This window comes from Oryctolagus cuniculus, chromosome 10 (genome assembly GCF_051225735.1).
Source record: "Oryctolagus cuniculus isolate XC-2025 breed Fujian yellow rabbit chromosome 10, ASM5122573v1, whole genome shotgun sequence".
NCBI lineage: Eukaryota > Metazoa > Chordata > Mammalia > Lagomorpha > Leporidae > Oryctolagus > Oryctolagus cuniculus.
The window spans coordinates 4,452,115-4,555,000 of NC_142876.1; the positions used below are offsets into that span (position 1 = coordinate 4,452,115).

The window sequence follows — 102,886 nt, forward strand, 5'->3', positions numbered from 1 at the left end:
GGGGCGCCGGATTCTGTCCCGGTTGCTCCTCTTCCAGGCCAGCTCTCTGCTGTGGCCTGGGAGTGCAGTGGAGGATGGCCCAAGTGCTTGGGCCCTGTACTCCATGGGAGACCAGGAGAAGCACCTGGCTCCTGCCTTCGGATCAGCGCGGTGCGCTGGCCATGGTGCGCTGGCCGCAGCGGCCATTGGAGGGTGAACCAACGAAAAAGGAAGACCTTTCTCTCTGTCTCTCATCTCTCTCTCACTGTCCACTCTGCCTGTAAAACACACACACACACACACACACACACACACACACTAAATGCTGGAACTTAGAAATCAAAAAGGCTGGAGCCTACAAATGAACAGGATGAGAGAGAAACGCCATGAAGGGCGGCTACACTGCAGGTGACACACCGGGGACAGGAGCCACACCCATCGGGCGTGACGGGAGATAAGAAGGCAGGGAGAGCCCACAGCAGGATGAGCACTTCTCTGGCCGGGCGCTGTGCACTTCCACGCCTTCTGCATGCTGAGGACAGCCCCTCCCGGCTGCTTTCCCAGAGTCCTCTCTGCTCCTTCCCATATGGCCTTTCTGTTTGAGAGCGCCCCTGTCCCCGAGCCGCCTGGCTGCGGGAGCTGTCCCGTTCACCTCAGCGGCATGCTCACCCTTCGCTCGTCGCTGGGTGTGTGTCTTCGTGTGTCATCGAGGCATCTGAGCCAGTGCCCGGGTGACTCAGGACTACTGGGGCTTGTGTGCCTGCATCACAGTGCGTTGCCCGCTGCGGGGTCCCCGGAACGGTGAGCCCTGCCTCGGTGCGAACGCTGTCAGTGGGCAGGAGCAGCATTCACACAGGGACTCGTCTCCTGGACGGTGGCCACAGGCTGGGGCTTCAGCGTCCGTGTGAGAGCCCTCATGGTGTGGCCTGCTGCCTCCTGCAGCTCTGCACCCTGCTGCGAGGAGCACTGGTGGCCCCAGGACTCGCCTGTACCTGGTGGGGCCGTCTTCCTTAGGGGACCCAGCGGCGCACAAATGATCTCCAGGTGCAGGCTCCCCGCTCTATCAGGCAGCAGAGAGAGGAGGAGAAGCGTTCTCTCTGTCTTCTTCCCTGGGAGGCCCGGGGGTCCCCTTCCCTGCAGGTCCCTCCTCCTCAGCCCTGCCAGAGCTTTGATCAGTGGGAAACCCAGGCATGGAGCTGGCGCGGGGAGCAGAGGGCGGAGGTCCCACAGCTCCGGGCTGCAGCAGGGCCCCCAGGGATCACCCCGGGTGAAGGCACCAGCACTTTGGCTCCGCTTTAACTCGCTGATCCTCAGAGCTCCATCGCGGGTGCCGCTGTAGGAAGGAGACCCCTCCTTAGACAAAGTCCCCGCTCGCACCAGCCCGGCCACCTTCCCCTCTGAAAACAGGTGGCTGTGCTGGGCACACAAGCTGCCGGTCCTGGGAGCTCCTGGACGCCTGGGCGGCTCCCCCGAGGGGCAGAGCAGGGCAGGCACCCTTGCAGGGCTGGGGGCCACAGCGGGAGCCACCGAGGCCGTGGACGTTGGTGCGTACCCAGGCTCCTCCTCCCTTCCACCTTCTGCACACAGGGGCCTTGGTGGAGTGGGCAGAGGCCTTTCCCATGCGGTGACCTGAGCCTTGTTGGTGCTTTTCGGCTGCCCTCTCGAGGGTCGCCCATAGCTCAGGGGCAGGGAGGGCGGGCACTGCTGGGCAGAGGCCCTCTGTGGGCCAGGGCCAGGGCCAGGGCCTGCAGGGCTGTGGTGTGATGGCTTCATGTAGGAGGACGGGTGGAGGGAGGAGGACCAGCTCGTGGCTCCAGCCAACGGCCTGCCCCACGGCCCAGTGACAGGCTGGATGGCCTGGGAGGCCCGCTCGGGACTCTCATCACCAGATATGCAGCTGGGACAGCTTGCTGTCCATGAGGCAGTGGACACTCCCTGTGGGACAGGACCAGCAGGACAGGCTTCAGGGACCCCAGAGCAGAGAGCTGTCACTCTACTTGGAGTGGGGAATCCTTAGTGTCAGAGGGTGGGCGGCCCTTGGCCAGCACCTGGAGCAGCACCACAGGGGGAGGAGCTCAGAGCCCACTGCTGGGAGACGCTTCAAGGCCTCCCAGCCTGTACCATTCGCTGCCCTTGGTTCTCAGTGTCTCCCTCATCTTCCTCCCTGGGGAGGGTGTGAGGCTGTCATGGGACCGGCTGGGGCCAAAGAGCTTCTCCACCAACAGTGGGGCACCCAAGGCATGCAGGGCCCCCTGGGAGACAGAAGGCACCAGGATAAATGTGGGGTAACTGGACACCCTGCACAGTGCACGGGACACCCACAGAGAGCTCCCTGCTGGGCCTCGGGCCCGCTGGGTCACAGGCTGCACTCCGGGGCAATGAATGTAGGCCCTGAGCAGACCGCACACAGATGGGCGCCCTGCTGCAGTGTCCCGTCCCCGCGAGCTTGTGCAACATCCGGGAACTTGTTTCCCCTTGAGGAGGTGGGTTTGGACATTTTGAAATGGAAATTCCTTCTGCCACTCCCTCTTCTCACAGCTGGGGTCCTGGGAGCCAGTCTCTGCTGCCTCCCACACTCCCCTGTTCAGAGTGGCTGAGACACAGACCCTAGACACCAAGAGACCTCAGGCTGAGTTGCCGGCTGTGCCATTGGCTGGCCCAGTGCCTCTCTGGTCTCTGCATCTCAGAGTGGGGCCTGAACACCTGCCTGCTGCTGGCCACAGAGGTGGGGACCACAGCGGGTGCCAGGGTCCGGGCAGGGTCCGAGCGGCTGCAGTCCCATGGGATGAGGAGCCCTGCAGGAGGCGGTGGGACGGTCGCTGACATGAGGATTGCACTGGATGCCTCCAAAGGGACACTTAGAGTGGGGACGATGGTAAATTTCATGTCGAAAAATATTTTCAGAATTTTATTTATTTGTTTTGAAAGGCAGAGAGAAAGACAGAGCTCCCCCATTGTCTGGCTCATTCCCCAGATGCCCACAAGAACCAAGTCTGGGCCATGCAGAAGCCAGATCTTACTGTGGGTCTCCCACGTGGGAGGCAGGGACCCAAGTACCTGCAGGAAGTGGGAAGAAGCCGGAAGTGGGAGCAGAGCCTGGACAAGAGCCCGGGGACTCCCGTACAGGGTGTGGACGCCAAGGTCTTCCCTGCTGTGTAAAACACCTGGCCCTGCCACTACACCTCACCACACACAGAGGGACAGAACCCGGAATCAGAGCCAATGCCAGTAAAGTCTAAGCAGACAGCCCCTCCCTCAGCCCACGGGGACAGAGCTCAGCACCCACCCGTGTCACCTCAGCCCACGGGGACAGAGCTCAGCACCACCCGTGTCACCTCAGCCCCTCCCACGGGGACAGAGCTCAGCACCACCCGTGTCACCTCAGCCCCTCCCTCAGCCCACGGGGACAGAGCTCAGCACCACCCGTGTCACCTCAGCCCCTCCCACGGGGACAGAGCTCAGCACCCACCCGTGTCACCTCAGCCCCTCCCATGGATGGGGACAGAGCTCAGCACCCACCCGTGTCACCTCAGCCCCTCCCTCAGCCCACGGGGACAGAGCTCAGCACCACCCGTGTCACCTCAGCCCCTCCCACGGGGACAGAGCTCAGCACCCACCCGTGTCACCTCAGCCCCTCCCATGGATGGGGACAGAGCTCAGCACCCACCCGTGTCACCTCAGCCCCTCCCTCAGCCCACGGGCAGCAAACAAGCAAGGTGAGGAGGTTGTGAGGAAGGGTTCCACACTGACATCTGATGCGCCCTGTCATAGAAGACCAGGCTAGACCCACACACAGACCATGGAAACCTTCCACGGAAAGACTTCCCCAAGGACCCCTGCCCAGCCAATGCCAGCCCAGCCTGCACAACCTCGTCCTTAACGCCATGGCCAAAGCAACAGCTCCAGGGGTGGTGGAGTCTCGCATGGGAGGACCTGGCCCAGCGTCCAGTCCAGCGTCCTGCTAATGTGCACTCCGGGAGGCAGCAGATGGTGGCTCCAGTTCCTGGGTCCCATCACCAGCGTGGGGGACCAGGAGGGAGTTCCTGGCTCCTGAATTTAGCCTGGGCCAGCCCTGGCTGTTGCAGGCATTTGGAGAGTGAATCAGCAGATGGAAGATCTCCATCTCTCTATTGCACTCTTTCTCTTTCTGCCTTCAAATAAAATGAAAACAAATTTTCAAACTGCTAAAAATTGTTGTTTCAAAATACCTGATGTAATCGTCCTCATTTGTGCCTTTAAAAGTTTCCCCTGGCCTCACCCTCCTTGAATACACCCACGGCTTCCCAAGGGACGTGCGTTCCCACTGCAGTGCCGTTATCCCCGAATAGCCGCCAGGATTCTAGGGAGAATCTCTTTCTCGTTACTGTGATTGACATCGGGAATAGCAGCTGTCAGGCTGGCAGTGACATGCTCACCCCAGGACGTGGCGCGCTTGGGTTTGACCCCAGACTTCTGGTCAACCTGACGAAGTGGAGACCATGCCGCACCTCCCAGAGAGCCCCCTCTCCAAACACGTGAAGGTTCCTGTGATCACAGGGGAGCAGGGAGGGCGCCCCCAATCCATGTCTGGGACTAGAGCAACAGCCCAGCAGATGGGGGACTCTGCCCAGGAGCATGCCCTGGCTCTAGGCCTCGGGAGGAGCTGAACTCCGGGCCACTAGCACCTGCAGGGTCTGAATTCACGCACCTGTGAGGAGTCGACTGCGACCTGAGAAACTGGTCCACACGTGCTGAACCCAGGCTCCCCCAGGGACGCCTCCACATCTCAGGGGGCTGAAGCAGCCGGCAGAGCAGGCCCTGGAAGCCGTGCGGAACTGCTGTCCTTGCGAGTACCTCCCCATCAGGGAGGAGAGGAGAGGCCAGGACAAACGGTGCGAGTGGATCCAAAGGACCAGGTGGAAACCCCAGAAGAAATGAACGTGGCAGATGGGCGGCTGCGCTCACAGGTGGATGGCGTGGGGTGGGGCACGTCTGAGGGAGGAAGCCGCAGAGAGGGAAGCTGCAGACAGAGAGGGGCCGAGTGCGTGCAGACATGGGCTGGTGGGCCCTGAGCACATGCAGACGTGGGGCGGGGGGCTGAATGAGTGCACATGTGGGGTGGGGGGGCTGAGTGCGTGCAGACATGGGCTGGGGAGCCCTGAGGGCCGGCAGACGTGGGGTGGGGGGCTGAGCGCATGCAGACGTGGGGTGGGGGGGCCCTGAGCGCGTGCAGTCGTGGGGCGGGGGGGCCCTGAGCGCGTGCAGTCGTGGGGCGGGGGGGCTGAGCGTGGGCAGATGTGGGGTGGGGGGGCCCGAGTGCGTGCAGTCGTGGGGTGGAGGGGCCCTGAGCACGTGCACATGTGGGGTGGAGGGGCCCTGAGCGTGTGTAGTCGTGGGGTGGGGGGGCCCGAGCGCGTGCAGTCGTGGGGTGGAGGGGCCCTGAGCACGTGCACATGTGGGGTGGAGGGGCCCTGAGCGTGTGCAGTCGTGGGGTGGGGGCCTGAGCGCGTGCAGTCGTGGGGTGGGGGGGCCCTGAGCGCGTGCAGTCGTGGGGTGGGGGGGCCCGAGTGCGTGCAGTCATGGGGCGGGGGGCTGAGCGTGGGCAGACAGAGGGGCCCTGAGCGCGCAGAGGCGGCGTTTCCACACAGCCTGAGGACGGCATGCACCCCGCGGGCGTGAGTGAACCCCCACACTTCCTGAGGAGGGAGGAAAGCAGAAGGGGGAGCTACAGTAGCCCCGGGACAGCGGCTGGGGAGCACTAGCGCGTGTGACCGGTCCTCTCCTTGAAAAGCTCGCGGCGTCTCAGGAGAAGTGCAGACGACTCTGCCCGCGGCCGATGCCTCTTATAGAGCCGCGAACCTCACAGAGCAGGCAAACGCGCTTCAGAGAAAGCGAGTGGTGAACCCCACCGGCAGTCAGGTACCCGGAGAGAATAGCAGGCAGCCTAGAAGTCTGGGCTGGGCGCTGGCTCCCTCAGGACCAGGCGACGGGGAGGCGCTCTCAGTCTGCCTGGCCAGGGTACCCCCCCACCCCCGAGGGAACCTGCCACAGGTGTGCCTGAGCTGAGCCCCTGTGCGGCCGCGGGTGCGCTGGACCAGGAGAGGGGGAGAAACCAACAACTCAGGGCAGAAAGTCGAGGTCAGGTTCAGGCGTTAGAGAGGGCTCCTCTGGGAAAACTGAAGAACAAGCGGGATGGAGATAAACCAAAAAATAATAGGGAACCAGGAGGGAATTTGCAGTGAGACCCTTCTGGGGGAGGGGCTTTGTCCCAGAAGATGAGCAGAGCTGACCCAACTTGAACTTTCAGTGGCAGGAGGCGGCTGGCGGGAAACTTACTGCAAAGCGGAGGGGAGGGTTTCTCTAGCTGGGGAGGGTCAGGGAGCTAAAATGGGAAACCCGAGGAAGCCAGACCCAGTGGAGACAAAAGCCAAGCTGGTCTCCTCAGTACCAGGACTAAGTCCATCCTTCTCACGCTTCACTGTGCCTTGTTTCGGCAAGAAATATTCAGACGGATTCCCGCCCCCCGGATGCACTTGGAGGGGAACGGGAGCTGTGTTAGGCGGAGGTGATTGGCGGTGTCAGGTCACTCCCCTGCGTGGAAAACGGGGGACGAAGGGAGGCTCCCTTGCCAGCGGCGCCATCTGAAGCTGGAAGGAGGGGCCGGCACTGCCAACCACTCCTGCTGGGGTAGGAGCCCGAGCAGGCGGGGGGCAGCAGCCGGGCAGTCTTGCTCGGGTGGAAGCAGTGTTAGGGCCTCACTCACAGGTGACCAGTGCTACGCTGCCTTCGCTGTGTTTTCTAGCATTGCGGCTTGGAAGGAAACCCCAGAAACCAGAGTCCCCCCACCAGGGAGCTGAGGCTGCCGCTGCCCATCCTCGCTCTGCATCCCCGGAGGGTGTCACGCTACGCGAATAAGCCAGGCACAGGCTGACAGATGCCCTGTGCCCTCACCTGTGCGTGGACCCCAAAAAAGCCCAGGTTCCCCAAGTGGAGAGCAGACCGGGGCCCCCAGGGAGACGGTGGCCGAAGGGTCCAAAGTCTCAGGAGGAATGCAGCTGAGAGAGGTGCTGTTTGTAACAAACGACAGGGGACGACTGAAAGCTGTGCACGCCGGTCATTTCTCAGCACGGGAGGGAGGCTTCGGGGGCGTGAGGGTCTGCAGCAAACCAGTGGGGACCGGAAGACACTTGACAGTAAGTGACCCGCCATCCATACGTCTCGGGCTGTGGCAGGCGAGGCCTGAGCGACCTCCCTCAGGACTGGGCCCGGCTGGGGCAACGAAGGGACAGTTAGTTCAGATGCTTCCCTGGAGCACCTGCGTGAGGTCCTACCTGTGGCTCTGGCTTGCGTGGAGGGCTCTGGGCCCTGCGGGGTGGCGAGCTGTTGGTACCGGATCCAATAGTGAGTTCTTGGGTCTGCAGGTGCAGGGACTTTTTCCTTAGTCCTGCTGCATGGATAGGGGGTCAAAGGACGGGCAAGGACAAGGGCAAGGGCAAGCCATCCTGGGGCGTGGCATGTGTTCCTGGCCTCGTCGCCCCTCTCCCTTTCCAGAGTGATCCATGGGTGTCTGTAAACCGAGGGAGTGTATTTTCTTGATTTGCTCAATTTTAACTGAAGCCAAGCTTGTGTTTTTGTTACCTGCCTTGGGAGCAGGAGGCCGCTGGAGAGGAAAGGATGCTGGCATTTCCTTTTTTATATATATATAAGATTTATTTTATTTATTTGAAAGAGTTACAGAGACGTAGAGCCAGAGAGAGAGAGAGAGGTCTTCCATCCACTGGTTCACTCTCCAAATGACCGCAATGGCCAGACTGAGCTGATCCAAAGCCAGGAGCCAGGAGCTTCTTCTGGATCTCTCACGTGGGCACAGGGGCCCAAGGACTTGGGCCATCTTCTACTGCTTTCCCAGGCCACTGCAAAGAGCTGGATCGGAAGTGGAGCAGCCAGGACTCGAACCGGTGCCCATATGGGAGGCCAGCGCTGCAGGCCACAGCTTTAACCCACTGTACCAGAGCGTCAGCCCCTGGCATTTCCTTTTTTAAAAATAAGATTTATATATGTATGTATGCATTTGAAAATTCAGGGATACAGAGAGGGAGAGAGAGAGATTTTCTATCTGCCGGTTCACTCCCCAAATAGCCTCAATTCCAGGTTGGGCCAGACCGAAGCTAGAAGTCAGGAGCTTCCTCTGGGTCTCCCACCTGGGTTCAGGGGCCCAAGTACTGAGGTCATCTGCTGCTGCTTTCCTAGGTGCACCAGCAGGGGCTGGGTCCGAAGTGGAGCAGCCATGTGGGATGCTGGCACTGCAGGCGGAGGCTTAGCCTGCTGTCCCACAGGGCTGCCCCTGCTGGCGTGTCTGCAGTGAGAAGTGACCGATACAAGGCACGCTCACGATGGCTTGTGGTCTTGTGATGGCTTTTCCTTTGAGGCTAAGGGTCCTACAGGAAGTTGTCTGGAAAACACAGATAGAAGCAACACTTTCCCTCCCTTTCCTGGAAATAGAGAAAGCGTTCGGTCGATTGTAACTGAAAGTCCCTGAGCAGTGACGATCCCTTTTGTCTCCAGAGTCACCAAGTCCTCAGAGGCAGAAGCAGATTGGTGGCCGCTGGTGCCGGGGGAGGGCGAGAGGGGCCCCCACCGGGGGCTGAATGGGTGCAGGGTGTCCTTTTGTCCTTTTGGAAAGTTCTAGAATTAGGCCCGGTGGCGCTTGCACAACACTGGGGTGTACTTAATGCCACTCCTGAATTGTGCACTTGGCAAGAGTTTGAAGAGTAAATGTTATATTTTAGTAGCGTTTTCAAAATGTCTGAGAAGCCAGGTCTTGTCACCCACGTACGCACACACACACACACGCACATGTGCACAGGTGTGCAGTGTTTCCGGGTCTCTGCAGTTCATGCACACACGGAGAGGAAGATTCCCAAGAGTGCTTCTGAGAGCCCGGTCGTGGGTTGCAGGAAGCAGGCTGGTTTGGCCTGTGATGCCGCGTGTCGGGCCGCGTGTGAGCCCGGTCGTGGGTTGCAGGAAGCAGGCTGGTTTGGCCCGTGATGCCGCGTGTCGGGCCGCGTGTGGGGGTGCGGCCGTGTGATGGGAGCAGCTGCTGACGGGCACTGCGGGCAGGGGCAGCCAGACCCCGCAGACGGGCACGGGGCGGGCTGAGGGTCAGGGGAGGCCTCGGCGTGAGCGGGCTGTGCGTGACTCCCGAGACGGGGTGCCAGGTCGCGCTGCCTGCAGGTAGGGGAGCGTGAGACGGGGTGAGAGGCAGAGGCGCGCCGCTGTGAACCGGACGATCGCGTTTGCTCTCGGTCTGTCTCTGGGGGGCACCCTTCCTGTTCACCTGGCCTAGCCGAGACCCCACTGGGGTGCGACGCCATCTGGGAGGCACTCAGCATGAGCCCCACCTGTCCCCTCGTCACGGAGCTGTCGCCTGGTGACTCGTGCAGGGACCCTGGGGGGCCCTCCCAGGCCAGACAGCTCAGTCGGCCTTCGGCGCCCTACTCTGCTTCCTCAGCAGGTGCCTCCGAGGTGGGGCGCCCCTGTGTCCTGTTGTGGGGCGCCCCTGTGTCCCGTTGTGGGGTGAACATGGCCCGCGAGGCGGCAGAAGCTCTGAAGCCGTGCCTGGAGTGTTGGTGGGTGAAGGCTGGAGGTTTGATCTCCTGTGGCATCTAGGAGGGTCCCCGTGGGAATCTTTGGGTCAATGGGGGCTTGCACCCGAGTGCTCCCCCCGGGTGTTGGCTGGTTAGGCCTGGCTGAGCCTGGTTCTCTCTCTGCTTCCTGGCTCACTGTGTGATTGTCTCTGCATGGCCTCCACCAAGGGCAGTGTCCGCCAGATGCCAGACTAATGGGACCACCCAATCCTGAAGTGTGAACCTCCCAATTCTAAGCTGAATAAACCTTTTCGCCCCCATGAAGCTCCTCTCTGGTGATTTAGTTAAAGTAATGAAAAGCTGACTGACACAGTCTAGCTGCCTGGAAGAGCAGATACGATGGCTGGAACCCCAGCAGCTACCTTGGATAATGAGACTTGCGCAAGCAAGGAAGCCACTGCTCGGAGAGTGGAGCAGGCAGCTTGAAGGAGCCTGGATCTTACCACCATGGACCAGCCCTACCAGCCTTGCAGTGCCTGTGGACTTCCTTCCACGAGAGAGGACTATATGAAAGGCACTTAGCACTCTGTTATCATTATTTTTCTGTTTTATGTACCCCAAGTGGAATCCTAATGGGTGCACTTAACATATCTTTGCACCCCAAAGTCCCATGGCAAACTCCAGAAGTTGGATGAGTAATACTGATTTTACTGAACATTTATGGAGAGACGGAGAAGGATATTCTATTGTCAATCACATGGATTTCTAAAATAGTCTCTCCCCAAGGTTCTTCCCCGATAGCAGCTGTTTCATCCCTGTTTTCTCCCCTCACCCGTCTAGGTCTCCTCTTCAGCTTAACCGGCCTCTCTTCCCAGAACACCTTGCAAGTGAGACGAGACCCCCCGTGCTCACCAGCTGTGCCCCTGGGGCCTCCGTTATGCACCACGTTTCAGGTTATAGCTAACCGCTTACGTCTGTCTAGGGGCTCCCCCGGAAGCTGGGGTGCAGGAGGCCCCGAGCTGCACCTTCCTAGCCCCGGTTCCAGCGCGGGCTCCCAGGCAGCTGGGCTTGTTGAATCCCCGGGGGAGGAGCCCGGCACTGTGACTCTGGTCGTCTTTCCCACTGCCCGGTCCCCTTCACAGCCTCAAAGTCAACGACGTCGCAAGTCTCTCTGCCAAGGGCAAGTCCGACTGCACCAAGGCTGCTCCGAGCCGCTGGGAGTTCTCTCTCCTCTTGACCTGCACTTGGGGGCTGCTGGTACCTCCCTTTGGTTTCCTTCTAAACAGGGCGCAGGGCGGGGAGGGCTGGCATCGCTTGGCCTGCCAGCCACAGACTTCGAGACCCGTGCTCTTCCAGGCTTCGTGCATTTCGGCCGGCTCTGCTCTGTGCTTTCGTTGGCTTCATCCCAAGCCTCTTCGGCAGTTATTTTTGGCTCATTCAGCGAATGACTTTAAATCAAGTTCTTTTGTCCTGAAGGCTTAATATAGGCCTTGTCTGCACGTAGGGTTCATAGACGCGTTGGGAAGTGTTTCTCGGCAATAAATCTATTGCCCCGAGCCCGGCTTCCCGCTCTGGGCGCTGCACCCAGCGCGCCGCCTATCCGAGCGGCGGAGTCTAAGTGGGTTCTCCACTGAGGAGCTGTTTCTCAAATCTCAGATCCCAGGCCTACAGAGTGCTGGGCTAGAGTCCGTACAGTCTTCCACCACCTGGCCAGGTTAATGCCAGGCCTTCGGAGACCCTGGGCTTTGTGGTAACAGGGCTGCTCCCGGGGTGCATGGAAACCGTGACCCGGTTCCCCACGCTGAGCCCGGGCGCAGGCTGGCTTCGCCGTTGTCTGCCTGTCCCTCTTCCGTCTTCCTCTGCGTGGTCTCCCATCGCCACTGCAGAGATGACTATGGACGGTTCACTCGGAACACGGGCCTGTGGCCGTCAGTCCTGGGGGAGCCGGAGGTCGGCCGGGCCGCTTCCTCCCGAGGCTCCGGGGGAGGGCCTGGTGGCCGGCGGATTCCAGCTCGTGCAGGCCACTGCATTCCTGGGCTGGGGGCCCCTCCTCTGCCTGGCATCGTCACGTGCCCCTCTCTGACCTCTCCTCCTGCACCGGGCCCACGCAGAGGTCCAGGCTGGTGTCCCCACGTCGGGATCCCTACTGCACACTGTCAAACCACCCGATGCAACGGGACGCGGTGCAGTCACAGGTGTTAGGGTGTGTGTGCGGCATCTCGGCGGGGCGGCTGCTCTGGGTGCTGCACCCTCCTGGTTTAATGAGGACTCCTTGGAGGCATTGGCGCTCTCCTCAAATGCCTACAACATCCACAGCTGGGCCAGGCTGAAGCTGGGAGCTGGGACCTCGGTCCAGGTCTCCCACGTGGGTGGCAGGGGCCCAAGTACTTGAGCCACCATCAGCTGCCTCCCAGGTCTGCATTGACAGGAAGCTGGAAAGTGGAGCTGGGACTTGAACCGAGGCCCTCCGATGTGGGACAGGGACGTCCCAGGTGGTGTCTGTACTGCGGCGCTGCGCACCTGCCCAGTTTTCACTCCTCTCCCTCCTGAGCGGTGGCTGCGTGGTCTCAGAGCGCCCATGTCCCTCCATCTGCCTTTTGTGTTTTTATTGGGGCTTCTCCGATATTCCCCTCCGCTTCCTGCTTCTGTCCGTATCCAGAGGAGAGGGAGGGGAGAAGCCCTGGCCTGGGGGACTTGTTGCTTCTGGCTCCGGTCTCTGCCTGCAGTGGAGGTGGGGCAGAGAGCAGGAGGTGGTTAAGTGGCCGTGGGGCCAGGGGGGCCAGGGGGGCCAGGTTTATTTTAAGCACAGGAATGCACTAGAGCTTCCAGTCATTTCTGCCTTTGCGGGTTTTGCCCCTCTTTTAGACTGCATTCTTACCAAGCTTCTGGTTTCCTTAAAGAACAACAACGCCTGTGTGTGCTCTGTGGCTGGACAGGGATCGGCTGGGCGCTTGTTTCAGAAATGCCAGTTCTCAGATCGGGAGTCAGGGGGACGTGTGCGCTCCCGCGGGCGGCTTCACAGTCCCGGCAGGAGCCTCCGCGTGCTGTGTGGTGTTAAAGCTGACAACTTCGAAACCTAGGAGTTTTCTCTAAAACGAGACCAGAGCTGCCAAAAGCCTTCCCTCGTTCCCATGAAGTGCTTCTTGCCCCCGTACAGGATGGTGCGGGTAGCCCCGGCCCCAGGGGCAGGGAGCCTTCGCGTGCCTTTGTTGGCATCTGACCCCGGATGAGGAGTGTGTGCAGTTGGGGTCTTCGGGTGCCGATGAGGTCAGAGCCTGGTAGGCGGGATCAGTGCTGTGCGTGGAGCCCTCTCTCCAGGACGTGAGGCTAAGACGGAAGGCAGCCACCTGCACCCGGGCGGACACCCCGCCCAGATCCCGGCCTTGCTGCCCCCTGGCCCCGGCCGCCAGCCTCCAGACCCCAGGGGCTTAAGGGCTGGCTTCAGCTGCCAGTCTGTGCTGTCCCGGCCTGGCAGCCCGAGCTGACCCAGACAGCAGGAAGCAGAAGATCTGTGGTGGCTGGGAACTGTGGCATCGCCTGTGTTCCATTCCAGTGCTTGGCTACACCGTGAGCCTTGGGGAGGCTGGGTGCTCCTCAATGATATGAGGTTGCTGTGAGCCCGGGGGTCCTCGGGGTGCCCGGGCCGCGGCCCAGCTCCCGACTCACGGGCTGCTCCAAGTCAGCTGGGCCTCGGGAGCTGTTGGGTACAGCCCAGGAGGCTGCGGGTGCCACCCGTAACCCCCAGGACCAGCTTCAGGGACCCCACCCCCCCCCACCCCACTCCGGCGGCTGCTCGGATCCCACGGTTAGCCTTGCCAGCACCACCTCTCCTTTCCCCACAGGGGACTCTGAAGTGCGCCTTCCTGGGGTGCCCTGGCCTCCCCCAGACCCCAGCTGTTTTCCGTGTTCAACCAGAGGGACGCACGGGTCCTGCGCAGGGCACGTTCATTGTCTTCTCAGGGGCACTGCTTTAATGCTGCGGAGTGGGGGCGGGGGCACGACGGGGTTGGTGAAGTGAGATGTGTGGTTTGCACCCTGGGCGCTGAGGGCTACCTGGGGAACAACGACCCTTTCGCAGTCGCTCGTGGAGTGGGAGGCTGCACGTACACCCAGCTTGGAGAGCAAGATGAAACTGAGTGCTGAGTTTTTCTTTCCTTTTCTTTTCTTTTTTAAAAATTTTTTGTTTATTTGAGAGGCAGAGTTACAGAGGAGAAACAGACAGAAAAGTCTTCCACCCGCTGGTTCACTCCCCAGATGGCCGCAACGGCTGGAGCTGCGCCAATCTGAAGCCAGGAGCCAGGAGCCAGGAGCCAGGAGCCAGGAGCTCCTTCCGGGTCTCCCACGCAGCTGCCGGGGCCCAGTCACTTGGGCCATCCTCTACTGCTCTCCCAGGCCATAGCAGAGAGCTGGATCGGAAGAGGAGCAGCCGGGATGTGAACCGGTGCCCGTATAGGATGCCGGCGCCACAAGCAGAGGTAGCCCACTACGCCACAGTGCCAACTCCGAACATTGCATTTTAGTGGATGCTCACTGGGATTTCAAGTGGGGAACACGAGGCCATGACGTGCACAGGGGACCCCCGGGGCCTGCCATGCTCTCCAGGGAGCTTTGAAGAGACATGAGCCACAGCCTTCCTTGTGTTGGTGCCCAGAGAGGTAGAACGGGGCAGAGTCCCCGGGGCCTGGGGAAGCAGAGTCGGCCGGGCTGCAGGGGGGTCACTGCTGGTCCCCTGCTTCTTATGATCTCGGGATCTGCCCCTTTCTTTCACAGTGTGAGCCCCACACCCAGCTTGGGCTACAAGCCTGGGCCTTCAACTGTGAACCTGAAGCCGGCATGAGGCCAGCAGGCTGGGCTTCTGGCCCCGCCACCCAGCACCCACCTGAGTGGTCTCGGGCCACCCCCGTTCTGCATAGCCTCTGGGACCTGGTCTCCAGCCCTGCCCCCCAGGACGGTGCCTGAGCTCCCAGGGCTTCGGTTGTCACCGTCCACAAGTATTCCCTGGTGGTGGCCAGGGGCCAGCCTGCTGCCTCCCTGGCATTGCAAGCTGCACACAGGTCGGAGGCCGCTGGATAGCTGGCTGCCCGGGGCGGGACCCTCTTGAGCTGAGTGTCACTCGTAGGTCCCCAGAGCTCGGCATGTGATGAGCATTCAGGAAATCCTTCCCGACTGAATCCATCTGGCCTCTCTGCTGGGCAGGAGAGGGAGGGCCCCGGCTGCCCGACAACGGGGGGCAGAGGCTGCAGCAGCATCTGCCGCTGGCCAGCCACACAGCCTGGTGGTCCCTAGACTGACTGCTGCCCCCGCCCTGGACACTGGGATGCATTTGCAGCAAAAACTGACGCAAGACTCTCATGGAATAGCGGAGGATGCTCTTTAAGGAGGTGCCTGTGCTAGGGCTCCCCAGAGAAACAGAACCAGCAAGAGAAAGAAACACGCACAGACACACATGCATGCACGCTCACACACACGCACACACGCATGCACACACACATGCACACACTCGTGCGTGCGCTCACACACATGCACGCACGCACACATGCACGCACACATGCACACACACAGGCATGCACACACTCATGTGTGCTCACACACACACACACACATGCATGAGGGTACTTCAAAAAGTTCATGGGAAAGAGAATGATAGTCCTTGTTTCCCATGAGCATGTTGAGTCCCTCTCACGTGTGTAAAATGTCATGTATGTTTTATATATGTTAGCCATATGTCTTATATAGTCTCTCATATGTGTATCTATGAAGCCAAGTCTTGGCGCCTGTGATCATGGAGCTGAGAAGCAGCCCCCTCCTCGCTGCCCCCACACTCTGCCCCCTGCAAGCTGGAGATGCAGGCAGCAGGTGGCAGCTCCAGTCCAAGCCCAGAGAACCAGGAGAGCCAAGGGTGCGAGTCCAGTCTGAGGGCAGAACGCTGCCGTCCGTTGGGAGGAGTCAGGCAGGAGGGGCGGGGGCTCCCTCTGGGCCTGCACAGATTGGCTGAGGCCCCCCTGGCCACGTAGCACTCTGCTGAGTCCACCCATTCCCAGCCCAGGCTTGTCAGGACAGCCTCAGAGACACCCAGAAATAGCATTGAAGGAACCCTGCCTTGAGAATGATGGCATGTCCCAATACGTAGAATAATTTGAACAAAAATATATGTAATGGAAAAATACATTTTTAAAATGAACCCACATTAATAGTGTAGAAAATATCATTACTAAAGAGGCATATTTACTTTTACATTAAAATCTATAAGCCATTATAGCCTGTGGTAAGAATTTCTTCCATAGTTGAATTAAATTTGAAAAGCCAGTTAACAATGTATTCTTGTTTATGCTATTGCAAATTGTTGGTGAGTTACTTCACATCCCCCTTTGGTCTAATCCTGCATTTTATATCCCTTCTAGGAATGTTGGTGTGAGTGTGCCTACCTACACAGTGCCCAGGCCATGCGTTTCCTTGGTTAAGTTACATTTGTCATGCAAAAATACACTTTAATGTTGTGTTGATTGATGTACAATTTCCTTCTTTATGTTTAAGCAAATCCAATTTCTTAAAACTATGTAAACCCTAGTGCTTAATCACTCTCCTTAAAAATCTATGTATGCGAAGTGCAACGTGGCATCATGGACTGGATCCCAGCACAAAAACAATGTGAGTGAAAAAATGCTCAAACTGGAGTAAAGTCTAGAATTTAATTAGTAAGAGAAAGAAAGAAGGAAGGGAAGAAAGAGAACTAAGTACCTGGGAAGGTGGCTGTGGCCGGTGAAGTTGACTTGCAACATCAGCCACCCCAGACCCAGCACAGAGAGAGGTAAAGACCCAGAACAGCAGTCAGACGGCCCTGACCTCAAAGCTGCCCTGCACTGCCAGCGCTGCCCCCAGCCTCCTCTTCCGGGAAAGGGGTGTTGGTTGTTCTCTTGGAAGTCCCATCCCATTGGCCACAGTCAGTCCCAAAGGTACACGTTGATGGGCAAAGTGTGCGCTAATCACAGGAGACTTGTGACGGTGGGAGTGCGTGCAGGAGTGACAGCTCGTACCACCAGACAGGAAGCTGGAATGTGGTTCAGGGGCGGGCTTGCTCTATGCCAGTTTGCTCTAATGAGAATTAACTCAGGGTCCCATGAGAACCACCTTGATTGGTTCCAAGAGCCACGCCCAAAGAGACCTAAGGACTGCCTGCTAGGTCCCACCTCTTAACGTTGCCGCACTGGGGCTGAACTTGCCACGCGTGAGTTCCTGGGAGACAGACCACATCCAGACCACAGCCACAGCTGCCTCGTCCCTCGGGGAGCAGCAGTTCCGCTCTGGCTGCCCATCTGAGCATTCACTTCTGTGTCTTTGGAGACCGTCTTGGATCCTGCGACACTCTCCATCCTTCCCGTGTGGGCATTATCTGTTTCCTTGCCGTGGACAGGAGGGTTTCGTGTGCTTTTCTCTTGACACTTCCCCCAAGACCCTTCACTTACCACACTCACGCATCTCCCCGATACCATTCGATCATCATCAAGCCCGACCTGATGGTCATCCTCCAGGCCGCTTGAGCCCCTGGCATGCTGCGATCACCATCCTAATACGCATTCTCATCATCTCTCTTCTGCGCTGGCTTCCTGTGTCCCATGCAGGGAGCTGTTTTTGATTTCTGCTCATTTGTATGCCACTTCTGTTTGGAGGAAGGCTGAGGGTCTTTGTATTACAGTCCAGGTTCCTAAGAGAAGCCAGAGGAGACATCTCTGTATTATGTATCACCTATCTAGTCGCTTTATCTTCAGGATTGGCCTGTGCAGTCATGGGCTGTCAAGTGTGAAGTCGATAGGGCAGCCAGCAGGCTAGAAACTCCTGCGAGAGCTGATTGATTGTGCTGTCTTGATGCAGAATTTCCTTGTTTTCCCTCAGGAAATGCGAGCGTTTGCTTGTAGGTTTTCAGCTGATCCTACCCAGGTTAATTGAGGGTAGCCTGCTTTACTGAAAGTCAATCGGCTGCAGATGTTACTCACATCTGGGAGATACCTTCCTGGCAGCACCAAGTCAGCATTTCCTTATCAGATGTTGGGTGCCATGGCCCGGCCAAGTTGACTCCTAAGGCGAAACGTTGCAGTCATCCTGCGGGATTAAGTGGCTTCTCAATCCATAAGTAAGGAATACTCAGTACAATAACTGTTTATGGGGCACCTTCTCTGTGTGGGCACTGCTCTGGGTCTGTAGTCCCTCCCTGCTGCTCTCTGCTGTGCCTGGTGCTCATGGCCCCCAACCCTAGTTTACGTCTTTAGAGGAGCAGATCTTAGTCTCTCGCTGGGGATACGAGGGAGCCAAGCTGTGTGGCTGGCGGAATGGGGAAGAAATGTGGATTTGCTCCTTAGACACTATTCGTCCAGCCTCTCACATCTCTCCTCCCTGGACATGCGTTGTCATTTTGTCACTGTCTGTACACTTTCCAGATTTTGAAGTGACACTGCCATCTCTCATACCTAGCTGTGGCTAGGGTGGCTTTTATGAAAAAGGTGATAAGTTTTGGGGAGGATGTGGAGAAAAGGAGATCCTTACACACCGTTGGTGGGAACATAAGGTAGTAAAGCCATTATGGAAAATGGTGTGGACGTTTCTAAAAATATTAAACATAGAAGTACCATATGGTTAAGCAGTTCCACCTCTGGGTCTATATTCGGATGCAGTGAAATCAGGACTTCAGAGACACAGCTGCAACTTCATGCCGGTTGCAGTGTTAATCCCAGTGGCCAGGATGGAAGCAGTCTACATGTCCATTAATTGCGGAATGACCAATGAGGGGCAAAGACGCTGTGGCATGTGTGAGCACACAGTGGAACACTGTTCAGTCACAAAAAGCCAGCCCTGCCGTTTGTGACAACAGGGCTGAGCCTGGCGGCTATTACGCTAAGTGAAATAAACCAGACACAGAAAGATCGATACTGCGTGATCTCTTATGTATGGTATCTAAAGAAGTTGATCTCCCAGCAGAGTGGAACCGTGATTCCAGGCACTGGGAGGTCGGGGAAATGGTCAAAGGGCACCAACCGAGTTGTAAGAGGAGCAAGTCCTGGGGATCTACTGTACATTTCAGGCGGTGATGGAGGTGCTCATTATTTTGATTGTGTTGATCATTACACAGTGTAGATTCACTCATTAATCTATGTTAATAAAATATTTCAAAATTTAAAAATTTGCGTTGCTACTTCTTTAAATCAACTGCTTTGTGATCACTTCATCAACATCCATTTGAAGTTGATTTAAAATCTTAAGTGACCTTTGCAAATTAAACAGCACTTGCAAATCTTGAAGAATCTCCATTTGGAGAAACAAAACAGTAAACTTGCAATTCTGTGCAATTAAAAATACCCAAACAGGAAGTGGACATTCTGAGACTCCTGCCTCCCATTTCAGAGTGCCTGGGTTCAACTTCTGGCTCTGCTTCTGATCCATCCTCCTGCCACTGTGCACCCTGGAAGGCAGTAGTGAGGCTCAAGTACTTGGGTCTCTGCACCCACGTGGTAGACCTGGATGGAATTCCAGGCTCGTGTTTGGCTTGGTCCTGCCTTGGCTGTTGCAGGGAAGTGAACCAGCAGATGGAAGATCTGTCTGTCCCTGGATCTCCCTCTTTCAAATTAATTAGTTAAAAATAAAATTTGTAAATTAGTTACTAGTTTAACCTTGCCTTCTCCTAGCTAGTCTGAATTAATGAAAAGTGAGAGCTGTTACTTGATTTATAATCATTTGAAATATCTTATTTCTCTCTTTACAGTGCCTAAGTGCTTGTTGCTATAATGAGAAGCATCATAAAACCCAAATTTTCTTCAGCAGCATCCATCTGTTAATAAAGATTGTTAACCAAGCTAAATGGGGTAAGTTGTTCATCACAGTATTATGCAAAGTGGCAAAAATTCTAAGCAACATAAATGCTCAATGTTTGGGAAATATGAATTCATTATGGAACATTCTTATAATGAAATCTGAGAAATATAACTAGTCATTAAAATGATAATTATATAGATTATATGGTAATGTGGGAAGCTGATCATAGTATAAAGTTAGAAAAAAATCAAACTGCAAGGTTACCAGACTACGATGATGGTAACTATTTACTTTTGCAGATAAAAAGTAAAACCATAACAGTGCTGTCATGATCATGGGGTTATGAATTTTTTCCCACTGTCTTCCAAATTTTTTGTAATGGGTTATCTGGCTTGTATTGTATTTTACTCTAAACACATATTTAACCAATATCTATAGAAACTGTGCTAAATGCATAACTCATTCTAACGTGGTCATTTTCCCCATACATAATTCTCTGGTGGTTTATTTAGCAAATCAAAATACGCCAACTCAAACTGCTACATCTTCTTCTCAATGTCATTTTTATATCCAGTGAATACAATGGTTGGGACTTGTAGTATCGGAGAGGAACTCAGCATGTCCGTCCTCTGCCCAGTGTGCACGGTCCTGTAGATTTATGTATGGAAATGCATATGACTGAGTCTTGAAGAACCAGATGAAATTGTCTAAAAAGCTAGTGTCTTAAGAAGTTATGGAATTGGACTTAGATGTAAATAAGGAAGCGAAAGGAGAAGTTCCTAGAGCACAACTGATACCACTTTTGAGATAAAGGATAAAGCAGCAAGTTGAATATTTCTAGGATCGCCCCATTCTCAACCCGACACGCTGCTGGCGATGATGCCCGGCCACTTGCAGGCTGCCTCTCCCAAAGCCAGCGGGAGCCCTGGGCCACGGGCTGTGAGGGCTCACAAGGAGGATTTAGAAACAGTTTCCTTTACTGTATTCTAAGAGCCAAAGCCCCTGGCTTGAATGACAACCAGGGCCAGCATTTCTTCTCCTCTGTTTAGGCCCGCAGTGTGAAGGGTTCTGTGCTCACTTCACGGTCAGCCTCGCCCAGAAGGTGTTCCTGACGACTGTGGCACCTGTGGCCTCCCCCAAGGAGCTGGGCCCTGAGGGAGAGGACTCGCATTTGCCCCTGGTTTGCCACGTTAGTTTGATGCTCAGGCAGAAGTGATGGTGTGATTTGTGTTGGTTTTTCACGCAGCCAAACCTGTGGGAATACAGATGTGCGGTGGCTGAGATTTTAGTTTTTGGATATACTTGGATCCACTGTCTTCATCACCAACAGTGCCAGTGTTATTACTATGGTCTGCAAGGCTGGCACTGTGGCATAGCAGGTAAAGCCACCTGCAGTGCCGGAATCCCATGTGGGCGCTGGTTCAAGACCTGGCTGCTCCACTTCTTCTTCTTCTTCTTCTTTTTTTTTTTTGACAGGTAGAGTTATAGACAGAGAGAGAGAGAGAGAGAGAGACAGAGGGGTCTTCCATCCTCTGGTTCACCCCCCAAATGGCTGCTTTGGCCGGAACTGCGCTGATCCGAAGCCAGGAGCCAGGTGCTTCTTCCGGGTCTCCCATGCAGGTGCAGGTCCCAAGCACTTGGGCCATCCTCCACTGCCTTCCCGGTCAACAGAAGAGAGCTGGACTGGAAGAGGAGCAACCGGGACTAGAACCTGCACCCATATGTGATGCCAGCGCCACAGGCAGAGGATTAACCAAGTAAGCCACAGCGCTGGCGGCTGCTCCACTTCTGATCCAGCTCTCTGCAATGGCCTGGGAAGGCAATAGAACATGGCCCAAGTGCTTGGGCCCTTGCACCCACATGGGAGACCTGTAGGAAGCTCCTGGCTGCTGGCTTCGGATCGGCACAGCTCTAGCTGTTGTGGCCATCTGGGGAGTGAACCAGCAGATGGAAGACCCCTCTCTATCTCTCCCTCTTTCTCTAACTCTGCCTTTCAAATAAATAAATAAATCTTTAAAAAAATTACTCTGATCCTCAAGACGACACCACCCTAGCCGAAGGTGCCGCCAGGCACAAAGGAGAAGCTTTTCCCCACTGCCACGTGGCTTCTGCCAATGGCTCATGTTTCCAGCTACGGGAAGAAAACACCAGACTATCATCTCTTCTTATAGCTGTGGCTGCCCGCTCACATTGTAGGATTGTCTGTACACAGATTTATGGAGGGCCATGGTTTAAGGAGCTGGACTACATTTCAAGAATATTCATTCTTGAGGTTTGTTACTCCATAATGAACCAATATTCAAAGCACCCTGTATACAGTAGACACTCAATAAGAACTTGTTGAATGAATGAATATGCGTTACTGGGGAGATAGAGTTCTCTACTGTTGGTACCATTATTATTATTTTTAAAGATTTCTTTATTTATTTGAAAGGCAGAGATAGAGGGAGAGGGAGAGGGGGAGAGAGAGAGAGACAGACAGACAGAGAGAGAGAGAGAGAGGTCTTCCATCCTTTGCTTCACTCCCCAAATGACTGCAACAGGCAGAGCTGGGCTGATCTGAAGCCAGGACCCAGGAGCTTCTTCTGGGTCTCCCACTCAGGTGCAGGGGCCCAAGGACTGGGCCATCCTCTGTTGCTTTCCCAGGCACATTAGCAGGGAGCTGGGTCAGAAGTGGAGCAGCCGGGACTGGAACAGGTGCCCATATGGGATGCCAGCACTGCAGGCAGTGGCTTTACCCGCTACACCACAGCGCCGGCCCCTGGCACCCTTTATTAAAAAACATCTGCTTTCCCCCTTTGCTGCCACCTGAAGTGTGAGAACGTCTGCTTTGCTTGTGGCCAGAGGGGGAGAGAAGGTGCAGATGTGTGAAACGGGTGTTAGAGGCCACACAACTTGGGGAAGGGAACTCAAAATGTGTGTCTTCTGTCTTTCCCTCACCATTTATGGAAACAACCTACCGAATGCTGGCTGACGCTCATATACTTGGTATGAATAAAGTCCAGAATCTTACGGTCCTCCACAGTCTGGCCCCAATGCCCCATGACAACCTTACCCCAAGTCCTTCTGCATCTCCCTTCCTGTGCTCGTCAAGCCGGGCTACCCCCCGCCCTCACACTTGTCTGGAAGGATTCTACACGTCCCCTCCCTTTGTCTCTGCTCTCCACTTCTCACGTTTTTTCCTCGTCTCCAATTCAGAGATTTTTCTCTTAATTCTGTCCGACAGAAGAAGATCCCAGGAGGAATCTCCGTGTCCTCCAAAATCCCACTGAGCTTACTCTCTGTGCCATTTGTTAGTCTCTATTAGGTATGCTGTATGTCAGGTAATTGTTTTCCCATGTGAAAGTGTCCTGGAGAACAGGCCTCTCTGGGTTCCAGCAAATGCCACCTGAAATTCTTGGAGGTGATGGTCAGAAGTTCACCTCCGTGTTTCTCAGCACGGGGCTCTCAGCCTCAGTGCTATTAACATTCTGTGTGGTAACTGCAGTGGGGCCGAGGCAGTGGGCTCCATCTGTGCCTTTTTGGCTCCTAAGCTGCTGTCCAGGAATCCCCACCGCTGTTTTCTTGAAAGTGTTCTCTTGCAGATTTCCTTCCACATAATCATCACAGGCTAAACTGTGCAGCCCTTCAGTTTGCCTTGCACGGATGGACGCACGGATGGACGTGACCCACCAGGTCCACTCTGGGAACATTGAAGGTGGAACTGCTGACCAGAGGAGGAACTCTGGACTCCAAGCATGGCTGACAGGGACATTTATAGATGAGCCTACCTCGGAGGATGTGGATTAAACTCCTGAGTGATTTGGGCTGGGGCCATGGCAGCCTTTAGCAGCCAGGAACTTCTGTGCTACTGTGCGTGGGCCCGTAGACTTCGGAGAATGCCGGTGCTCATTTGGAGAGCGGCTGACTTGCTGCTCTGGGTTGGCAGCTCACAGGATGCGGAGGTTTCCAATATCCATTAGCGAGACTGGAAATGTATGACATCTCGCCTTGTTAGGCTGTGGTTAAATTACGATTGTGGAATTCAAAACTGAAGCCTGAGAGCGAAATAAAACAGCGCGAGGCAGATTGCTAGAGCGGAGTGTCTCAAGATGTCAAGAGAGGCACAAATGCGATGTTCTCAGACGTGGGACACGTGGGATTGACAATCCTGAGGGCACAGTGTGGGTGGAGGCCATGGTCTTCAGTACCTCACGGAGAAATCATTCTCAAAAGAAGACAAAAAGTGCCCCCAAGTTGTTTTACGTTAACAACTGCATGCATTGCCACGTGACTTGACTCTATCCCACGTCCTCTTTCAAAATACAGAATTCTGAAGGACACACACAAAAGTTCGTATTTTCCTCCCCTTAAATACTACCAAGTTCCACGAGTTTGTGATTTGAAGGAGTTGCAGGAATTCAGACTAGCAGCTTTGTATATTCGGTCAGCTAGTCCTTTGATTGTTAGGTCACGAGGCAGGGACCTGTGTTTCCCAAGGAGATCGCTACCCCAACCAAATAGTATTCCAGCTCACTGCAGCATGCAGTGACCACAGTGTTTCAAAACTTCCTGAATTCCAATGTTGGAAGAACCAAGTTCAACAACCGCTTTCTAGAACCTTACGTAATTAGGAAAAGGGCAGCAGGCAGAGCAGGTGGGAGCTGGCGTTAGAGTTCAACAGGCAGCCACGGGGATTCAGAGGGTATTTTTTAAGCTCTAACTACTTACAGAAAGCAAAATAAAATCAAAGTTTTCTCTTTTTAAAAATATTTATTTATTTGAAAGGCAGAGCTGTATGTAGAGAGGGAGACACAGAGACAGAGAGAGGCAGATCTTCCATCCACGGCTTCACTCCCCAAGTTGCCGCAATGGCCAGGGCTGTGCTAGGCCGAAGCTGGGAGCCAGGAGCTTCTTCTGAGTCTTCCACATGGGTGCAGAGGCCCATGTATTTGGGCCATCCTCCTCCGATTTCCCAGAGGGAGCTGGATCGGAAGTGGAGCAGCTGGGACTCGAACTGCGGCCCATATGGGATGCTGTTGGCAGCTTAACCTGCTGTGCCACAGCGCCAGTCCCCAATCGATATTTTTCTTAGCTCATATTCCCAGTCAATACACGATCTCTTAGTTATTGATCAATAATGATTAAAAAACGAATATCCGTGGGGGAGACCAGATCCCAAGATTTTTAATGCATCCTGGGGCTGGTGCCATGGCGCACTAGGTTAATCCTCTGCCTGCAGTGCCGGGATCCCATACGGGTTCTGTCCTGGTTGCTCCTCTTCCAGTCCAGCTCTCTGCTGTGGCCTGGGAGGGCAGTGGAGGATGGCCCAAGTGCTTGGGCCCTGCACCCACATGGGAGACCAGGAGAAGCACCTGGCTCCTGGCTTCGTTCGGATCAGCACGGCTCTGGCTGTTGTGGCCACTTGGGGAGCGAACCAATGGAAGGAAGACCTCTCTCTCTCTCTCTCTCTCTCTCACTGTCTGTAATTCTGCTTGTCAAATAAATAAAAAATCTCTTAAAAATTAAAATAAAATCTTAATTTAAAATAAAAATCTTAAAAAATTAATATCTTCTTAATGAGGAGAGAATAGAAAGGAATTATAATTTTGAAGTTCCTGCAGCTTCTTGCTTCTAAGTGGGTAGAAGCTTGATTGAGCCCAAGTGTCTCTCCTGTGAAACCACTCCAATGGAGACTGATCCTCTCTGGGAAGCAAATACCACGTGACGCCAGCTTCAGGGAGCTGAAACTCCTGCTTTGCAAAATGCAAGTGTTGTAGTACTGTGGTCAGAGCTAGTGTTTCTGCAAACGGCGCTTCTTTAGACTTTTCAGAATAACTTTCCCAATATAGATTTAGCGTGCAATGTGCCAGTACTTCATGGCTGTTTTCCCGCAGTTGGCGCATAGCTCCTCACAGGCCGTCCTGAGCAATGACCCCCAGACTGTAGGAAGCCCACGCAGAGCCGGCCTCCTTGTCACTGCTCCACTCTGCAGGGAGATCACTGAAAAAGAAAATACTGTAGGAAATGTAAGGTATATTCAGGTTCAGAAAAGAACAGGGATTGTAAGGCCGGCGCCGCGGCTCACTAGGCTAATCCTCCGCCTAGCGGTGCCGGCACACTGGGTTCTAGTCCCGGTCGGGGCGCCGGATTCTGTCCCGGTTGCCCCTCTTCCAGGCCAGCCCTCTGCTGTGGCCAGGGAGTGCAGTGGAGGATGGCCCAAGTGCTTGGGCCCTGCACCCCATGGGAGACCAGGAAAAGTACCTGGCTCCTGGCTCCTGCCATCGGATCAGCGCGGTGCGCCAGCCGCAGCACGCAGGCCGCGGCGGCCATTGGAGGGTGAACCAACGGCAAAGGAAGACCTTTCTCTCTGTCTCTCTCTCTCACTGTCCACTCTGCCTGTCAAAAAAAAAAAAAAAAAAAAAAAGAGAGAGAACAGGGATTGTGGATTTAAACAGAAACAGGTATTTTTTGTTTTTAAGATTTATTTATTTGAAAGGCATTCCTAAAAGAGAGAGAGAGAGAGAGAGAGATGGAGAGAGAGAGCAATAGACAGATGTTCCATCTTCTGGTTCACTCCCTGAATGGCTGCAACAGCCTGGGCAGAGCCAGGCCAGACCCAGGAGCCAAGAGCTCCATCTGTGTCCCTCACATGCATGCAAAGATCCAAGCACTTGGGCCATCTTCTGCTGCTTTCCCAGGCACATCAGCAAGGAGCTGGATTGGAAGAGGAGCAGCTGGGATTCACACCAGCACCCATAATAACTCATTAGGAGTAAATGTTCTAAGCACTCCAAATGAAAGTTACAACTTGTTAGATTGGATTTTTTAAAATGTGAACTCCAACTGTGCTTTCCACAGGAAACTCACTAACATATAAAGAAACAGACTAAAAGTAAAAGATGAAAAAATATACTCAGAAAACATTCAAAACAAAGTTGCAGTGTCTGGCCGGCGCCACGGCTCACTAGACTAATCCTCCGCCTTGTGGCATCGGCACACTGGGTTCTAGTCCCAGTCGGGGCACCGGATTCTTTCCCGGTTGCCCCCTTCCAGGTCAGCTCTCTGCTGTGGCCAGGGAGTGCAGTGGAGGATGGCCCAAGTGCTTGGGCCCTGCACCCCATGGGAGACCAGGAAAAGCACCTGGCTCCTGCCTTCAGATCAGCGCGGTGCGCCCGCCGCAGCGCGCCGGCCACGGCGGCCATTGGAGGGTGAACCAACGGCAAAGGAAGACCTTTCTCTCTGTCTCTCTCTCTCTCACTTTCCACTCTGCCTGTTAAAAAAAAAAAGTTGCAGTGTCTACAGTAATATCAAAGTACACATCAGAGGGGCGTTTTATAATGAAAAAGGGTCAGTTATTGAAGGAGACTTACTGATCCTTAATGAAAATATACAATTTCAAAAGTACATGAAGCAAAATCTTGCAGAACTGGAAGGAGAAACAAAGGGGTCTACGTTTATAGCTAGAGATTTTGGCACTCTGAATAACGTGGTAGAAGAAGAGTCAGGATGCAGACGCAGCCACAGTACAGACAATAACGGAATTGGCACAGGTGACTTATAGAAGGCTCCAGTCACCAACAGCACGGTACATGTTTTTCACAAGTGCACATGAAACATTCTCTAAGATAGATCAGGTATTAGGAAATAAGGTACGTCTCAATACACCTAAAACAAACGACCACAGTGGAATTAAACTAGGAAGCAATAACAAAAAGATACAGAGAGAAGCCACAAATATTCGGAAATTAAGCAAGTTTCTAAGTCGAACTTGGAAGGTATTTAAAGCAGAATTAAAATGAAAGTACAAGTTACAATTGTGGATCCAGGCTTTGAGGGACATTTATAGCCTTGTGTGCTTGTATTAGCAAAGAAAGATGTAATGTCAATCATCTTTGCTTCCGCCATGTCCAGCTGATTCTAGATCCTGCTCGTCCTACTCCTAAATAACTCTTGGTGAACTTTATGCCGTCATTCAGCCACACCTAATGGATTCCCGTGTCTTGAGTCTTGACTTAATCCCAAATCTCTGGTTACTTCTCAGCCGCATCTCTCACCACCCCTCCTCCCAGCATGCCAGCCGTACTGAACTTTTGAGTCCCTTCCAACCATCAAGCTCTCCTTTAGGTCTTCTCACACCATTTCCCTCTGCCCAGACCACTCTAACGTGCGACAGACTGTCATGCCTCGCCCCTAGTCCATCCTCCCCACTGGATTGAGGCAGCAGTGACTAGACTTGTAGATCTGGCTCTTAGCACAGTTTTTGGCACTTAGTGGGTGCTTAGCTTAACAAATGTGTGGCAAACGAGTGAAAGCCCACTTTCGTGGAGGGACCACCACTGGTTTTTTCACAGGTGGAGAAGGTCAGGATTTCTGGGTGACACCCTGCCGCACGCGCTTGTTCTTCCAGGAACAGCGCTGGATTTTGTTTGGGGAACCTTGGGGTTCCCCTGAAGCTTATGCTTACCCTGTCCAGCGAGCAGTGAAGTATTCGCAATACGAGGAGACGGGTCTGCTCTTGGGGCTTCAAGTTCCTAAAACTGCAGTTTCTGCACTAAATGCATCATCTGAGGTCTTCCTGTTACGCTGCTCTGGGAGGCCTGTCTTCATTTCAGCTTGCTGTGTTCCAAAGGATCTGGGTGATTACCCGCTGCCAGGAGCACATTCAATAGCGTGCCACGTGTCTGCGAGGAACGTGCCTAAAGCCGTGAAGCTACAGATGATGCCAGAATAAAAAAAGACAACCAACATGGGATTAACCTAAACTCCTAACCTCACACTATCACTCCTGGGACATTTTTGCATACTTCAAAGAAAAATAGATGGTTGTTTGGCCTAAAGGAATAATGCCGTAGCTTGCTCCTTTGATTTTTAAAATAATGTGAATTCTCTTTTATTTGATAATGCAAGTGGTTTGTGCTCATTGTAGACAATTTGGGTATTAAAAGGGCACATAGAAGGAATGGATTGCCCAAAATAGCACACCAAGTAGCCAGTGGTAATGTCTTGCTGCCTTTCCTCTCATGAGTTTTGTGCATGTAACACAGATGTAAATCTTCCTTTTCAAAATTCAACTATGTGCCTTGTATACTACCTTTTCTAGTGCAGTATAACTCTCCAAAGTGATTTTATAAACTCCCATTTTGTGAGTATGCTCTAGCTCTTTGAAACTGAGGAACCAGGGCCGGCGCTGCGGCTCACTAGGCTAATCCTTCGCCTGCAGCGCCGGCACACCGGGTTCTAGTCCTGGTTGGGGCGCCGGATTCTGTCCCGGTTGCCCCTCTTCCAGGCCAGCTCTCTGCTGTGGCCCGGGAGTGCAGTGGAGGATGGCCCAAGTGCTTGGGCCCTGCACCCCATGGGAGACCAGGAGAAGCACCTGGTTCCTGGCTTCAGATCAGCGTGGTGTGCCGGCCGCGGTGGCCATTGGAGGGTGAACCAACGGCAAAAAGGAAGACCTTTCTCTCTGTCTCTCTCTCTTACTGTCCACCCTGCCTGTCAAAAAAAAAAAAAAAAAAAGTAGAAACTGAGGATCCTGCTGCACGTCCGGGCAGTTCCGGGCAGGTTCTGCTGTTATCACTCACCGGGGATGAGCACAGTGAGGAGAGCTCCCGTGACCTCCCCTGCTGGACTCACAGGCAGACTTCACTTGGCTTCGGACCCTCTCTTGCTTTCTCAAGGACGCAGGGGCTGCACCTGGCCACTTTTTCTCCTGCTCCACTGCTGCTTCCCTGGCCCAGCACTGCTCCGTCAGCACAGGCGCATTCTGCTAACAGTGCCCCCTTCAGCAGAAGCCTCGTCCTTCCCATTCCTCCCCAGCCTCTGCCCCTAGTTCTCTGCTTCCCTTGATGGCTAAGCTCATGGAAAGACTGATCTCTGCCGCAGTCCCCACTTCCTCACCTGCTATTCGCTGTGCCCGCTCTGGCCAAGTGTATTTTCTACCCTTTATTTAGGCTGCTGCTTCTGAGGTTGCCATCTACCTCTGCTTTCCAGTCCACGTCTGTCCCGTCTTACCTGACTTACTGGCGACATGCGGAGCGCACACCCTCTCCCAGAAGCAGTCTGATATCCTGGCTCGCAATACCACACTTCTTGGTTCCCTTCTCACCTCCAAGTCTTTTGTTGGCTCTTGATTTGTCCAAAAAATGATGGTGTTACCTTAGGGTTAGTTCATGGACGCCGCCTTTTCCATACTTTCTCCAGGTGTCTTGTTAACTACCAGCAATATCCTAATGACTCCAAATTGACTTTTCCAGGCTAGACCCTTGGTCAGACTTGTAGATCTGCTTCCAGGCTAGACCCTTGGTCAGACTCGTAGATCTGCCCGCCAGTTTCTCCCTCTGGATGTGTGTCAGAGCATCTCAAACCCAGCCTTACCAAGACACAGGGAGTTCAGTCTCCAACCTGGATTACTGAGAGCTCGGTTTTCTGATTGCCCATTGTCATTCTTTAATCATATAGGTTGTTGTGTAAACTCCTTTGAATCCATCACATTTTTCATGATTAAAAAAACCCTTTTTGTTTTAAAAGAACATGATGGGACTCCAAAGGAACATTATTTTTCTCCCTGATTATTATAAGAATGTGACCTGCATGTGATCCCGTATTCCAGCGCCTCGCTGTGCAGTGATGTTGAGAATGGCCTTGCTCTCCTGACACTTGGAAACTCAGTAAACGGCAGGCAGGTCTGAACGCATCCGCGGGGCCATCTGGTCAATCTCCATACTGTGCAGCGGAATTACCAGTTAATTAAAACCAGTCCAGGCAAAAGTGAACCCACTTGATCTGGAAACCCCATCCCTCCCTTTTCTTATGAAGAAATTACACACCCTTGTTACAGAATTAGCTTTAGACATCTGAAAATTCCTCGGCTTACACAGATTCTTCACTCACTGGGGCCTCGCTTCCAACAAGGTGATGATGCACGTTCCAGGTCGGCAAAGTTTGAGGGGACTAAGTCTAAACGGAGCTGCCTATCCGAAGCATCATGGCTCCCAAACAAGATGGACATTTCTGCCTTCCCAGACACAGCAGGTCAGAGGTGCTGTAGGAGGGTGTGCGTGTGGGGAGGGGACGCTGGCTACTGGCCTCCCTGGCTACAGAAGCGCTCAGTCATGTTAATGTGTGAATGCAGCATTCACCAACCTCTGGGTAAAACCTGCCCACTGTGAGTTAATGTTCCTGTAAAGCAGGGGAACTCAAAGCCATGTTCCAATATAAATACTTTCTGATAAAGTAGAACAAGTGTTCTGTTTCTCACAGCCCTGCAATTGAACTGCACTTGGAATCAGGTTAACTGGAGCTAAATTTGATCATTGTGTGACCGGATTGGGCACATGCAACCTGAGGTATTGAATATCCTATTTTATGTTGTTTTTACTCTCAATTTCATCTGCTTATTTCCTTAGGGGCCATGGGGAAATAGTAGGCAGCAAAGTAATGAAATGTGGTAAATCTGGTTAAAGAGAAATATGACCAAAAATGCTGTTTCATCTCAGCAGCCCCGTGTGTAGTGTAGCTCAATTTGGTCTATAAAATACTAAAGCTAGTTCTTGGGGGGGGGTGCTGAATTTATTGCTGGGGGAAACAAAGAGCTTACTAAATTTTATAATATAGAAAAGTTCTTTGCTTTATAGATATGCCATAAAAATCTAGGCCCTCATCATTCACTGCCGTTTACCCGATTCCCTGGGCCTCAGTAAATAGGCAGAGGGCTCTGCCAGTCCCACGACTTCCTCACCTACCCGCCCACGGCACAGCCCGGGGAGACTGAAGCGATCTTTGATCATGGTAAGTGTTGAGGGCCAGTGCTGGTGGCTGAGAGAAGCTTAGCCTGTTTCTCAAGGAGTTCTCAGCGCTGCGAGCTGGGGAGATTTCTGGGCACTGGCCCAAAGCAATTCAGAATGATTCTCTGGGGACGTAGAGGGGAGAACTTCCTTCCAATGCAGCTGGCTCCTTGAAGGCCGTATCAAATGCCCAAGTGCCGTGAACCACCCCCAAATCTCACTTGCCTCTGAGTGATAAGAGCACCCTCCCTAAAAGGAGCAGGTTTTCATGAGAATGGTGAAGGAGAGGGAAGATGGAGGACTACTGATTTGCAGACAGGTGTTTGAAGGAGTTGTACGTACACGGAGACCACGGACACACATGAAAATCGCCACATAAGCACGTTTCCTATCACTCCATGAAAACAGGGCCCCACTGCTGAGCAGAAGCTGCGCCACGGGCCAGCGGCTGAGTGAATTGCATGAGGTGAGCTGGTCTCTCGTGCTATTGGAGTCTTCCAAGGCTGCTGGGTAAGGGCAATGCCACGCAGCCCGCACAAGACAGGGCCTGGAGCCCAGCAGAGCCCTGGAGACATCAGGGTGACTGGAAGGTTGAAGTGCTATGAAAGGCAGGGTGTAGGGCCAGACTCGGGGCGCTCAGCCCTGCACGAAGAGGTCAGGAGGAAGTAGTGGGGGTGGGAAAGAATCATGGGAGCTCCCGCGGAGGGCGGGGTTGTCTGTGTGCATTCCCAGCTGAGGAGAACAGGGTGCCGGGTGTGCTGGCGATGAGATCTCCCAGACTGGCTGGGGGTCCCCCTCTGGCACTGAGGCTTCCAAGCTTCCTTCTGCTCTTCCACAGGGCGCCCGCGGGCGTGAACCCAATCTGATTCCCACAGATACTTTCTCATGTTTCTCTTATTAAGCGGGTCCGGTACCTACTGAGCAATCTGGCTGTGGCGGCTGCTTCTTGGCCTTGTTTCTACACTGTCCGGTGGTATTTGTTAGTTATTGCAGTGTAACCAATTAACCCGGGCACTCGGTGGCTTCAAACAACCGTGAATGCTTATGTCTTGCAGTTTTTCTGGGTCAGGAATTTCACAGTGTCTTGGCTGCAGAAGGAGATGACGCAGCCCACAAGTAGCAGAAGGCAAGATTCGTGGGATCTGAGTGATGCCCCCAAGACACTGAGCCAAAGCTGCTTCCGTCTCTCTCTCTCCCCTTCCCGCTGCAATTTGAATGCGGCTCCCCAGGCTTCTCTGGGTCCCTTATGCTTTGGGGGAGGGGGCGCTTCTCTCTTCACTCTTCCCATTCGTCAGGTTTTTGTTGTTGTTGCTGCCGAAATGCCCAAGACACGCTATTTATGACGGTAGGAGGTTTATTTTGGCTTCTTGTTCTGGGGCTTCACAGCCCAACGTCAGGCAGCTCCGTGAGTTTGCATCTGAGGCAGCAGAGTGTCACAGGGCAAAAGGGAACACGTGTCTTGGTCCCTTACAAAGCCACTAGGATTTAATTGTAGGAGCTGCACCCTAATGACCGAGTCCGATCCAATCAGCTCCCAAAGGCTCTACCTTCAGACAACACCATTGCAATTAATGTGCTACAATTAATGTGCTAAAATTGATGTGGTATTTTGAGGTTTAACATCCACACTTGTTCAAACTGTAGCACCTTTAAAGTTCCGATTACCATTTCCTGTTGCACAGAATTCCTCACGTTTGCTTTTCACATAACTATTCTGATGTGCTCCTGTTAATTACAGTTAATCTTGGAGTAGAGGCACACAACATACAACAATACGTCAGATTTGTGTTGGTCACAAGTAGCTCCACCCTACAGCTTCTCCTGCCTCCCGCCCCTTTATTCACATGCCTTTCTTCCAGCTCTTCATTATGTGGATAAATATTGAATTAAACTGAATTGTGGGCCGGTGCCACGGCTCAATAGGCTAGTCCTCCGCCTAGCGCCGCCTACACACCGGGTTCTAGTCCCGGTCGGGGCACCGGGTTCTAGTCCCGGTCGGGGCACTGGATTCTGTCCCGGTTGCCCCTCTTCCAGGCCAGCTCTCTGCTGTGGCCAGGGAGTGCAGTGGAGGATGACCCAAGTGCTTGGGCCCTGCACCCCATGGGAGACCAGGGGAAGCACCTGGCTCCTGCCGTCGGATCAGTGCAGTGCGCTGGCGGCGGCGGCCATTGGAGGGTGAACCAACGGCAAAGGAAGACCTTTCTCTCTGTCTCTCTCTCTCACTGTCCACTCTGCCTGTCAAAAAAAAAAAAAAAAAACTGAATTGTAAACAGAGTATAAATTATTTTTTCAGAACTCCCATAAATTGTAAAAATGAGGCTCAGAAGAAAACACACAACAGTAGGCCAGAGATTGCAGCTCGATTTGCTTTCTCTCCATAACCATTTCTAATTAGAGTTCTCTGATGGCCTCATAGGATTAGACTTTAATTTTATGCTATTGCAGGTAACATGTACGACTTACATTCTTCTTCTACTAAGCTGTGTGTATTCACGTTGGCAACCACATTTTCTGAGAATTCTGCTTATTTGTAGAAATTTTCCACTCATGCAGAAGTTAGAGGACTGCAGGCTTGTCTCGCTCGGGGGAGCATTCGATTTTGTCATCAACGTGATCTCCTCTCTCTGAAGGAGACGTCTCTTCTGATGAATAGACATTTTCCTCCACACACAATGTGCCTGGAGGACAAATCATTCCTTGTTCCATGTTGTGTACTTCCAAAAAAGAAACACATGGCGTTGAGATCACTCTCAATCTCTCCCCTGCACAGCAGATGTCCAGAGGAAGACCGGAACCTGCCCGGAACGAGAAAAGCACCCCTCCAGGGGAGAGAAGCCCTCAGCGCACCGGACACAGGAGGCCCTGGTTCTCGGCGCCGGTTACGAGGGCCACGCCAGCCGGGTCTCCCTTCCATTTTTCATTCTTCATTTTTCTTACTTTAAATAGACTGCTGGCTGGCTGGCCAGAAGGAAAGGAGGAGAATGTGCTTAAACTCAGACTATAAGAACACATTTGATTTTTTGACCGCTCTCACCAGAAGAGAGAAAGAAAGGATAGGAGGAAAGCTAGAAAACCTGTGGGTGGCTCAAGTGGGGTCGGCCGAATGCTGTGCACTGTCCCGCCCTCAAGGACAGACTCTGACTTTATTGGGCTCAGGGGGTTAGCCTCCTTTTTTGGTGACTATCAGTTTCGAGGAGTTTAGGAGGTATAGACATGTAAAAACTAAAACAACCAAACAAAAAACTAGCAGCCTACAGCCTGGCTTACAGCCCAAGCATTGCCATTTTCTTTGTTGTATGATGCAAATTTCATAAACTCTCTGAACATCAGTTTTCTAAACCCAGAAACAAAAATAGCAATCTCACGATATCCTGAGGAATAGTAATGAAAATGGTTGTGAAAGTTCCCCTTAATAATACAATTTTGTAGGTATTTAACATTTTATAATTATGTGTACTTTTTTTAGGATTTGCTATAAATACACAAAATTCAGTAAAAAGCTGTTATTTTCTAATCTTGAAAAGCAACTGTAAAGATTTGAAAACCTTTTAGATAATAAAAATATTCAGGGCCTAGAACAGTGCCTGCAAATTGTATAAACTCTAGTTTCTAACCAAAATTCTCATAACAATAAACCACATAAAGGCAGTGAATTTTACTATATTTATTTATTTATTTTTAAAGATTTATTTATTTATTTGAAAGGCAGAGTTACAGAGAGGCAGGGGCGGGGAGGGGGGGTCTTCCATCCTCTGGCTCACTCCCCAGATGGCCACAATGGCCGGAGCTGCACAGATCTAAAGTCAGGAGCCAGGAGCTTCTTCCGGGTCTCCCATGCAGATACAGGGGCCCAAGGACTTGGGCCATCTTCTTCTGCTTTTCCAGGCCATAGCAGAGAGCTGGATCAGAAGTGGAGCAGCCGGGTCTCGAACTGGCACCCATATGGGATGCCAGCACTTTAGGCAGCGGCTTTACCCACTAAGCCGCTGCACTGTTCCCTTGTGTTATTTTCAAAGTAAAAGGAATTCCAATGTGCCTCAGTTGCTGACAGCTCATGAATTTGCCAGTATAATAAAACATGATTGACTAAAGCAGTATCACTATCCCTTTTTGTTTTTTAAATACGGGGATTCGCCTATTAAGGTGTGTGTGTTTTTGACAGGCAGAGTGGACAGTGAGAGAGAGAGACAGAGAGAAAGGTCTTCCTTTGCCGTTGGTTCACCCTCCAATGGCCGCCGCCACTGGCGCACCGCGCTGATCGATGGCAGGAGCCAGGTGCTTCTCCTGGTCTCCCATGGGGTGCAGGGCCCAAGGACTTGGGCCATCCTCCACTGCACTCCCTGGCCACAGCAGAGAGCTGGCCTGGAAGAGGGGCAACCGGGACAGAATACGGCGCCCCGACCGGGACTAGAACCTGGTGTGCCGGCGCCGCAGGTGGAGGATTAGCCTAGTGAGCCACGGCGCCTGCCGCCTATTAAGGTTTTCTAATCGTTCCTAGATCCCCTCACCCTGTCAGCAGTAGCAGATATGTAAGAAGGGTCAGGTGGAGAGAGTCACACACACACACACACACACACACACACACACACACACAGAGGGTGTGCTACGCTGCACTCCTGATGGCCGGCCCTCACGCCTGAGAACTCCTGGGACACCAGGGAACCCTGTGGTTGAAAATGTTTACTAAATCTTCATTGTCAAACTCCACAGCTGCCTAAAAAGAATCAGATAAAATACCACATTGGGGCCTATTCATCTGAAGCACATTTATACGTTTTTTCAAATGTTTCTGAAGCACATGTTGCAATGTGGGAGTATAAAAAACAATGGTAACTGAAATAATTCAGGTGCCAAACGGGCAGTATGTTTTCAATTTTGTAAGAATAAATATAGGCATGTGCACATACAAAGGGGTTTCTGTAAGGAGAAATGCCCTGGTGGTGGGGTTTGGGCTGATTTTACGTTTTCTTTACATTTTTCTGTATAAACTTTATAACTGGAGTGTGTACTAGTTATTTCCTAAGACACAGGGGCAAATAGTCCACCAAAACTGGCTTAAAACCAAAGAAATTCTTTCTGTCCCCGAGCCTGAAGAGCTGGCTTCCACGCGCCTCATTGGGACGCAGAGGCACGGGACCAGTCCCTGTCTTTTTGTGTTGGCACCCGTCTCGGGCTGCGGGGTGGAGGTCCAAGTTCGGCAGAGAAAGTGCTGCCTGCCTGCTAACAAAGGCCTCCTTGCTTCTCCTTGGCTCCGGAATGAGTTATGACCCCGCCCCCAAGCCTAATCCTGAACATGATTTAGCTCTCCTTTTACTTTGATCCTTAATGCCTTAAAGTAATGTTTAGAGTTCTCCTAAAGGGTTTTGGTATTTCTGGTACTATTTTAAGCTAAATTCTTGGGTGAGGTTCCTTGGATCACTTTGGGGATATGAATTTAGGCAGAAACCCATGGAGGGGGGCTCTCGGGGATGCTCTCCCCCTACTCTCTGCCCCCAGGGACCTCTGGAAGGGAAGGAAGGCAGGGGTCGCCTCTGGCTTACCTTGGCTCTTCGGGCAGCCCATCAGGGGCCCAGCAACCACATGTGGTGCGTGAAGGCTATTGTGGGCAGCTCAAGTTAAAGCCCACCTTGAGCAGGCCCTGGGCTTCATTCTGGTCCCTTTACCTGTCATGTCACCACAACGACAGCTCAGTTTAGCATCTGGATTATCACGTCTCTTAACAAAAGTGGTTTTGAATTTTCTGCTTTCTGGTATAATTTTCCCTTAGGCTCTTTTTTTTTAATTTATTTTTTGAAAAAATTGGTTTGAAAGGTACTGGTTCACTCCACAAATGCCTCTAACAGCCTGGGTTGGGCCAGGCCAATGCCAGGAGCCCAGAACTCAATTCAGGGCTCCCTCATGGGAGTAGTTGAGCCACCACCTGCTGTCTTCCAGGAAGTGCATGAGCAAGAAGCTGGAACTGGGAGCAGAGCCGGGACTTGAACCCTGGCACTTCGATATGGGATGCAGGTCACCCAAGAGGCATCTTACCCGCTGCAGCAAATGTTCACCCCGCTGTTGGGTTTTGGACTGGTAGCTCCTCGTATCACTTGGTTCTCTGATGTTCTGTGAACTTCTAAACGTTGACCCAGCATTGTCATTTGCTCTCTGTGAAAAGAAACGACTAGTGCGTAGCCTGGCATTGAATGCCCTACCCTTCCAATAGCTCTATCCAGGAGTTTTCAGGTTCTGAACAGACCATCACGAGAGTTTACCAAGTTTAGAAGAGAAGAGGAGAGAAGGAAGTGAGCCTGCTTTTGCTTCATGAACTTTCTGAATTTATTTCAGCATGGCACTATAGCTAAGGAGCAGAACTTGGAATTACTTGGAAAAGAAAATGTATATACAATCCTTATTCTCAGAAATAAAACTATGGAGTCGCATTTAATCTAAATGATTTTACTGACACATGTTCTCCCTAAGTACAGCCTGAGATTTTACTTTAAAGCACTTGATTCATCTGCTTCAGAGATTTAAAGATGCATCGCAAAGTTATGTTGGTGGCGAGGTCTGTGGCCGTGTGCTAAACCAGAGGCAGCTCTGCTTTGCCAGTTTTCTCCTTTACTATGACTGCGGATCAGAACAGGGTGCCAACTAAAACTGACTCCTCCTGATGCTCTGGAAAGAAGCCAGTGGAACAAAATAAAAATACTATGTGTATTTTTAAATCCCTGAATGTAAATAGCAAACTATTCCCTGAATATTTTTAAATTCAAGAATTTCATAATATAACGAATACATAGTAGTAGAAAGATGATCTTTGTGGAGTACAAGATACTAAGGAATTTTATTTTTTGGTGGAAGCTGGCAATTTTACTGTCGGAACACAAGAGGGGAAATACACATTTACTATTTAAAAATCAATCATCACTCATCTTCAAAAAATGTGATCAATTCAGATGATTGAATCTTTTTTCCTATTGATATTAGGTAGCAGCAGTTTCTAGAAATTTAACAAACCAGAGAGGAAATCTTAAAGTTGAAAAATCCTGTCCACTTGAAGTCTCACCAGTATTGCTTACTTCCTGGTTAAATTCAAGTGTTCATCCTTTTGTGCCACCTCACACGTAATCCTTTGATCTTGCGATCCCTGAAACACTGTCCATCTGTCCTCCCACCAACATGACTCTGAAATTAGATGAACCAAGTCACAACTGCTCGTAGAAGACCCCCGTGCTTTCTTCTTCCACACTTCCACACCTCCACACTCTCCTACTTCTTGGTAAGTGTTTGAATTGTGGTAGCCATTAGGAACCTCGGACTCCAATTCTGCCTTTTCTAGGGCTCTTTTCCCTGGGCTAGAAGGACCTGTCCTTGGCAGTACTCACCTCTTTAGACCTCCCTCTCTAGGCTTCAGTGACATGTACCTCTGCTCTCCGATCTATCCTGTGGATCTTCTCCATCCAGCCTTTCCCCACTCCCTAAATGATGCTATTGTTTCCTCAAGATTGTCATTTAAATTCTGTTAGCCCACACTTCTAGGCAGATGACTGCTGAAACTTATCATTTCCTGGCTGGCGCCGCGGCTCACTAGGCTAATCCTTCGCCTGCGGCGCCGGCACACCAAGTTCTAGTCCCGGTCGGGGCGCCAGATTCTGTCCAGGTTGCTCCTCTTCCAGTCCAGCTCTCTGCTGTGGCCCGGGAGTGCAGTGGGGGATGGCCCAGGTGCTTGGGCCCAGCACCCGCATGGGAGACCAGGAGGAAGCACCTGGCTCCTGGCTTCGGATCAGCGCAAAAAAAAAAAAAAAAAAAAAAAACCCCAAAAAACAAACCTTCTCATTTCCCATGTGAGATTCAATCTATCTCTTGGCTACCTTTACCTGAATCTTCTGCTGATAATACCAACCCCATTTATGACACATACACCAGTTAAATTTTTCATGACACTCCCTCATTTTTCTGTGTCTTTGAAGGCAACACTCTTTGCAAGGGCTCAAGCTTGAAAATCTAGCTTCATTTCTGCTCTCACATTTGCATGCTCCAAGTACAGTCAGTTTCCAGAACACACCATTTCTTTTCTTTTCTTTTTTTTTTTTTTTTTTTTTTTTTTTTTTTTTTTTGACAGGCAGAGTTAAGACAGAGAGAGAGAGAGACAGAGAGAAAGGTCTTCCTTTTGCCGTTGGTTCATCCCCCCACGTGGCTGCTATGGCCGGTGCATTGCAGCCGGCGCGCTGCGCTGATCCAAAGCCAGGAGCCAGGTGTTTCCTCCTGGTCTCCCATGCGGGTGCAGGGCCCAAGCACCTGGGCCATCCTCCACTGCCTTCCCGGGCCACAGCAGAGAGCTGGCCTGGAAGAGGAGCAATCGGGACAGAACCTGGTGCCCTGACTGGGACTAGAACCCGGGGTGCCGGCGCCGCAGGTGGAGGATTAGCCTAGTGAGCCGTGGCACCAGCCCAAAACACACCATTTCTAAGTCTGTTCGAACTGTCTGATTTTTCCATTCTCTGCCTCCAGGTGGTTCACCACCCTGGCCCTGGGCAACTTCTCAGTTTCATCTGTGGTCATTCTGGTTCCCACATAAGACACACGTTAGGGGGTCACCACCTGCAATGCTGGCATCCCATATGGGCACCAGTTCGAGTCCCAGCTGCTCTACTTCCGATCTACTTCTCTGCTATTGGCCCAAGTCCCAAACACCCATGTGGAAGATCTGGAAGCAGCTCCTGGCTTTGGATCAGCGCAGCTCCGGCTATTGTGGCCACCTCATGGGAAAAGAGTATCAACAAAGGGAGAGTCAGAGGACATTGTTATTTGGGTGAAAATGAAAGTAAGCGTTTTAGAAGAGCCCACTGATGACTTGTGGTTTCCGATGCCCACCCTCCCCACCTTGAATCCATTCCAGCTGGGCTTTCCCCTCCATTGGTCCCCAGAAACTGCTTGTAAGGGTCGTCACTGGCCCTGTGCTGCGAAGTCTGTCTTCTACGCCTGCTCTTCTGCATTTCAGTTAACAGTTCCATCCTTCTAAGTGATCATGTCCAAAGCCTTGCAGCCATCATACACATCTCTCTTTCTCTCGAATTCTTAAGCCTCAGAACGTATCCAGACTCATCCCCTCTGCTGCCACAAGTGGGCCCAAGTGTTACCATCGTCTGCCTGGATTCTCACCTGCTCTCCCAATCCTAACGCCAGTGCTCTTACCAGCAGCAGCCAGGAGAATCCGGCTGAAACCTACGTCAGATCATCCCGCTCTGTGACCCCAACTCCACGTCAGTGAGTTCAGAGAAATGCTCTAAACCCAGCCCGGTCCAGAGGCCCAGGGTGATTGGAGCTCGGGTCCCCTCTCCTCTGGCCCCTTTACTCCAGAACTCTGGTCTCCCTGACATTTCTGTGACATACAGGGTGTTCCCAAAGCCTGGAAAGCGAGTCCTTCCGCCATCCACGCCTCCCTCACCTGGAGCACACCTCTGCTCCGGCAGCCGACACTAACCACCTCCCTCACTTGACTCTAGTTTTCCTCTTTTCATTTTACCTGCCACTTTATAATAGTTATATAATTTGCTTATTTGTCACATTTATTGTTATGTCTTCCTGCTAGACTGTAAGTCTGGTGTTGACTGAAATATCCCAAGCTATTACAATATCCGTAACAGTTCTTGGCACACAGAAAATGCATACAGTACTAAATATCTGTTGAGTGGGAGAACAAAGGACTTTGGGAATAAAAGTTCAGAAAAAGGCCAGGACCCAGGCCAGTTCATGTACGTATAGCAGCAAACCACGTGAGGACTGGAACCACAGAATGAAAGGAATTTGTGATGTATCTAAGTCTTTCAATTCCTCTATGAGGGGGCTTCAAAAAGCTCACAGAAGTGTGCACTATCTTCTAATTCCACTTTCCACAAACTTTCTGAAGTCCCCTTATATACAGGTACTCTGGTATGTGAAAGACGTCTATTTGAAACACTTTTATTGTTCATTTATTTAAAAGACCCTAAGTAGTACAGGATAGCATGAACGTTTGACTATGGCCTTGTCTAAATAAGACCAAAGTTGGCGAACTCAAAAGGCTTCCATAGCCTTGGCAACTCATGACAAGAGCCTCGGGTGATTACTGTCGCCATAAACAAGAGAGTCAATTTGTTAAGTCAACAACAGGAGTCACTGTGCACTTACTCCCCATGTAGGATCTTTGTCCTTAATGTGTTGTACAATGTGAATTAATGCTATAACTAGTACTCAAACAGTACTTTACACTTGGTGTTTCTGTGTGGGTGCAAACTGTTGAAATCTTTACTTATTATATACTAAATCGATCTTCTGTACATAAAGATAATTGAAAATGAATCTTGATGTGAATGGGATGGGAGAGGGAGCGGGAGATGGGAGGGGTGCGGGTGGGAGGGAAGTTATCGGGGGGAGAAAGCCACTGTAATCCCAAAGCTGCACTTTGGAAATTTATATTTGTTAAATAAAAGTTAAAAAAAGCATCAATATTGAAAGACCATAATAACATTCTTGAATATTTATAAATACTGACCATTCTTAAGTGTCAATTAATAATATATTGGCAGTGATAGAATAACACCAAATCATATGTAATTTGAAAATAGACAGTAAAAACTGGTTAGGAAGCTAGTTGGTCAAATGAAAGCTAAACACTGACAAGCCCAAATTTTTTCATCTTTTTATATATTAAGCAATAAAGTACACAGTTGATTCTAACATGAAAATACAAATAAAAATTTACTAGTAAGCCACAAATACTGAGAAACTTAATATATGAGCAGTACATGAGAAGCATTTTTTACATTCTATAAATATGATTCTTAGCACTGTTTTGGCCCTTTGCCAACGGCCTTTTAATGCAATGACTGATTTCTTAATAAGAGTGTCTGGATGTATGAAAACAAAATCACTTATTTATGGTTAAAACCATAATGCTTCTAAAAATAATGTACATCTGGAATGTGAAGAATTTTTTGAGGGGGGAAAGGGATCTGTTCTGCATATAAATCATCAGATCTTAGACAACGAAGTAAAACTTAGCTTTCCTTAATTAGAATTATCTTGGCTTTCAAAATTGCAATTTTAAAATGAACCAACATCTTCACTGATTTCTCTAGTAAATCTAAGCAGAGAAATCTGGACAAGAACCTCTTCTGAACATGGAATATTTTAAAGATTTATTTTATTTATTCAAAAGGCAGAGTTACGTGGGGGAGAGGGATCCTCCATTCATTGGTTCACTCCCCAAATGGCCGCAGAAGTCAGGAGCCAGGAGCTTCATCTGAGTCTCCCACGTGGGTGCAGGGGCCCAAGAACTTGGGCCATCTTCCGCTGCGTTCCCAGGTACATTAGTGGGGAGGTGGATCAGAAGTAGAGAAGCCAGGACTCAAACTGGCGCCCACACAGCATAACGGCACTGCAGGCGGCAACTTAACCCGTTATGCTACAACGCCAGCCCCTGAAAATGGAATATTAAAATCAACAATCAAGCTATCTATCAATCTATATTAAATCACATAAACATATACACACATATACATACATGCATACCTTAAAAAACTTTCATTAGGAAAGAAGATAAAGCTATGTAAGAAAACACAATGATATTAACACTTCAGGTTTTGTCATGTAGGTTAACTTTAAGTAAAATACATACTATAAATCCTAAATTTCAAACATTAATGGGTCGGAGGAGAGGCTATCAGGATTATCTGAAGCACTGAAAGAGAATGCGTATTAACTTCAGCAGTGGGCTTATCTTTATTCTGCACAGCCCAGTACTAAAGTAAGTCCTCACCAAGTAAGGCATACTGCCTGGGGACAGGCAGGCTGGTTTTCACGTGCTGTAGGTGACCAGGTTGACCATATATGCACACGTATTAGCATGGCTTTCACAAATATTTTCAATATAGCCTCACAATGAAACACCATTCTCTACCAGACCAGCTTCAGGAGGAGGACACACTCAACTGGTGAATACTTAAGTGTATATCCTGGGAGAATGGTGAAATAACTGTGAAGCTGAGATAATTCTGGAAACCAAAAATGCTTACAGTAAAGGAATACAACAAACTAGTCAACCAGGCACAAGTTCAGGAGCAAGAGTCACGTTTACAGTTTTGAAGTAGAGTCTGTGTTTCTTTTTACACTTAGCTGTAATGTTTAGTGAAGTGGTAGAGACTGAAAACCAAATTAAAAATCAAAGTTCAGCTTATACTTGGTCCTCTATGGCTCTTTTCATTTAATGAAGGATTGTTTCAGTGGAACCTTTAATGAAGATGTTTATTCTCTTTTAAATAGATTACAAAATTACATCATATTTTATAAACTAAATGTTTGAAAAAATAATACTTGTTAGGTAAGAAGCTCTATTTCTGTTTCTCTTTTTTTCAAATATTCTTTATTTGAATAAGGACCAGAAGATCACTCTGGACATTTGCTTCAATGAAAAATATCCCTAAGTCTGTGCTTGAACCCAGAATAGAGATGAGACCACCAGCCCTCAGGGCTCAGGCCTGAGTACACATGGCACTTCCCCACTGCCTGGCACACGGCACAGGCTAATGGCTATCACCAGACAGAGACATTTCCACTCCAGTAAACATCGAGTGCTACTGTGAGGCAGATTTTAAGTTTACTCAGGGCTTCCGTTAGTTTTCATGTGAAACAAAAGAGAAATTAAGTGAGCCAACAGAGACGGACGCCTCCAGAACATGACGTGTGCACAGACTCTTCTTTACGGTATAGTGTACCTTACGCTAGGGGATATTCTGAAGTGTTATGGGTGAAATTATATGGTGTCTTGGTTTGCTTTAAAATATTTCAGGAAAAACACTGTGTATGTGAGGAAGAGATGAAACATGGCAGAATCTGAGCAATTGGTCTACCTGGGCAGTTGGAACTTAGAGGTTCTTTCTACTGTTATCTGTCCTTTGGTTTGACAATAAATAATAATGAATTAAAGTAAATTTCAAATAAAAATACTAAGGGAAAAATAAACGTATCTTCACCTGTAACACTGCTGTTTAACTGGATATTTTGTAAAGATCTATACAAGACTATCTGATGTTGTTAAAATAGTTAATAGTTGGGAACACCTTAATCGTTGATCAAGATGCAAATAGTGAAACACACCACAAGACTCCAGGCAAACATTACCGAGCAAGCTGTTGAGTGAAGGAGTCCCACAGCAGCGCAGAGAGACCCACAGCTGCTGAGGGAACCCTCTGAGGAGCCTTCACCCAGTGTTCAGATGGCGTCTCTACAAACGGGAAATGCAAGTGGTTTTCTAATTTTTTCTTGAAACTAAAGTATTCAAACTTTTTATAGGAGTAGATACTGATCTTATAACTTCAGAAACTTTTCTACATCCTGTAGTTTTTCTCATTTTGTTATTCTTTCTAGCTGATGAAATTATTTTCTTTTACAAAAGTCATGCCATGTCTTAAGTAAGAAAGTGAGAAAGTGCTGTACTTCTAAAATAATATGAAATCCAGGATAGATTTCATTTATTTCTAAAAATGCAAAGGACAGTTTTTAAGGCCATACATGATTTTCCTTGACTGCTTACTGAGTACACTAAAACGTAAAATGTCAAAAACTATATAAAACAAAATATCATAACATATACAAGAATAGACTTAAATATCTTTTGGTTAATTCAAATCAGGCTGAAAATTCTATTAGTTATAGAAAGCAATATCATTTGGAAGAGAAAAGAAGAACATGTTTTCTACTTGGTTCTTAAAGAATTTGAATTGAAAGTATCTCAACAGTTCTATGCAAAACTATATTTGTAGATATTTCAGCATAGAACAGATAACAGAACAGAATAAAACGTAACTTCTAGATGCATGATTTTGTAAATTCAGTGCCATGAACTAAGCTTTATTCATTAAATTTCAAGTTTAAACTTAGCACAGCAGCACCTTTGGAGTAAATTTTAACTTAATGGTAAACCTCTGAAACATTTTAGGTTTACTTCCTTGGGTAAGAGTACAACAAATTAGATACTCTAGTAGCTGTCAGTTTCACACATCTAGGCAGTCTGCAGCTGCTGTGCCTCCCCAGTCAGAAAAGCGTCTCCTCAGGACGGAGGGGAGGAGCCCCGAGGTGGGACTTCTCTCCATGCCGGCCCTCTCGGGGATCGTTATGGCAGAGAACGGTTGCTGTGTCCACTCCTAAGTCGAGATGTGTACTGTTCCCACCACTTCTTACTTCCTTGCTGATTTTAAGGTTTCAGGGAACTTAAAAATTACCCTTTCTTATCAAGAGATCAGAGAGCTCCAAGTGTGGCAATCCCATTTTGGAAAATGTAAGGAAAAATTAATCAACAGATACCTGGTAGAAAATTTCTTTCTTTATGTCCATGATCTAAGCTTTAGGAATGATGCGAGATTTCTTAGGTTTTGATTTATCCAACTCATGTATCTGTATCAAAATGAGGAATAATATTTTATTAAAAAATAACTGTATTCATATATACTTATATTTATGCTAGGGTAGACATTCTGTTCTTTATCATGTTTCTAGATGATCTTGAGCCAATCTCTTAAATTTTCTTACTTAAAATGTTTTAATGGTTTAGCATATGACGAATAGTCCCCGGTTAAATTTTTTACCTGGTTCCTAGGAGAACTGGACTGCCCATAATGGGTAGTATTAGAGTGATGCTTCTTGGATGGTTTTGAAGATTGCAAACGTAATTTCCTTTTAGGTCTGTGGACTGGTCTGCTATCAAAATCCTCAGTTTGATTTGCTGACTGTTGATGTAGTATCTGTGAATCATCTGTTTCTGTGTCTGATTCAAAAATATGTGGTTGTCTTTTTATCTTTAATGACTCATGGCCCTTCCCTAAGATTTGTGCTGTGTGTTTGCTTGTTAAATTTTCTTTTCCGTTCAATGGGAAGTTAATAGCACTTTTTATCACACCTAAATTATTTGATATTTGAAATACTGCATTACTAGGTGGCTGCTTACTTTGATTTAAATGAACACTTGATGTTGCATTAGAAAAAGAATACTTGGTCATCTTTAGGGACTTGGTGTCTTTCTCTCGCCGAGGTGTGGAACTCTTCTGATTTACATTGCTTGCATGCATCTGAATGTTACTATTAGACCCTTTTTTAATAGCTGGACCTAAATTCAGCTTATTGTCCTGGATCATGGTAGTTTTAATTGAAAATGATTTATATTCTGTAACAGTGTGTTTTGTTTTCAGTTTGCCAAATGCTGAATCGTTTTTGTTTGTCTGTAACAATTTGGTTTTGAAAATTGGCACAAATTTAGGGGTGATTTTACTTTGGGAACTGAGATTGGTGTGGTTAGCTTGAGCATTTTCTCTGCTGGGCTTTGACATTTCCAAATGTTCTTGTGGTACCTGGTTAGACCCAGGTATCCTTCTCCCAGAAACAGCCTCTGGCTGAGAATGTGAAGCTGAGAAAATGCCTGGCTTTGGCTGGCTGCTCGAAAGTGCCCCCTTGTGGCCCACTGCTACTGAACATGGTGGAAGAGTTGGAGCCAGGGCAGGTGTTATGGAAGTGGCTTGAGTCATACAAGTCCTGAACAGATGTTTAGTGGTCAAATTGGGTGGCTTGACTTTGTTTTCCTGAAAGGATAGAGATTAGGAAAATTTTAAAATGTAATAAATGTCCTTAATGGAAGGTAAAACATAAAATATTCATCACAATAAAAATGTAAAGTAATACTACCATACGTAGAACAGGTGAAGAAAAGCGAAACATAAATGGGCCTTCTGGTGGAAATGTGTACATTTTTTGACATTGCCTTCTTTTTGTAGCTTGGCCATCTTTTCAAGATAATGTTTTAAGATGAATGTATCTTCTAAGAGCAGTATCAATCAACAACTAACCTGTACACATAGCTTGCCCACTGGCCTCCAGAGTGTGGTTCTTGTGGCCATTTGGATAAATACTGCACCCTCTGGGGCTAGCACACGGACACTGGTCTCCTTGGAGATGAGGAGGTTGTGAGACCATGCCAAAAGAGCTATCAAGCTCTTCCCTCTGACAAAAATGAAAGAGAGTTTTCTCACACCCAACTAGGGTGTCACCTTGGAAACCCCTCTCCCTGGTGCACTGAACACAGCTCCCTGGCCACACCCAGCACACGCTTCTGAGTATTCAGTGAAAGAGCACACACTCCACTAACCCACTGTAGCACAGTTCAAAGATAAAGCTGTCAGAGGGGGAAAAAACCAAACCAACAAGGATCTCCACAAATGAGTAAAACTAAACACAGAAATTCTAGTAACAAGAATAAGAAAGACAACATAATGTCCCTAATGAACACAACACTTAAATACCTGAATGTGAGGATGAAGAGATTTAAGAAATGCCAGAAATTTATTATAGGATTAATCAGAAGTAATCATAAACAAATCCACTAATTAAAATATTCATACATGACATGAATGAAAATTTTCCTATGAAATTGAGATTTTAAAGCAAGAATCAAAATGAAATATTAGAAATGAAGAATTCAATAGATCAAATAAAAATTGCAGTGGAAGCCTTAACAACAGACTCGATGAGGCAGAAGAAAGAATATCTGAGTTAGAAGACAAAGTTCCAGAAATTTTACAATCAGACCAAAAAAAATAAATAAATAAAGAAGAAGAAATTAGAAAACTTAAAAACAGTGTTGGAGATTTATGGATACTATCAAATGACCTAACATATGGGTCCCTAGGAGTTCCTGAAGGCGGGGAAAGAGAGAATGGATTAAGCCTTTTTAGTGAAATAATAACAGAAAACTTCCCCAATTTGGAGAAAGAAAGGGATGTCCAAGTACAGAAAGCACATAAAAATCCTAATAAAATGACCAGAAAAGATTTTCACCACGGCATATTGTAAAACTTTCCACAGTAAAACATAAAGAAAAGATTCTAAAATGTCCACAAGAAAAACACCAGATTAGTTTCAGAGGATCTCCAATTAGACTCACAACAGATTTCTCATCAGTAGCCCTACAGACTAGAAGAGAATGGCGAAATATATTCCAAGTTTTAAGAGGAAAAAAAAAACCTGTAAACCTAGAATACTGTACCCTGCAAAGCTCTCACTTGTGAATGAAGGTGAAATGAAGACTTTCCATAACAATCAGAAATTGAAAGAATTTGTCAGCACTTGTACAGCCTTGCAAAAGATGCTTAAAGATGTGCTACACACAGAAAAAAAGAAACATGGTCATCACTATGAAAGAAGGTAAACACAGAAAAACTCTCATTAAAGTACAAAGGAAATCCAAAGTAAACAATAGGGATATTTATGGGAAAATTGTAGGTCCAAGTCATTACTTATAAATAGTCACATTGAATAGTAAATGGCTTCAACTCTCCAGTTAAAGATATGGACTGGATGAATGGATTAAAAAACAAGATCCATCTATTTGCTGCCTACAAGAAACACCTCTCACCAAACAAAGATACATGCAGACTAAAAGTGAAAGGATGGAAAAACATATTCCATGCTAACAGAAACCAAAAGAGAGCTACTATAGCCATTCTAATATCAGACTAACTGGACTTTAACACAAAAACTGTTAAAAAAGACAAATAAAGGCACTATGTAATAACTAAAGGATCAATTCAACGGGAAGATGTGACTATAATAAATGCACATGCACCCAATTACAGGGTACCTGGCTATTTAAAAGAAACATTAACGGATCTAAAGGGAGACATAGACTCCACTACAATAGTAATGGGGGACTTCAATACCTCACTTTAAGCAATGGACAGATCAACCAGACACAAAATCAGTAAGGAAACAACAGAGTCAATTGACACTATAGACCAAGTGGACCAAATGGATATCCACAGAGCTTTGCATCCTACAGTTGCAGAATACACATTCTTCTCACCAGTGCATGGAACTTTCTTTAGGATGAGCACAGGGCAGACCATAAAGCAAGTCTCAGCAAATTAAAAAAAAAAATCAAAATCATACCATGTATCTCCTCAGACCACAATTGAATGAAGCTGGAAATCAAAAACTCAGGAATCTCTAGAACACATGCAAACCCATGGAGATGAACAACATGCTCCTGAATGAATAATGGGTCATAGAAAAAAATCAAGAGATTAAAAATTTCTGGAAATGAATGAAGATGACAATATAACACATCAAAACTTATGGGATACATATAACAGATACCACAGAAATAAAAATAATAATCAGAAATTACCACAAAGAGCTGTATGCCAACAAACTGGGAAACCTAGAAGAAATGGAAAGATTCCTGGACACATACAGATCACCTAAATTGAGCCATGAAGACACAGAAAACCTAGACAGAACAATAACAAAGATGAAAGTTGAATCCGTAATAAAGACCCTCTCAACAAAGAAAAACCCAGGACTGGATGGCTTTAGTGCTGAATTCTACCAGACATTTAAAGAAGAACTAACTCCAATTCTTCTCAAGCTATTCAAAACAATTGAAAGGGAGGGAATCCTCTTAAACTCCTTCTATGAAGCCAGTATCACCTTAATTCCTAAACCTGAAAAAGATACAACAGAGAAAGAGAAATACAGACCAATTTCCCTGATGAACATAGACACAAAAATCCTCAACAAAATACTAGCCAATAGAATCCAACAACACATCAGAAAGATCATTTACCTGGACCAAGTGGAATTTATCCTTGATATTCAAGGATGGTTCAACATTCACAAATCAATGAGATATATTACATTCACAAACTGAAGAACAAAAACCACATGATTATCTCTACTTTGATAAAATACAACATCCTTTAAGCAAATTGGGCATAAAAGGAACATTCCTTAGCATAATCAAGGCAATTTATGACAAACCCATGGCCAGCATCCTATTGAAGGGGGAAAAGTTGGAAGCATTCCCACTAAGATCTGGAACCAACAAGGATGCTCACTCTCACCACTGCTATTCAATATAGTCCTGGAAGTTTTAGCCAGAACCATTAGGTAAGAAAAGGAAATCAAAGGAATACAAATTAGGAAGGAGGAAGTCAAACTATCCCTATTTGAAGATGACATGCTTCTATATTTAGGGGATCCAAAAGACTCCACTAAGAGACTTTTTGAACTCATAAAAATGTTTGGTATAGTAGCAGGACATAAAATTAACACACAAAAATCAAAAGCCTTTGTATACACAATGCCACAGCTGAGAAAGAACTTCAAAGAGCAATCCCATTCACAATAGCTATCAAAAAATTAAATAACTCAGAATAAATTTAACCAAGGACACCAAAGAGCTCTATGATGAGAATTACAAAACATTAAAGAAAGAAAGAAAGAAATAGAATAAGACACAAAAAAATGGAAAAAATCTTCCATGTTCATGGATTGGAAAAATCAATACCATCAAAATGTCCATACTACCAAAAGCATTTTAAAGATTCAATGTGATACCAATCAAATACCAAGGACATTCTTCTCAGATATAGAAAAAAGGATGCTGAAATTCATATGGAAACACAAAAGACCCTGAATAGCCAAAGCAATCTTATACAATAAACATAAAGCCAGAGGCATCACAATACCCGATATTAAGACCTATATAGGGCAGTTGTGGTGGAATGAGGTGAAAAGTTCATGGCAAGATGGCTGCTGAGTTGAAAAGATCATGCCAAGATGGCTGCTGACAACAGAAACTGCCTGGCAACAGGCCATGATTAGATGGCTTCGGAAACCACATGACAACAGAGGAAACCACATGACAACAGAGCCTGACTAATGGCAGGCCATGACTGGATGGTTTCAGAAACTGCCTGGCAACAAGAGCCTAAGGCAATAGGCTGTGATTGGATGGCTTTGCAAACTGCCTGGCAACAGGCTGTGATTGGTTGGGGCATAGACCACCCCTTGACCAGATTGGCTGGTCTTGACTATATAAGCTGTTGTACTAACTGAAATAAATGAGTCTGCAGGCTGCTTGCCTCAAGCTCACTTTCACCTGACTCCTGGGGTCTGTGTGATGACTCCACGCCTCTTGCCCCTACCACGCTCCTCCTCTCAGAAAGGAATCCACTGCAACATTGTTGAGAAATCACCTGCAACAGGCAGTTATATTCAAAACAGGCTAGTACTTGCACAAAACAGATGGATACACCAATGGAACAGAATAGAAACTCTAGAAATCAACCCACGCATCTATAGCCAATGTATCTTTGACAATAGAGCTAGAATCAATCCCTGGAGCTAGGACAGTCTCTTCAACAAATGGTGCTGGTAAAACTAGATCTCTGCATGCAGAAGCATGAAGCAAGACCCCTAACTTACACCTTACTCAAAAATCCACTCAAAATTGTTCAAAGACCTAAATCTACAACCTGATACCATCAAATTATTAGAGAAAATTGGGGAAACCCTGCAAGACATTGGCATAGGCAAAGAGTTCTTGGAAAAGGCCCCAGAAGCACATGCAATCAAAGCCAAAATTGACAATGGGATTACATAAAATTAAGAAGCATCTGTACTGCAAAAGAAACACTCAGCAAAATGAAGAAGCAACTAACAAAATGGGAGAAATTATTTGCAAACTATGCAACTGATAAAGGATTGATATCCAGAATATATAAAGAACTCAAAAAACTTAACAACAACAAAACAAACAACCCAGTTAAGAAATGGGCATTTTTCAAAAGAGGAAATCCAAATGGCCAACAAACACATGAAAAAATGTTCAAGATCACTAGCCATCAGGGAAATGCAAATCAAAAACCACAATGAAGTTTCACCTCACCTCCATTAGAATGGCTTTCACACAGAAATCAACAAACAACAAATGCTGGTGAGGGTGTGGGGAAAAAGGTACCCTAATCCACTGTTGGTGGGAATGCAAACTGGTACAGCCACTGTGGAAGACAGTATGGAGATACCTCAGAAACCTGAATATAGACCCAGGCATCCCACTCCTGGGAATGTACCCAAGGGAAACAAAATCAGCATATGAAAGAGTTATCTGTACTTCCATGTTATTGCAGCTCAATTCACAATAGCTGAGATATGGAATCAACCCAAATGTCCATCAACTGAAGACTGGATAAAGAAATTATGGGATATGTACACTGTGGAATACTACACAGCAGTAAAAAAAACCCCTGAAATCCTGTTGTTTGCAACAAAATGGATACAACTGGAAAACATTATACTTAGTGAAATAAGCCAGTCCCCAAAGGACAAATATATGTTCTCCCTCATCTGTGGTATATAGTATAGTTCGACACTATTTGTTGAACTCTTTAATAGGTATAAGGTTAATCTTATGTGTATAAAGTTAATTAAAAATGGATTTTAATAAAAAATAGGAATGGGAATAGGAGAGGAGGAAGAGGGTTGAAGAGCAGGTAGAGTGGGAAGAATCACTGTGTTCCTAAACTTGTATTTATGAAATGCTTGATGTTTGCATTCCTTAAATAAAAGGTTTCTGGGTTAAAAAAAAAAAAGTCAATAGCGGGACCAGCACCATGGCTCACTTGGTTAATCCTCTGCCTGCGGCGCCAGCATCACATATGGGCACTGGGTTCTAGTCCCAGTTGCTCCTCTTCCAGGCCAGCTCTCTGCTGTGGCCCGGGAAGGCAGTGGAGGATGGCCCAAGTGCTTGGGCCCCTGCACCTGCACGGGAGACCAGGAGGAAGCACCTGGCTCCTGGCTTCGGATTGGCACAGCGCGCTGGCCATAGCAGCCATTTGGGGAGTGAACCAGCAGAAGATAGACCTTTCTCTCTGTCTCTCTCTCTCTCACTGTCTATAACTCTACCTGTCAAATAAATTAAAAAAAAAAGTCAATAGGACCTCACAATATGAATTGGGGAGGGCATAATTCATTTACCTCTAGAGACAGTAACAATGTGTTTGTGTGTTGTGTGTTGTAGCTATTTGTCTTAAGACTCTATAAGGGACCTAGGATAAAGCTAAAAATTATCTTGTACAGCATCTCTGTCAAGATACAATGTGAGCAGAGACCACCAACCCCAGAACAACCCAGGTTAGGAAGTGAAGGTTTTCCCTCCTTTCTCTCATCCTGCTGTGACTGAGGGTGACTGGTATTCAACTTCCATTCCACTTTTCTGCTGTTTCTTTCTGGACTAGAGCCTGGAAATCTAAAATTGTTATTTTCCCCTTTGCAGCCAGAGTCTGGATATGATTTAGGACCAGCTAATCAGACACAAATACAGTTTTGAAAATAAAAAAAATTAAAAAGCAAAAAAAAAAGTAAATAAACAAAAGTTTAATTATCAGTGCCTCTGATTTTCAGCTGCAGGGTTAGCAGAAGCTCAAGCGTCCATTCATCAGCTTTGCAGTGTTGAGCGTGGAACTTAGGGCATCTGCTCCTTTGCCGTATTAGACCGTATTAGGCAAATGTTTCTACGTACTTCACCTTACTCTATAGCAGAAACATAAGCACTTAAGGATACTGCTAGAAGAAGGATTTTGAAATTTGATTGAAATTCCACCTGAAAGATGTTTTGTCCAAAATGATGGAGTTATCCTAAAGTGCCAAGATTAAATTTTTCCCATCTGATTAAAAAAGGATTTAAGAACTATGTTGAGATCGAATTTATAAAAACAAAGAATATGGCTGGCGCCGTGGCTCACTAGGCTAATTCTCTGCCTGCAGCGCTGGCACCCTGGGTTCTAGTCCCAATTGCTCCTCTTCCAGTCCAGCTCTCTGCTGTGGCCCGGGAAGGCAGTGGAGGATGGTCCAAGTGCTTGGGTCCCTGCACCCACATGGGAGACCAGAAGGAAGCACCCGGCTCCTGGCTTTGGATCGGCACAGTGCCAGCTGTGGTGGCCATTGGGGAGTGAACCAATGGAAGGAAGACCTTTCCCTCTGTCTCTCTCTCACTGTATGTAACTCTCTCTGTCTCTGTCTCTCTCTCTCTCTCTGTCTAACTCTGCCTGTCAAAAATTTAAAAAAATAAAAAATAAATTAAAAAATGAAGAATACACATTTTTTGATCCTTGGGTTTCATAAACTTTAGTAATTTTTAAACAATGTACCTACTTCTTGAGATACCAAAAGAAAAACTTGCTCTAGGCAGATTCATGTAAGAAAATTACTTGCATTCAGACATAGAAATTGTCTAGAACATACATCTTGAGTCTGAACTACATTTATGTTCACATCTTGTTTCCTCTTCATCTGTCTCTCAAATATATACATCTGGTGGAATAATTTCCAAGAGCTTTCTTTTTGCCCCCAGCCTCTCAATATATTATTTACTCAATTCTTTCAATTTTTAAAACAGCATAAATAACTCAAAGGGGTAAACCTCTAGGCTTATATTCAAAATTTATAAAAACACTACAAAAAGGAACTATGTAAACAGCAGATGAGATTATAAATAATTCATAGTACTTAAATATACTTAAATGATCAACAAACTAAAACTATGACATCACAAGCAGACAAAAATATGCTTTACTACACATTATTATGATTATGCTAGGTGTCATTGGCAAATGTAGCTTGGTTGACTTTTTTTTAGATTTTTAAAATGTATTTGAAAGACAGAATGACAGACAGAGAAGAAAAGACAGAGAGAGATCTATTTGCTGGTTCATTCCTCAAATGGCTGCAATGGCTGAGGCTGGGCCAGGCTGAAGCCAGAAGCCTGGAGCTCCATCTAGGTCTCCCATGAGAGTGGCAGAAACCCAAGAACTTGAGCCATCTTCAGCTGCCTTCCCAGAAACATTACGGGGAGCTAGATGAAAGTGGAGCAGCAGTGGCTTAACCCATTGCACTACAACGTTGGCCACACTGGTTGACTTTTAAGTTTTGAATTTACCTATAATTTATGTAACTTTATACATTAACATAAAACAAAAAACTCTAACCTATTTTTTGACATGAATGGTATTGAACAGAAATCTAGTACTGTGGTAATGATGGAATGAAACTTGGGAAATTATCAAAATGACTTATCAAATGTGCTTTATATAATCTGGTTTGTATGTTACACCACTTTAGTGTGTTCTTTGCCTAAAACTGAGCCAAAATTCAGTTAAGCTAAGATCTAACCATAGGCTTATAGGAAATATGGGGTTTAGGAGACTATGTTTGCTTTAAAAAGACATGACATAACAAGGAAACAATCAATCAAATCCAGATTATGGGAAATCCTCAAGGGGAAATGATGCAATTTTCTAGCAATAACTGGCATAAATAAAAGGGAAAGGGAAAGGGGTTTGGGATGTTACAATAAAACAGACTTAAGAGACATAAAAACAAATGAAATTATTCAGTCCTTTTTTAGATTTTGATTTAAATAAAAATTTTAAATCTTTGAGATGAACTGGTGTGAACTGGTATTTTATTATATTCAGGGACCATTGTTAATTCTGTTAGATATAATGACATGTTAGGTAAATATTTTTTTTAAAATGTTCTTAAGAGATAGAAAGATGTATGACTGTCTTTACAGGTGAAATACCATCATAGCTGGGATTTGTTTGAAAACACTGAAGTTTATTCCACTACCCAAAAACATGTCAAGAGGGAAGACAGATGGCAGATGCATAGGCGTTTCTTATATGTATCTTTGAAAACTCCATAATTTATAAAAAAAAAACTACTTAGGTAAACACTCCTGCTAATATAATTCTTAAAAAAGTCTGCTGAGTTTTAAACACTCAAGAGAGGTTATAACGGCCTGGCTGTGGCCATTTTAGCCATAGCACTCCTTATGTCAGCCAAGGCCATCTGGTGCCTGCTTTGCTTTTGTCTTCTTGCTTTACCCAATCTTGCTACCTTCCCACCTTCTGCAGGTGTTACTTAGAAGGACAGCCACTAGCAACCATGTGCTTTCAACTGCATCTCAGAGTTCTATCCAGACCACCTAGTTTGTGACAAGAGCCATCATTGTCACCACTACTCCCTCAGCCCGTTTTTAATCTGAGGAAACTAAGGCATAGGAAATGAAATTACCTGCCTCAAATTATATTAGTACAGATACAAATCCAGGCAGCCTGTTCTTGGAGCCCGCTTCTAACCACAAACCTATAAACTTAGTTACAGAACTAAGAATCTAACAATATGGGATTCAATTCTAATTCTGCAATGAATTTAACGGCGTGGCTTTGGTTAAATTACTTAAATGCTTCAATTTCCTCTTCCACACACTTGAGAAAACAACTCTTTATCTCAGGGGTCAATTCTGATGATGTTATGAGATAATGCACATAAAAGCAGTTGGCACACAGAAGGCACTCAATAGACTCAAGTAGGCTAACTTCTATTATCATGTTCAATCTGTCAGGAGGAAAACAAAGATCAGATTTTCCATTCTGAATATTTTTTGTTATTTTGCCTATACAAGGCAAAATCTAACAACTATTTTGTCCTGATTCAGTATTTCTGAAACAGATTTGAGCTGGAAATATGTGATGACATATCTTCCAAATCCCTCAGATTCAGACTTGACTAGCAACTAAACTTCAAAAAATGTTATGTCTGGTCAAAATGATAAGCTCCACTATCACAAAGATGTCAGTGGATATTTGTCCCCCTACACTCCCTTCTAAGGAAGTGGTCTTGCCTATAGTCCTGATACCCAGGTTGTCACAGTTCTATACTATGACAACTAAATCCACTGCTGGCTAGTGACTGATGCTGTGGCCCGGCTTGAAAGATGCCTGGAATGTTGAAGATACTGGCTCCAGGGAATCTTAATCCAGATGAAACAGAGAGCAGGGCAGCAAACCCTGAGAGCACGCCCTGAGGCACAGTGCGCGGACCACAGACAGCCGACACCACTGGAGTGGTGGAAACCGCGATGAGCAGGGTCCCTGCCAGCATCCAAGCAGCTGACACCACTGGAGTGGTGGAAACCGCGATGAGCAGGGTCCCTGCCAGCATCCAAGCAGCAGAGCTGGCTCAGCTATGCAGAAAACCCCTCTCGCCCATGTGCGTGATCTCTAGTGTGTTCTTGTGTCTGATGGATTTGGAAACACTGTGCCAGTATGTGTGAATCCTTATGAAACAAAACACTTCCTATTCCTAAGTAATGGACAGGTTCTCTTTTCCATGAATAAGAGACAATTTTATGTATATATTAGTTGGATAGCACCACACAAAAGGTTTTATTAGCACGATCTCTATAACCTTAATGGAGCATTGACACTTTCCCAAGGAGAAGTCGTGGGGGATCATGACAAGCCATTGGTCTCCTACTGTCTGTTTCCACTGCACTCACCGGAGGGCTCTTTCTCTGCCTTTGGATAAAAATCCAGGCAGTCCCACAATTCTTCCTATCACTTTTAGGTAACAAAAAGTCCAGCTATGCACAATATCAGAAAGTTCAATTCATCAGGATAAACTATTCTAAATCCTAAATATACATGTGCCTAGTACTGAACTCAGAATACATAAGGCAAATGCTAAAAGCAGGAGAAGCAGACAAATCCACAATCTTGGAAATTAGAACACACTTCATCAGGCAGTTAAGCTAGAAACACACACAAAAAGATAACCAGAAAATTCCTATGTTAGGAAATTAAACACATATACTTATAAATAATTCATGGGTCACAAGAGAAACATAGTGAAAATATTTTGAAATAAATGATAAACATTTAAAAATACATGATTTATAACATTCTAAAATGTTAGGTATGTAAATAACCTAATAAAAGTGCTTAAGACTGACATACATAAACTATAAACTATTATTGAAAGGAACTAAACAAGACATTTAATATGGGGAGAAATATGAAATACTCATGGATTTTAAGCCTCAATGAGATTACAATCAACACTGCAACTCTGTGTATGTGTGTGTATATAACTTGAAAAACTGAAACTAACTGTATGGAAATGCAAAGATGAAGAATACCTAAATTGTTTTCACTAGATTCCAAACATTATAAAATTTAATGTTATTACAACATTGTTTATAATAAAAATAAAGTTTAAGATTAATTATAATAACTCAAAAAGTAATATGCTGCGAGAAGAAGCAAAGACTACAGAAAGAGATTAAGTAGTTCAGAAACAGTATCACGTATATAAAAGCACTTATGAGAAAGGTTGTAATGCAGAGTATTCAGGAGAAAAGGATTTTTCAATAACTATTGCTTGGATAAATAAATACACATATTAAATAAATACACATATTTCGATAACTATTTCTTGGATAAATAAATGCACAAATTATCCAAAAATATGTGATTGTCCACAACATAATATTACAAAGCAATAGATTGTAGACCTAAATATGAATGGAAAATAATGAGCTTTAGTAGATAATATTATAGTAAAACATCTTCATTTGGGATACAGAAATATTTTTTAACAGGACACAAAAAGTATCAGTAAAGAGAAAAGCCTGATTTTCTGAGTGTTAAGATTGCCAGTTAAGATACCACTAAGAGAGTAAGGAAGTACGTCATGCAAAGGAGGAAGATCATGTGACAGTACTGATAAAGAGGGCCTGGCATGTGCAAAGAACACATTTAACTCAGCTTTAAAAGCAGTAGAAAAGTGACAGAGGGACACAACAAGATATTCAAATGGCTGATATACACCTGAAAAGATGTTCAACCTCATTAATAATCAAGACAAATACAAATGAGACATTCTGGAAGATCAGCTGAAATAAAAGGCTGGCAATATTTACAGTGGGCAAGGATGTAGAGCAACATAAACTCTCCCACACTGCTTGGGGGAGAGTGGAAGCACAAACTGACCCAGCCGCTTGGAAAGTGGCACAGATATAGATGTGGAAATCTGTACTAACTCCAGTCCTGGAGTGCACTGGGAGGCATACAGAGGAATGTCTACTGCAGCAGTACTAACACCTCAAGCAGCACCAATTCAAGTATTTACCAATAGTATTCCGATAAACTGTAGCATAATCATGTAATAAATTATTATACACGGAAATGAAAATGAGCTGACCATAGTTAAGGAGAACAACACAGAAGAATGTCACAAACATGACACTGAGCAAAATAAGCCAGCAGTTTCCTTTGCATAAAGTTCAAAAGTGAGCAAAATTCAAATAGATATTTAAGGGTGCAGTCTTGATTGATCAAAACAAAGAAAGCCAGGAGTAATGCCCACAGAAGTCAGAACAGTGGTTACCTTTGTTGGGGAGGGGCAGTTAGGATTAGGAAGATAAAAGCAGGAGGACCCTAAAGCCTTGGTAGTGCTCCGTGTGGGCCAATCCCATCAGCAGACAGCCAGTTACATTAATTTCTTAATAAAGGGCCAGCGCAGTGGCTCACTTGGTTAATCCTCTGCCTGTGGCGCAGGCATCCCATATAGGCACTGGTTCTAGTCTCGGCTGCTCCTCTTCCAATTCAGCTCTCTGCTGTGGCCCAGGAAGGCAGTGGAGGATGGCCCAAGTGCTTGGGCCCTGTGCCTGCATGGGAGACCAGGAGGAAGCACCTGGCTCCTGGCTTCAGATCAGCACAGTTCCGGCCGTAGCAACCATTTGGGGGGTGAAACAATGGAAGGAAGATCTTTGTTTCTCTCTCTCACTGTCTATTATTCTAGCTGTCAAATAAATAAATAAAATGTCTTAATAAAGGAGCCAGACAGTGGCCCACTGCCCCCTGCATACCTCAGATTCCAAAGAAGTCCCTACTTACTTACTACCTTGGTGAGTGGCATGCACCCTACTTTCTGCTTAAGTGAGCTCATACTTACAGCTCAGTCTTTCCAAATACTCTTCATCAAGTTTGCTCCCTTTAGTCTCCAACAACCCAACTCATTTATGTCCTTGATATGGGTGTAACATTTTAGTAAACAACTACTCTAATACTACAGTAATGAAAATGTCAGTGACAAATGTAAGGTATAATAATAATACGTAGTAACAGTTAATGGAGAAAAAAGTTATTGCACAGTGCAGTACTCCATCACAGAAGGCAAGAGATCTAAGACAGACAGATGCACAGTATGTCTTGGAGAACCAGATAGGACAAAAAGTCTCTTACCTGGAAATGAGGTTTAATTAGTTCCTGTGTGTAGTAGCATGGTTTATTTGTCATCTTTATGGGAAATCCACATATATGAGGCAGTTTAGATTTCAAATCTGAAAGAAAACTTTTCAACACAGTTTCCAGGTCTACCCTTGGAAAGAACTGTATGGGCTGGCTTCTGATGCAACTGAGAGGGTATCTAAACATTGGTTAAAGAACAATGTAAATTTTTCTTCTTACTTAAGAGATAGTAATTTTGATGGAATTAGAAAATTAAAATAGGCACATGTAAGGAAAATCTAATTATTTTTGTTGTTTTTTCCCATACTGTCCAAAGTTAAAGTATTCCTTTATAGTACCTCACAGCGATCTTTACCTCTTCTATTTTTAAATTTTATTTTTAGTTGATAAACAATAATTGTAAATGTTGGTGCAGTATAATGTGATGTTTAACATTCACAATCAAGGCAATTCATTGTCCTTAATATATAGCTTTCTAAATGCACTGGCAAATTAATACATTCAAAAAATATCTATAAGGAGGACACTATGGCCCTTAGAGATAATAAAAATAAATGTTCTAGAAAATAATGACAGGTTGTATCTCCAAAAGCAGTGAAAACCTCAGTATAGAGAACTCCAAAAGTAGTTTTTTGAGAGGTTTTCTGCTGAAAAATATTCTGAAGAATTGGAATGACATCTGCATCTAATGAAAGGGAACGACTGCTAAAGGTCAACCTCAGTTTTGCTGTGAATACTTGGGTTAGAAACGCAACTATGGAAAGGGAGCACTATGGCTCTTCCTTCTGCTTTCAAATTCCAGCTGGTCGGAAGACAAGAATAAGAGAGAGGAATGGAAAAATCAGGGCTAAGATTTGTTTCACATGGGCACTTGAGCTCTTTTTGTGTGTAGATTTTTAAAAATCCTGTTGAGAAAAATATTTTTAAAATCAGTGTGGTGCATTAAGAGCACATCAATCCTCTAAACTTTGTAAAATAAAACAAACTTCCAAAATGAAAATCTTTATCAATTCTTTTCAATGATATTGAAAATGCCACTGGAGGGAGCTCTTGGCTCATAATTGTTTCCTTTATATTAGGAAATTTTATTTATTTATTTATTTATTTATTTATTTATTTATTTATTTTACTATTCCAGATGTCAAAATTGCTGAAATAGTGTTTAAGGAAAAAAATTATGCTTATTAACTTCATCTTTAAATAAAAGCTGGGGAAAACGCTGAGCAAAACAAAAAACATGCACATGGATAAGAAATAAAAGAAAAGTAGTTTGACCTGGACATTCATGTAGAGAACGTTGAAATGTTGATGACTTGGGGATGGAAGCAGCAGCAGACACGCAGTGGGCAGAGAGCATCTGCTGCAAGAGGTGTGTAAAGGATACGTAAAAGTCTTTTCTCCAATCATCTTGAAGTAGATGCTGCAGTATGTCTTAACATTTCCACAATCTTCTGGAAGTCTGTAGCCATACTGAAATTAAGCACAAAATTTAAGTCATCTTCAAAAAAACTGAACAGGTTAAATTACGAAAAACACAATCAAATGACTTCTAATATAATCTATATTTCTGTTCCTCACCAGGTCATCCCAGTGCATCCGTAAATCTTCATATGAGTGCAAAGGACAGTCAGTGGGGATGGTATGAAGAATATTTGTTATTTGTCCCATTTTCATACTATGAGAAATCAGAGTTGGTAAAATATTATAAGCCAATGCTTAAATATAGTTTGATAAACTACGTGATTTATAAAGTGTTCAAAAAATTCAGCAACTATCTCACTCTACATACAAAATAAATGGTTTCCTCCTACTTCCAAATACACGTTAAATCTTCTAATTGACAAACAAAAATTGCATGGACTTATCATATATGAAATGAGGTACTAAATATGTATACATTGGGAATGGCTAAAATCAAACTAATTCACAGGTATTACTTCACATAATCATTTTTGGGGGGTGAGACCACTTAAATATACTCTTGGTGAACTGAAATAGTATAATACATTGTTATTAAGTTCCATGTTGTAAAAGATAATACATTGTTATTAAGTCTCCATATTGTATGATAGACTTCAATTTATTCCTTCTAAGATTTTGTATCCTTTGATTAACATCTCCCCAGTCCATACCCCACCCTAACCCCAGCCCTTGGTGGCCACAATTCTATTCTTTGCTTCTGTGAGTTCAACTTTTTAGATTCCATGTATGAGATTGTGGTGTTTGCCTAGATTATTTCACTCATCGTAATGTTTTCCATGTCCATCCACGTTGTCACAAATGACAATTTTTTTCAAGGCTGAATAGTATTTCATTATGTATACATACCATATTTTCTCTACCCATTCATCATGGATGGAGAATTTAGATTGATTTCCTATCTGGCTATGGTGAATAATGCTTTAATGAACATAGGAGTGCAATCTCTCTGACATACAAATTTATGTTCCTTTGGATATACACCTAGGAGTGGTATTGCTGAATAATATACTAATTCCATTTCAAAAGTTTTGGAGAAACCTCCATTCTGTTGTCTATAATGGCTGTCCTAATTTATACTCCAACCAATAGTATGCAAGGGTTTCCATTTTTTTTAACTTTTATTTAATGAATATAAATTTCCAAAGTACGATTTATGGATTACAATGGCTTCCCCCCCATACCGTCCCTCCCACCTACAACCCTCCCCTTTCCCACTCCCTCTCCCCTTCCATTCACATCAAGATTCATTTTCGATTATCTTAATATACAGAAGATCAGCTTAGTATACATTAAGTAAGGATTTCAGCAGTTTGCTCCCACACAGAAACATAAAGTGAAAAATAATAGATGATTAAGAGTTTCCATTTTCACCACACTTTCTCCAACACTTGTTGTCTTTCATCTTTTTGCTAATAGATATTCTAATAGATGTGAGCTGCTATCTCATTGAAGTTTCAATTTCCATTTACCTGATGATTAGTGATGTTAAGCACTTTTTGATATACTTATTGGCCATGTATATATCTTCTTTGGAGAAATGTGTATTTAGGTCTTTTGCCCATTTTAAAAATCATGGTTTTTTTCTTGCTTTTTAGTTGTTTGAGTTCTTTATATATTTTGGGTAGTAGTAACCCTGCTATCACTTCAATGTTTTCCTCCCAAACTCATGTTGAAATTAATTGTCTGTTCCATAGTGTAATGGTGAGCACTATGGACACTGAAATTAGTTGTCATTGTAACAGTACTGGGAGGTGGAACCTTTAAGAGGTGATTAGGCCATGAGGCACTACTCTCACAAATGGATTAAAACGTCTGTTTCTGGAGCTGGCTCCTTGTAAGGAGCTCCTTGTCTCTTTTGCCTTTTGTCTCCCTATCTCCTCCTTTCTTTGCCCATTCACCATGGGATGACACACCAAGAAAGTCTTTACCAGGCATTAAATCTACTGGCATCTTGACTTTACATTTTCAAGCTTCCAGATACGTATGAAATAGATTCCTGTTGTTTACAAATTACCCAGTCTCTGATACTCTGTTATAGCAGCATTAAATGGACTAAGACAAATCCCTTACCAGACCAGATGTTTGGTTTGCATATATTTTTCCAGGTTTCTAAGATTTTTTCTTCATTCTGTTGACTGTTTTCTTGGCTATTCAGAAGTTTTGGAATTTGACGTAGTCCCATTTATCCATTTTGCTTTTGTTACTTATGCTTTTTGGGACACGGTCAAAAAAACCACAACCACCTCAACAACACTGACCAGGCCGTTGTCATGAAGCTTCTGCTCTTTTCTTCTGGTAGTTTTTAGTTTCAGGTCTTTAGGTCTTTAATATAGCCTGAATCGATTTTTGTATACGGCATGAGATAAGGATATAATTTCATTCTTCTGTACATGGATATCCAATTTTACCCACATCATATATTGAATAGTCCATCCTTTCCCAATTGCATGTTATTGGCACCTTTGTTGAAAACCAATTAATTGATCATAAATGCATGGATTTTTCTCTGGACTTTTTATACTGTTCCACTGGTCTGTGTCTTTTTTATGTCAGTGCCATACTGTTATGATTATGAAAGTTTTGTAGCATACACTTTGAAATCAGGAGTGTGATACCTCCAGCTTTCTTCTTTTTGCTCAAGATTCTTTTGGCTACTGAGGACTATTTTTCTATTAAGAATGTCATTGATATTTTTGGCAGGGGTCACACTACATCTGTAGACTGCTTTGGGAAATATGCACATTTTAAGAATATTAATTCTTCCAATCCACAAGTGGGATAGAGTTCCATTAATTTTTATCTACTTCAATTTCTTTCATCAGTGTTTTGTGGTATTCAGTGTGTATGTTTTTCACCTCCTTAGTTACATTTATTAAAAGCCATTGTGGGGGCCGGTGCTGTTTATAGTATGCTAAGCTTTTGCCTGCAGTGCCGGCATCCAATATGGGCACCGGTTCATATCCTGGCTGCTCCTCTTCTGATCTAGTTCTCTGCTATGGCCTGGGAAAGAGTGGAGGGTGGCCCAAATGCTTGGGCCCCTATACCTGTGTGGGAGACCCAGAAGAACTTCTGGCTCCTGGCTTCAAATTGGCCCAGCTCTGGCTGTTGCAACCCTTTGGGGACAACTTTATTGAATTTATTAATTCTAACAGTTTTCTGGTGGAGTCTTCAGGGTTTCCTATATATAAGATCAAAAAGTCACCTGTAACCAGGGACACTTTTTTCTTTTAAATTAATTAATTTTTAAGGAATACAAATTTCATATGTACAACTTTAGGAATATAGTTATTCTTCCCACCATACCTACCCTCCCACCCACACTCCCACCCTCATCCTCCTCCCTCTCCTCTTCCCAGTCCCATTCTCCATTAAGATTCATTTTCAATTAACTTTGTTCACAGATGACCAACTCTATACTAAGTAAAGATTTCAACAATTTGCACACACACACAAAACTGAGAACAAGTACCACATTAAACTCTCATAATACAACTCACTGAGGACAGAACTCCTGCATGGGGAGTTAGTGCACAATGACTCCTTTTGTTAACTTAACAATTAACACTATTATGTATGTCAGTGACCACCTGAGGCTCTTGACATGCCCTGCCTATGCTATGGAAGCATTTTGAATCTACCAATTCGATAGGATTTAGGAAAAGGCCACTAGCAAAGTGGAAGTTCTCTCCTCCCTTTAGAGAAAAGTACATCTTTCTTTGATGGCCACTTCTTTCCACTGGGATCTCACTCACAGAGATCCTTCATATAGAATATTTTTTTTGCTGCAGTGTCTTGGCTTTCCATGCCTGAAATGCTCTCACGGGATTTTCAGCCAGACCAGGAAGCCTTAAGGGCTGATTCTGAGGTCAGAGTGTTACTTAAAGCAATTGTCATTCTATGAGTCTGCTGTGTGGACTGCTTCCCTTGTTGGAACATTCTCTCCTTTTTAATTCTATCTACTATAACTACCCCACACTTGATCCTATTTATATGGCCATTTTAACACTTAGTCCTATCTATATATTCACTTTAACACTTAATATGATTACTTTAACTCTTAAGATGACATTTTAATCATCCAGCTTAATGGGATTTGGGGGTCCCGTGACAAATTTTTAAACTGAACCCTTAGAAGTTAGTCCTTAGGAATGTATGAGAAATATACAGCTTTACAAACTTCCTCTTCCCTCTTTTATTATTTTTTAACTTTTATTTAGTAAATATAAATTTCCAAAGTACAGTTTATGGATTACAATGGCTTTTCCCCCCGATAACTTCCCTCCCACCAGCAACCCTCCATCTCCCGCTCCATCTCCTATTTCATTTACATAAAGATTCATTTTCAATTATCTTTATATACAGAAGATGGATTTAGTATATATTAAGTAAACATTTCAACAGTTTGCACCCACACAGAACATAAAGTGTAAAATACTGTTTCAGTACTAGTTATAGCATTAATTCACATTGAACAACACATTAAGGACAGAGATCCTACATGGGGAGTAAGTGCACAGTGACTCCTGTTGTTGACTTAACAAATTGACACTCTTGCTTATGGCATCAGTAATCACCCTTGGCTCTTGTCATGAGTTGCCAAGGCTATGGAAGCCTTTTGAGTTTGCCAACTCTGATTTATTTAGACAAGGTCATAGTCAAAGTGGAAGTTCTCTCCTCCCTTCAGAGAAAGGTACCTCCTTCTTTGATGGCCCATTCTTTCCACTGGGATCTCACACACAGAGATCTTTCATTTAGGGTTTTATTTTTATTTATTTATTTATTTTTTGCCACAGTGTCTTGGCTTTCCATGCCTGAAATACTCTCATGGGCTTTTTAGCCAGATATGAATGCCTTAAGGGCTGATTCTGAGGCCAGAGTGCTGTTTAGGACATCTGCCATTCTATGAGTCTGCTATATATTCTGCTTCCCATGAAAAGTGATCCCTGTCAAATATAAGAGTGGGAATAAGAAAGGGAGGAGATGTACAGTTTGGCACATGCTCAATCGGAATTGCCCCAAATGGTAGAGTTAGAAAAGTGCCAGGGGATTCCAATTCAGTCCCATCCAGGTGGCATGTACCAATGCCATCTCACTAGTCAAAGTGATCAGTTTCAGTTCATAATTGATCACAATGATAGGATTAAGAGTAAAGGGATCACATAAACAAGAGTAGTGTCTGCTAATACTCTAATTTCTTACTAAGATCCATCCTCAATTGACTTTTTTTTTTTTTTTGACAGGCAGAGTGGACAGTGAGAGGGAGAGACAGACAGAAAGGTCTTCCTTTGCCGTTGGTTCACCCTCCAATGGCCGCTGCGGCCGGCGCGCTGCGGCCGGCACACCGCACTGATCCAATGGCAGGAGCCAGGAGCCAGGTGCTTTTCCTGGTCTCCCCATGGGGTGCAGGGCCCAAGCACCTGGGCCATCCTCCACTGCACTCCCTGGCCACAGCAGAGGGCTGGCCTGGAAGAGGGGCAACCGGGACAGAATCCGGCGCCCCGACCGGGACTAGAACCCGGTGTGCCGGCGCCGCTAGGCGGAGGATTAGCCTAGTGAGCCGCGGCGCCGGCCCTCAATTGACTTTATACATATGATTAACTCTATGTTAAGAGTTCAACATATAGTGTGAAGAGAAAAAAACAAACAAAAAACAAAACTGTTCCTTGACATTCAAGACAAGGGCAGCTCAAGTCATCCTTTCTTGAAGTGTCAATTTCACTTCTGCAGATTTTGTTTTAGGTGCTCTATGCATGCTTGCAAATCAGGAAGAATATATGGTATTTGTCTCTTTGGGACTGGCTTATTTAAGTATGATGTTTTCCATATTCATCCATTTTGTTGCAAATGACCAGATTTCATTTTTTTTTACTTCTGTGTAGTATTCCATAGTGTACATATCTCATAATTTCTCTATGCAGTCTTTGGTTTATGGGCATTTAGGTTGGTTCCATGTTTTAGCTATTGTGAACTGAACTGCAATAAACATGGAGATGCAGATAACTCTTCCATTTACTGATTTAATTTCCCTTGAGTAAATTCCCAGGAGTGGGATGGCTGGGTGATATGGCAGGTCTATATTCAGGTTTCTGAGGTACCTCCATCCTGGCTTTACCAGTCTACAATCCCACCAACAGTGGATTAGGGTACCGTTTCCCCACATCCTCACCATCATTTGTTGTTGATTTCTGTATGAAAGCCATTCTAACTGGGGTGAGGTGAAACCTCATTGTGGTTTTGATTTGCATTTCCCTGACAGCTAGTGATCCTGAACCTTTTTCATGTGTCTGTTGGCCATTTGGATTTTCTCCTTTGAAAAATATATGTTTAAGTCCTTTGCCCATCTCTTAATTGTGTTGTTTTATTGTTGTGGAGTTTCTTGATATCTTTATATATTCTGGTTATTAATCCTTTAGTTTGCAAATAATTTCTCCCATTCTATCGGTTGCCTGTTCATTTTCCTGAGTGTTTCTTTTATAGTACAGAAACTTCTCAATTTGATGCAATCCCATTTGTTAATTTTGGCTTTGACTGTGCCTCTGGGGTCTTTTCCAAGAACTCTTTGCCTATGCCAATGTCTTGCAGGGTTTCCCCAATGTTCTCTAATAATTTGATGGTGTTGTGTCATAGTTTTAGATCTTTAATCCATTTTGAGTGGATTATTGTGTAAGGTGTAAGGTAGGGGTCTTGCTTCATACTTCTGCATGCAGAAATCCAGTTTTCCCAACACCATTTGTTGAAAAGACTGCCCCTGCTCCAGGGCTTGGTTTTAGCTCCTTTGTCAAATATAAGTTGGTTGTTGATGCTTGGATTGATTTCTAGTGATTCTATTGTGTTCCATTGGTCTGTCCATTTGTTTTTTGTACCAGTACCAGGCTGTTTTGTTTATAACTGCCTTATAGTATGCCTTTTTTTTTTTTTTTTGACAGGCAGAGTGGACAGTGAGAGAGAGATAGACAGAGAGAAAGGTCTTCCTTTTGCTATTGGTTCACCCTCCAATGGCCACCGTGGCTGGCGCGCTGTGGCCAGCGCATCGTGCTGATCCGAAGCCAGGAGCCAGGTGCTTTTTCCTGGTCTCCCACGTGGGTGCAGGGCCCAAGCACTTGGGCCATCCTCCACTGCACTCCCGGGCCATAGCAGAGAGCTGGCCTGGAAGAGGGGCAACCAGGACAGAATCCGGTGCCCGACCGGGACTAGAACCTGGTGTGCCGGTGCTGCAAGGTGGAGGATTAGCCTATTGAGCCATGGCTCGGCCCTTTTGGTGTGGGGAGCAACTCAGACTAGACTGTTACTCGAATTAAGACTTATTCTATGCATCTGCTCTCCCACAATATGGCGCTGGGAGAGGAGGAAACAGCTTCTACACAGCTGCCCCCAGTTCAACCAATAAACTGTAGGACCTGCTCCTGATTGGAGGAGAGCAGCGTACTCGGTGTGTGGGTAGCAGAGTTGGGATTGGTGGAAGAGGACTATAAAGGAGGAGAGAGACAACATGCACCAGGAACATCTATCTGAAGGAACACCTGTGCAGCCCCCGAGAGGGCCGGCCGGCGGTGTGCCGCTCCCCCGCGGAAGTGGGGAAAGTGGCAGGGGGAACCGCCCTTCCATGGAGGTGGAAGGGTCGGTAGCCAACCCGGGAAGAACCAGCAGCAAACCCGGGGAGGGCCAAGCAGACAAAAGAACAGCGCAGGGTCCTGTGTCGTTCCTCCATGAAGAGGGGGAGCGACATAATGGTGCCGTGACTCGGATAGGAAACCTAGGCAGGGTTTAGTGTCGTTCCTCCACGAAGAGGGGGAGCGACATTTGGTATCTCTTGAAATCTGGTATTGTGATGGCTCTGGCTTTGTTTTTTGTTGTATAAAATTGCTTTAGTTATTGGAGGTCAAAAGGGTCAATTTCATTTCTTCCTTTCCAATCTAGATGCCTTTTATTTTCTTGCTAATTGTTTTGACTAGGACTTCCAGCACTATACTGAATAGAAGTAGTGAGTGTGGGCATTCTTGTCTTTTTTCTGATCTGATAAGGAAAGCTTTCAACTTTTTACCACTGAGTATGATGATAGTATTGTGCATGTCACATATCATCTTTATTTGTATTAAATCTTAACTGGAATTGTTACAAAAATTGAGCTGAATGGGTGCAAGCAACTGTCAGTTATAAGCACAAAACAATGGTAATAAAATGTTGCCAAACAAAGGTATGCCTAGTAATTGGTAGATTTTAGGGAAAAGTCAATTGAGAGTTGAATAAATCAGTGAAACCTACAAGTATCTTCCTTATCTACCTCTTCCTTACTAACCAAATTTTTATGTGAATGCTATTAAAGTTCTATTTCTTAGGAAAGTTACAATTTCATCTCCATAGTGCTGTTTATTAACAAATCATTTTTCTCCTGAAGATAATACAAACTTAAAACCTAGTTCAGGGGGCCAGTGTTGTGGTGTAGTGGGTTGGGCCACTGCCTGTGATTCCAGTATCCCATATGGGCCCAGGTTGCTCCTCTTCTGATCTAGCTCTCTGATAATGTGCCTGGGAAAGTAGCAGAAGATGGCCCTAGACTTTGTGCCTCTGCTACCCACATAGGAGACCTGGATGGAGTTCCAGACTTCTGTTCATTGTGGCTATTTGGGGAGTGAACCAGTGGATGGAGGATCTTTCTGTCTCTCCCTAACTCTGCCTTTCACCAAGAAAGTAATTTTTAAAAACTCAGCTCACATCAAATTATTATGAATCATTAGTTATACATTTATAAGGTTTTATTAATATTATTGTGATAGTTATCATTTTGTAATGATAAGTCTAGAAATTTTACTGGTTTTTGAAACTAGATCTAAAAAGAAATTTAAGTATATAATTCCTTTAGTGACTTGATAAATTCATGCCTTGTGTAAGTATGACAATATTGTTGCAATGTATTTTTAAAATTATAATTCAGTTTTTAAAATTCACTAAATGGTTTATACTTCTCATAACAGTGCTCAGGAGAAAAATAAGAGGAAACATTTTGAGCCCACTGTAGATACTATAAATTTAAATCTCACCTTGGCAAAATGTAGCACCAGCTGCTTAAGATGGAATGACTTGCAATGACAGCATTCTTGTTAGTAAGAAAGTCTTTTATAATACTCTGAGAAATATTAAACTCTTCTAGCTTTTAACAGAAATAAAATTTTAATGTATTACTCCTCAAAGAATTTGGCAAGGAAGAAAAAATATTTTTAAAAATACGTATCTGTTACACAAATACAACACAGTTGGTTATAAGGTAGTTTTAAAGACTAAATTACACTGCACCATGCACAACCACATCTCATGAAGTAATCAGTGCTTCAGTGCCCCCCATTTCTCTATATACAGTATCAGAAGTATTCTACACCCTCCCTTTTATCCTTCTGATGGAAACTCTTATTTTATACTTATTCCAACTGTTTGTTTTTATTGCTTGTTAATTTACAGTAAGTAGAATCCTTCCCAAAGGAAGGGATCTACATTTTATAAGAATAACTTCTTAACTCAATTTGTTTACTTTTTTTTCCCCAAAGAGAAGGATGGCCTTTGGAGGGGAGAGAACAGAATTGATGTTCCATTCTCCTTTTGCATTCCCTTCCTACTTCCTAGAATTTTTTCCTTCTACCTTGGGTCCCCTACCTACAGGGCCTTTAAGCTTCTATGTAGCCAGTAAGAGTTCTCTACTTCTGATTTCCTGGGAGGTATTTTGTTATAGTTAGTCAAAGACAGAGAGACCTCAAGCGAGGTGAAAAAAAAAAAGTATTAATGTTAAAGGACCCTGGGCCGGCACCACGGCTCAATAGGCTAATCCTCCGCCTAGCGGCGCCGGCACACCGGGTTCTAGTCCCGGTCGGGGCGCCGGATTCTGTCCCGGTTGCCCCTCTTCCAAGCCAGCCCTCTGCTGTGGCCAGGGAGTGCAGTGGAGGATGGCCCAGGTGCTTGGGCCCTGCACCCCATGGGAGACCAGGAAAAGCACCTGGCTCCTGGCTCCTGCCATCGGATCAGTGCGGTGCGCCGGCCGCAGTGCGCCAGCCGCGGCGGCCATTGGAGGGTGAACCAACGGCAAAGGAAGACCTTTCTCTCTGTCTCTCTCTCTCACTGTCCACTCTGCCTGTCAAAAAAAAAAAAAAATAATGTTAAAGGACCCTTATAAAGATTAGAGAGAATGGTTCACAATCCTTCACTTTCTTTTTAACCTATCATCGTAACATCTATTGAGAAATAATGTTCTAACTTCACTGCCTATTACTTTTCAAGGAATTCCAGCTAACCTGGCCAATTCTTAGTTGCCTGGACAAGTCAGTAACATTTTAGTAACACACTTAACATTGTCCCCATTGACCTGACTGCTCCTTACAGGCCTGGATCTAGACCTTTCCCTTCCGCATCCAGTGATTAATCTTTCTTTATATTCTGGTAGTATTTCTTAAGACTAATGTAAATAGGGGAACAAGAGAAGAAAAACATGAATATAGGAAGAGGAAGACAAAATATGCTGATTATATCGTGAGTTAAGGGGGCAAGAATACTCAGATAGAATAAAGACGCACAATGTCCTGTGCATAAAAGGTACATCTTTCACTATGATATATTACACTGAAGAGCTCAGCTGGCCTTAACTGTGTGAGGGAAATGTGGCTGGGGCAGGGATGGCTATGAATATCAGAAAAGAAATAGAAGCAAGTGGATGATCAGACTGAGGGAAACAGAACCTACAACAGAACTCAAAGGAGGTAGGTATGAGGTTCAAACGTAATTTATAGGTTCTCACATATATTTACATCACTTGAATTTCTATCCTTTGGGGTGTTTACTATACTACTCATAAACTCAAGACAATTGAAGCAAAGATGTGGTACCAGTACCTATAGCCTATACTGGTCTTTCTCAGCACAGATTGTTTTACAGACCGGCAAGTTATCCAACTGTTCAGCATACACCCTGGTATTTATTTTCTTAACAAATATTTATAAATGTCTTGATATGACCAAAATAATACTGTTCAGCAGTTGCTTAATAAATATTACTTCTTGCTTATAATGCTAAATAATTTAGACTTAGTTCTCCATAGGCAATACTGAGATATGAGGGATATTTAGGTCAGGAACCTTTGTTTTATGAACAGAACTCTTTTGAAACTGTGAGGAAGAATGAGATAATAAACTAGAAAGGGAAAGGCTAGAAAAAAGAAGGCCTGTATGGAGACAAGTTGAACAGTCTAGGCAAAAGAACGGGATCTAAATTAGAATAAAGGAAATTGAGGCAGAGAGGAGCTAATTTCAGACACCAGTGTAGGCTCCTAGAGACTCACTGGATAGAGGAGGTGAAGAAAAGGGCAAAGATGAATGAAATCTGTAGGCAAAGTATTGCCTGTTGATGCCAATGCCCAGGTGAGTAAATACAAACGAGGAATAGAACTGGAGTTGAGGAGGGTGACGACTTCGTTCAGTTTTAGACCTGAGTCTGAGTGCCACTAGTACATTTGTACCTTCATGTGAAAGCTTCTGAGAGGGGATAGAAGATACAAATATGTAAGAATATTTGGGAGGTATTGATGTAGAGGCTGAAGTTATTGGAATGGGAGCTTGCTAAGAAAAAGAAAAGGGGGCTGAAAATGGAACTGTAGGAAATAGCAACTTCTAAACTGATAAGAGAAAAAGAAACTTGAATAAACATTAGGAGAATATGGCAAATGAGAAATCAAGAAGGAAGATGATTTCAAGAATGAAAAGGTGGGGCTGGAGCTGTGGTATAGTAGGCTAAGCCTCTGCCTCTGTTCATGTCTTCGCTGATGTTTTTCTGTTCCAGCTCTCTGCTATGTCCTGGGAAAGCAGTGGACCTCGAAGAAGCACCTGACTCCTGGCTTCAGATTGGCCCAGCTCAGACCTTGCGGCCATCTGGGAAATGAAACGGTGGTGGATGGAAGGCCTTTTTCTCTGTCTCTCCATCTCTCTGTCTGTATCTCTACCTCTCAAATAAATAAATGTTTTTTTTTAAAAGGATGAAAAGGTGGAAAGTAGTGTTCCAAAGATTTCAAATTTGAATTCCCTCAGATATCTCTGTCTCTGAATTCCTAAAGCACTATAGTTTCTACATAACACTTATTCTGACACTGCACTGACAAGCACTGTTGTATTTTCATTCGTGGTTTCTAGGTATATACTTCTGTAAGGCTCTATGGGAAACATAAATTTGAACCAACTTAGGGCTAGGTGAAAGAAGCATGCTGTAGTAGAAAGAAGAGTTGAAGGACAAACTCTAAATCTTGAAACTTTTACTTAGATCAGCAATTTTTAGCCTCTTTGTTTCAATTTACTTACTTATAGCAGCAGTATCTATAATTTTTGAATCTCTAATATGTTCCAGATGCCATACTAAACATTTAATGTATTTTATCCCATTAATGTATTTATAGTCCCATGAGGTAGATATCATTATCTTGAATTTCTAAGAAACAAGAGTCAGTAATATTAAATAACACATCCAAAGAAATTAAATAACATGCTAATAAGTGCAGAACTGAGGGGCAGCGCTGTGGTGTAGCAGGTAAAGCCACAGCGGGCAGTGCCTGCATCCCATATGGGTGCTGGTTCAAGTCCCAGCTGTTCTACTTCCTATCCAGCTTTCTGGATGTTGAGAAAGCTAATTAACACATATCCTGGGGGTTGGTTGGTTTGCCCCACCATTCATTCTTCTTTCCCTAGGGCAGATCAGATAACTTAACCGACTGGTAAAACTGGGATGAATAACAAGTCAGAGTTGGCTCGACTCCTTCCTTTTCCTCTTGGGAACAGGCCTACTGGCAGAGCAGGAAACTGTATTTCTTAAGATCCTCCCGACACCTGAATTCCCAAGAGAGGTCTGGAATTTTCTACTACTGCCTTAAGAAAGTGGGGGTAAATCTGCCTAAATCTAGGATCCAGATAAGGCACTTTGTCTTTTTTTTTTTTTTTTTTTTAAGATTGTTTATTTATTTGACAGGCAGAGTTACAGAGAGAGAGAGAGAGAGAGAGAGAGAGAGAGAGAGAGAGAGAAAGGTCTATCTTCTGCTGGTTCACTCCCCAAATGGCCACTATGGCCGGCGCTGCACCGATCTGAAGCCAGGAGCCAGGTGCTTCTTCCTGGTTGCTCATGTGGGTGCAGGGGCCCAAGGACCTGGGCCATCCTCCACTGCCTTCCCAGGCCACAGCAGAGAGCTGGACTGGAAGAGGAGCAACCAGCACTAGAACCTGGGCACTTTTTCTAAAATCTGTTTTTCCTTCCTGGTGATAAACACTGTGACCATATATCTCAGTTCATGTGTGTTAGGCCAGTACTCCAACAGGTTAATGTCTCTCTCACTTAGAATGTCTCATTTTGTACAATAAATCATATTAGCATTCTTTTTCTCTTTGTCAGACTCTAAATTGGTTCAAATTCAGGCATAGAATGCAGAAGTATTGTGTAGAAAATTCAAATGTAAGGTGCAATATTTGTCCTCATGATGCTTACTCTAAAGAAATTTGTGTTGTAAAAATAATTCTAAAAAGATAAGTAAGTATGAGTATGTACAGATTAACACAAGGGTTTAATGAGAGTAGGTGATCACACAGGATTTGCAGGTTCCTCTCCAGTCCAAGAAATACACATCATGTTACTCATGTAGTTACTTAGTTGCATGTATTTACTTAGATCTCTACATATCCATGCAGGCAGGAAAGTAGATCTTTGACTTATTCATTGCCTCAGCATAATAATAAAAAAAAGAGAGAGAGAGAAACAAATGAATGGAGGACAGCCAGGACCTGTACAGCCAATAAGAGGAGGCACAAGCAAAGGGAGGGATAATTTGGGCTGGTAATTCTCTGTCGGAGTAGGGGTGGAGTTGCTGTCCAGGGTACGGAAATATACTTAGCAGCATCCCTGGCCTCTACCTTCTAGACACCAGTAGCAACTTCATTCACTCCCCAACTATAATCATCAAAATCGTCTCTCGACATTGCCAAATTTCTCACGGGGAACAAAATCATCCATTTCCCCCTCTGCTGGCCCCCTGTTGAGAACCTCTGGCCTGCAAGATAGAAAATAGCATTTATTGAATGACACTAATATGTAAGACTTGATGCTAGGTGCTTTGGAAATCTGCAAAATAAAAGACATCTACTAAGAAGATGAAGTGTTAATGATGAAAAATATATACAAAAAATGCTACAACCATGACAAGGGAAGGGAGTATTACATTTAGTATAAACTGAAGCAGTGCTTTTAATAGTTAAAGGTGAAAGAAGCAGCCAGAAGCCAGTGCTGAAATAGGCTAAGGCTGGGGAGAATCTTAGATGCCACCTAAAAAGATATCTGAACAAGGGGACAATATGATAAGACCTGTGTTACACAGAAAGACTGCCTAACAGTTAAGACGACAGTTAGAATGAGCACATTCTGCAGCCAAGTACCTGGGCCTGAGCCCCACCTCTGCTCCTGATTCTGTCTTCCTGCTAAGGCACCCCGAGTGGCAGGAAGTGACAGCTCAAAAGGCAGGAGACCTAGACTGGCTTCCTAGCTTTTGGCTTCAATCTGCCCAGAGCCAGCCATTGCAGGCATTTGGAGAATGAACCACAGGACAGGAGCTCTCTTTGTCTCTCTTTCGCCCTTCCTCCTTCCTTCCCCCCGCACCCCCTCTCAAATAAATAAATAGAATTATATTTCCTTTGGGGAGGAATATGTAGAACAATATAATATGTAAAACAGTAAACAAAATAGTATGGATTTTTGATAATAAAACTTTCCTTGCTATTAAAAGTTAAAACCTAATACATGTTAATAATCATAATAAACATATTCAGTATAATGAAATACAATAAATCATGAAAAACAAAATATTTGGTACCTCAGGTGGTGGCAGTCTAACTGTATAAGCTTGTATACTTAGACAAACTTGAGTTTCTGTTACATTGATGTCTAACACTGAAAATAAAATACTTAACTGTTAACTGTCTTGAATTATTAATCTATTCTATCAACTTAAGATTTTTTAGTAAAAAATCAACTTAATTCTTAAGTAAAAAACTAAGAATATATTTTAACACATATATTAAAATTCAATTAATTACAACATTTGACAGTCTACACATAAAACATTAAGAGACAGGTATGAAACAGCACGGATATGCATGGGTTGGAGGGCTGAAGGTTACTATAAGAAAAATGAGACAACCCATAGCTAAGAGGAAAACCCAACAAACTCTATATACAAGCTTGACATCTATTATGTGGAAAAATAAAGAGGTTCACCCTCTTCCAAAATCTGGAGGATAGTACACCATGCTTCTTCTTCTTTTTTTTTTTTTAAGATTTATTTATGGGGGCGGGCGCCATGGCTCACTAGGCTAATCCTCCGCCTTGCGGCGCCGGCACACCGGGTTCTAGTCCCGGTTGGGGCGCTGGATTCTGTCCTGGTTGCCCCTCTTCCAGGCCAGCTCTCTGCTATGGCCCAGGAGTGCAGTGGAGGATGGCCCAAGTGCTTGGGCCCTGCACCCCATGGGAGACCAGGAGAAGCACCTGGCTCCTGGCTTCGGATCAGCGCGATGCGCCAGCTGCAGCGCGCCAGCCGCGGTGGCCATTGGAGGGTGAACCAACGGCAAAAGGAAGACCTTTCTCTCTCTGTCTCTCTCTCTCACTGTCCACTCTGCCTGTCAAAAAAAAAAAAAAAAAAAAAAAAGATTTATTTATGGGGCTGGCACTGTGGCGCAGCCAGTTAAAGCCCTGGCCTAAAGTGCTGGCATCCCATATGGGTGCCAGTACTAGTCCCGGCTGCTCCTCTTCCTGTCCAGTTCTCTTCTATGGCCTGGGAAAGCAGCAGAAGATGGCCCAAGTCCTTGGGCTCCTGCACTCATGTAGGGGACCCGGAAGAAGCTCCTGGCTTCAGATTTGGATTTGCGCAGCTCCGGCTGTTGTGGCCAACCAGCAGATGGAAGACCTCTTTCTGTGTCTCTACCTCTCTCTGTAACTCTGTATTTCAAATAAATAAAATAAATCTTTAAAAAAAATCATGCATAGTTTTTTCATAATATGTATTTTCCATGGGCTTTTTGAAGAACCTTGAGTGCAGTGATCGATAGATTCCAGATTCTCAAGAGCCTGGAGATCTGTGCCTTCCTTTACACAGGATAAAATACCTGTGGCAAGTCAGGCTAGGGCGACCTTGGGAAAGGGTGAGACCTGAAGAAAGCCTGAGGAGAATTCTGGAGTACTGGTAATGTTGTTTCTTGACCTGAGAACTGGTTACAAAGAAATGTTTAATTTGTGAAAATTCAATGAGTTGTGGCCCCACACTGTGGCACAGCGGGTTAAAGCCCTGGCCTGCAGCACCAGCAACCTACATGGGTGCTAATTTGAGTCCCAGCTGCTCCACTTCTGATCCAGCTCCTGGCTAATGTACCTGGGAAAGCAAATGAGGATGGCTCAAGTCCTTTGTTTCCTACACCCACATGGGAGACCCAGAAGAAGCTCCTAGCTTCAGACTGGCTCAGCTCTGGCCACTGCGGCCATTTGGGGAGTGAACTAGTGGATGGAAACCTCCCCACCCATCTCTGTCTCTCTCTGTAACTCTTTCAAATAAATAAAATAAATCTTTATTTTAAAAAAAAGAAAATTCAATGAGTTGCACACACAATTTGTGTTTTGCTGTAATGTATTTTTCAATAAAAATGTAAAAAACACAAGCACAGGAGTGAGGAATTTTGCTCTCCTATTATGGCAGTCTCTGTACCTGTAGTCTCATGGCAGTGTTTGGGGCTGACACTAAATTTAGATAATGACCCCACTCACTCAGAGCTGGAGTGCACTGACTGCCAGGGCACAGATAAAACACAAAACCAGGGTGAGGAGGGCACTCAGGCGTTAGCTGGCAGGTCTGTCAGATCCAACCATGTGGGCCACAGGCCAGGCTTGTAAGGCTCTGCCCAGATGGCAGTGAAAGCTACTATGACTGATGGATAATGTTCACTGTGTGCTCAGGATCCCCTCCAGGTGCTCTCTAGACTACTATTTAGAAACCTGTCTACCTGCAATACGACCAAGCAAATCAACGAAAAAATTATATTTGACCATAGAGTAACTCTATTTTAAATTATCTGTATCCCTTTATATGATCTTTCTATGGAGATGCGGGAGGGAAAAAAGAATCAAATTATTCACATAGGAAATAGAGGTTTGACTTACATTAGTGTTAAGGCCACTTTTTATGACATGATTCTAGAAAGTATACACTATAAAGGCCTACAGAGTTAAACCCGCTAGAAGTGAGGATTTGGAATAGCAGTTAAGATGCTGCTTGGCGTGCCCGCATTCCCTATCGAAGTGTGTGGTTCAACTCCAGGATCTTTCACTTCTGATCCAGCTTCCTGCTAATGCACACCCTGGAAGGCAGCAGATGATGTTTCAAGTACCTGGGTCTCTGCCACCTGTGTAAGATTAGACTGAGTTCTGGGCTCTTGGCTTTGGCCTGGTCCAGTCCTGGCATTTGTAGGTATTTGGAAAGTGAACCAGCAAATGGAACATCAATCAGTCAATCAACCTCTGTCTTTCAAATAAAATTAAAACACCTAAATTAATCTTAAAAAGAATTAAATTTCTCCAGTCATAATTTTCTTTAAGTAGATAAAATAAAGCTTTTTTCCCAGTTAAGGTAAGTGACATTTCCTCATATAGGTATATATGTTTTTTGAACCACAAGTGATTTCCCAGGTCAAATTCCGATTACTTAGTATTTGGTTAAATTCTGATATAACCTATCACTAAGATAAATGATTTGTAACACTGTTTAAAATAATTGTTAACTGTATTAATGTTTAAAGGTTTTATTTACTTACATATTTTTACTTACCAACAGCACTTTGCTTTCCTATCTGAGAAAGAAAATCTCTTCCTTAAAAAATTCATAGAGAATGTCATTTTATTATAACTCACAAATAATCATGATTGACAAATATAACCTTTTAGTGTGAAATTATCAAAGCCAAAGAAAATATTTTAAACTGCAATTGCTATAAAGGAATATCTGATGACAGCTCAGAGGGAAAATATAAAAATCCAAAAAGTATCTCTTAATTAAAAGGACAGAAATAATCAATTCTTCCCTCAAATATTTGTCTCGTTATAAAATATTTAGAAAACAGCCAGACTTCAACGAAAATTCAGGATATCCTTTAAGTCCCAACAACATTAACAATGTATCTGCACTTATGGTGCTTCATAACATATTTATTTGTATTACATGGTAAAAAATTTTAAAGAAACATTAGCAGCCCTCTGGATGTAATTCCAAAAAAGGAGATGATATTTATGTTGTGAGCTTCCTGAAGAATGCAATAGTTTTAAGAACGATTCCCTAAAAACAACACACCTTAAAATTAAAAACAGATGTACATAATGGAAGTAATATAGTTCAGAAAGAAAGTCAGTCACCTTGTACCAAGAGATGTCCAGCTCTATTCCAGGCTGGAGCAAGTCTGGCAGTCAATGAATATGAAAGGCAGTTTTGAAGAATTACAGGAATTACTCTTTGTGGAGCCTCTACCTAAAAACATTAAATGGAAAAATACAAGCAAATTTGGGGCAATTGCTGCATCACTGTAAACTTACAGGTAATAATAGCTGTACATAGATCACCAATCAGCAAAGTGGACCTTCTAGACAAAATTATAACCACTTCTATAGCAAATGCTATCTGGTTCTAAAATTAAAGAAATTATATTGACTCCAAAACCAGTACTACTGCCATGCTGTTGTGGCCAAATTCTACAAGCTAACCCTGGCCCAGAAGCTTAAGCTCTGAGAGCTCCTATGCTAAGAATCTTCAACTTTGATATTCTGCTCCACAGAGAGGTACCCAGACCAAAATGATCTCTTTATATTTTCTATTATTGTTAACTCTGGCTCATCATCAGAAAATTATTACAGGCACACATGCAATGAATGGAGTGTCTGTCTCTATTTGTACAGAATTAATTTTAAAAATCAGGACTTTCACTTCTGATTATAAATAACTGGAACTAGATTTATTTTCTCACTTGAAATGTCTAAAACACTGGGTAATTTATATGAACAATGGCTCATAAGATATTGGACACTAGGCAACAAAAGAGTGATACCGAAAGACTGGCAACCAACAAGATGAGTCCAGTGATTTCTCCTGCTTACTGATTAGAATTTCCAGGCTACAGCACAGGGTGGGGAATCCAGGAAGACTCTGGCAATCTCCCCAATCAAAGAGACAGAGTTAGTGGTTCAGGGATGCCAAGGAAGCCAGATGAGAGCCACACAGAGAGCAAACCTGCCAATCAGCAGTCAGTCCCTCAGACTATTCACCCGAGTGTGGATTAGCACATGTACATGTGGAAACTACCCAAAGCTGAGGAAGCAACCAAGGCTCCTTGCTATATAAACATCCCTGAAGATATAGTCCAGAAGACAGCCTGTACAAAAAAGACATCTGATAAAGTAAGAAACCCAAGGAAAACTGTCTCTATTACCTATTCCCCATTTTTGTACCATTTTGGCTTCTGGTAAATGTTGCCAGGATACCCCATGAATAATATATTATCAGGGGAAGGAATCAAAACTCTCCATTTGTCTCATAGAGGATTTAACTTAAGTTACCATCAGTAGGACTCCTAGCAGAACAATGAGGTTAACCTGCAATGAACATATCCCATAAGCCACCAAGGTCTACCTTAGAGGGCCAGGTGGCTTTCTCTTTAATTTCTGTATTACTTTATTCCTTGGGCTAAGGAATTACACAGATTCAGCAGGATCTATCACAACAGACTCAGGGAGAAGTCTGGAGTAATTCTATCATTTATAACCATCCCAGCTGGTGGCCAGAATGCCTTCTAGAGTGCAGATGGTTCCATTTATTATTTCAGCTAAAATCAGAGCAGAGTTTGTATCACCTTTTCTGGTTGTGTAACCCCTACCGTAGGAAAAACTATTTTAGGATGTGTATGAACTATCAATCAGTTATACCTCTGGAAGCTCCCCTAGTAACCAAGAGGAGCCTCACTGATGAGATCTCTGCAGGCCACTGACAGAACTTCAAGGAGAAAGAGACAAATTCACAATTACAGATAGAGATTTCAATAACTGATGTAAGTAGGCAGAAAATAAGAGAGAACATGGTCACTTAACACTGTCAGCTGTATGTCCTAACACCTATAGGATACTTGACACAAGAGCAGAATACACATTCTTCTCAACTGGACAAGGAACATTTCTATAAGACAAACAATGATCTGGGCCATAAATAAGTCTGAATATATTTTTTAAAAATTCAAATCATTCCAAACATGTTCTCTAACAACAAAGTTAGCAATTAATAGCAGGAAGTTCATTAGAAAATCCCCCAATATTTGGAAACTACATAATTCTAAGTAACTCACAGAAAATTTGGGAGTCATAATTTCTAACAAAAACAAAACATATGCTTAGGAGGAAATGGTTAGCACTGAATACTTCTACATTAGAAAATAATTTCTCAAATTAATTCCACCTTAAGAAACTACAAAAGTAACAGAAAAGTAATCCCAAAGAAAGGGGAAGAACTGAAATAGTAAGGACCAAAACAATAATCAACAAAAATATAAAGTAGTAAAACAGGAGAGAGAATCAGTAAAACCAAAAGCTTGTCCCTTGAGAAGATCAGTAACATCGCCAAACCTCTAGCTAACCTGATGAGGGGAAAAGGAATGCATGACACACATGATCAAAATGAGGAACTTGAGAGGTACCATCACTACAGACTCTACAGCAAAGGAAAATGAGGAGATATTACAAGCAACTATATGCCACAAGTTTGAACATCTTAATGATTTGGATATATTCCTTGAAATAGGTAACTTGAATAACTCTACTTCTATTAGAGAAAGAGATGAAAAGGAAACAGGAAGAGGGAGAATCATTTGCCGGTTCATTCCAAGTGCTGGCAATGGCTATCCCTGGGCTTGGGCTGGGGCCAAAACTGGCAACTGGAGATGCAATGCAGGTCTCTCATAAAGGAAGTAGTAATCTAATTACCTGACTCATTATTGTTGCCTCCCAGGATCTCCCACACAGGAGGCAGGAAGCTGAAAAACCAAAGCTGGGAATTGAGCCCAGATACTCCAAGGTGGGAAGTGAGGAGTTAACCAAGAACCAGTCAAATCCCCTTTTGTAACATTTGTCAGAGTCTGTCCAAAAACACCATAACATTTACATATCTATCAGTCTAGACAGGTAGATGAGAAGATTAAATTCTTCAAGAGTATGCCAGCAAGACAGCAAAGGTGCCGCTACCAAACCGAGACATCTTCCATGATAAAGGATACAATTTTGTAGGGAGTGCTGAAACACTTAGGGTCCTAGTTCTAGACGAAGCACATATTTTAAATTTGGTTCTCATAGTTCATAAATTGTCTTTCCAAGATAACCAGAATGCTTAGATGGTCATCTCTTCAGCTCTGGTTCTTGACTCTAACCTTCTACCAAGGTAGACCCTAGGAGGCAGGCAGTAGTGATGGCTCAAATAGCTGGGTTCTTACCACCCACACAGAAGACCCACGTGAATTTGGTTTCTGGACCTTGGCTCCAACCCTGGCCCATCACTAGGCATTTAGACATTTGTGGAGGGAACCAGTGCATGGCAGCTCTCTCATGTGCTCTCTTTCTTTGTCCCTCTGTCAAATAAATTGTTAAAACTAAAACAAAAAAAAATCTTTCGCCCATTTTTTGATGCTAAATGTGCACAAAATTGTAAAAAAATTTTTTTCATATGTATAACAATAACTTATGAGAAAGACACTCCAATTTTTCTTGACAAAAGAAGCTGAGTATACAATCAATACAAGCAACATCTGGAATTATTCTCCTTTTAAAAACTTACCTTAGCTCCATATTTTTCAGTATAAGCATTAAGTTTTCCAGTTTTATAAAATGATATCTATAACAAAAATTCACATTTATAAAAGGACTTAACATATATACACAATTAAATTATGTAATGCATTAAGATTTTAGGCATTATACATAGCAGCATACAACTCAGGTCATCATCTTGGCAGCTTCTATGCTATGGAGAAGAATCGATCATTCTCTCCTTGGCCAAGAGCCATGGGCACATTCTCAGACTAGGAAGAGCCTATCTGGGAATGATGTGACTCCAGAAGCCATATAAAAGAAAAAGCCAATACATTTCATATATATGTATTTAACACCTTTCTTAATATACAGTATTCTTAGACATGAATAAGGAAAATGGACATAAATGGAAGATCAAGTCTTGAACTTACTAATGAAAAAATACAAATTGAAGGAATATATTATTTTTAAACAAATTGGCAAATATTTAAAATCTGCTAATACTTAGTGTTCATGAGGATGTGGAAAAACAGATTCTCTCAGAGACTGTTTGCTGAAACATAATTCAGTACAAACTTTTCTGAGAGCAACTTAGCAGTATTTTCATTACACGTTAAAATATGTTGTCAGAGTGGGTGTTGTGTTGCAGCAGGTGAAGCCTCTGTTGGGAGATTCTCATCACATATTGAAGATTTGGGGTCAAGTCCTGTCTGCTTCCATTTCAGTTTCTTAACAATCTGTACCCTTGGAGACAGCAGATGATGGCCCAAGGAAGCGGCTACCTGATACCTGCGAGGAATTCCTAGCTCCTGGGTTTGGTTTGGTTCAACCCTGGCTATTGTGGGCATTTGGGGAGTGAAACAGTGAATGGAAAATCTCTCACTCTCTTACTCTCCCTTTCAAACAAACAAATAAAACTTTTAAAAATGTGCTTCGATACCACTTAATAAAAATGTAACCCCTCAAAACTACCAAATAAAAAGGATAAAATTTCAATGGTGTTTTCTTTCAGCAGTTTGTAACAGCACAAAACTAGAAACTCTGATTTGCATTAGAAAGTATTAAATAAATTACTAAATATCTATAGGACAAAATATTTCACAGCATTAGGAATGTGTTTTAAGAACGATATTCAGGAGAGGCTACTTAAGGGGAAATAAAAGGCAAGCTTCAAAACAGGATATTTAATAATCCTATTTTGTACATATAAAAGATAACTACTTTTCTCTTATTATTTTTCCTAAGTCTAGGATATTTGAACTAGAACTCTAAAAGAGTATCTTCTTTGTTCCATGAAGTTTTTCAGGTAGAAGAGAATAAAATTAAGAGACATTAGTCTACTTGCTCACCAACAGCTCTCTTAAAAATAATATTAAGGACAAGAAAAGAAAATACTGTCATAAAACCAAGATGTAGGAGAAATATAAAGGAACTGAAAGTTTTGGATGATTTATCAGCATTGCCAATAATGTTCATTTCTCTTAATTCTGGGGAATTAAAAATCACACAAAAACAGGATTTTCAGAAACACTTTTGACAAAACTTCCACGGTATGATTTTAAAATTATTGTATTTAAGATTGTTATTTTTTTATTTGAAAAAAGAGTTACAGAGAGGGAGAGAGGGAGGGAATATCTATCTATCTATCTATCTATCTATCTATCTATCTATCTATCTATCTATCTATCTATCTTCCATCTACTGGTTCACTCCCACTAGCTGCAATGGCCAGGGCTAGACCAGGCTGAAGCCAGGAGTGAGAAGCTTCATCTGGGTCTCCCACATGGGTGCAGGGGCCTAAGTCCTTGGGCCATCATCTACTGCTTTCCCAGGAGCATTAGCAGTGAGCTGGATCAGAAGTGGAGCACCTGGGACTCAAATCCGCTCCCCATGGGATGCCAGCACTGCAGGTGATGCCTTAACCCACTGTATCACGGTGCCAGCCCCTTAATGAAAACTTCATTACCATTCCCAACCAATTATCTATGGTCTGGGAAATATGTTTGTAGTTCTGGTTTTGCTAGAGATTAAAAATATTTTTATACATGAAATTTCCAAATGAGAAGAAACATTAAGTTACTTAAAAGAGTTGGAAATTTATCAAAATGTAAAACTTCTTCCTTAAGTGTAACTCCACATAACAAGATATAATAAATGTATTAAGCCCATGTTATTTAAAACTATGCAGTAACATTTTATCAATAGTTTTCATCTTAGTGTTTATGAGAGACAAAATGAAATATTAAATTGTAACCACAAAAATGGATTTTAAACATCAGGCATTTCATAATCTGTTAATGGTGCAAAGTACAACATGAGTCACACTAATAAACCATCATCAATTTTATACATGCTACCTGAATTATGTTTATCAATATTGCTTCCAACAATTGATAATATTTCTTCAAATATTAAAATACTAACCGCCATCACCACCCAAATTTGATTTAACAGTCCTGGCACAGGTGATGTAAGAATCTCCTGATGCAAAAACAGCAACTGCCTGTGGAGATGAAATGTATTAATTTTGAAGTAGTCTATTGCACCTTCTGTGTTTTCACTTTACTGAAGCATTTATAAAATTTGCTTAAATTTTTAAATTTCTTCTAGACAAGGATCTCTCCTCATACTTAGCACGTTGGCATGGTGCCATGGTACCTTGAATGCTGTAGGAACTTGGCCAACATTTGAATTAAGAAAAGCATGAACTTTCATATAATGTTATTAATATGAGATCTGTCACAGTATCTGAGTTTCCCAGTCTCTTTCATCCAGGAAAATTGCTCTTTTAAAACTCAATTTCTGTCCTAAATATAGACTTGACAATGTCCAAACACAGTGAGGATCTGATCCCTTTTAACTCATTTCTTCCCTTATCTCCCTCCTTCCCTCCCACCATCCTTCCCTTCCTTCCATCCACCCATCCATCCAGTGGCAGATAAGGGCCCATGAAAGCAAGAGTCTAATGATTCTTCTATTTCATCGATGACCAAAATTAGAACCATTGACTAGGATCTTTTCCTTCAAAAAGGAAATTCTTCACAAACTACAGAGGCTGGTAGTGGTTTTAGCTTAATTTTTAACAGCCAAATAAACTTTTAATAAAAATCACCATAGCTCAAATTACCATCATTTTGTTTCCAAGGTCAAGGAAGATAGGAAAATATAGTTGGAAACTTGAAAATTTTCAACATTAACCATCAAAGAAAAATGAGCATGAGTATGCAAGGGATGACTCCAAAAAGCCAAGACAGGCCAGTCTCTGCCTGGTGGCTTCATACTGTACTCAGTTACAGCAGGCACCACGGTGTTACAAGGCTTTTGTCTGCCACAGCTGGTCTCCTCTCTCTCTCTGTTCCAGCCTGTTGGATTAAGAAAGGCCCAATCCACAGGCATAGCCACTTTCAATGTGAGGCAAAAGCAGAAAATCTCACTTAAGATTTTCTACCTATTTTAGTATTTCCAAAAGGGTCACAGGTATCATCAAATTACCCCTCTGTAGGAAGGATACAGGCTCCTTGTTGCATTTGGGTAGAAAAATACGCAATGGGGAGCAGTTTTAAAATAACAGGGAACTGGAAGATAACCAACAGTATCTTCCTTATTTCTTGTCATTAGTAATTTCATAGGAGTTTGTTTTCCTCAAAGAAATTAAGGATTTAATCTTCTCATGTATTCTACAAGTCCTTCTTTAAATGCCTCAAACAATTTAAGGAACTAGTACATGGTGGCCACTTGTATCATAGAATTATACTTTAGGTTTCAACCAAGATATTTTCCAAACATTATCTTCAGTCAGATTATTTTGAGATAGTTCTTGAAGAAATAGCCTTCAATGTCTTATATCAAGCTGAAAATGAAGAAACTATACTAATAAAAATGTGTACAGTATATAGAAGTACCCCATAAACAGTACTCAATAAATATTTATTAATGAGTAGTGTGGGTGTTTGGGCCTAGTAGTTAAGATGTCCAGGTTGTGGCACAGCAGGTGAAGCTGCCACTGGAGATGATGGCATCCTATATGAGTGCTGATTTGAGTCCAGTCCTGCTCCTTGCCAATGTGTCTGGGCAAGCAGTGGAAGATAGCCAAGCACTTGGTCCCTGACACCCATGTGGGAGATCCAGATGGAGTTCCAGGCTTCTTGATTTGGCCTGGCCCAGTCCCAGCCACTGGAGCCATTTGGGGAGTGAACCAGTTATGGAAGATCTCTCTTTCTCTGTCTCTCTCTGTAACTCTGCCTTTCAAATAAATAAATACATCTTAAGGAAAAAAATGACAGATGTCCACATTTCACATTAGAGTACCTGGGTTCAATTCCTGGCTCTGGCTACTGACTCCAGCTTCGTGCTAATGCAGGCCCTAGGAAGTAGCAGTGATGGCTCAAGTAACAGGGTTCATGCCAGCCACATGACTGAGCATTTTGATTTAAAGGAAATATTTCTAAAATAGCTCTTGTACATTTTAAAAAGTTTTAAAAGCCTAAGTTATAAGGCGTAGTTTTTACCTGCACATCTTCAGCTGTGTACTCCTCATCTCAGTATCTGTTACACCATTACTCAGTATGAATCTGACAGCACAGAGCTTTTGTAAATCTGGAAGTGTGACGAAGAACAGTAGCTGCTGCTTAGAATTACTCATATTTTCCTACTATGTGTCTCAGCAATCAGGCCTTTAAAAACAAAACAGCAGTGAAAAGGTAGTAAACTATCTTATCCATAGGGTTTCAATACCAATTCAGCACATAATATTTGATATTATAAGATAATAGAGGGGACAGTGCTGTGGCACAGTGGGTTAAACTGCCCTCTGCAGTGCCAGCATCCCATATGGGCGCCAGTTCGAGACCCGGCTGCTCTACTTCCAATCCAGCTCTCTGTTATGGCCTGGAAAAGCAGTGAGAGATGGCCCAACTCCTTGGGCCCCTGATCCACGTGGGAGACCTGGAGGAGGCTCCTGGCTCCTGGCTTCAGATCAGCGCAGCTCTGGCCGTTGCGGCCAACTGGGGAGTGAACCAGTGGATGGAAGACCTTTCTCTTTCTCTTGCTCTCTCTCTCTCTGCCTCTCTGTACAACTCTGACTTCCAAATAAATAATCTTTTAAAAAAAAGATAATAGAAAAACTTTGGTAAATTTCAGCAACATCACTGACATTTTAAGTTTTTATATGATTTTTTTTGTACAGCTTTTAAGATAAACTTCATATAATATGCAATTTATCCATTTAAAGCTTACAAGTCAATGTTTTTTTACTGTAGTCACAGAATCACACAACCATCAATGCAATAAGTATGTTCATCATGCCAAAAAAAAAATTGTTTCAAACCTACAGTTCTGTAATACAAATAGGATAATTTGAGTACAAATGATACAAAACACCAGATACTTTTTATCAAATGCCTACTACAGCCTAGGTATTACATATGTTTCTACTATATTGTGTTTAACAAATTCCTTCTATAGTTCCTGATGATTCTTAAGTTTTATTTTGTTTTCAGGAAAAAACATTCCTATGGCAATAAACTTTCAAAATACAAATAAACACCAAAGTCTTCTGCTCTTTAAAATCATCTCTATAATGCTCTTCAAAGCTGAGGCATATATTAGTCTTCATATAAAATAAAATGTTTACTGTGATCACTAAATTATTACCCAGTTTTCTTTCCCAATAGGCTATCTGGTTCTAAAACTTCTATTTGGGGTACATTTTGCACAGCTGCTAGTTTACACAGTAAAGTCTTTATTTATATTGCAAAAATCTGGAATATACAAATAAATCAACCTACTGATGATCAAATAAGCAAGCACACACAAATACATTCAAGGAAGGTAACCTGAACCCTAGTACTTCAAATGTTTTAATAGTAACATATTTTTTCTCTTTAAATAAAACATAATCACATAGAAGTTGCCCCGGAATCTCAACCAAGACCAGCCTTCATTCTGATCACAAGAACACTGCCTTTATTATCAGAGGAAAAACTGGCAATGCCCTTTTGGCTCCAACACTTCTCCCTCACTCAAGAACCACAGTGTTTGAAATGTTCTTAATTATGGACCACTTAGTTCTTTTAAAAGTTGAAGTACTCTTAGAATGATTACCACAAATTCATACAAGTGTTAACGTTAATCAAAATGATTTCTGGTATCACTCAAAATAAAAAAAAATTTCTTCCCTTACTCTGCTTTTATGCTGTTTTATATAAATCCTTATCAGGAAAAGCAATTTTAAAAAGTAATGTTTGCTGTTAAATTATACTTAGAAATAATTTGCAAAGTGCTCATCAGAAGAAACAAAAATCCAAGATGGACCTCAATATATCTCATTTTTTATGTTATTGAAATAATTGAGGGGCCGGCGCTGTGGTGCAGCGTGTTAAAGCCCCAGCATGAAGTGCTGGCATCCCGTATGGGCACTGGTTCAAATCCTGGCAGCTCGCCCCTCCCCCCTTTTTTTTGACAGGCAGAGTTAGTGAGAGAGAGAGAGAGAGAGACAGAGAGAAAGGTCTTCCTTCCGTTGGTTCACCCCCCAAATGGCCACCATGGCCGGAGCGCCGATCCAAAGCCAGGAGCCAGGTGCTTCTCCTGGTCTCCCATGCTGGTGCAGGGCCCAAGCACTTGGGCCATCCTCCACTGCCTTCCTGGGCCACAGCAGAGCTGGACTGGAAGAGGAGCAACCGGGACAGAACCGGCGCCCCAGCCGGGACTAGAACCCAGAATACTGGCACCGCAGGTGGAGGATTAGCCTAGTGAGCTGCGGCGCTGGCCAGCAGCTCCTCTTCTGATCCAACTCTCTGCTACCGCCTGGGAAAGCAGTGGAATATGGCCCAATTCCTTGGGCCCCTGCACCCAAGTGGGAGACCTGGAAGAAGCTCCTGGCTCCTGGCTTCAGATCAGTTCAGCTCTAGCCATTGTGGTCATTTGGGGACTGAACCAGCAGAATGGAAGACCTCTCTTTCTCTCTCTCTGTAACACTGTCTTTCAAATAAATAACACTGCATCCGTGTGGGAGACCATGAGGAAGCACCTGACTCCCAGCTTCGGATCGGCGCAGCACGCCAGCTGTAGCAGCCATTTGGGGGTGAACTAACGGAAGGAAGACCTTTCTCTCTGTATCTCTCTCTCTCACTAACTCTGCCTGTCAAAAAAAAAAAAAAAAAAAAAAAGAAAAAAAAGAAAGAAAGAAAGAAAGAAAGAAAGCAAAAGAAAGAATTGAGTTATGGAAATGATAAAGAAACACAACCCCTTTTACTACTCAAAAATCTCTTGTTAAAATAGTACAAAGTTCTAAGACAAACACAACCTAATCCACAATTTTAATTCACTTCATATGAAGTGTTTTAGTAAAGGGTATCAATAATAAAAAGATAACATATAGCTTGAGTTAGGACAACCATGTCTAAAGAAAACAGGTCAGTGACGTGGATCAAAATTAGTGAATTTTTACTTTTACCTTTAAAACACATTGCTCACTAAAATTATTTTGGGGGGGGGGGCAGGCAGAGTGGACAGTGAGAGAGAGACAGAGAGAAAGGTCTTCCTTTTGCTGTTGGTTCACCCTCCAATGTCCGCTGCGGCTGATGCATCGCGCTGATCTGAAGCCAGGAGCCAGGTGCTTCTCCTGGTCTCCCATGGGGTGCAGGGCCCAACCACTTGGACCATCCTCCACTGCACTCCCTGGCCACAGCAGAGAACTGGCCTGGAAGAGGGGCAACCGGGACAGAATCCGGCGCCCCGACCGGGACTAGAACCCAGAGTGCCGGCGCCGCAAGGGGGAGGATTAGCCTAGTGAGCCGCGGCGCCGGCCTAAAACTAATTTCTATTTTTTCAAGTATCTTACAACCAGGAGACCTAAATGCCAAGCCACCAACAAATTCCTGTGAGCACTTCTCTCCTTTTGTCAGTCTTCAAAGACTGATCAGAAAATGGTATGCAACAACAGTGACCTGTTCCTCGAAAAGGCAATAATTTGTAATTTGTATTAAATGTAATAATAATTTGTAATTACCTGTAAATTTAAAAAATCATAATTGGCAAAACTCACAGATTCAAAAAGAAGTTTCTTTTTTGCTAGATTTTATAAGAACTATACAGTAAAGCTCAAAACCTGGGCCAACCTTACTGATACACGTGGGTGAATTATTAGCTTATTGTTCAGAGCCGAGCGCCGCACGCCTGAATTCTGGAAATCCGCCTTGTCCCCAGTTACCAGCAGGACACGCCACAACGTCCCACCAAGCAGCAGGTGGAGTCGGACTTCCACACCGGAAGCCGCAAGGGCTCTGGAGAGAACCCGGAGGCTCCCGGGCCAGGAAGTCCGGGGCTCGCGGCCCCCGGGGCTTCACCCAGCGTCTCTCCCCGCGGCGCCCAGGGCGGAACGCAGCCCGAGCCCAGAGCCCTGCCCGCCCGCCTGGCTCCGCGGGGCTGCCCCAGGCCCTCGGCCACCTGCCGCCCTGGTTCCCTTTCCTGCCCACAGTCACGCAGGAATTGTGCGGAACACGTCCCCGAGGGCTTTACTCGGGGTACATACAGAGGAAAACCCGAGCTGCTTCTAAACACTGTCACACCAGCGCCCCACGGCGCGCGGCCTGCCCTCGGCCTCCCCTCACGCCCGTGCCTGCTGCTCCTCAGCGTCCGGATCCTGCGCCTCAGCCTCGCGCGCCCGAGCGCCTCCGCGTCACCTGGCGAGGCGCTCCCAGCATGCCTCTGTGCTCCCAGCAGGCCTCTGTGCTCCCGGCAGGCCTCTGTGCTCCAGGCAGGCCTCCGTGCTCCCAGCATGCCTCCGTGCTCCCAGCATGCCTCCGTGCTCCCAGCAGGCCTCTGCGCTCCCAGCAGGCCTCTGTGCTCCCAGCAGGCCCCGGGCGCCCGCGTCCTCCTTGTGCCGGATGACCGGATGACCGCACAGCACGCTCGTCGCCCTCTGCCGTCCTCGGGCAGCACTCCCAGCGCTCCCAGCGCTCCCGCGCTCCCACGCTCCCGCGTTCCTGGCGCGGTTCAGGTGATGGCTGCTGCCGGGTTCGAGGAGGAAGAGCCGGGGTCGGTGTTGCTGGGAGAGGAAGGCTGCAGCAGCGCGGTGACCACAGGCGGGCTCCCTGGGGCGGCCGCGTGTCCCTCGACCTTGCCGGTCTGCTCTGGGCGACTTCCGAAGGTGTCCCTGACTCTCCAGCGCTGACCGCCTGGACGCGCGGCGCGGAGAGGAAGTTAGGGCAGGTGCGGGCTGTGATGGGCACCTCATTTGTTCCGTGTGCGTTAGGCACCTGCCGTGTGCGGGTGATGGAGCGTTAGGCAAGCGGTAGCCCCCTCTGACTTTTACCTGGCAGTGTGAACGTTGGTACCAAGATGAAATCATTTTTGTTCCATCCAAAATTGGAGCCGGGGTCCAAGGTAGTTTATTTTCAAGGACTTTCCACACGTGCGCCAAGCTTTGCGTACTTCACCAGTATGTACAATTTTCTGAAAGTTTGACATGCTTCAAGACTGTGACACCGGCCTGCGTGTGGCTTAATGAGTTAAGCCACTGCTTGCAATGCTGGCACACCATATGGGCGCCAGTTTGAGCCCTGGCTGCCCTGCCTCTGATTCAGCTCCCTATCGTGCCTGGAAAAGCAGCCGAAGATGGCCCAAGGACTTAGGCCCTTGCACCCATGTAGGAGACCCAGATGAAGCTTCTGGCTCCTGGCCGTGGGAGCCATTTGGAGACTGAACCAGAGGATGGAAGATTCTCTCTCTCTCTCTCTCTCTCTCAATAACTCTTTCAAATAAATAAAAAAAAAAATTTTTTTTTGACAGGCAGAGTGGACAGTGAGAGAGAGAGAGAGAAAGGTCTTCCTTTGCCGTTGGTTCACCCTCCAATGGCCACCGCTGCCAGTGCGCTGCGGCTGGTGCACCGCACTGGTCCAATGGCAGGAGCCAGGTGCTTCTCCTGGTCTCCCATGGGGTGCAGGGCCCAAGCACTTGGGCCATCCTCCACTGCACTCCTGGGCCACAGCAGAGAGCTGGCCTGGAAGAGGGGCAACCGGGACAGAATCCAGCGCCCCGACCGGGACTAGAACCCGGTGTGCCGGCGCCGCAAGGCGGAGGATTAGCCTAGTGAGCCACGGCGCCAGCCTCAAATAAATAAATATTTTTAAAAAAAGACTAACAATTCAGACAAAATGTTCTGGACAGAGAACTTCCCCAGCCACCATATCTCCACCAATGAGCCATTGCCACATCTGCCTCAGGTCCCCCAAGTGAAACTTTGTATCCAGGTAGCTTATGTAATTTCCCTTTTTGCCTTTAAAAACTCCCCGGTGCCTCAAAGCTCCTTGAATATGCCCATAATGTACTATGGAATGTGTATTCCTATTGCAATGCTTCATCATTACCAAATATTATTCTTTGGAGAATATCTGATTATTTACATTGGCAGGGGTTGGGAGAAAACAGCTGGTAATCAAGAAAAATGAGCAAAACCTTAGTATGATAGATAGTGTTAGGTGCCTTGGGGAAAAATAAAGGAGGTTAGAGTGATAGGGAGTGTTAGGGAAAGAACTTTATGTTTAATGGATGATGTCTGAGTAAAATGTGAGGGCAGTGAGAATGGATGAACTTGTGGCGTGGGGGAGGGGAGTTGGGTGACAAGAGATGGACTCAGCCTACAAAGTCCTGAGGAAGGAAGGTAACTGGGGCTGCAGTAGGGCAGGGAAGAAGAAGTAACACAAGACTGGACGATAGAATAAATAAAGGGGAGAGTGATCCAACATGGGAAGTGAGATACTCAGCAGACTCATAGAATGGCAGATGTCCTAAATAGCACTCTGGCCTCAGAATCAGCCCTAAAGGCACTCGGATCTGGCTGAAAAGCCCATGAGAGTATTTCAGGCATGGAAAGCCAAGACACTCTGGCAAAAAGATCTCTGTGAGTGAGATCCCAGTGGAAAGAACAGGTCTTCAAAGAGGGAGGTGCCTTTCTCTGAAGGGAGGAGAGAACCTCCACTTTGACTATGACCTTGTCTAAACAAGATAAGAGTCGGAGAACTCAAGGGGCTTCCATAGCCTTGGAAACTCATGACTGGTGCATAGGGAGATTACTGATACCATAAACAGGAGTGTCAATTTGTAAAGTCAACAACAGGAGTCACTGTGCACTTACTCCTCATGTAGGATCTCTGTCCTTAATGTGCTGTACACTGAGGCTTAATGCTATAACGAGTACTCAAACAGTATATTTCACTTTGTGTTTCTATGGGGGTGCAAACTGTTGAAATCTTTACTTAATGTACACTAAACTGATCTTCTGTTAAAAAAAAAAAAAAAAAGAAAAGAAACTATCAATTCCCAACTTGACTCTCACTGGGATTAAACATGACAATAGGTCTGATCTGATTTCATCATCATTTAAAAAAAAATCATCTATTATTTTTCACTTTATGTTTCTGTGTGGGAACAAACTGTTGAAATCCTTACTTAAGGTATACTAAGCTGATCTTCTGTATACTAAGATAATCGAAAATGAATCTTGATGTGAATGGAAGGGGAGAGGGAGTGGGAAAGGGGAGGGTGGTGGGTGGGAGGGACGGTATGGGGGGGAAAGCCATTGTAACCCATGAGACGTACTTTGGAAATTTATATTCATTAAATAAAAGATAAAAAAAAAAAAAAAAAAAAAAAAAAAAAAAAAAAAAAAAAAACAAGACTGGAGGACTCAGAAGCAGACAGTGTTAGGCCTGCTGAGCCACATAAGTTTTAGCAGGTGCGCCTGGGCTGCTGTGCACAGAATGGAGTGAAGGGGACAGGGAAGAGCAGTTAGAAGGCAATGGCAGTAAAGCAGGACAGAGGCAGTGTGGCTTGGATCCCAGTAGTGGCAATGGAAGTGGTGAGATGGGATTGGATTCTAGATATACTTTAAAGTTAGATAATGAGATTTAGATACAGGTTGGTGTGGAATCTGAGAAAGCCCTGCCTTTCAAATAATAATTTAAAAAAGAAGAAGAAGAAGAGATGGCTAACATAAAAGCATTAAAATCTGTTTTCCCCAAAGGTTGAGTAGTTATGAGTGAGTGTAGTGTAAACAGCTGGTCTTACTCTGACCTCAGAATCAACTCTTAAGGCTTCCCTGGTCTGGCTAAAAGGCCTGTTAGAGCGTTTCAGGCATGGAAAACCAAGACTCTGTGGCAAAATATCCTATACGAAGGCGAATCTGGAGCCACAGTGTTAAGAATAAAGAGAACACTGATGAGAGATATTCGGGTGAAATCTCCCTGGCTTGGTGATGGGCTGAATTTTGAGGATGACCCAGATGATTCCCAAGCTTCTGACCTGGGTGAGCTGATAATGGTGATACCAAGAACTTTACAGACCCTGAACACTTTGTAAAGTTAAACAGGATATTTGGAGTTTTCCTTATCAATACCACTTTATGCTTGTTTTGTTTTCTTGCATTGGAGACAAAAAAGGATCTTAAAAATATCTTTAATCTTTAAACCTTGTCCTACAGTCGAACACTTACTGTTCTTATTGGCCTGCTCCTGTTCAACAGGGACCTACAAGGAAAACCTGCCTGAGAATGTGTTTACACTAAGATGTCCTACACACGAGCACCTTGTCATTGTCTGAAGTTACTGAGGAAAACTGCACACCTCAGCAGCAAACTGAGGACTTCGGGGTTCCCTTAGTGCTCAGACACCACATGTCCACAGTTCTCTGCTGCTGCTCAGCCTCTGCAATCCCAAGGATCAGAGGCCCCCCGCACTGGTATATTCTAAATATGCATGGGGGTAAAAGCACCTTCAAGTCACAAATGCTTTAAGATGAATAAAAATGTTTGAAATGTTAGGAAATTATATTGCTAATAAATGGGGAATTTGAAATCAACTAAACAGATCTTTTGGGATAATTATTTAAAGGATATGAATATTGGGATTTTGGATACTTTCATTATGAAATGTTAAATGTTCAGATGCTGGTGTTATGACACAGCAAGTTAAGCTGCTGCCTGCAATGCTGGCTTCTCATATGAGTGTTGGTTTGAGTCTTGGCTGCTCCACTTCTGATCCAGCTATCTGATAATGTGGCTGGGAAAGCAGTTGAAGATGGCCCAAGGGCTTGGGTCACAGCCACCCACTTGGGAGACCAGGATTGAATTCCAGGTTCCTGCCTTCAGCCTGGCCCAGCCCTGGCCACTGCAGCCATTTGGAGAGTGAAACAGTGGATGGCAGATCTCTTTCCTTCTGTCTCTTCCTCTCTCTCTGTAATTCTGCTTTTCAAGTAAATAAAATAAATCTTAATAATTAAAAAATATTAAATGCTTGAAGAGATAACATATTTACCCTGAGTGAACATTACACAATGTATACATGTAACAGCATCACATGGTACCCCATAAAGTACAATACAAATTGTGCAGATTGTTGCACTGGAGCCCATTTGGCCAGGGAACCAGCCTCTGGTTGGAGTAACTGTCCCTGGCAGGAAGGACTTGCTCAGGGAGTCTTGTGAATGACTGGAAGAAGGAATCAGAAGAGGAATGGAAAGGCTAACAATGCTTGTTTTTGTCCTAGACTGGAAGAAAGATTGAGAACTTTTTTTGAGAACTTCTTACAGTATATTTTTATATGAAGAACTTTAGTAGAATTGATTTTCTAAATGTTTACAAAAATTCCTTTTGTGTAAAGGAGGTCAGGAGGAGTTTGTAAATATTTGTGTTCCTCTAACTTCTCAGGTTTGCTTGTCTCTGGATTATTCTAGATTTACTTTGCCTTCGGGTACCTGCTGACACAGATATTTCCTTACACCTGTGTTTTAGAAGAAGGAGTCATGTTGGGTAATAATAATATGAGGGTACTTCAAAAAGCTGGTGAAAAGTGAAATGAAAAGACAAATTCATTTTGTGCAAAAACACTAAAATCCATGCATGGTTACTTCATATTATCCATTTGCCATGGATGTTTGAAGACCTCTTATGGTTCTGGCTAATAGTTACTGACTTCTGTCTGTCTCAGGCAGTCGATAAGCAAGCAGCTTAGAACAGTTGACTGGCTCACAGTCATCATTTGATGAGTCATAAGACCAGAGTGAGGATCAACTCCTGGAGGTACTTGAAACTGGGACTAAAATCTGAAGCAGTTTTTTCATATATTACAGGGGTAACCATGTCCTCAAGTGACTGGGTTCTCTACAAGCATTCATGGGGGAGATTCGGCTGCCCTGAGAATTGGTGGGGAAAAAATGTATAATCTGGTTCACTATTTTAAAAAAAGGTATAGGAAATGCATAACACTAAACACATATATTTTAAGAAAAGGAAGCTTCAAATCAATAATCTAAACTCCCACCTCAGGAAACTAGAAGAGAGAGAAATAGAGGGAGAGGGGTGAGGGGAGAGGAGAGAGAGGAGGGGGAGAGGGAGAGGAAACCAAACAAAAGGAAGAAAAAGAGCAGATATCAATGGGATTGACAAAAGGATACAGAAAATCACTGAAACAAGAAGCTGGTCCTTTCAAAAGATCGGTAAAATAGATAAATCTCTACCAAGACTAACAAAGGAGGAAAAAAAAAGAAGTCACCAATACCAATATCAGGAATTAAACAGAAGACACCACTATAGACCCTAGAGAGGTAACTAGTGCAAACAACTCCACAAATACAAAGGTTTGAAAACTCACAAGAAAAGGACCTAAATATACCACCACTCATCCATATGAAATGTATAATCTGAATAGTCTTATAACTATTAAAGAAATTGAACTCATGATTTAAAATCTTAACAAGAAATCTTTAGGTTCATATGGCTTCACTGGAGTATTTTACCAAAATAAAGATGCATAATACCAATTCTACATAATCTCTTTCTTCCAGAAAAATAGGAGGGACTCATATGAACTTATTGCATAAAGTCAGTGTTACTCTAGTTGTGAAGCCAAACACAGTACATACAAAGAAAACAAGAGGTGGGCTTTTGGTACAGTGCTTAGGTCGCTAGCTGCATCCCATATCCAAGCGCCAGCTAATCCGTCTCTGATCCTGCTTCCTGCCAGTGCACATCCTAGAAGGCAGCAGATGACGGCTCAAGTACTTGAATCCCTGACACCTGCACTGGAGATCCAGATTGGGTTCTGGGCTCCTGACTTTGGCATGGCCCAGTCCTGGCTGTTGGTGCACATTTAGGGAGTGAACTGGGGCTGGAGGGTCTCTGTCTGTCTCTGTATTTCAAGTAAAATGAAGAAAAAAGCCCCCTATGTAAAAGTATCTCACAAATACAAATATTAAAATCCTTAACAAAATTATATATATAGTATATATGTAATGTATGTATATGTATGCACACACACATACACACACACATGGATAGAGAGACAGAATATATCACAGACAAGTGGGGTTTATTCCAGCAAGACTGGTTCAATATTTAAAAATCAGTGTATTCAGTCACTGAAAAGGCTAAAGAAGAAAAGTCATGTGATCGTATCAACTGATGTAGAAAAAGCACTAGACAAAATCAATATTCACTCATGATACAAATTCACAGAACTGGATATACTTTCTCAATCTACAAAACATACAGCTGACATCATATTTTGTGGTATAAAACTGATTATTTTCCAAGATCAAGAAAAAGACAAGGATGTACACACCACTGTGATTCACTATAGTACTGTATATTCTAACCAATAAAATAAGACAAGAGAAGTAAATTAAAGGCATACTATTTGCTGTGGGGAGCAGGGCCCGTAGCCGGGAGACAAATAAGTACAGAGACTATGGACAAATAAGTACTGAAACTACCGAGACTGGACTAGACCACTAAGATGATTAAGACTATGCATCTGATCTCCCACCATATGGCACTGAGAGGGAATAAACAACTTCCACACAGCTGCCTCACCAATTCGACTAACAAGCTGCAGGAGCTGATCCTGCCCCTGATTGGAGGAGAGCAGCGTGCTCAGCGCGTGGGGAGAGAACGCCAGCAGAGTTGGGATTGGTGGAAGAGGACTGTAAAGGAGGAGAGAGCCAACATGCAGGAGGAACATCTGAGCAACCCCTGAGCAACCCCTGAGAGAGCTGGCCGGTGGTGTGCCGCTCCTCCGCGGAAGTGGCAGAGGTGCCCGCCCCTCCGCGGAGGTGGTGGCGGTGGGGAGCGGCAGCAAACCCGGGAAGGGCCGGAGAAAGAGAACAGCGCAGGGTCCGGTGTCGTTCCTCCACAAGTGGGGGAGCGACAATTTGCAGGTGACGTAATGGTGTACTTAGAAAATCCTAGGAAATCTACAAAAAGCTGAGTTCAGCAAGGTCACAGGATATGAGAAAAACGTAAAAATCAACTGTATTTCCATATGTCAGCAATGAAAATGTAGAAACAAATAAGAAAGACAATACTATTTATAATCATTCCCCAAAAAGCAATACCTAGGAGAAAATATAACAAAACACATATAAGGCTTCTATGCTAAAACTATAACGTGTTGATGAAAAATATCAAAGAATATTCCTAAATAAAGAGATTCTGTGTTCATAGATTGGAAGATAGTAATCCTCCCCAAATTAAACAAACATGTTTAATGAAATTACTATTAAAAATCTAAGCAATTTATAGACACATATATTTATAAATACAAGATTATTATAAAATTTATATGGAAAGGCCAAGGAACTAGATTATAAGAGGAGAAATAATAACATTGAAGGGAACACTCTACCTGATTTCAGGATTTATTGTTAGTTACCCTCATCATGATTGTAAGATGTTGGTAGAAGGGTAGGTGCATAGCTCAGTGGAACTATAAGAGAGAATTCAGAATTAGCCCCATACAAGTACAGTGAATTTTGACAAAGGTGCAATGGAGGAAGAATAGTCTTGTCAACAAGTGGTTCTTGAGCAATTAGATATAAGAAAAATAACCTCTATGTAAGTCTAATGCCTTACACAAAAATGAACTCAAAATGGATTATAAACTGTACAAATCTTAAAACATTTGAGAAAATATTTGGAACCTGGGGCTTAGAAAGAATTCTTAGAGCACTAAATGCATGATCCATCAGTGAAAAAGGGATAAATTGGACATCTTCAAAATTAAAAACTTTTTTCTTTGAGAAAGACTAGGAAATTGAAAGGCAAACTACAAACTAGGAGAAAGTGTTCCCCAACCACATATCTGGCAATGGACTCATTTGTGGTTAACTTATGACAAGATACTGGTGGCTTTGGGATCCGCAAGGAGGGAAGGCCCACATTTCCAGGAATGGAGAGTCCCTACCCGCACTTCCGGGAACGAAAAGTCTTTGTCAAGGTCCCCGCGGGTGCCTAAAGGTCAACCAACGAGGATCAGACCCGCCTCCACCTCTAACCCCCACGCCCTGTATCTATAAAAGGAGCCCTCCCCACCTCTGACACGCAACTTCCCCGGCCCCCAGCTCTGTAGGGACAGGTGAACCTCGCCTGGGAGTGGAATCTCAATAAAAGCCTATATATTGATTCATCTGGCTGGGAAGATTTGTTACGTGCCGGACAGCTTCCAGATACAAGCCAATGAACCCATTGGGAGCTGAAAATATGAGTGTTGAAAGTGTAGTTAGTACATCCAACCTACTGCAGAGAACAGCTTAGCCACACAGAGCACCCGCTGTTTAATTTCATGACTGCAAGGCCAGGGAGGATTGTACTGTGCATCACTAGCCTGGAAAAAGACCCAACTTCAAAACTGAAAGTATAGTTTCTGCTGAATGTGCGGCACTTTTACACCACCATAAAGTAAAAAAAGCAATAGTTTGAACCATCATAAGTCAGCAACCATCTGCCTATAAAAATGCTTCTTAAAGCTCAAGATTAAAAAGCCCATTATTTAAAAATGGACAGGCCAGCGCCACGGCTCACTAGGCTAATCTTCTGCCTGCGGTGCCGGTACTCTGGGTTCTAGCCCTGGTTGGGGCGCCGGTTCTGTTCCGCTCGCTCCTCTTCCAGTCCAGCTCTCTGCTGTGGCCCAGGAAGGCAGTGGAGGATGGCCCAAGTGCTTGGGCCCTGCACCCGCATGGGAGACCAGGAGGAAGCACCTGGCGCCTGGCTTCGGATTGGCGCAGCGCTGGCCATAGTGGCCATTTGGGGGGCGAACCAACGGAAGGAAGACCTTCTAAAAAAATGGACAAAAGATTTGAAGAGACATTTCTTTGAAGATCACATACAAATGTTAGAATATGTAACATACTATGAGTCTGCTGAGTATCTCACTTCCCATGTTGGATCACTCTCCCCTTTATTTATTCCATCGGTTAGTGTTAGCAGGTACTAGACTTGTTTATGTGCTCCCTTTGACTCTAAGTCCTTTCATTATGATCAATTGTGAACTGAAATTGATCACTTGGAATAGTGAGATGGCATTGGTACATGCCACCTTGATGGGATTGAATTGGAATCCCCTGGTATGTTTTTAACTCTACCATTTGGGGCAAGTCAGCTTGAGCATGTCCCAAATTATACATCTCTTCCCTCTCTTATTCCCACTCTTATGTTTAACAGGGATCACATTTCAGTTAATTTTTAACACTTAAGAATAACTGTGTATTAATTACAGAATTAAACCAGTCATATTAAGTAGAACAGACAAAAAAACTACTAAGAGGGATAATGTATTAAGTTGTTCATTAACAGTCAGGTCTATGCTGACTCATAGAATGGCAGATGTCCTAAATAGCACTCTGGCCTCAGAATCAGCCCTAAAGGCATTCGGATCTGGCTGAAAAGCCCATGAGAGTATTTCAGGCATGGAAAGCCAAGACACTCTGGCAAAAGATCTCTGCGAGTGAGATCCCAGTGGAAAGAACAGGTCTTCAAAGAAGGAGGTACCTTTCTCTGAAGGGAGGAGAGAACCTCCACTTTGACTATGACCTTGTCTAAACAAGATAAGAATCGGAGAACTCAGAGGGCTTCCATAGCCTTGGAAACTCATGACTGAAGCATAGGGAGATTACTGATGCCATAGACAGGAGTGTCAATTTGTAAAGTCAACAACAGGAGTCACTGTGCACTTACTCCTCATGTAGGATCTCTGTCCTTAATGTGCTGTGTATTGAGATTTAATGCTATAACGAGTACCCAAACAATATATTTCACTTTGTGTTTCTATGGGGGTGCAAACTGTTGAAATCTTTACTTAATGTATACTAAACTGATCCTCTGTAAAAAAAAAAAAAATTATCAACTCCCAACTTGACTCTCACTGGGATTAAACATGACAATAGGTCTGATCTGATTTCATCATCATTTAAAAAAATCATCTATTATTTTTCACTTTATGTTTCTGTGTGGGAGCAAACTGTTGAAATCCTTACTTAATGTATACTAAGCTGATCTTCTGTATATTAAGATAATCGAAAATGAATCTTGATGTGAATGGAAGGGGAGAGGGAGTGGGAAAGGGGAGGGTTGTGGGTGGGAGGGACGGTATGGGGGGGAAGCCATTGTAATCCATAAATCGTACTTTGGAAATTTATATTCATTAAATAA

General features: G+C 45.0%; 1 protein-coding gene and 1 long non-coding RNA gene across 5 annotated transcripts; one reads left to right on the plus strand and one right to left on the minus strand.

Annotated features, from left to right (window-relative positions):
• Positions 1-13,744: 13,744 nt before the first annotated feature.
• Positions 13,745-18,717, plus strand: LOC149123672 (uncharacterized). The gene is made up of 2 exons (XR_016213857.1): positions 13,745-14,020; positions 15,947-18,717. It is a non-coding gene; the product is annotated as an uncharacterized LOC149123672 (long non-coding RNA).
• Positions 18,718-41,608: 22,891 nt separating this feature from the next.
• Positions 41,609-92,201, minus strand: C10H18orf63 (chromosome 10 C18orf63 homolog). 4 transcript variants are annotated; one of them, XM_051851097.3, is made up of 14 exons: positions 91,940-92,073; positions 87,918-88,082; positions 85,834-85,912; positions 83,435-83,491; positions 79,984-80,095; positions 79,403-79,444; positions 76,406-76,482; positions 70,572-70,681; positions 61,630-61,726; positions 61,436-61,521; positions 60,046-60,229; positions 45,715-46,701; positions 45,434-45,523; positions 41,609-42,551 (listed from the first exon to the last, which is right to left on the minus strand). In XM_051851097.3, exons 2-13 carry the CDS (start codon positions 88,049-88,051, stop codon positions 45,467-45,469), a joined length of 2,022 nt encoding a protein of 673 aa, XP_051707057.3. In that variant the 5' UTR covers positions 88,052-88,082; positions 91,940-92,073; the 3' UTR covers positions 41,609-42,551; positions 45,434-45,466. The 4 variants fall into 4 exon arrangements, with proteins under 4 accessions (XP_051707057.3, XP_089161107.1, XP_089161106.1 ...); XM_089304981.1 differs by lacking the exons at positions 41,609-42,551; positions 45,434-45,523; positions 45,715-46,701; ... (3 more) ...; positions 70,572-70,681; positions 76,406-76,482 and adding an exon at positions 74,764-75,589 and having other exon boundaries at positions 92,027-92,159; XM_089304980.1 differs by lacking the exons at positions 41,609-42,551; positions 45,434-45,523; positions 45,715-46,701; ... (4 more) ...; positions 76,406-76,482; positions 91,940-92,073 and adding exons at positions 74,767-75,589; positions 92,091-92,201.
• Between the last annotated feature and the right edge of the window lie 10,685 nt (positions 92,202-102,886).

Coding starts and splice junctions, on each gene's coding strand:
- C10H18orf63 (XM_051851097.3), bottom strand. CDS start 88,051: ATGAGTAATTCTAAGCAGCAGCTACTGTTCTTCGTCACACTTCCAGAT. Junction 83,492..85,833: donor AAATTTGGGTGGTGATGGCG/GTTAGTATTTTA, acceptor TTTTTGTTATAG/ATATCATTTTATAAAACTGG. Junction 60,230..61,435: donor ATTGGAGAAAAGACTTTTAC/GTATCCTTTACA, acceptor ACCAATGTTTAG/ATACCCTCTCAGTTGCATCA.